Source organism: Lissotriton helveticus, chromosome 12 (assembly GCF_964261635.1).
Source record: "Lissotriton helveticus chromosome 12, aLisHel1.1, whole genome shotgun sequence".
Classification (NCBI taxonomy): Eukaryota; Metazoa; Chordata; class Amphibia; order Caudata; family Salamandridae; genus Lissotriton; species Lissotriton helveticus.
The window spans coordinates 752,124,483-752,226,023 of NC_136073.1; the positions used below are offsets into that span (position 1 = coordinate 752,124,483).

General features: G+C 45.0%; 1 protein-coding gene and 1 pseudogene across 2 annotated transcripts; both read right to left on the reverse strand.

Moving 5' to 3' along the window:
• Window positions 1-10,041: 10,041 nt before the first annotated feature.
• LOC144799758 (uncharacterized) lies at window positions 10,042-10,917 on the reverse strand (annotated as a pseudogene).
• A 21,034-nt stretch (window positions 10,918-31,951) lies between these two features.
• SLC25A44 (solute carrier family 25 member 44) lies at window positions 31,952-96,019 on the reverse strand. 2 transcript variants are annotated; one of them, XM_078670656.1, is made up of 4 exons: window positions 95,865-96,019; window positions 73,374-74,008; window positions 57,549-57,676; window positions 31,952-36,886 (listed from the first exon to the last, which is right to left on the reverse strand). In XM_078670656.1, the coding sequence occupies exons 2-4, from the start codon at window positions 73,993-73,995 to the stop codon at window positions 36,695-36,697; spliced, it is 942 nt and encodes a 313-aa protein (XP_078526782.1). In that variant the 5' UTR covers window positions 73,996-74,008; window positions 95,865-96,019; the 3' UTR covers window positions 31,952-36,694. The 2 variants fall into 2 exon arrangements, with proteins under 2 accessions (XP_078526782.1, XP_078526783.1); XM_078670657.1 differs by having other exon boundaries at window positions 95,658-96,012.
• Window positions 96,020-101,541: the final 5,522 nt, after the last annotated feature.

A 101,541-nucleotide genomic window follows, 5' to 3' on the forward strand; every position in this document is an offset into this window, starting at 1 on the left:
CAACCAACTTTTTCCAAATTGTGCTGGCTGCCTGAACATTCAGCCATCGTGCAATTTTTGCAGGCTGATCTTCTAGAATGTAAATTCTTGTTGACTCTTGGTAACCACACCAACCTGGTGATAAGAATCGTACCAGGGGCGGTGGGTTTCACGTACCTCACTTTTAATGAGGGTGACACAGTCTCTATCGCTTGCAAGTCACACTTCTACACTTCGGCTGAGTTGCGGTTTTCCACTGTGGAAAACGTTTTCACAGCAGTGCAAATGGCGATTCTTAAGGAACGTGCACTGTCGCAGTGAAAGCGCATTTTGGTTGTTACTCCTTATCCTGCCTTGTAAGCAGTGACGAAAGACAGTGTACCAAATTCTAAAGCTGTGCACCCGCGGTGGATACAATGGGCGACGTCCTTGACCTCCCCGGATGTCACGTTCATTTTTGATTCCTCTTTGCAGACTCAGGAGTTCTTGCAGTAGGAATTTGTGCATCCTGCTCCTCTGACAATGCGCACACTTGAGGATTTCCGTTGTATCATATAGACTGACAGGAGCGCGCCAACGGCTACGGATTCAAAGCACGTGTATTCTTCGGCCTGCACAATTGTGGTTGGTACTATGGTGGATGGTGAATTCAAGTCCGATGTCGTGCATACATAGACATTAGGGGACTGTACCGCCCAGTTGGCAGAGCTTCATGCTCTGATGCTTGCAAAATACGTACTTGCACTTGGTTTCCTCGCTACTTGGTGCATTTATAAAGCACCTTGTGCCTAAATGAAGCATAGGGACGCTTTAAAATGTAGGTCTGGTGTAATAGGGATAAGTACAAGGAAAGCAGGGAGCTCACCAGGTAACAACCGAATGAATGTTTGTGTAAGGAGACTTTCTTCATTAAGAGGCCTCATTACGAAATAATATAAACGCGGATAAACATCCAGAGAGGATGTGTCCTTGTAAAGACAACTGGTGCCTGTGTAAAGCGCTCTAAAAACTGCCCTGAATCATAGAATGTTGTTAAGCCAATGCCGAGACTCGATGGCGAGGATGTGGTGTAATGGCCAGAGCCGCTGACTTTGGCGCTGGGGAACCAGGTTCATTTATCTGCATCGGCCCTACATTGTGCGATTCTGGGAAAATCCCTTCATCTCCCTGTGCCTACTATAAACAAAAGCGTTCTCATGTAACGCAGTCCATTATCCTTCTGTTGAGTTACCGCTATGAAAACGAGCATTGGCAAAACTTAAAGGGTCTCGCCTTTTGCAAGAACTATTGGCTTTGCCAATGTGATTTAGCCATGTTGTTGCCCCAGCTTGGCTGCTGTTCGGCATGGCTAAAAGTTTGTGGCGTAGACGAATGTAGCATGGACTAGAGTGGAGTGACGTAGAATGGAGTAGAGTTGTGTAGATTCTCGCGGAGTGACAAAGAGTGGAGTGTAGTGGCGTTGAGTGTAGTGGTGTGTCGTAGAGTGTCATACAGTGGAGTGTTGTTGAATGGAGTGGAGTGATGTAGAGAGGGATAGAGTTGCGTAGAGTGGAGGGCAGTAGAGTGGACAAGTGTAGAGTGGAAGGGCAAAGAGTGGAGTAGAGTGTCGTTGAATGGAGGGGCATAGCGTGGAGGTGTGTAAAGTGAAGCAGAGTGTTGTAGCGTGGAGCAGCATAGAGTGGGGTAGAGTCTCCTAGAGTGGAGTAGTGTGGTGTGGCATAGAGCAACGTGTTGTAGAGTGGAGTGTCGTAGAGTGGCATGGAGTGTTGTGCGGTGGAAGGTCGTAGTTGAGTAGAGTGGCATGAGTGGAGTAGAGTGGAATAGATTGGAGTGGCATAGAGTGGAATAAAGTGTCATAGAGTGGAGGGGCATAGAGTGAAGTGACATATAGTGTCGTACAGTGGAGAAAAGTGGAGTGGCATAGCGTATCCTGGGGTAAAGTGTCAGAGTGGAGTGGCATAGCGTGGAGTGGCATATAGTAGTGTATAGTGCATTAGAGTGTGATAGAGTGGAGTGGTGCAGAATAGCATAGAGTGTTGTACAGTGGTACTGAGTGTCGTGGAGTGGCTTAGAGTATCATAGAGTGGCCTAGAGTCACAGAGTAGAGTAGAGAGGAGTAGAGTGTCGTAAAACAAAGTGTTGTAGGATGGAGTGTCATAGAAAGTGGTGGCGTAGAGTGTCATAGAGTGGAGTGGAGTGGAGTATATTGGAATGGATTGGAGTGTCGTTGAGTGTAGTGTCATGGAGTGGTGTGGAGTGTCGTAGAGTGGAGTGGAGTAGTGGAGTGGAGTAGAGTGGAGTGGCATACAGTGGAGTGGTATACAGTGGAGTGGCATACAGTGGAGTGGCATACAGTTGATTAGCGTAGAGTAGAGTGTTTTGGAGTGGTGTAGAGTTGTGGAGTGGCATAGATGGACGTAGGGCGGAGTGGCATTGCATAGATGTGAATAGAGTGTCATAAAGTAGTGGAGTAGGGTGACAGAGTGGAGTTGAAACTCAAGATCTGGCTCTTCAATAGAGACGTAGCACCCAGTTACCCCCAGGGGTGATAGTGCTGCGCTCTACAAATACTGTCTGATTGATGCGTAAGTGGTGGGCTAAATGATGAGGCAAGTTGGACTTAATTATGCAGCAAGAAAAGGCAAATTATGTGGCATAACGCAGCACATTTTCTATAGTATTACTTCATTATTTTGTCATTTTTACACTTGTTAACATTGTCTGGGCATTGGTTGCACCTCATTAGTATAAATTTAACACCTAATATGTTAAATGTGAAATATTCCCAAAAGAAGGAACCCATTTCAGCTCCATCAGGCTGCACAGCCCCACCACAATTCGAATCCAATGAATCAATTTAATTTTTAGTTTTCAACTGTTTTCTCCTTAGTTTCACCTTGCTTGTCATCCATTATATCTTGACTTGTGTTCAATCCATTTTATCCAAATAACGCTTATTGTCAAGTTTCAGAAAGACACAGGAGTATAAGGTAGGTTTTACACGCCATGACTTTAATCCATCACCCAATGCATTTCGGGAAATGCATTTCGGGAAATACATTTCCCTTCGTCAGGGGCATCATGGCCTGCTAACAAGTCTGTTCTATTAAAAAATTCAGCCAGTTCATCCTTTCAGTCTCGGCGTACAAAGACGCTCAAACCTCCTTCTTGTGCGAGATGAAAAATGTGAAATATTGCAATAAGCATCAGAAAGGTGACCAGTCAAGCTTTGCAAAGGGTCTTCCAATGCACAACAACACATCTCGCTGCATTTTTAGTATCTGCTGAACCATTTGAGCTAGAAACAACTTTTTTTGGGTTAAAATCTGAAGATTATGCAGCAGATAATGGATTAAGTGGCAAATGCGGCAAGTCTATATTTTTGGGAAGAACGCTGTAGTTGCACAATCGTATAATTCCATTGGCCCTAAATATATGTAGAGCTAGGTATGGAAACCTATACTTACCTTTTGATACTTTGTCCTCCGATATTGTGTTCATGATATTTAGTGCCATCGAGATTCCTACCCTGACATTCCGTGTGTACACTGTGTTTGTGCAAACTGCCCACACCTCATTTTTAAAGATCACATCCTCTCCTTTTTGGAAAGTGATGACCATGCAACTTAACACTACCGAATATTCTCTAGCTCTTCTATTAACCCCCCCAGAAATCTGCATGAACTCACATATTCTCTTTAATATTCCCCATTAAGGCTCACACCTGACTTCAATTACTTTAATCTGCCACAAAGAAACTAAAGTGAATGCATGAACTGGCTTGCACAAGACTAATCCAGATAACCATCAATAACTAATAACGTGTAATATCCACTAATCTGGGATCCTGGAACAGAGTGCTGCCTGGCATAACGCGCTTCAACACCTCATTGGTGTACTAAGCATGATATTAATGCAATTGCAATACAGTACAATAAAATGCACCTGGTACCTACATTCTGGCACGTGCCTGCTGCCATGACTGAGCTTCATAAGGGAGCCAGTCCGTAGGCCTGTTCTTCTTACTGACTACCTGCCTGTTATGGTCTATGGCCCCCAGATGGCTTAAAGTATCTTGCTGTAATTTGTGAATAATACATTTTGACATAAGTACAGAAAACTGCTTTCCCTAGCAGACTTTGAAAACTGCAGCAACAAAATCATTTTTTAATATCGGGGATTTATTCCACTTAATGTAAGCAGCACTCCGTCTTAACATTTCTAGCTGTCAGAATTATTTTCTTCCAACTACACCTTTTTTTAATCATAAACTTCATGTTAACCTTGGCTCTAATGAATGAACAACACCAAACGTGTCACTGTCTGTCTAACTGGTGGCCCAAATGAATAATGGCCTTAGTCCAAACGAGTGACGTTCTGGTCACAAAATCGCTTTTCTTGCTTTGTCAACAATTGAGGAGCGAGAATGGAGCTGAGAGAGGAATCAAATGGGAGGACGGAGAAGTGTGAGAAAGAAGGACGAGGTCAAAGAGAAGAGGGGTAGTAAGAGACAAATGTGGAAGGCAGTTAAAGGGAAGAAAAGCGGGGAAGACATAAGGACTAGGCAAAAACGAATGAGAGGTTAGGAGAAAGAAAGAGAGGTGTGATTGGACAAAAGAGAGGGAAAGACGAAAAGAGGAGGGGAAAGAAGGAAAGCAGGAATGAGAAGGGACTGAGAAGATGTGTGTGAAGAATGGAAAGAAAAAATATAGGAGAAAGGAGCAATGAAAGGAGGAAGACAACATGAAATGGGACATGTGGGAAAGGGAATGAGAGGTAAAAGGGGGAGGGTGAGAGGGAGAAACAGTAGGAGAGAAAGAAGATACAAAATATAGGGGGGAGAGAGGTGGTAGTTCTGCTGAGATGGCCAGACATAAGAATGAAAGAGAAACATAAGGGTGAATAAAGTGGTAACAGGAACGATACCGAGAGTGGGGGGGGGGGGGGGGATGATGTCTAAACACAGTCCCAGTTGTTGGCAGTCCAGCAGTCTTGAGCCTTAATTCAGAGGTGGGTGGCAACAGGAACTCCTCCGATTCCTAGAGGAAGTGCTACATCAGAAGAGAACCACCAGTGCAATTTACTTCATCGTAGGGCTAGTATGGTGAGAAAAATAACACTGGTGGAGCCTTCTTCAACTCTAGCACTCCTCCAGACAGCTGCATGGGACAAGCAAGGCGCGAGCCTTCTCTGGCTCACCTTTTAAAGCACTTGAGTCTCAAGGTGCACTCAATACAAGGACAAGAATCCTTTGAAAGGAATAGTGCACTTGTGTAAATGTCAGTGTTCACCACAGCAGGTAGGCACAGGAGAATGCTATGCAAGCTTATTTTAGCCAGGTCGTGGTTTTTGTTTGTCACTCAATGTCTTTACTTGTCCAAATTCTTTCACCAGCACAGGGCACGGGGTAAACAGTGGGCAATTTTGGAGCTTTTTTTTATTTACATCTGGAGTTAACAACCCCAAGCTCTGTGGAGAAACAGGCTAGCGCACTGACAGTCAGAAGTGTATAAAAGTGTATGTGTGTGGAGGGGGGGTACTTATTTTTCAGGCTGCTCCCTTGCACATGCACTCTTGTACATTTTGCTTTACGTTCCATGTAACACTGCCGGACAGAAATTGTTAGAAGGCAAAGAGATAATAATACAGTTACTGCCGGCAGTCCCACATCTGACATGGGACACTTTGGGTTGTTTGCTGTTACAGAATTGTATTCCGGTGTTTCCCAATAAATGCTTACATTGAATGATACGGAGACTGTAGCTCCAAAAAAAAACAAGCGTGCGCCTCGCACGGCAGCAGGAGGAGGAGGGCTGCGCGATTCTCTTGCGGGAGCGTGCAGCATGGCGTGATGATTGTGACTATATGGTGACACCATATGGTGCTGCACTCTCACACAAGGGAATCTCCAGATGTGCACGCGTTGCCATTGCAAGCAATGCAACGCATGCACGGTTTTGCCCCCAAAGCTGTGTCGATGGCTAAAGGTCTCTCTCTTACGCAGCGCATGCGCCATGAGTAGGCGAGACTTGAAAATAAGGGTTAACAGATCTTTTCTCGCTCCGCCAGGTTGGTATAAACTGCGGCCGATATCACCCCCTGGCAGTGTCCCACGACTCCCGAAGAATCTCGACCCACAGACCATTCGCTCATGGGGCTATATGTATAACACCTTTTTTGAAAGGATAAATCAAAACAGCCAATTAGCCTATGCTTGGACCCGCGGGTAACTAAAAACACAGTACCTTTTGTGAATAATTGTAGAAGTTATATATACAATAAACATGCCCTTCCCCCTTTGACTCACTTTTGGCCAGTAGAGACCTCCAAGATCCTGCTGTACCTCTGTCCGCCCCAGTACTTCGGGGTCGTATCTTTGCCAATCCCATGGCTGAAAATGTTCTGAGAGTAGGCACAACTCGAAATGTAGACGATGACCTAGGATTGGAGAATTTTTTGCAACGCAACCACTCTTAATACGCTGTGAGAAATTCCGATGTGCTTATTAGCTGTGTCGTCACGCGTGCCTCTGAGGTGCAGAGACAGTATCTGTCTGACCCATCTTACTATATGGCTGACAGGTGGGCTTCTGAGTGGACGTGATCCCAGTTTGAAGTTAGCCTCTGTTTCTGCCAGAAGCCTACCCGTAGGTTGACCTTAAAATCCTAATCGGCTAGCATAATTTTCGCAGTCAGCATATTAACGAGTGGTGTGCGCGAGCGCTGGAAACCAAACACCCTCCTATACAGATCACTTCCTGTTTTTCCTCTTGGAGTGGGAGACTTTTGGCACATGCGCCAGATGTAAGGCAGCGCGCGCATGTTAGTGCGCCCTACTTTAAATACAAACAATTGCAATGCAATAGAACTCGCATTTACGCAAGTCCTATTGAATTTGAAATGGGAGTGCAGGCGGGCTAAAAGGCACGAATGGGAGGGGGCAGAAAAATGAGACTGCGGGATGGGGCATGGGTGGGAGGACACAGGGAAAAAAATAGTGGTTTGAGTAAAGGGGCCAGAAGCCCTGGAAGGATACAAATGACTGACATGGCTGTCATGGGGGGGGACTAACAAACTTAAAACCAATCGGAAGGTAGCATTTATAACCTAAACCAATGAAGAAGGTGGGCAGAGCTTCCATGAAGCTCCCACACTATAGAATATACTGCATGCATTCGCGCTGCAATGCTAGGGGAGACCTAAAAAGCACTGCCTGTACCTGCACTAAGTCACAAAAAGAAATTGCACATGCCCAAGACCAGACAATGAATGCAGAACTCGGGCAGGTTTTATAAGTACAGGAGGCAGTGTTCATTTAAGAATATTTTAAGATATTGGCACAATTAAGGTGAAAACTTTACATGTCCCTGTAGCCAGGTCCACCTCTGCCTCTTTATCGCACGTTTAAGTTTGTTTAAACATTTCAGTTTTACAAATGCTGTGATTCTCCTATGCCACAGTCTCCGGTGACCAGATCAGCCTAAAAACAGCTGACTCTTTGGTCACAGTATTATGTTTAGGCCTACTTATGTTGCGTGATAAAAGCATGCACAAGTTGTCACTGCAACCAAAAATAACTCCACATACTGAGTACCTAAAATAACACAACTCCGCGCTCTAATCAGTGCAATGTAATGAGTTTGATACAGCATAGCATGGCTGTATCAAACTCATTACATTGTTCTCACTAGAGTGCTAAGTTGCATTACTTTAGGCACTCAGTATGTGGAGTTATTTTTGGTTGAGGTGACACGTTGAACTTCGGCCTCAGGCACTCAACAGTGCAAACAAGCAAGTGCAGAAAGGGCTGCTGGCCTCTAAACAGCCAGGCCCTATTATATACTAGGGACTTATAGGTAAGTTTAATACTCCTACTCTATCATCTACTAGGGATGTATAGGGTAGGTCATGCCAAATGTAAGTGCACCCTTTTATATAGTTTACCCTAATGTAGTCCCCATTACATACTAGGGACTTATAGGTAGGTTCAATACACCTACCCTATAATCTACTAGGGCTTTATAGGGTAGGTCATGCAAATGTAAGTGCACCCGTTTATATAGCTTACACTAATGCATGTGTGTTTTCACTTGAGCTTTCAACTTAACACTGGGTCTGGTTAGGCGGAGCCTTTAAGACTTATTGGGCTTTATAGAAGTCCTTCTATTCCACTAGGGCCAGGATGGGTGAGGGGGCAGTCCAGTGAGTGAGAGTAAAGGAAGCGCCTGATATATTTTATTTTATTCTTTGAATACAGTATGAATATACAAGCAAGTGTTTAGGTATTTTACAGAGTACTTTAAGGGAAAAAACGCAATGTCTGATTATGGGTCAGGCGAAGGTGCTGCAGAGGAATTCTTCACTTCAGATAGCGAGCTATATTTGGATGCAACATCTACATCGCAGGCCAACTCCATGCTAGAGCCACCCAAGAAATTAGCAAAAAAAGTGGTTTGTGAAGTACAGACCAGAATGGGAACTTTTACACCGCAACATCCGCAAGAAGTCAGATGTGTACAAGGCCAGGTGCAACCCCTGCAATAAAGACTTTTCCATTGCCCATGGAGGAAAGCGTGATATCAAAACCCATAAGGCTCAGCACAGCCTAAGAAAAATACCTCCGGCATGTCGAAGATGGCCACAATTTCATCTTACTTGCAACCAACCTTCCAGCCACAAGTATCCAAAGTAAGTCATTGCTTGCTTCATCATAATGTGACATAGGTTTTATGTAATTCTTGTACACTCTTCTAGCTCTGTCACAAAGACTCCCAAACTGAATAGGCGAGCCATCTAACAATTTTCTGTTACTTTCTTTAAATGTGCAGCAGTGTTTACCAAGTCAGATTACTTTTACCGCGCTTTTCTCGCTCTATTTATATTAAGAGCACATCATAATTGCTTTTGGGTTACCAGCTGACACTTTAGTTTAAATTTGCAGTTCTAAGCCCCATTGGGCCACTGTTTTCTTCACCAATGGAGATTTTCTTTGCATGCTTATACCTTTGTGTATTTTGTTTTTTACATTTTAGGTCACAGCTGCAGAGGTGATTCGTGTGTACCATGCTGTGAAGCATCACATCTCCTACCGCTCCCTGGATTGTGGCATCAAACTAAGCAAAGTAATGTATCCCGACTCATCCATAGCGATGAAAGCCATCATATGGCCGCACAAAGGCATAGTGCATCACTGTGAATGTGCCTGCACATCTATCGTTGCAGCGACCACAAGAAGACTTAAAAGATGGATATTTTTCCGTTTGCAGTGACGCCTCAAACAAAGGTAACATTAAACTCTACCCACTTTAGTTGCAGCACTTTAATTTCACCTCCGGCGTGGCCTACACTCTGCTGGATTTCTACGAGGATGCAGCATAGACTGCTACAGCTATTGCACAGCAGATAACAACAAAATTAAATTACCATGGTTTGAAAATGGAGAATGTTGCGGCATACTGTGGGGACAATGCAAGTGTCTACTTTGGATGACATCATTCTGTGTTCCAGCTTTTGAAGGGAGCAAATGGAGACATTCTGCCTGAAAACTGTTCTGCCCATATCCTGCATAACTGTGCTAAACAAGCTATTAATGGACTTTCAATAGATGTAGAATCCTTTGTTCTAAAAGTCCACAGCCATTTCTCTTCCTCCGCAAAGCGTACAGCGGAGTTCAAAGGGTTTTTCGCTTTTGTGGACCTAGAGTGGCAGCCTTTGTTTCGGCATGTCCCAACACATGGCTCACATTGTTCCTAGTCACTGTGCGACTGTTGAAGTGCTGGGCAGCACTAAAATCCTTTTTCCTTTCCCTTGGGCACGAAAAAACGACCAGAGTAATATGGGATTTTCTAGGACTTGAAAGTGGGGAGGCCGCTATGTCACTTATTTAGATTTGTACTTATGTTTGTTGTCTATTTACTCACATACTATTGCACAACTTAATTTGTAGTGTCAGTAAAACTTGCAATTTGTCCCGAATTATTGTCCTAAATTTTGACCCTCAGTCCAGAATTTTTGTTCTGAAATTTGACCCTTTGTCCTGAATTTCTACACTCCCCGCCCTGAATTCACACCCATGTCAGTTGGTCACCCTAATTGTAGCACCCACCTCACTGGAGACTGGGTGCACTGAAGCCTCTCCCTCACCCACGCCTGGGGGCACTGAGGCAGCTACCTCATTGTGGTCTGGGGACACTGAAGCAGCTATTTCACTAGGGGCTTGGGGATCTGGAAATACCATTTCTCTAGGATCTCGGGCACTGAACCATCAACCTGACTGGGGCCTGGCACGACTTTGGCGTCTACTTGACTAGGGCCTGGGATCTTTGAAGCATCTACTTCATAGGTGATGGAATTATTAAATCACCTATGCCCACAGGGCCTAGATACAATCAGGGGTGAGGTCCCAGGTATACTCCCTGCAGATGGGATAGCGTGGCTCAGCGTACCTATCCATGCATCCTTTTCCTGGCTTCCACTCGTCACTTGGGTAGAAGATTTTGGAGTTTCAGTTTTGCCTCTTTTGGAAGGTTTGGGGTTTGCGTATTCACCCTCGGCTGAAGGTTTCCTAGCGTCTCCCTTACCCATGGACTGGTGCCTCTGCATTTTTTTCTCAGACTGAACGGAGACTACCGGAGTGCCCCTCGTTACTCGAATTCTAGTTCTGGGGGTGCTGCCATATTCCAGAGAGGGTGTCAAAGCGATATTCTTACTCCGAATGGTAGGCCTCGAATTGCTGGTCTCCCCGTCAGCAAGGGGCTTTGGGGTGCTCCTCGTAACCCGAGGTGAGGGTGTTTTCCCCTCCATCAGCTAAATTTCTTGTAGTGCTATGTAAACCTCAAGTTATACAGTCTGAGATGCGGGTCACCTCCTAAACAGGACTGTTGACATTATTTTCGACTTGCTAACTTTGTGCTCCGCGGGAAAACAGATTCGTCCACCTATGCGCTATTTCCGGACCACATGACAACCATTCCCACGGTTGAACATATACTGGAAGTCGTATGAGAGTGTCAGAAGCTCTCTATCTGTAAGGTGACCCAGGATTGGAGCATTGTCGGAACCTCAGCCAATCCAACTTGGCAGCACATAATTCGAATGTGCTTATTGGCTTTAAAGAATGCGCGTGCTCCTGATGTTAATATAGACTACTCTGCTAGATGGTGGGTATTGCATTTTCAAGCGGTTTAAAGCCCAGTAGCTGATAGTTGCAGGTAGGTGAATGTGGGATGGACCAGCCCTAAAATTTCAGTTGGACAGTAACAAACTTGCTTGCAAACTCCTCTGTGACATTCTCTCTTCCCTGTTCTTGAGCTCTCTTAATTCCTACATTGCCTCGTGTAGTATTAGACACAGATGCATTTCACTTTGGTTTTCTCCACTGGCTAATGCTTGGATTAACTCAACAGTTCTCATCATATGGGCAAAAGTCCAGTTTGTTAGCGGCGGATATACATCTGGGCATGCAGTCATTTAACTGTCTCATGGCTAAGCCCCACCATACCTCCTTGATGAATATACGATGCTGGTTGTGTGTTTGGTGATCCGTTCCCGCAGCAGCTTTGATGAGGCAGAACTGCGGTTCCGGGATCTGTGTTGCAGGTGTTCAATTTTAGCAGTTGAGGCTTCTCAGGGCAGACATAGACGTGCATGTTTCGGCATGTGAAGCTTCCTGGCTGAATTTGAAGCTGGTGTTTGGCTGATCAAGGCTTCTGCATCATCGGCGACACCCGCTGTTCTTGTGAGGCATGTGTATAAGAAACAATTCCCAACAGGTATCAATTTAAGACAGTTCAAGGATGTATGCATGCAGCATTACATAAGAAAGAGAAAAGGAGGCTCATGTGGTTTAAGAGCTTGTAATTCACCAATTCAAAAAAGGGCGTTTCACTTGGGAATACAGTTAGGCAGCACTGTACAGAGGGAATCATGTGACAACCCGAGGGCACTTGGTGAGTAGTGATATATACAATTGGTGAAAGGTGAGGATGCAAGTGCTGAACGTGAACAGCGTGAACGGCGCGAGGTGACAAAGAAATATACAGGGTTGGCTCAACAAGACGCAGTTTTAGTCACTTTAGTCATGGTTACAACATTTTTCAGGAGCCAAAAACGTTAGATGCGCCATAGAGTTGCGCTGTGATGTTGACGGCGTTTCGATCCCCGTGAGTCGGGATCGTCTTCAGGACTGGGTTGTCGGGTTCGAGAAGTGCTTATGGTTATAAGGCGGGCTGCTGGGTGGTCCAAGAGGGTGGCCCGAATTGCAGTGAGTACCGTCTGTGTTATGGCACTCCGATGGCCACGTAGATCCTGGGTCCATGGGCGGGGGTAGTAGATGAAAGTTCTGTGCCGTGCACTGCTCTCCTTCACTGCGAGCCTGCTGACCATATCGAGCCTTCGTTGCCCTTAGCCGCTTTGATTCATTCAGGCGCTGTCCTTTCCAACCAGCCCCGTCTTTGTTTCACTCTTTCCAGAACTTTCATCTACTACCCCCGCCCATGCTAATCCAGGGATCATCCAAAAAGGATTTCACTGGTTCCAGTACTCATTCGCGCACATGTGCAGCACATCCACCACGCATACACTTAAGTGTCAGCACAAGGGCCTGGGTCTTGCATTAAATTTAACTTTACTCAAGTGGGGTTAGTAGACCACCATCTCCTCTGACACAGAAAAACGGTGTGACCAAGACTAATGATTCACAAAATTCCACCTTATGTGACTAACCCAGTTAGTTTGCCCATATCTTCATCAGCTGCCTAAGTAGGTATATATACAATTGCTGTTGATGCCCTGACTTAGGAACATATCCATTGACAGGGGAATCCCCTTTTTTGTACAATTCATAAAGCATGATTGGCCAGTATCTTGCATTCAATAAAATAATATTAAGTGAGTTTCTAATCACGATGATGGTTGATCATTTTACATGATTGTAAGAAAATAGTACATAATAAATATTACTTTTGTTATAAAATACCAATCTTTGTGTGTTCTGATTTTCTGGGATTCACAGCAGGACTGTCCTGCATTTAAGAAACCTCTGGCAGGGTTGTTTAACTCCTAAAACAACTCATCATAGGTGCATTGCTCAGTGGCGGGTGTGAGCCATCTCCCAGTTTCACTTTTCTTCAAAAAGATCACTAATACTTTTGGGGGCTTTGGTACTCTAATGGACGTTGCCAAAATAATTTGGCACTAACACAGCATAGTGCCAAACGTGGGGCATTCCTCTGATAGCCTTGTAGCTTTAACATTTTAATACGGAAAATAAGTTTTGCTATCCACAGTGCTAATCTAGAACCAAATAAACCTTTTATTGAGTTTTTGTAAGCAATTGCTGCATAGACAGAAGAGGAACCAGAAACTGTGAACAAACCTAAAAATGTTCCATCTACCCTTACCGCACATTTAACTGCAAGGGGATTCCTATTAATGGTGATGTAAAGGAGGTAGGAGGGCAGGGCTCTTCAGTAAATATGGTGAAATAGATCTTCAAGTGTGCTGAGATCTACAAACGTTTATTGGAATACTGATCACTTACTAAGAACCTACTGTATAGTAGCAATACCCGCAGAGGTAAGTTACAAAAGAAATTCCAGAAACTAAAGATTGTTACGGGAATGCATCAATTACTTGCCAATAATTGCATTACTCTTAGTCAGATTCCCTCACTTCTATTCATTACACGAGGAATCCCTGCCTCACCAGACACCCATACCATGTGATATACCATTTTGTATATATAGCCCGACCCCCTCCAATCTCCTGTAATACCACATAATGCGTAATCATACCAAATGGTTGGCCTGGACTACCAGGGAGGGATGTAATGAATAGAAGTGAGGGAGTGGGACTCAGAGTAATGCAATTACTGGTAAGTAATTGATGCATTACCTCCTCGTCCCTCCCTCGCTTCCCTTCATTACACAAACAAGATGTACAAAGCCAAACAGGTACAAAAACAGGTTTATTAGAAAAAAAACAGCCAACAAGGAAGCACCACTATTCCGGAACCATAGCAGAAAGAACCTTGGAACTAAAAACCTCAGAAGGGTCAACATCATGGCCAATCCGGTAATGAGAGGCAAAAGTTATAGAGGAAGCCCAGGTGGTAGCTCGGTAAATCTCAGAAATGGAAGCCCCCTGGATCTCAGCACAGGAAGCCACCATGGCAGAGTGGAACAACTCTGTACCCCCAAGGGAGAAAGGTGCCCAGCAGACTTGTAAGCCAGAGAAATCAGAGACCGAACCCACCGACTCAAGGACGAATTGGAAGGACTCAACCTCCAAATTCACAGATCCAAAATTCACAAAAAGAGAATTAGAAAGACGAAAGGAAGCAACATGTTCCAAGTAGATCAGGAGAGCCCTCCTGACATCCAACGAGTGCAGCCTCACCTCAGATTCCGAGGAAGGAGAATCAAAAAAGGAAGGCAGGATCAATTCCTGGTCCCGATCGAACTGAGAATCCACCTTAGGATGAAAGGAAAATCCCAGTCATAAAAGGATCCTGTCATCAAAAACCTTACAAAAGGGATGCTTGAAAGACAAAGAACCCAGTTCACTTAAATGGCGAGCAGAAGAAATTGCCACCAAAAAGGTCTTAAAAGACAAGAAACATAAATCCACAGAAACCAGAGGCTCAAAAGGAGACAACCTCAAGGCCTCCAAAACCAAAGACAGATTCCCAAGCCCGAAAGTGCTTCCGAGGGGCAAGGAGAACAGTACGCAACCCTTTGAAAAGCTGTCCATTCAGACCATCAGGATCAGAGAGATTGTCCCAAGGACTCCAGAAAGCCTTAATTGCAGTCCACTGAAGACTAAGGGAGGAAAGCTTCAACCCCAACGAAGCCCAATCCTGGAGAAATAACATCACCTCAAACAAGGTAGAGTAAGCAGGATCCAACCCCTTACTACGACACCAGTGCCTCAAGTAAGGTTTGTTGGTAGATGAGCGTCTAGCCGCCTGCAGAGTCGAGGTTAACCCTGCCTGAACCCCTTATGCAGCAGTCCTAAGCATTCAACCTCCAGGCTTCCAAGCGCCTCTGGGACAGAACATCCTGCTGTAACACAGGGAACATCAAAGGCGAGGGAGTCAGGGGAAGTAACCACTCCAACTCCGACCTCAGTTCCACCAGGAGAGGAAACCAAGAGGCCCGTGGCCAAACTGGGGCAATCGGGACCACCGACGCCCCCAAAGACCAGGCCCGCAGAAGGAACTGGAGAAGCAGCGTAAAGGGAGGGAATGGATACAGAAGACCCAGAGGCCATGGGCAGGAGAGAGCGTCCACAGCTCAAGCCAAACTCTCCCAACTCCGGGAGCAAAATCTGGACACCTTGGCACTGCCCACACTCGCAAAAAGGTCTACCACCACTGGAACAACCCAGCACACTGTCTGCTTCACAAACCACTCCGGACGGAGGCAGAAATCCACTGATTGGATGGCTCTGCTGAGAATGTCCGCCAGAGAACTGGACATCACCTGAATATGAATCATCGAGATCGCCAACAGACGGGACTCTGCCCAACAGAACATCTTCTCCGCCACCGAAGCCTAGAAGGGGACCTGGTCTCCTCCTGCCTCTTCACATAAGCCATGGTTGTGATGATGTGTGTTCTTATCAGGACAACCAAACCCCTCAGCAACCACGAGAAGGCCCTCTAAACCAAACAAACAGCCTCCAACTCCCTCCAATTTGAAGACCTTCTGCTCTGCGAGTCGGACCAGGAGCACCTAGTTCGATCAACCACCATCTAGACCCCCTACCCCGATAGACTGGCGTCTGTGGTGACCACTAAAGGTGCAGGAGGGGAGAGAGACACCTCCAGCAGCAGATAACCCCCAAAACAGTGACCATACCAGATCCACCCTGATGTGAGGGGGCACCGGAATCGGAGAAGAGAGGGGGAGACGGGAAGAATGCAAGAAAGACTAGGAAGGAGGATGATTCCAAAAACGATGGGAGTGGGAAGACGAAGAAGTCTTCCCCTTGTAGGGCAGAGCATGCTTTCGATCTTTGAAAGCTTTGGTGATCCATGTTGTCCAGTTGCTCACCGAACAGCATTTTACCCTCAAATGGAATTTTAAGGAGAGAAGACTTTTCAGAGAAATCTGCCTTCCAGTCTCAGATCCACAGATTCCTCCGTGCCAGAATCATGGAGCCAGAAGCCATGTGAGAATATTTAAGGACATCCGAAGAGATGTCAGCCAATAATTTTGCCTGTCGCTTCATTTGCACCAGTAAGCCAGAGCAATCAGTCTCTTCCTAAATAGCTGTGGCCAGTTTCTCAAAGTCCAAAACCAAGGATTGTGCAGCATAAGTTTAGTAAATACCTGCCTTCAAAGTCAAATTCTCTGCAGGGAAAGCCTTTTACTGAGCCCAATCAACTTTCTTGTCTGTAGCATCTGCAGGGGAACAATCCTCTGGCCTACATGGGATCCACCATAACAGAGTGAGGAAGAGAGTCCTCCCCCTCCTTCAGAGAGTACAGCTTCTGCAAAAAGCATGGAACCGAAGACCGTTCCAGGTCACGCCATTCACCAGCTATCAAGTCTTTAATGCGACCATGAAATGGCACAGCAAAACAGGGGGTTTTACATACTGGGGAAAAATGCCCTCTGTCCCCTCAGAAGAAGAAAAAGGCGAAAATCCCAAGTTCTCCCGGATACGTTGAAGAATATCCGGAACCTCCTCTCTATGTACAAATTTCCCTGTAGAGGTAGAAGGACGACTACATTCAGAAGCCGAGGAGACATCCAAGGGTGAATCAACCGGACCCACGCAGAACGAGAGACCCTGCTTTTGGACGGAACACTTGACTCCAGAGCATGAGCCACAGCAGCCTCAATCATAGCCTACGCCTCAGAAGCCGAGAGTAGGGCACGAGAGTAGGGCACAAGAATCCACTGGACCTATTCCGCACGAGCAGGAATGGGCTCATCATCGTCAGAAGAAGAGGACAGCACATACTTGCGCTTGGATGCACGTTTCCATACCATAATGACATCCAACCAAAAAACCCAGCAGGGAGACACCTAGATATAGGTAAAACTCCTTACACAAAGGACCAACCAAAACACTAGGCATAAACTGGGAGGAAAGCCCAGTCTCCAATAATAATGTGCCAGAATGAGTGAAAAGAAAAAAGAAATCACAAAATAACACGAAGGCTAGTGAAAATGATTTTCAAAAAAGACCTTTTTCGAGGCTCTTACTGTCAACAGGATCTCAGAAACAGCCAGCGGAGGAGCTGCTTCCTCATCCGCCCTTCAACCTGGAAGGACAGCTCCAGCCACGCCAAGCCGGTGACTCTTGTCAACCGGATCCAGCCTGTTCTGCTGCCAAGAGCGTACCGCGACTCGAGGCACGGCGAAGAAAGGCACCTTGTTTCTCAGGCCGGCCCGCCATACCCAAACAACCATGCATCCCTCGCAAAAGTTGTGTAAAAGCTTCAATCCAAACATCATCGTTCAGGTTACCAGAAGAAGAGAAGCCCAGAAACGACCTCAGCACTGCAAACGGCCGGCGTGTGGTACCCACGCCCCACATCAGGTGAGACAAAGAAAAAACAGTAGGTTGAAAGGTGGTGGGGGCTATATATACAAATGTTATATCACGTGGTATGGGTGTCTGGTGAGGAAGGGATGCCTCGTATGTGTAAAGAAGAGAAGCGAGAGAGGGACGACGAGTTAATGTGATTTTCCTAGGATATAAACTGTCAAATAAGGGAAAAGTTGTGTTAGAGTTCTTGGAAAGATGTTGAATACTGGAACTACCAGCACCCTCATGAAACTGTGGGCATGAATGTATTCCCAATTTTAGTCGGACATACCTTTTACACTCAAATCAATGCAGCACCACACCTGCAAACAAGAGATTAAAAAAATTTGTAATTTAGTTTTTCCTACTCAAGCTGGGTTCTCCTATATATTACACAACAAAGATTAAACTACACCCCATGCCTATAAACCACATTGATCTAATTGTGAAGATTCTCACTGCAGTGCGGACTCCAGTCAGGAAAGAAAGAGGTAAGAAATGTATAGTCTCTCCAAAACCCACTCTGGAAGCCACAATCAAAGCTGCAATATAAAATCCCAGCACTCCACATTTTACATGGGTACATAGGGCTGCAAGGCAAGGTCAGACACAGTGTGTGAATATGTACCATACTGAAAGCACTGATATTCAGTGGTCTGTCATACTTTTTTAGGTCTCGGGTAGCGTAGACTGCGTACATGCGCAGTCTCGCTGGCGAGATTTTATGTTTTTGGGTATCTTGCACTAGCGAGGTTTAAGCCCCGCCCCTCTTTTCCATTAGCTGGCGTCACCGTTTATGATAAACGGTTGCTAGCCATTGGAAAAGAGCTTCCAGTGATGTACACTTTTCTCTTTGTCGGACGGCCCACTTGGACTGGCTCGTCCGACTTACGTCTGCTGTAAAAGGTTCCTAATCTTTATGGCCATGGCCCCATCAAGATTAGAAACCTTTTACAGCAGAAGTAAGTCGGACGAGCCCGTCCAAGTGGGCCGCCTCGCCCCAAAAACGCACACATTGTCTTATTTCTGAAATGTTACATCTAGAGGAGCGTCACACTCCTAACTAAGCCTATCGCAAGGGAAGCCTATTGCAAGAGTCGCGCTTTTATCGTATCCTTTCCTTCCAAAATGGCATCCTCTGCACCGACATCTGGTTCCACAGCCTCTCCGGCGGCAGTTCCAGCAGCAACTGCACCTGGTGTACTGAACGGACCAGTGGTGCGGGTACTCCCTGTGGTGTTGGCTTCAATCGTTGACGGCTACGAGAGACGGAACGAGGGAGCTGCCCGCTTGATAGGGACTTTATTAGGTGAGGAGCCTGGAAAAGTGATGTCTGCCACACTCATGTAGCCACTGGGAGTATGGGTCCGTAACAATTTACCGATGTGGCCATGTTTAAGTCAGGCACGTGAAACACACTTAATTGATGACAATCGGAGGATATTTCATAGCCGTGTATTTACGTTTTTAGAATGCGCATGTGTTGCATTTCAGTGATTTTAACGTGCCGGTCATGTGACTGCCACTTATTGCCGATTGTGTGACATTTCACAACGTCTGTGGGAGGGGTGTTGCTCGTCAGAGTGCCTTAAACCCTAATGTTCTTATTTATCTTGTATTTTATTTATAAAGTTTTATATAGCGCATAACATAAAGCAAAGATTTTACTCAAAAGCAGTCTCTCAGTTTTGAGTTTGTATAGTGCATCCGTCAACTTCACCTCAAGTTTCTGTCGATTTGGACCAATTTCCTCTGACATTCGGTCTCTCTCGTGCCAGGCACTGTACATAATAGCAGAGAAAGAATGCGGTCGGTACCTGTTTGTGTTTTGTGCTTTACATTACAGGCCGGGTCTTGAGTCAAGGAGACTGCGCGATGCTAAGCAGCGACGGCAAGTGCATGCCCAAGGAGCTCCCTGGAAATGGCAGCGTGCCTTCCCTTGTTTTGATGTCTAAGCGGTGGGTTTGCTCAGAGCAATATGCCTGTTCGACAGAGTCCACTCTAATTGCCAGGCCATATTCTGCATCGTTGGAAAGGGATTACCACAAGGAAAGATAACGGACAGTGTGCGTTTTTATGTTATGCAAATATTGAGAGGAAATTAAAATGGGTGCCTCCTGCCTTGCCGTGCTGTAAAAAAGACCTCGGCGTTGTAACAGCAAGAGCTTGTTTTTATAATTCGCTAAAACCACACTGAAGTATTTGAGGACGCCGCAGTCGAGATTAAACTTGGAACTGGTATAAACTAGAACACTCCCGTCATTTGCATGTTACAGATAGGCACGCGCCATGCGACCTTTGCTTGAGTTTGAACCTCGGAACCGAATGAACACACACCTTGTAGAACACCATAACGCCCAGTGCTTAATTTTAGCCGGTGGCTAGAGACACTCATTTTTGTAGACCGGGGCATTTTTTATCGTCAGACTTTGGCTGGTCTCAGCTGGAAAGGCAGAAAAGGATGAAGAGAAAGATATGCAAAAAGTGACAAAGGGAGGAACATTGGCAAAAATACTGCACGATTAAGATAAAGAGACAGGAAGTGTAGGGTGGTGGAAAAAAAGGCTTGAGGTTGAATCAACTTTATCGGCAACCCCGGCATTTGGCAGCAACACGCCTCTAAGAAAACGTTGAACCTCTGCACTTTTTGTTAGACTAATTCCATGCTAATTTGTTCCTGCATTTTTAGGTCTCGCCTACGACGAACGCGCTGAAAGCGCTTTCTCGCAAGCGAGAACTATAGCCGTCGTCTCAGCAGTCTGAGACCGACGAAGGGAGACAAGACCTGGCAGCGCGCAGCGTTTCCCCATAGGATAACGTTGTGCGCGCGGCCAGGTCTTGTCTGCACGGCATTGCATTGCAGTCCGGATCGCGTCGCGCGCTTCTCTGGTATGCAGGGGAGTCTGCATACCAGTGCGCGGCGCTGATAAACAGGCAAGAGGCGCGTGTCGGAATCCGACTCTGCCAGGCTGCACGCGCTTTGCGGCACGGCATTTACTCTCGCTTTTCAGAGGACTTCCTTGACGCACTTCGTCCTACTTAGGGAACGGGGCTGTAATTGAGTAACAGACACTTACCCACACTGACTCCCGGAGGTGAAAGGCACCAGCAGCACTTTACCTGCACGTAAATTAATTGCAACTTACTACAGTATCCAAATATTACCTTGTTCATACTTGCACAGATAGGTTACGATCGGAGGGGGAGGGGGACAGGGGACTTGAAAATAGACCTCTATTTTTCATTACAGTGAAGCGCCTAAAAGTCCACGAAGCGATTTACTTCTGGCCTTTATTTACATGACATAGTTTGCGTTATTTACATGCCGAATATTTTCAATGTTCATTTGGTGCGCAGACTCTCTGAGCCAAGCCCGGCTTTTCAACGCTTGGCTCTGGCTCCCTCTATTAACTTGTCGACCCGGCCACCTCTGATGTTAAACCGTTTACACCCCCCGACCCCCTCCCACTTCCATCCCCCACTTCACCTCGGAATCCAGTGTGGTATGCTCTCAAAGGTAGAATCCTGCCTGCAACCCTCTGCTCCTCCACCCTCCCTGCTCCCCCAGCAGTGTGCATGTTCAGTGCCAGTCTGCAACGCTCTTCCCCCACCGGCATGCACGTTCGGTGCCAGCCTGCAGCCCTCTATCCCACAGCAGCGTGGAAGCTCATTGGCAGCCTGCAACCCTCTCCGCCCCCCACACCCAGCAGTGTGCACGTTCAGTGCCAGGCTGCAGCCCACTGCCCCCAGCTGTGTGCACTTTCAGTGCTACCCGCAGCCCTCTGCCCCCAGCAAACTGCACCCTCAGTGCCAGCCTGCAGCCCTCCTTCCCCAGTGGTGTGCACGTGCCATGCCGTGACAGCCCGCAGCCCTCTGCCCCCTCTACTCCAGTGGTGTGCACGCTCCGTGCTGCCCGCAGTCCTTTGACTCCTCAGTGGTAGCCTGCAGCCTCTGCCCCCCGCAGGGTGCATGCTCAGTGGCAGCCTGTAGCCTCTGCCCCCCCCGCGGTGCACGCTTAGTCGCAGGCCTCTGCTGCCCTCCCCCGCCCCAGAGGTGTGCATGCTCACTCAAGTCCGCAGCCCTCTGTCCCTTCCTCCCCCCCAGTGGTGTGCACGTTCAGTGCAACCCGGAGCCTCTTCTCCCACCCCCACCCAGTTGTGTGCACGCACCTGTGAACCCGCCTCACACCCCCCCTCTCCCCAGCAGTGCGCTGGTGTGCACACAGCCTTCTGCCCCCCTCCTCATCCCAGTGGTGTGCATCCTCATAGGCAGACCGAAGGCCTCCCCCCCCCCCCCCCGTGGTGTGCACGTTCAGTGCAGCCAGGAGCCCCTGACCCCTACCCCGCCCCAGTGGTGTGCACGCAGAGTGTCAGCCGGCAGCCTCCACCTTCTGGCAGTCGCAGACTATAGCGCATGGTGCGCGCGCTTCCTGGAGCAGCCTCTCTCTTGCTGCGCTCTCTAGGGCGTACACCCCGCCTTCCCAGACTATAATGTAAGGTTGGGCCTTGGGTCTAACAGGGTTTGTCCTGGAAGTTTGCCCTTCCAGTACGCACTACTAGACTACCTGCTTTATATTATAGCACCTATGCAAAGTTAAACAAGCATTTGCAATGCAATAGGTCTCGCAGTGACGCGGGTTTAAGCTATTGGCATTGTAAATTACAATGCCTTTTATTTATGTTTTTAAAAAGAAAAATAAAAGGCATTGTTATTTGCAATGCCAATAGCTCAAACTCACGTCAATGCGAGACCTATTGCATTGTAAATGCTTGTTATTTATGTTTGAACTTTGAGCTTTTGTATAGCATTGCACATAATGTGTGTTTTTTGCAGATTAAAAACAGATTCATGGCAGTTATCCAGCCAATAAATATTCATTAACTGTAAGAGCTTTGTAGCTGGATGTGTGCCAGGTTGAGGTAATATTTGCTTACATAATCACAAAATAAGGTAAGGCATGGTAAAAGTGAATAAAATGGCTTAGATTGGCAGGTGTACCCACCCCAGCACTCTAACACTATTCCTAGGACGGTATGTGTAAAGTTAATTCTGCACCTGAGATCAACCAAGTATGCTGCACATTTTATTCCCACGACACTGAAGTGAATTTCAAGGGGTGAAATGTTAGACATTGCTCAAAACGATGAACATTCCTTCAGACGATCTAAATGTTGTGATAATATATGGATGAATTGTAGCAGAAGTGAATTTCTTTTAATTACATGTCAATGCGTTTTTGGTGCCGGGTTAACCGCTGTGCTGTTTATCATTTTAATATAATTGTAGTTATCACCGAGCTCACTGGAACTATGTCTTCTACAGTGGAAGTATGAAAATATGGCTTAACCTGGTCGGGGGCCTAACTAGTGGCACCCATGCCACAGCAGCGCGCACGAAAGCCACTGCGCTATCTATGATACGTGCTTTGTGAGTTGGATTTGTTCGGCAGCGTGTGCCAGAAACACTTTTCCTTACTCTGGATATTTTAGTCAGTTTAAGATTTTATGGAGCCAGTTAGCAAAAGCTTTGAAGTCGGCTCTCCAGAAGATGGCACTGAATCCTGGTCTCATAGACTCCTGCATCTGATTGCTCTGAAGATGAAGGAAATAGCATTTGTTTTAGAGTAAGTTTCTCTGGAGGATCTTACCACTGAGAGAACTTTAACATCTTTAGCCAAAGCTAGGCCTGATATGCGAGTTCACAAAAGACAGACCCCAATCTAATCTCTGGATATTAGGAATGCTATGAGGCTTATCCTGTACAATTGCATCAATGTAAACCGCTCCATCTATCACCCTATAATCCTATTCCAGGTGCTGTCAGCTATTACAGCTGAAGCAGCAGAGGGCCAGAGATGAAATGATTTGCTCAGGACACAGGGTGTTCAAGGCAGTCAAATGGAGTGTAGAGCCCTTGTTTCCAGGTTCTACAATCATAAACATACACACTCTGCCAGATGTTTTTGGTGACAGTAATGTATTGCTAAAAAGCGACTTGGGGTCCTAGGCTGTGATCAGAAACTGAACCCTTCCTTGTACCGGGTACCTGGAAAACCCTTTCAGTATAGTTATAACCTTGCATAGGCAGCCAGCAAAAAATTGCTCTGGTCCAGTGAAGGACTCAATGACGGGACTCGAGGAATACAAGACTTCCCAATACATAATGGGAAAAAACATGTCATTCAATTGGAGGTCGCATAACAATCCTCACTGAAATCCTCCCTTGTATTAAATTGACTAAATACACTCTAAAGTCTCTTGAGTTGGTTTATAAAAGAAGTGTACATTGTTTTACAATAGCTAGCACCACTTCATAAACAATATACCTAATTTCAAGTGCTCGTACGGTGTGTGATTGCGCGTGTGCAAACATACTAAAACTCAATTGCTATCTTAATTGGCCCTCGACTGGCTTCAGAATCTCACAACACATTTCTGTTGAGCATTCAAAAGAGGTCCTTCTATTGCTCTCCAACAATAGACGGAACATATGAAATAGCTTGTACTACATAATCATGACCTCAGTGAGGCACTACCGCGTGATTGAGCCATATTTCTGAAGTCCCAGGGTGAAGCAGCAGTATTTCAAGTGTTCAAGATTCTGTAAGTGCAACAGAATAACAATGGGATCCCTTGTGAGAGGTCTCATTATTAGATCTACCACTGGTCACACAATTCACATGTTCTAGGATTTCTTCGAGTAGGAGCAGCGTTTGTAATCATGAGGATTTACCTCGTATATTCACTTGAGTATTTCTTGGCTTAGAAGAATTTACTTCAAAGGAGGCAGTGTATTATGCACAACTACTTCCTTCAGTGGGGTTGCTTGAGCAGTCCTCAAGATTTCTCTGGAAGTCAGGACTATGTGTAATTGAGCATTTCCGCGAGTCACCACGTTTTGTACTTGAGGGTTCTTGCTCAGGGACTCAGTTTACATGCAGAATTTGTGAGGAAGGAAATGACACTGTAGATCTACTTGAGAATCTAAAGGAAACACCTGCTGTTATGTGCACTCTTGCCACAGCTTATGCAGCCGACCTATCTTACTCAGTCTATAGCCCAAAAGCAAACTGCCTCTCCATGACATTTACAAATGATTAGATCTTCTCTGTCTTCTTGCCTGGTTTCTTTCTTTCAAGAGCTCTATAGCTGTGCCCTTCTTGAAGAAGCTTCTGACTGACTCCCCAAGGGTATTCACATTTGTTTGGCATGCTTCGTCAATGGGCAGCTACAACACCTCCTGTACCATCGGTGGGTATTGGCGAAGGTAAACATCTGACTGTTACAGCGGCATCATACCCTTGATGAATGTGAGACTATAGGACAATGCTCCTGGGTCTCCCTGGGTTGGGAGAATTAGACCCAATTCCGGGAGAAAACCCCAAGGAACCCCATCAGAAACGAGTATCATTACATTTTTGTGACAAATAACAAGGTGTGTTTCTCAACAGCACTAGCTTGGACATGTTTTCTGATGTAAATTACGCTGAGAGTATAGGGATCTCTAGTCCTAATGATGGCCGACGACCCTTAAGAGTGGAAGGAGTATGGCCGAAACATTTGGCATCTAGATGGTAGGGTAATAATGGCCTAATGACCATCTTAAACTGCTTGTAATCTTTCCAAAAGGAACCCTATAATGAATCAAATAGACTTGGTATTGATTTTAGGCAGTTTCATTCATTTACCAGATTCCTTAAATCTCTACTCTAGCCCCATATTGTACACCCCCATGGTACAGAAGATGTTGTAGCTGCCCAGTGTTGAAGCATGACACCATAATGTGGGTGAGGGCTGTTCTAAACAAGCATTGAAAATGCAATAGGTCTCGCCTTTGATTAAGTTAAAGCCATTTACTTTCCTAATGGTATTGTATTCTAGCTTTGCATTATTTAGTGTATATTTGGGATACGTTGTAGTTGTATGTAGTTAGAATTGTTTTGTTAGCTGTATAGTAATTTAAAGCATAGCATTAGTGGGAAAAGAGCAGTGTTTCAGATTTGGGATGTGAATGAATAGAAGAATAGTATGTGTGTTATTTTCATATAGTGAGGATTACAACAGCATAAGGCAGACGAAAGGGGCGAGGGGAGAGCAAATATATGCACATATCACAAATATACACTAAATAATGCAAAGCGAGAATACAATACCATTAGCAAAGAAAATGGCTTTAACTTAAAGGCGAGACCTGTTGCATTTTCAATGCTTGTTATCATTGGAGTGAAGCCTGCTTTAGGTAGAAAGTAGCACTATTCAGCTGCTTGTCCAGCAATGGTAGGAATGTCTGCAGACACTACCGTCAGACTCCTCATTTTGTGTATAGGGTAACTAAGTAGATTTAATCCTTTCACTCTCACGGTGTTTGTAAACCTCTATTTTGGAGTGTTTACAAAAAAAAACCTTTGCAATTAGGGGTCTAAACAAGTGCAACTTTGGTCTGTTTGTGCACGGATACAAACTAATTTTCAGCACAATCATAGCTGTGTATTGGTGCAACTCCACATCAACATCTCATTGCAAAGGAAACTTCTAATTAATAAGCAACATAAATCCTGGTACGCTGACCATGGAACTGTTGCCCTGTAGGTTGTCAATGCCAAGTGTCTGTGGACCTTTCTATGGAATCTAATCTTCACAATTAAGCAAAATTAGAATTGACCTCAAACATGTGGCAGAATCCTACATATCAAACTCGGGATTATTTAGATATTATAAAAACGATATATTTGTTAATCTGCACCATCTCCCTTGCCTAGAATGGCTGGATGGTAGAACGTGCTGAACATGACATTTGTCTAATTTTTGTTCCCCCAAAGCAGCAATCACTCTAGTCTTCCTCGCTGAGGAACATATCTGAATCAAAGTTTGGCACCCAGCTTTGTTCCTTTTAGTTTCTTAAGTGTGTGGGATGCTCATTATGTATGGCTGTTCTATGGATTCAAGGTGCACATGGGCGATGCAGGGGGTAGAGTTACCTAAAAAAAAAGATACCTTGCAGTTATGGGTGGGCCTTTTGCATGTGACCACAATTGTGATCAAGACTACATTGAAACTATTTGGTTCTCATGGTCAATGGTTTGGCCTGCTCCTGGCTGTTACAATAGACTCACTCACACGGGTGGTACTGTTTTCTTTATTGGTTGACGTTTAGGAACATTTAATGGTGAGAGTTGTGTTGTCCCCACAGATTCTGCATTTTCCTCAAAGAAATGTTCTGGTTTTTAACCACTGTTTGACCTGTGCAGGGTATTCAGGGTCTCCTGCAGGTGATTATTGTTCTAAAATGTCTGGATGTAATAGGGTTCCATAAGTGCCGGATGACCACAGGACCAGAAACCACAGTGACCTAAATCCTAAAAATTAAACAAATTCCAAGCTTAATTCTTGCGCTTTCCATGGTGGCAGTCCTGGATCTAGCCTGTCCAAGGCACGGAACAGAGTGTCTGTGCAAAAGAATTGAGTCGCACAGTTTGGATCTATTTCTTCGTAGGCTAAAAAACATCAAAACCGGACTTGGCTCTGTGCTTGGGTGAGATACATAATACCTTTCTTTCGCAATGCTTCTCAGGATACAGAAGCGTTGTGAAACCAGGGTGACGTAAGAAATGTAATCAGGAAGTGGGGAATGAAAGTGGAGGGACAAGAACAATCCTAGCCCTTCCTGTTTCAATCCCCACTTCATGGTTCAATTATGCTGTTGTTGGGATGGAAGGGCCTGGTTAGGCCTCCTGTCCTCAATCTCCGGTCCCACAACATAAAATGTATCAGCTGGTAAGCATGAATAGGGAAATGGTAGGGTTCAGAAAAGGGGGTGGTGATGAACAGAGTGTCTGAATTAAGCAGACCACTCTTACCCAGTCCAAGGATCAGGGCTTGATCCATCACCGTTATTTAGCTCACTGCCCCATCCCAGCTCAGAACCTGGCTATATGCAAATTAGTCTGTCCCTGGCCCAGTGCATCATGGGAACAGGGCAGACCAAACTACCAAGCCAATTCTTCACCAGAAAGGAGACAAGCTACCGGGGACCGGTTTCTGGCATTTCAGCCTCGTCGGCCCGGCTTGCTTGAATCCTGATGGAGCAGTGAGCAAGGGACTCATGTCTGAGTATACCCTGCCACACCTATAGTGGCCAAAAACGATTCAGAAAAGGGGGTGGTGATGAACAGAGTGTCTGAATTAAGCAGACCACTCTTACCCAGTCCAAGGATCAGGGCTTGATCCATCACCATTATTTAGCTCACTGCCCCATCCCAGCTCAGAACCTGGCTATATGCAAATTAGTCTGTCCCTGGCCCAGTGCATCATGACCTAAATCCTAAAAATTAAACAAATTCCAAGCTTAATTCTTGCGCTTTCCATGGTGGCAGTCCTGGATCTAGCCTGTCCAAGGCACGGAACAGAGTGTCTGTGCAAAAGAATTGAGTCGCACAGTTTGGATCTATTTCTTCGTAGGCTAAAAAACATCAAAACCGGGCTTGGCTCTGTGCTTGGGTGAGATACATAATACCTTTCTTTCGCAATGCTTCTCAGGATAGAGAAGCGTTGTGAAACCAGGGTGACGTAAGAAATGTAATCAGGAAGTGGGGAATGAAAGTGGAGGGACAAGAACAATCCTAGCCCTTCCTGTTTCAATCCCCACTTCATGGTTCAATTATTCTGTTGTTGGGATGGAAGGGCCTGGTTAGGCCTCCTGTCCTCTATCTCCGGTCCCACAACATAAAATGTATCAGCTGGTAGGCATGAATAGGGAAATGGTAGGGCAGTAACAGCAACACTTAATCCCTCCCATAGCCCCAACCACCAGCCAGCTTGATCATTGGATACATCTGGGAGGGGCTAGGGAATCCCACTAAAGCACATCTGATATGTGTGTGTGGCATCACTGGTGATCTCACATGCATATTAATGTGCCTGGCGAGGTAGAATTACTTCATGGGACAAGAATGCATCCTAAAGTTCGTCTCGAGAGTGTGTGATATTACAAATGAATGAACCAGAATAAAGTTCATCAGGATTATACATGACGAAGTATCTGCAACTTTACATATGTTGCGGGAATGCTATTGGTGGTCGCGGATGCAAAAGCCAAAAAGCAGTACGAACTACAGTGTACAAGCTGTCAATTAACAAAACTGTCAATAACAAAACCTCCACAAATACATTTGATCAAAGTCATTATATAAGAAGGGGGACCGTGTAAACCCGGGTAATTATGGTCCTATCAGCTTGATAGATACAATCCAAAAAATTATTGCAAGGATGGTCCTGGCTCGAATGCAGAGCTGGATGGAGCTTGAAGGAATTTTATCTCCCCTCCAAGCTGGGTTCAGATCATGCACCAGCACCATTGACAGGTCCTTAGGTTCAAACTTATTTACTGGAAAATTGTCAGCCTTGGCGGTGGTACCCTGTTCGCCGCATTTGTTGACCTTAGGTCAGCATTTGACCTTGTCCCATGGGCCAAATTGTGGGCGGTCCTAGATAGTATGGGGATGCCCCCAGAACTTCTCAATATTGTAAAAAGTCTCCATGAGGCGAATTTCGCTCAAGTACGATGGGGTAGGCAGGGGCAGGTCACAAGCAGATTACCAGTATCAAGGGGTGTTTCTGTTATACATTAATAGGGTTGTGCAGTATTTTTTAAACTCTCAAACGGATGCCCCCTCCCTGGGTGGGATCAAATATCCGCTATTAATGTTTGCGGATGATACGCTTTTATTGTCTCAGACACAGAAGGGTCTGCAGGCCGCCCTAGATAAGTTCAATGAATTTTGTAATGATTATAACCTACAGGTTAATGTCTCAAAGACCAAGTTCATGGTATTAAACAGGGGTAGACCTGTTGCGGGCCATGTTACAATGAATAACTTAAAACTAGATCAGACTAATATAATGACATACTTGGGTATCGTACTAGAGAGTAAAATGAGTTGGAAGCTGCAAATCGACACTCTAACTCTCAAGTTAGCCCAACTAACAGGGTGTCTGATAAAAGAACAAAGAATGTCTCAGACCAAAAGGATAGGTCCAGCAATGAAAATATACAACTCCAGGATAGGTTCAGCGATCCTGTACGGTGCGGACCTATGGGGTTTCGCTGACCTTTCCTCTTTGGTAAAGACCCAAAACAAATTTTTAAGAAATTTTATAGGCCTCCCCAGTTCAAGTCCCATGAAACCGCTATTAATGGACCTTGGGTGTCACGCCATTGACGATATTGCCCGTTTCAAACCATTAGCTCTATGGGGGAGGTTATGGTGTACCCCAGAATTGGCTATGTACGCAAAGGCGGTGCTGGATGTACGTTGCATTATGGGCTCGGGAAATCTCCCATGGTTTAAACAGATTAGACTGCTCCTGGAGGCTATGGGATTGGGAAATTTGTGGTCTGACCCTGCTAACAGCCCCTTTCCACCAAAAAAGCTATTCAAACAACAGTACTGGACCATGATTAGCCAGAAACATTTCAGTCAAATCTCGTCCACCTCACTATCCGGGATGTTTCTGGAACTAAAAAATGACCCTCTATTGGAAGAATATTGGGATACTATCACAAGGTCCAGTGATAGGAAATTATACCATCAGTTTAGGGTTGGCTGCCTACCCATCCGTTTATTCACCAAAAACTGGCGGGGACAGGTTGGTGATTCCTGTAGATGGTGTATGGATCGCAGGGAATCGATAGGCCACATATTCTTTGAGTGTCTGGCCTATGTGGCCCCACGGGTCAAATGGTTAAAACCGATATATCGGAACATGGGCACAAGGGTGGGATCCGAAGCCTTAAGGGTCCTAAGATACGACACTAGTGAACCCATTGTTATTGCCGTAGCAAAATTCTTAGGATGGGTATGGATCATTAGGGCCAGGCCAGAATTAGCATCTTACCTATAGCTTTTTCTAAAGTTTTTATCCTGTACACATTGTATATTGTATTTTAAATCATGTTTTATCATCGTTTATCTTAATTGTCAAGTGTCTTTTTTTAGCTCATGAAAATTGTCCTTTTTAACTATATTTATGAACTACTGTTTGTTTTTCCTGTGGTTGTTCTCTTAGCATAAATTGTCTTTTATGATGAATTGAATCGAAATAAAGACATTTGAAATTTGAATTTGATCAAAGTAGCACTACCATGTATATCATTCAAACCGGTCTGTTCCAGTCAATAAATAAACATACATATATTCTGTTAAAGATTCTAGTAGTCACTTTATGTGGATGTGCCCCCTACACCAACCTTTGGCTTGCACAGTTACAAAAGACTTGTGGGTAGTAATGAAGGTTAGAGCGCATACCTTCTAGCAGGACAATCAGTATGTTTTTTATCCAAACTATTGGTAGAGGCACATGAGAAAGTGGGATTACACCTCTAATCCTTTCAAACCAAACATTAATGGAGTGGTAGAGAAGAGCAATTGCATGCTTAAGTAAGCATTGATTTCTATGGTCTTAGGTAATGGTGAACTGTGGCAAAATAACTTGTATAGCACATAGATATGTGCACAAACATGTACTTGCTAGAGCTTCCTGGGGGGAAAATACTCCTGATCAAACACATTGATCTTTTATCGAATTTATAACCAACTAAGTGTGTTTGGAGTACAAGCTAAGCAACAGGTTGGTATCTGAATTGAAAGTGTGAGGGGACTTTGGAACCCTCTATAGATCCTGTGCCAGTGATACCATGAGAGCGCACAAGAACTGTGGCAACTGCCTTGCTCCCTGGAAGAAAAAGAAGAGGCAGGTATCAGTAAAAGCATACCACTTGGCCCACTCCATACAGTCGAACAGTGGTACAGGCATGTATTTTTCATCTCATACTAGATGCCACTGTATACCTGTGGTGTACTGGTGACTGCCATTAAAAACAAGAAGACCACAAACCTCCTTGGAGATCTGAAATCCCACGCCTCTCCAGAGAATGTAGAGCCCGGTCTGAATAAAAACAACCTTGGAGAGCTGATCTGCTACAATACATTTTCAAACTGCTTTCCCCCCCCTCCCTCAAGTATCTATTGCTGCAAGGCTGGTGTACTCCCACGATCATGCCTTGCCAGCATGAAAAGCACCTTTAAAATGTTGTTTTGAATAAGACTTGTACTTCTATAATCAGAATTATTTATATGTCTTGTGTGTTTCTTTCTAAACACGATCTGTTCATTGAAGTTCCTATATCAGTAAATATAACTTTTTTGTATTCATTGGGGAGGTGGGGAGGGGCGAAGCAATTCCATTCTTTGAGCATAGGAAATAAGCATTAGAAAATGGGTTGACCCTTGGTTTCCTACATGATAATATTATAGAGATTTTATATTTCTAAATGACACTATTCAACAACATGCTTTCGTTTTTTCAAATGTTGGACAACAGATGCTTCTCTCGGTACTAGAATTCCTCACTTTTAAATGGGGTAGATCACTGGGAAACGAAGAAATGAATGCTTTAATTGCAAATGGCACTTGTTAGATCTGACAGACAAATCCAAGGATACATACATTTCGAACCTGCTTTAAAATGAATGCCATAAAAGATGCGCAGGTCTCTATGATATTAAATATACTCCAGTTTTGGTAGGGTTAAATTATAAACAACATAGATCACATTTGTTTCAGAAATGGCACAGATATCATCCTTTAGCTGTATTCGCACAATATTTAGAATCATTTGATGAAAATATGAATATAAGAGATAATCTTACATGGTTGAAATGTAGGGAGCGGTCTAGAAGAGATGTAATCACATTTGCACTGCCTGCATTAAAGACACAACACTGTAAAAAGCCCACTTAAAATAATAGATGTTGACCCTAGAAGATTCTAAAGGAAACTCTTGATGGTTAAAAGACAGAACTGGTGCAATACTGAGCAATGTTTGCTGTACAATCTACGTTGTAGATGTTAAAGTATCACATGGAATGTCACACAATATATGAATTGATAAACCAAAGTTTAACCTTACGGTTTAAATACTTAACAGTATTAGGCAAGAGGGATTTTCGAAATGAATTTATGGAACAAGGATTAGAATTGCCCCAATTCACATTAGCATAATCTGGTTTATTCCTAGGATTATTTTCATCATAAAAAATATGCCATGATTTGAAATTTGTTCATTATTATGTGTATATATATATATATATATACCCCCCCCCCAATTGGCAAACACCATGTTTAGTACATTGTGTGTTTGAAGAACAGTCAGTTTAATCCGGTACAGCAGAGTATATGAAATCATTGAGCACTAATGTAGAAATAGATCACTTTGTATCCTGAATGCACAAATGCTTATTAATTGAGCCACCTAAACAGTAGTCCATAACAAACATTTTACATTAATGAAGAATGGTAGCTATCTAGTCAGCTTTACAAAAACATGCTGTCTTTTAGAGGTCGTATTAGTTACACTGTTACTGTAAGTAATTAAGTGTTGTGGATGTGTTTTACCCTAACCACCACCAGAGGCAAGTATGTAACTTTAATGAGCTAACACGAACACGTTCTCCAATGCAAATCCTGATCAATTCGCCAGTGTAGCTTCACTGTCATTCAGGTAGGACATAGCATTGAAAGAAGTAAGTGCCTACTGTGCACTCAAGTGTCACCTAGTGCTACACTTAACCAAGCTTTCACTAATGGATTATCAGCTATTGTTTGCTGAAACAAAACAAGTTTACATTGTACCAATGCAACATGACCAGTTTCACATCTAAAGTGAGCCAGTGATTGTTTATTGGGTACATTCAAATACATTTTAGGGTCCGCTTCACAGACAGTAAGATGGCATGCATCTCTCCCCTCCCCTTTCAAGATTTGGCTCCAATAGTCCTAAATGGTGGAATAATACTAATGGTTCTACCAACGAAAGAAAAACACTTTGTTTTTAAACCTAGTAGACTGAAGATGTGCTTGTGTGTGCATCTGAAGCAATAGTGTGTAGATAACGAAGGTATTGATACAATCGGTCAACATAATATAAAGATTGATGCATGCATTAGCGTTTGTTAAGCGTAGTAGTTTCAGGAACAGGAAAATGAAAATCTGCATTAGGACATAATTCAGTGCGTGTCAAGTGATTCACTAAAGTTGAACACCAAGTGAAAATGTTTGGTCTGAAGCACTGGGCAATAGATCGGAGACATAAAGGGTTACAGCAATTCCTTAAGCTACTGCTACATTCAAACAAGCCACAACCTAAAGATAGTGATTAAAAATGAAAACGTGCATACGAGATGGAGGCATAAGATTATCTAATGTAATAATCTTTCATAAGCTCCGGAAGAGGTGTGTGATATTATTTTCCAAAATGCTTTGGCAATGTTACACATGGTAATGCCAGGGTGTATGGGTTTGCCCACTTGAATGAGCGAACTTGCTATAGTGCAGAATTTTAGAAAGAAATGTGTTCCGATTTCATGTTCCTCTTGTAACTCATGCTAACCTGCCAGTTTGAGGAGTTAGGTGCTGCTCAGTAACTGATGAAAAGAGTTTCATTATAGATTGGCCTCGATATAGGCAGCAGCTCCTCATATACGAAACCAGAGAAAATACAACTTAGCTTTCAGATTTCCTTTAGCAAGAACAAAAGCATTCTTTTTACTAGTTTGTGTAGCAAAAGTAGGAGCAAGCAGTAAACCCACCCTTGCTCTATAGAACACCATGTATCGGAAAGGTATAAAAAAATACTGATATTTGTATTTAAGGTCAGACAAGGCAGGTGGATTAGTAGCATGAGGGGCACATTTGGGCTTTTCCTGACTGCAGGCCCAAATGGCATTAAGGTGCTAGTGGTTAAGGGGGGAGGGGGTGGAGACACGTCTTTTCATATATTCCTAAAGATTAGTGGATGTTATTAGCCATTAATAACTCAGATAGGACGTTTACACTAGTAGATGAATGGGTGAAGTAGCATGTTTATAATGTATCTTGCATGCAATCTAACAATATTTTCGTAGTTTCTAAACAGTTTTCTGTTTGCATTGGATTTGTAGAAGAATAGAACGTAATAATTAATATGGTTATCAAAACACTCTCCTAAGTCTTGATTCTGAGGTTCAGTGTGGCATTTCACAATATCTGGTTTAGATAAGAGACCTCAGGCAAGGTTATCTAAAGCTGAATACTCTTCACTGCAGGAGCTTAACCCGGGAGCCAGGAGTCGAAAAACCCTACCAATTTCCCTTTTCTCCCAGACGCTCACTAATTATTTGTTAGGGATCCGGGAATATACCAGGTGTGACACCAATAAATGAGGGCTACCAAATCCAACCCAATCACCATCCACATTTTATGGATGATGAGGATATAACTATCCCTTACATGGCACATCCCATTGCGGGGCAGATTCTTCTGCTTTTTAGATCCAGTGGAGAAATCAAGAAAGTGTGTGCACCTCCCGCACTGTACCCCCCCCCCAAAGAAAAACACCTCACACGTGTGTAAACATGGGAGATTACATGGTTATAGGTGCTTGTAACAGATGGAGCTCATCCCACAGATAATTCAGAATCCCGACCTACAACAGTGCAAATTTAGGGCCCTCAACTGTGTTCTGAAAGGCAGGACCTATCACCCTATTCCAAGGAACACACCATGAGAAGAAAAGAGGAAATTTTGAAAGGCAGAATCCATTACCCTGATTCAAGGAGCACACAATAAAAAGGAAAGAAAAGGAGGAAGTTTAGATACTGCCATCATTCACACAATAATCTAAGATCAAGGCCTCACCTTCCACACATGGTGGGCACACCCTGTTCAATCCTACACCAATCCAATTCAAATTCCTCATCAACACCCTCAGTACTGTGGGACAGACCGCTCACTTTCCAAACCTGCTAGCAGCACATTGCCCACCTCCTACATTTGTAATCAGGAACAGTCCTCACACTAATCAAACACAGGTCCCTTACCTCCCGTGGTGAGGTTACTTAGTCTTTGGAGGAAATCTGCTCCCTGGAGAGCTTTTTCTCATAGAATTATTCCTTTCCCTCAGTGTGACAACTTTCCAATTCATGCTGTGCTGAAGACATGAATGTGATCCAGCCTTGACCACATTGCATATGTATTACAGTCATTTTTACCTGCAGTTGTAAGTGCACTGTAGTTTTCTGCTTGTACCATGCCCCAAAACAGACCTTCAGACTTGTGGAGAGATATGCAGTTCTGGGCTGAAGTACGCAGCTGTCTGTAAAAATCCTTTGAACTTTGTCCTGGTGAAGACCCAGCCAAATTTGATTCCTTTGGTCGAATCATCATATGAATTAGAGCATTAACCTGTATTTTTCTTTACATCTGATGTTGCAACAGATACATTTTACAATGCTTTTCTGAAGACGGTTGCCACCGGCCACAACTTTCTGTGTAGCACTTCTATCCTGTATGTTAACATACTCCCTCACATGAGCACTGTGCTTGCACTTGAGGACACTATTTTAATGACCCATTGATGCAAAAATGATGGTTCTATAATAGTGATCTATTTTTTTTTTAAATGCCTTTCGGTCACTTTTAATTTCATTAGCAAAATAGTTTTCCTTAATTGCGGTATTCGTGTCCTTGGTTGGTTCAGTGCTTGATTCTTCAAACGTATCAGTGTACCTGTAAATAATTCTGAACGAGCCCCCCCCCAATACTCATGCCCACTTTCCAATTAAAATTCCTAATCACCGCAGCCCTCACATGATTCAAGCCATCATTACATAAGCTTATACACAAGGGTAACAAATCAGTTTTACACACCTGAGTTTTGGGGATATACAAATAAAAAATACAAAACAAACATGGCACACAGCTTGGATGTTGAGTTAGCCGGGCTTCACTTGATTGTGCCTTCAAAGGCGAAAGAGCAGCTAGAGCTGGAACGATCAGTAGTTTGCCGGTCATCCAGAAGCTGTGCAGTGGAGATCCATACACCTCAGCAGCCAATACTTGCAATCTTTCAACAAGTCCACCATGGAGCGGAGAGTGAGAGTGAGACAGTGACACTGTATGTCCCAGTCACCATCATGTCTCTCATAAACCTGGTGTGCAGCAAGACCCTGAAGATGGCTCCATTTTTGGCAACAGTTAATCCCGCCAGAACTAGTTCACCAGAATGTGCGAAGTCTGGAGCTTTTAGAGGTTTCTGACCGATCACACACCGAAGGGTAAAAGTAGGATTTCTCAAAGACTGCTACCAGTGTCTGGAATCCACCAGCTCAGGACGAAGGCTGAGCTTCTTCAGGGTCTCGTAGCCAACCACAATGACAATGGTGGAGGGAGTGGCAGAAATTATGCGAGCAGACAGGCCCTTCGTGAGGCCCCAAGGACCTTCCTCTGCCATCAGCTGTCGGAAAGTGTATATGATGGAACTCTTACCTTCCACCTGTGGGAAGAAACAGATTACAGTAAAATGGCATACAGTGAAACAATAGGAATTGGTGATATCATCAAGGCATGGAATTACATAGAATCCAATTCTCAAACTCACATATTTATGATCCAAATCCACCATGTTAATTTACAGAATATGCATTCTAAATGGATTTCCTCACAGGATACAGACCAACAATTTGCTTTAGCATTCCATGTGAACAAGTCTACTCAGAGAAACAAGGAAAAACTGTCAAACCGGTTGAATATTTACACATTCACAAGTAAATCTGTTTCCAGAATGGAAATTAAACTGACTGAAAGACCCGCAAAATTGCTGGGAATTTAGTGGACAAAGACTTACAAAGAGAAAAATATTCTTCCTGTTGTGGAGATTTTTTAAAATGTTCTTTTACATTTTTTTAAAGCGCAAAAGTTGGTCTCCATCCAAATATATTTTCTAAATTAAATGAGATCCAGTACTTCGGATTGAAGCACTGGGATTAAAATCAGGAATGCGTAATCGGTGATTGTAAATATGGGATTCTGGCTAAATATTTACAACATTCCTGTTACCTAGTGGAATCACCTGGGTTGTTAGGGCTTGGAAACCAGCTCATCCTACATACAGAACGTAAACAAAAAAATGAACTTGTTTAAAGAAATGTATCTATTTGTAAGAGCTGGGCGTTTGAGACAAATTTGGACCAATAGGATGGGGTTTTCTTTAGGGAGCTCATAGTGCAATATTTTTTGAACTTTTATTGTATCTCTTTGTAAGAGCTGGGCGTTTAAAACAAATTTGGACCAATAGGATGGGGTTTTCTTTAGGGAGCTCATAGTGCAATATTTTCTGAACTTTTATTGTATCTCTTTGTAAGAGCTGGGCGTTTGAAACAAATTTGGACCAATAGGATGGGGTTTTCTTTAGGGAGCTCATAGTGCAATATTTTCTGAACTTTTATTGAACTTGTTTAGGAATGTTACTTAATCTTCGGATGGCCAAGGGACAACTAGCAATAGTGGAAACAAAGATGTTTTAAAATAATCTAATTAGCAAAGAACCAACTCTGATTAAATGTGACAGTACTCAAAGCTCGAGATTTCATCTTTATGTTATCTTGTCTCCTTTTTCCCACTGCTGTAATGGCTGTTACTCATAGCTCCCTACAGTATGCTGTCTAATAAACAGATGGGCGATGTTGGTCTAGTGTCTGGGAGTAAGAGGAGTGATTGCTTTGTATACCTCCAGTTTGTCAAATCATCCGCCTGTTTTTCACCTTCACCTTTTGATGTGCAAGCGACCATTCTTGTGAAGTCTTTGAGCTAAGGCAAATTTTTGGGACGTTTTGCGCTAGGGTCGACAGGGCTCGAAAAATCGCAAAGATTGCACTAGACCTACAGGTCTAGTAATGTTAAACATCTACTCAACCTAACTGAAATGCACTGGACCTCTGACAGCCAAATGTGACAAGTTAACAAGATTTAAATGCATTTTTATTGCTCATTCACTTTGTGATGAAGAAAGATGCTTTTAAATCTTGCTATTTTGTCATGTTTGCTCTGCTTTCAGAGGCAGTGGTCAAGTGTCAGTTTGTCTTCCTAATCACCACAAAGGGCGAGTGGGACCTAAAAATAGCTCGTCCTTAATGAATCTGACTCGCAAGTGCCAGAGGATTTTTCGAGCCCTGGTGAACGTTGCCAACCGCAATCACGGACATGCTAACTTGGGCCTCAAATTGTCTTCTGTAGTCTTAATCCGCGAAGATTATTATTATTTTTTTGTCCAGCATTGCCATTTTAAAAGCTGCAACGTTCATGGTTCAATAACAAATAATTTCACTTTGTTGTTCTCCCAAGTGCTAGGAATATGACCATCCCTCCAACGACTAGAACCTTCTCATTCTCTCTTGGTTTATCTTATTGAGAATGACATGAGTCCGATATTGCCTGCGTAGATAGCCATTCTTGATACCTTTCTGATATGTAAACAGGATCTATTCCAGTCCCCCTCTATTATATCTGCCCACCTCACAATCAGTGTCTCATTATTAACCACAAAGCGTGAGCAAGCGACGTCCATCGGTTTGCAGTGCTCTGCAAACAGCTGAAATTGGTCCATTACTTTGGCTTACCAGATGATTGCTTACAGTATGTTTGATTGCACCGGTCTTCAAATTCCCCAAAGTTTACCACGCCACCTTAATCAACCAGTTAAAATAACTGACTTCAAGTACTCCAGATTTTTTTCTGTGACCTCTTAAAACTTTAGGAATCTACCATTAAAGTACCAAATCACCAATTTTGAAATTGCGTTTATTTCGCTACTTTCATTAATAATTTTCCTTAAAAGGAGGGGTCTTTCACAGACTCGTTCTTTTAAATGACTTTGCAAGCTGCTGTGGACCATACGTCACTTGCAAGTCAAATTAAATAGGCCAGTCAAGTACCTTATCTCCTTAATAAAAACAGGTTCTCTAACATACTTCCAGTCCAAGGGTTCCTTCCATGTGATCCCTCACTGAACTAATCTATGCAATCTGTAAATGCACAGCTAAACAACATGATTCAAAATCTGATTCATTAAGTCCTCTCTTTTCAATAGTTTACATATATACATATATATATATATATATATATATGTATATATATATATATATATATATTTGATGTTTCTTTGACTTGTGGAGGTGCTTTTGTCCTCGCAGCAAGAGACTGAGTCCCAGAATTCCTGAGCCCAGGTGGAGGGGGAGCTTCCATCCACGCTGCTAAAAAAAAAAGAGCTGGTGACCTCCCGCAGCACGGGACACGTGTGGTCTAAGCCTAGGTAAAGCTCGAGCCAAGGGCAGGCATGTCCGTGCCCATCAGAGACCAGGGAAGGCTGGGCCCCCTCTTGGTCTCTTGACCCCTTGCTCCTCAGCAGATGGGCACACCGATACATAGTAGCCAATAGCCACACCAGAAAGGCCCGTCGGGGAAGTATACCAACTGTGCAACAAGCGCAGGTAGGAAGCAGTTCTTTATTTATCGCTTACAATTGAAACCTGCCTAACCTACTTACTACACCGGAGCAGAACTGTTGTTCTTATCATTCCAGTCGGTCCTCCAAGAGAGTGTAGGACCTTATGGTAAGTGTAGTAGGATTAAGTACAAGTCTGATACAAGGATTGACTGTGTCACTGTCGTCTGCCCTGGTTTTAGTAGCTCAGGTTATGGCTAGGGCCACAGTTAGTAGCACGCCCAATATAGCTTACTACAGTAGCCTACCATGATAGCATTGGGCATCCATGGGAAAACGCAAGGTGGCTGTGGCGGCTCCCAATTACCATGGATTCTTTTCTACAAAGGGCAGCAGGGATCCTAGATAAAGAAATCGAGTTGGTGACTCAACGTCTTTCTCGTTCCCCTGTAAACCATCTTTTTACCTGCCCTTCTAGAGTATCGCCATCTCTGCTTCCAGAGCCTGCTCCAGGATCAGTCACTTCATCGACAGGACAAGGTACTGGTCGCACATCTGGCTTACCTGCATCTTCGGACAGTGTTATCACTGCTATTTCATGTGCAGGGAAATTAGAGCAGCACAAAACGCCAGCATCTCACCCCTCAACCGGGGGTACTAAAGTTGGAGCTGGAACTGGAGCCAAAAGAAAGTGCTCCTTGACTGGGGGAAAAGTTAAGCGCCCGAGACATAGAGATACAAAGGTTGAGGTTCGATACACACAAGATTTTAAGGATAACCGCCAGTTTCCAATACAGAGAGGAGTTCAGCAGGGTTATATTTTGGCCCCTTTCCTGTTCAATGTATAAACAAAGTAGGAGCTGAAACTGGTGCCAAAAAAAAAGTGCTCCTTTACTGGGGGAAAAGTTAAGTTTTTCGACCATTGTGGCCCTTCCCTTGTTTTTTTCATAGACTTTCAGCTACCGGAAGGAACGCTATGAGACACCTTGAACATGTTCAGCAAGGATGGTAGATGGCTGCTCCCAATATACCCCTCCTTAACAGTCGCACCATTGGGTACTATGGACAAATGTGATTGACTGTCAGGGGCAGTCCCTGCTGAGTCAGTAAGACCCACTAACCAGAGTGATCGTGCCTCATTAGGCTGAGGGTTTTCGGATAGGAAGAATTGCAAATTTATTTTGTGGAACACAGCTGGGTTAGCAGTGGACTTTTGAAAAAGTTTGATGTGATCTGCTTACAAGAAACGTGGGTCATTGAGAATAGTTTTATTACGGAGGAATAGAAGTCTTTTTCTGTGCCTGCCATCCCTTCAAGGTCAGGAAGACCAAAGGTGGGAATTTGTGGTTTATGTCTAAAATGTAGAGCTGTTGTGTTGCCCATAGCTAATTCTTGTTTCCAAGCGCTGTTATTTTTTAGAGGGCTACGTAAATTGGTGCTCTTGAATTTTTATAATGCTACATCTTCTCTTCCAGACTTTTGCAACATATCTAAGCTGGGATCCTTTTTCAGAAACCCAAATCTCTCAAAACTATAATAATTTATTGATCGCAAGAGATTTTAACATTCATTTGTGTGGGGACCCTAAGAGAATGGGTTTTAGAGCTTTGGGTTGCCCACACCTGAAGGGAATTCAATTTGATCACTCTACTCAGGGAGACACCCATATTGCTTTAGTGAACGAGTTTTATCTAACCTCGTCCATGTAAAAATTAGACCCTGGTACAAAGGTCGCCAACCGCTTTTTTTCAGGGAAGAGGATGTGACTTTTATTGATTTTATTCTTGTTTCACCCCCTCTTTTATCTGATTTCAGATTTCTCTATTGAGGCAAGTGTATATAGTGATCATAATCCTCTGTGCGCTACAATTAGCTGGTCAGTACAAGCACCTATAAAGGGGGTAGGAGATGGGGGTTACTGAAAGCTACAGGTGGGGACCAGTCATCTGCATTTGACTGTGTCAACAGAACTAAGTTCTGGCAGACCATGTTAACCATCGGGGTGGATAGAGATATTGTTTTCATTCTGGGGGATCTCCAGAGAGATACAAAGGCCGAGGTTCGACCCGACAGTTTCCAATACAGAGAGGAGATTGGCAGTGCTGGATTCTGGCCACTTTCCTGTTCAATTTATAAACAAGTAATTTGGAGAAGGTATTGCTGGAGTCCAAGGTGGACTATCCCCAAGTGGGCCGGCGTGGTCTGCCTGTACTTTTGTACGCAGACTCCGCCGTCCTCATGGCTCGGTCAGCGAGGAGGGGCTGCAAATCCTGCCCAGCTCCTTTTAACTTGAAATCCTATGTGATGCAGGGGGGACCCTGTTCGAGAAAGTTTTATCCCTTCCAGGTTGAATCTGTTCCAGTCCCTAGGACCAGTGTTTTTTCTTACTTGGGTGTATTGTTAGATGATAACATAAACTGGGGACCCTTAAAAAGCAGAAAGAAAGGACACCTGTTATGGGCCAATGCCACTATTTTTAACTTCACGTTGAGAAGATACATCACTCATGACGAACTACAAGTAGTTGAAAATAGTTTTCTGAGACGGCTCTTAAGTGTACCCCAGGGAACCTCCACCTTTGCAGTATATGAAGAGATGGGTGTGGCTTATCTTTCTGACTTGTTGGCCTTTCGCCCTCTCTCCCTGTGGATAAAAATATGGCTCGGCAAAGAGGCCGTCCTAAATACATTGATTTTGAAGGACTGTATGGCCTTTGATCACGCTCGTCATATTTCCTGGCTCAATTATATCAAGGAGTGCCTATGCTTCGACCCATAATATAAATATATGTGGTCTCAGCCTGATGGAATTGATCAAACTGTGAACCATTGATGCAGCACAATGATTGCCCCAGCTAACTCTGAAGTCACTTTTGGGCGAGTTAGACAGACAAGCTGGTCCTGATTAAACTTGAAAAATCACCAAAAGGGAAAAGCGAATACAATGTACCCTTGCTAAAGATATGATTTTCTCGAATTGGATCACCCTGATATTAGAGGCTCAGATTCTCTGTTTTTAATTATCATTGTATGTGTCATCATAGCACTGTGCTATCTACGCTTACATAATTTGTCCATTTGCACCTATATTATTTACTATTTGAATAATTGTACATACAGGAGTGGATGCGCCAGAGAGTCTTAATTGTTCACATATGTTTAGCTCACTATTTGACATTGTCATTTTCATTCATGCGCACCACTTGGAATTATAGTCTACAAGGTAGCAAGCTGGATAAGTCCCACAGGACCTATGATGTTTCTTATGCTCCTTTGGCTCATCCTGCCAAGCTGGTCCTCACACACTCAAGAAAGCAGCAATGGAGTCGGACTCCATGCATGGTGCCCGTGACTGGACGGACCGAGTGTACCACCAATACTCTGGGCAGCTCACTGTCCTTCAGTGTGAGTCGCCCAGATCAGGCATCCTCCAAATGTGTTCAGGCTGAGTGTGCAGGACCTTTCAGGATGTATTTCCCAAAACAAGGATTTGCTGGGACATGGAAGAGTTGCATTCTGGAGACCCTTACCTAAACCTATCTTTGAAGCATCCAACAAGCCAAAGTCAACATCCCTAGAAAAGACCCAGTGAGCAACTGCTACAGGAAGGCTTGAACCATGCTCAGGAAGCCACTGCAAGTGCAGATCCCACGTCCTAACATGTATTAGGGGACAATAAGATTACATACTTGCTTATTCTCAGTTTTTCGTCTCATTAAGGATAAGGTGGAAATTTGTTCTTAGAAGTTTTTTTTGAGAAACCAAGATAATTATTTTCCCATTCATCTCTTTAATGTATCCTTCACTTGCATTTACGTGCAGTATCTTTTTGAGCACACCATAAACTTCTTACAGCTTTTGTCTATCCCAATACATCCCCTCCGTATCTGATACAGGAACGTTAATTTTTGGGGATATTGACTTTATACGTTTTCACTCCTCTTACCAGTTTAAATCTAGTTTCATATTTTAACTCATGCATACACCTTTACACTGCTTTCATTATTTCCACTCCTTGCCAGAGACCTGCTGTTCCCAAATTGGTGATGAAATATTGTGACACTTCCATTCGAACCTCAGACCAAAATGCATTTCTGCTCACAGGATGTGGCGTTGTTGACCTGACTTTGGGCTTCTTGTCTTTGTTTGCCTGCATTTTTCCAGAGAAAAGCAATGTGTACGTTGTTATCCCCCAAAAGGTTCCGGATTGCTTCAAAGTTTTTGTTTTTGCACTTATTGAGACGATTCTGGAATAGTCATGATATAGAAGCCCCGCAAGGTGATTGAACCCATTCTGCAGACATGTACAACTGCATCTCTGTTGAGAAAATGTAAGAGCTTTGCTGATATGATTCTTGTTTGAGTAGAGTGACCATGCTTCTCCTTTCTCCACTGAAAAGGAGGATGACAAAACCTCAGCCTGGTTCACTTTCTTAATCAAATCAATCTTAAAACTGTTCACAGGAGACCCAGCCACTTGCTCCGGAAACTTAGTGTTCCTCAGCTTATTTTGCGCAGACCTCGTTTCAATGCCTTTTTTTCTAGCTTCCCAGTGAAAACCATCACGTTAACCATGTTCTGCAGCTCTCCAACATTTTCTGACACACGTTTTACCACAGCCTTACGTTGCAATGCCCTTCCAGCAACTTTCTTCAGATTTAGTTGTACAAGATTAGTTTCAATCAAACTGATGCTGTCCTTCGTTTTCACTGTGGTGGTCACATAAGTAATTGCTGCATGGTGATCAGCTTTTGAGGGTCCTTTGCCCTCTGCGCATTTATACCAATGGTGCTACTTGTGTTGGTGTTTCTCCTTCACTGTGCCAGTGTATTGATCAATTATGTTGCTACCTACCCACCGGAGGGATTCATCTTACCCCATACTGGCCCAGCTAATTCCCATTTTAGCATTTCCCAACTACAGATCTTCTCCGTACACCTAAAATCACACCATGCAAATGCATTTGTTGCAGTACCTAGCCCCTATGCCCTTGTAGACAACAGAGGGCGAGTGAAAGCCAACAGCCAATATACTTGAACTATTACTGTGGATTTTTTTTAAAGACTCTGCATCGATCTGTATTATCTGTTCGATCCCTTTGATTATTTGTATTACTTGTATTATTGACTTACCTGACTGTCTATGCTCCCACTTATTTGTACTATTATCATTTTTGATGTACCTGTTTTACTATGCTCCCTCATGTACCTACCCCACCCCACTTATTTCCTACAACTACGCTATGCCTAATGGCCTGTTATTCACTCTCCTGTTTTTATCCCTGCTTTGTAAAACGCTCTGATATCTGCAAAGATCTTGTTCGCGCTATATAAAACTTTCAAAATAAATAAAATCCTGCTTCCACTAGGCTCTTAATATTTCTTCTTCAAGCACGGTTACTTAGACCCAACTGAGCCAGATCTTGAATCTCAGGATAATCAAGTAACTATGTTACTGTTCATAATGCACCAGTGCAATCTGTGATCTTAGGTTTGTTTCCACCACCAAGTGCAGACATCCATGCTTGACTGCATCTGCTCACTGTAACAGCTTCCTTAAACCTCCTACATTTGGAGCTGCTGCCTGCACAGGGAAAGGATCACCAATCGCCCCAGATCACGCCCAGGCCAAACAGGGCATCTGACCACCCCCTCCTGCCCAGTGGTGGCACGTCTCCAGGCCAGCCAAGAGGCTACGGTTTCAGTATCACAGCCCAGAGGAGCCATGCATAGTCCTAACACCTGAGATAATCATCGGCTGGAGACCCAGCAGACCTCACAAGGTCTCCACTGCCACCTGTGTGCAGTTCGGCCATATTTGGCATCTGCAAGTTCAGCGTCCTGCCCGCTCAAAGAATATTACTTTGGCTCATCAATTGTGTTCTACAGGCAGCTCCTGCTCATGTCGCTCAACTGCTTGCTGGTTTCAGCAACACCAAATGTTTTCGCACTCTCATTGGCAACAAAATCACTTTCTCTTCATAGTGGTTCCATTTTGAATTCACATCATGCATTTTAGCAGGATTTCCATGGGGAATAGTGGGAACGTTTTACATTGTAGGCATTTCGCTAAGCCGCACCTCCACTCCGTGTTGATTGTTTCTTTGTGAAGCGTGTTTCACCATTGTCACTATCAGTTCTCACTGTATAACAAGACATTCACAGTCAGTATCACCAACGAAAACAAACTAATCACTGTTCCACTGAAAATATCACCACTGGCACTCTATATAATTCCCTGAATGATACCTTGAAGACGGACATCACGAACAACTAGGGTGCTGTTTCCACCTCCTGCAGCGACAGCACTTGTAAAGAGTGGCTAAGATTCATGCTGCAATACTCTTGTGAATTATGTTTTTGACATAACATCTTAGATTGATTGGAGGGGCTAGAAAGTTAGCAAAGGCTTAATTTTATTTTCTGGAGCAGATTGGCAAACGCAGTGCAAATGTTTTGCTAAACTATCACATGGATCACAAATAGTTTATAGGTTCTAGCAACTGCAAGATAAGAGGTTGGGAAAATTAAAATTCTTTTAACTATACAGAATATTTTCGAATACATCCCCCCCCCTCTTAAAAAAACACTCAAATGCATCAGACAGTTTTGATCTATCACATTCTTTAAGGGCTGGGAAGAAAACAAATATTTGTTATGCATAAGCGATGTACACTAATGGTTGGAGAGCAAAACATTCTGAAATTTGGATTACAGAAAAATAAGTACACTCAGTCGAAAAACTAAATGGGAAAATACAAATATTTAACACTGGCCATAAAAAAGTCACCTTGAGATGGAAGAGTTAATGGTAGGCAGTGAATGACCATGAGTAAGTGTGGACTGTAAACACCTTTGTAATATTCAAGGCCAGTGTCTCCAAATTGGGTTTAGCGTTCCACACATGGCAAGGCAAGAATTCATTTATCACAACCGGTTTGGATAATGCTGAACATTATTTTCTCTTTCATTGGCTGCTTGTGCAGTTTTTAATCCTTGCACTGTGCTACACAACATACACACTCCATGGAGAAGCTATCATTCTGAAAACAGCTGGTCTAAAATGCCCTTTCACATTTCCACCTATGAATAGTAGAAGTGTTTCTCTTCCTTTGTTACACATTGTATTAATCCCAGGTGCCAGCATTTCATGATCCTGTGCCTTTCCATGTGTAGGGTAGAGCAATGCCAGAGTCAATATCTCAATACGCATGACAATATTTGTGAGCTTCTCCACCTGGTATTGAAGCAACAAGCAATTTGTTTGTTTAAATGGGGATGGTCCATGTTATTTTAACTTCTTTGTTTTGGGAACTCTGGTTTCGCCACGATTTCAGGGTCTGTCTGTTGCCGCAGTGCAATAATGCTTACTTTCATTTCCAGCAGGTGAGAGGAGGTACTTCGTTGTGCCGCTTGCATATCTTCACCCATGGTCTCCATAGCCAGAGTTTGTCCTTCGGGTCGAATTGGGATATTACTAATGGTCTCATGTATTAAACACCTTCATTGGCGCTTCTTCTTTGTTAGTCCAGCTTCATTAATAGTTGCGTTTAATGTTTTCTTGAGTGTATTGCCTTTGTGAATCGAATGAAGGCTACATTGTCCTGCCTTCTATTTTACATAGTTGTTTGTGTAAGCTGTATGACAGTACTTTTTGACATAAAGCCTACCATTTGATGCTGTTAAATAAATGTGTGGTAATCTTACCGAGTTCCTGAAGGTGTCATTTTCACGAGGCACAACCTGCTTGTGCTCTTTGAATATATGCTATAGCAATGCACTATTTATTTTAACAGCAATTTTCTTGTTTTCACATACAATTAGTTTATTTCCACTTCTGACCAGTCTATTACCAGTTCTACGAAAAGGCATGGCATGTGGATTTATAATTTTTATTTTGTGGCATACTGATGGATAACTCTTTGGAAGAGGTTTTAATATTCCGTAGTACTTGGCAGATTTGAACTCTCGGAGCTTTGTGTGTGAGTGCTGCGCATTCATTCATTCATTCAATTATTCCTAGGAATACAGTCTTCCACCACCATTTTAAAATCTCATGTGACCCATTTCAAACATTTGAAATGTTCTGTTTGTTTCAGTCTTCCTTTAAAAAAAATATTGGTTTGCCACATTTGTGAAAGCCTTTTTTCAAATCAAGTTTTTTTTCCCCAACAATTTGTAGCTACATCATTCTTTAATTAGTCCTCGTTTACACTTTTTAGTTTCGAGTCATCTACAACTGTGGTTCCCAATCTTTTGACACCTGAGGACCCCCATTGAGTCACCACTGGAAGCCAGGAACCCCCAAGCAATTTGTATGATTTAAATTTCAAATATTAAACCCTTCGATGCTGATGACGGCCCCCAGCCGTCATGCATCACGGGGCTCGTGTGCTGATGACGGCTGGGGGCCGTCATAAACCCGCCCACTCGCGATTCTGCCGCACAGGCGCAGAATCGCGGCCACGCCCAAGGGGTTAAAACAGCAATTCGAGAAAAAAACACACATGTGCACACAAAACAAATACTTAAATTACTAAGGATTTTGGGGCCAGATGTACAACCATTTCATTTAGCGCCTCGCAATTGGCGACACATTGCAAGTGGCAAATTGCGAGTCGCTAAATGAAATGTACAAGTGTGTTTAACACCGTTTGGGATTCCCAATGAGGTCGCAAATTGCGAGGCTCATTAATATTAATGAGCCTCTCGCAATTTGCGAGCCATTGGTAATGCCAGCCCTCCCAGGGATGGTGGCCTGCTGGGCTCAGCAGACCACCATGTCTGGGACTGCTATTAAATAAAGCAGTTTATTTTTTTAAAAAGGCAGCCCGTTTTATATGCATTTAAAAAGAAAATGAAATGTTTTCGTTTCAATTTTTAAGGGCAGGCAGTGGTCCCTGGGACCACTGCCTGCCCGTAAAAAATAATTTTGCATGCATTTGCAAAGGGGAAGGGGTCCCCTTGGGACCCCTTCCCATTTGTGAATGCATTACCATCTACTTGAAGGAGGTGGTGAATGCAAGTGTTTTGCGACCGCATTTGCGGACGCAAAACATTTGTACATGGTTTTGAGACTTGCTATTTGGAAGGGAATGCCCCTTCCAAATAGGAAGTCGCAAAACCTATTTAGCGAGTCGCAAAAAAAATTGTGACTCGCGAAATAGGCTCTGTACATGGCCCAATAGGTTTTTGCATGCGCAAACAGGTTCGCAAACCCGTTTGCGCATATAAAACCGGGTCGTACATCTGGCCCTTAGTATTTTATATTGAAAGAATTTGCAAAAAAGGAAAACATTTAATGGGAAGGTTGGTGCTGCATCTCCATGACTAACTTTTAAATTGTCGGTTTTATTTCGCAGTACGAGGTCCCCACACGGTGCACCCAAGTGCGAGAGTGAGCCTGACCACTACAAAGGGGGCTTTGGGAGGCTCTCCCCCTCAAAATGTTAAGGAAACAATGGTGCATTCTACAAAAGATTTTTTATTATATATTGAATTGTATTAACTTTTAAAGAATAGTAAATGAAGGCTTTACTATGCACCAGGATGCGACATTCTTTGTCGGGGTTCTTCAATGATTCCCTTATTATCACCCTCCAACAGTGCCTCTCAGCTCTCCATAGCCCCTCCGTTACATGTATTTCATTTGTTTTATAGCATCTTTCATACCATTGTACATGTAAATCAGTGTATGGAAAATGTAACATAAGGTAAAGGGGACTACAAGGTGTAGTATTCACATGTCATTCATACTGGTAGGCATTTTTAAAGAGTGCTTGGTCTGGAAAAGCACAAACTCAGGATTCATAACAGTGGCTAGCACTGACCTTAACATTAAAACTGTATTTCCACCCAAATAAACCTTTTTAGCAGCATCAGGATAATGAATGACTGGGGGAAAAACATAAGTTACTAACTGGTACCATGCAGTTTGCAACCAGCTCTTCGATCACAGCTTATAGGTCCCTCTGCTAGATTACGATTGTCACTTATGAAGTGTACAGTAACAAAAGAATCTCTGTGACAAAAGCAGTAACCACGGACCTATACACATAAAATACTGCCTTTTAAAATGCATGTTACACGTTCTTTGCAGAAGGCATATTAACCCTCTGTGCTACATTCATTAAGTCAAAGTATGCACTGAACAAACCTCTCATCTCTTACTTTAGATTAGGCCAATTACATCGATGGGCCCAAATATGATCTCGGTCAGTTACAGATCTCGGTCAGAGGCCTTAGGACCGAGAGCGTCTGTTTCATATCAGACTGGTTGATAACAATACAGCCAGTCAAAATTTAAACCAGCCCATCACTCCGGCAGGCTTCCAACAGGCTCCAGAAGCCCGTCTGCCAGGCAGAGACCAGCCCGGAATACAAATGGAAGGAGGTTCCGCCTTCTGGATTTCGATACACAGTTTCCGGCAGGGTTTGCATTCTGGCGGTTTCGACATGTAAACCCACTCCGAAAGCATGTTTGGGGCTGTGGCAGGGCCCCCTTCTGTTTTCAGCCTCCAGTTGGGGGCCGAGAGGGTGCCCTAGGTGCCCCCCCCCCTTGTTGTTGGGTGCAGGGATGAACACAGACTCCCATTCCTCTACGGGAGCTTGTGTTAGGGCCACTTTACAGCTGGAAAACGAGCTCCCATAGAGGAATGGGAGTATGCAACCACACCATGTCCAATCACATCGTGATTAGGCGGTCGGTCCCGTTTCTGTGATGATGTCCGCCCAATATCTAAATAGGCCCCTTAGTGTTTTATGAAGCATGTTTCTTCACTTTAAATTCCACTGATGTAAACAAATGGTATTTTTCTGTTATTAATATGGCACTGTGTCTACAAGCCACTGGCTTCAAAATGCCTGCTGTTTGTAAATGCAACACTTGGAAGCGGGGAGTTGAAAGGAAGGCATATAAATAAAGTTAATTCTTCAGTTTTATATTCTACCTTTTCAAAGTCATTTTTACACAGCAGGAATCTTGCTCCCATAAGCTGATAGACACAGTGCAGTATTTAGAACTGAAAAATACAGCAATTATTTTAAGTGGGGAAAAAATTCAAGTGCTGTAAAATGTTTCATATGAACATTTTTGCAGAACTTTTCTTTGCACTTTAAATTTCTCCCATTTAAAAAAACAAGCATTGGCATAGCCAATAGGTCTTGCGTTTGGGACCTTTTAAGTGTTTAGCCATGCAGCACATGCATACACAGGAGAAAGGACACTGACAGCGATAGGGGTGGGGGAGGGAGAGAGCAAGAGGCAGAGAAAAATAAGGCGAGACAGAGGAAGAAAGAGACCGAGTGACAGAAATGGATACAGACAGAAGAGTACAAGAGAAAGAAGGCTAGCGAAAGAAGACAAAAAAAAGAAATAAAAGGCAAAAGAGAAACGAGGAACAAAGTAAGCAAGGTGAGTAGATGTAAATATAGAGCGGCGAAAAGAAACAAGAGGATAAAAAATACAAAGCGCGAAAGGGAGAGACAAAGAAATAAGAACTGCGGAAGAGAAGGGGGATTGAATGAACACAAACAACTGATAGGAAGCCTTAAGAAAGATTTGTGGGTAAAAAAGGATGGAAAGAATGACGTAAATATAAATAGTCCGAGGGACAACAAAAAGAATGAGAGACGAAAAGCAGGAATAGTGTGGGGATAAAGAAGAAGGAAGGAAATAAAGAAAGGCGAAAAGAAGTTATAGAATGGGGGTAAAAAAAGTAAGTCGAAAGGAAGGTATAGTGCAGGGAATAAGAAGGAAGAAGGCAGGGATACAAGTAGAGTATAAGGGGAGGTGGTTGAGTGAAAAGGACTGATGAGCAGGCACAAACGAAAGGAGACAGGTGTATTAAATGGGAAACATTACGAGTGGCGATAAAATGGACAGATGAACAGATTAATAGTGTGAGAGCAAAGGTGGTAACGAATATGGAAAATGAAGAAAACAAGCTAAAGAAAAAATTACCAAACTACATTAAATAGTATAAAAGAACTAGTGAGAGAAGATGTGTAGGGGCAAATCAGAGTCGGGTAGGGATAAGGAAGTTTAGGAATGGAGGCGGCGGTCAGAGAACGAAGTCTAAAAGAAAAAAACAAGACAGATGCAGGACACGGTAAGACGAAAAGAGAGGCAAATAAAAATGGAGCTAGAAAAGGGGCAAAATGAAGACATAACATAAGCTGGATTCCTTGAACAAAAGGGAAACAAGGCTAGAGAGAGAGAGAGAGAGAGATTGGAGGGTAACTAGGCAGAGAGAGAGAATCAAAGTGAGAGCGTGAAAAACAGATTCACCCAAAATGGTAGAATTGATATGGGTCTGGAAGTGCGCCAAGCGCGGCCATGCAAGTGAAAGCGACCCTTGGAAACATGATACAGAACAGATGGCACCCTGCGCGCCCCTGCTCGCTCCCGTAAGTTGGAGGCCACCACACGCACGAGTGTTAAAGTCTGGAGTGATTCCAAGAGGCCCTCTCCTAGAGCACTGCAGGAGTGCTGCGCTAGGCACAACCTACTAAGTGGACCTGGGGATACCATCCATAGCCACTTATTTTCAGGCGACACAGCTGCGATTCTTGGGCGAGTGGTCCAGGCCGGAGTCAGAAAAGACTTGGCTGGCTATGGACCGGGCCCTCCCGGCTACCTCTTTGTGGAAGGTTCCCTTCCTGGACAAAATGAGTTGCATGCCTAGTCCATACTCATCTGCTGTCACAGCTCCTATCCTCCACGTTTGGGACGTGGTGGGGTTGAAGAAGGGACTCCCAACGCAGCCGTCCCCCCTGACCCACACTGTGGGGATTTTCGCCTCTACACCCAGAATGAAACAGGAATTTGAGTCTTGGCAGCGGGAGAGGTGCTGATCCGTAGGCCACCTTTTCGATGTGGATGGGCCCATTCCGGTTAGTTCCCTGAAGGTAGAGGGGATACTATCATAAAGAGAACGATTTCGATATGCCCAAGTCGGGCACTGGGTTCCGAGTCATGGAACCAGAGAAGCCGCACAACGGCACCTCACTGCGTACGAGAAGTGGCTCCTTAGTAGAACCTCAGACAAACGACTAGTATCGGATCTGTATAAAATGCTATTAGGCCCAGGGTCAGGGGGCAAGTCTGCATCTCAGAGATGGGAGCGAGAGCTGGGTAGAGAGCTAACTTCAATAGAGTGGGGGGGGGGTATCTACCACAGGGCTAGGTGCACATCACCTAACACAGCAAGCACAGAAACAGCAGTGAAAATAGCCACATACTGGTACTCGACTCCAGCTGGTTTACACCAGATAGATCCCACACAAGACTATTACTGCTGGAGATACCTTACAGAGAATGACACACTTACACATATACTTGTGGGATTGTTTGAAGTTGTCGTGATTCTGGGAGGAGGTCCTCCTGGAAATCGATACAAACTTAACTACCCAGTTACATAAATTTCCATCATACATTGTGTTGGGCTCCCGAACCCACTCACCTACCCACTCCAATCCCGGTAAGGCATCAAGCATTTCTAGCGTGTTGGGGCACTGATTAAATACCACATAGGCTGGACTGGCTACACAGGGTCTGGAGTCTTTTGGGCATGGAGCACCTGTCCTTTGCATTGCGTCCTGGGGATGATACTTTTCGGGACATATGGAGACCGTTCATTACCCTTCTATCACAAGAATTTACTGAGATCACCAGTCCCCGCTATCTTAGAGTGTTGAGACTGATGGACACCTCACAACCAACGATCTGCCCCAGTAGAGTCAAATGCAACAGATGACACTTGAATTTCCTTTGGATCTGGAATGAGCAGGCACCCAATGGGTGGCGTGGGGAGGGAAGAGGGAGGTGGGAGTTGTGGGACGGGGGTTAGTTATTTTGCTGAGTCAGGAATTGTTGTTATGTTTTCTGCGGCAACAATAAAACAATTTAAACATTAAAAAAGAAGTGGTTTGTGTCATGCATGTAACTGTGCAACAAATGACGAAAGGCAAGACCCCTGCCACAAGTATATACGACACAGGCTCTCAGTCACCCGTACACATATAGCCCATTCATACACCGAATGTTCATACATCCCCACAGGCCATGCTCTCACTGACGCACATGGCAGCCCTGTCATAGTGCCCCTAGTTAAAGTATTTTGTTCAAACCATAGTTTCTGGCCCTATGGATATTAAAATTAAAGTCAATGAAGTTGCGCGTGTGGGTGTCTGTTAACAATGCTCACAATGATTTTCCCTGATCAGAAGTAGCACTCACTACAGAAATGTTGGAGACACCTACCATATACCTATATTTATGTATACCCCCAACTCCAAAGTAAAGGTGTTTCATATGTAAAGTAAATATGAGATGTAAAGGTACTGCCGATGCAAGGACTTCCATGTAATGACTTGCTACATCATAACCTGTGAATTAATGACAGAGATTCTATCTAGACAGCTCACTTTGCAGGTGCACTAAGATTTTGTTAGCATTCCTACTAGGACACACATTTTATCTTTACCATTCTCTTAGTCTTTTTGGCCAGCAATAAAATATTCCGAGACATTCTAATCAATGGAGCCAACAAACTTAACGTTACTTTGAATTCCACTTCTAAGGTATCAGGCATAGTTCAAACATTACTTCGGCATAGTTCAAAAATTACTTCGGCATTTGTCAATCAGATCACCCCTTCCACAATTTGTGTGGAAGGGGTGATCTAGTGCCTGCTTTCTTTTAGTTCCTACTTCTATGAAGGAAGCTCCCAGCATTCGTTCAAAAGAAGTACAGAGCTCCTGAGAAAAATACTTTGTTCCCACATTGGATCTACTTCAGTCTCAGCCGGCAAGGCTTGGAGGTTGGGGGGGGGGGGGGTGTTAATTTAATAATAAAAAAAAAATTAACTTACCTTTCCGCGGCCGGGACTTGCGTCTTCTCTGCTCCTGCTTTCCTGCTTTCCTGTCAGAGGCAGGATTAGGAAGCTGAAGCAGGCACCCAGACACCCTCGCCATAGCCAATCCCAAAGCTGCAAACAGCGTTGTGATTGGTCGGGACGCCGCCCAGCCAGGGGGTTATTGGGAGGCCCTTTTCTCCATGCAGGCTGCAGTGCAGCCTGCACGGAGAACGGCAGAGTGTGCATGACTGGTTGGGGCGGCCCCAGGGGGCCCATCAAACAATCTTTGCGCACTCGGGAGGGGGCAGGCACACCACTCCTCCCCTGCCCTGCTCGTAGAGCACCCCCCCAACCGCCACCAAACATAAAATGGTAATAACTGAAAGTTATTGCTATTTTATGTTTCTGCATCTCACACTGCGAGAAAGCAGTGCGGCGACGCTCCTACGCCCTAGTGGAGGAGCCACCCCTGATCATCTTCCTGACTAATCACGTTTGCTGTGAATGAGTTATGCCTTATCACTTTCTTCTACAGCCCCTTCCAACAAGGTAATCATGAAAAGTCAACATGAACTCTGGTACAATCCATCCACTACCTGATAGTGGTTTTGGATGCACTAAAGGGAAAAGTGTATCCTTCAGAAGATAGACGCTAATTAATCCTTTTGAAGTGGCTGCAATGTTCTGAAGAAGCAGCTTATGGCAAAGCAGATCCTATTACTTCTAGGTTTAATGGCATCCTCCACCTTCCTGGTCCCACAAGTCTTCACATGAGACCATGACAATAATGTCTGGAAGATTAATTGTGCCAATACTGCGACAGGAGGGGGAATAAATGTACTCTGTCTCTATATGCAGCTCAGTCTCCTCAGCAATAGTCGCAACCAGAGAATCTCCTAATGAGAATGAATTTTCATTAAAACGTTATAAGCTTGGGAGCGCACACAACCCACCGTCCGATACAGAGGACATGGTCCCAAAGCAAGATGTCTTATCACATAATTTTCCTGGAACAGAAAACTATGAATCTAACTCTCAAAGCATTCCATCCTGCCTTCATGACAACCTCTCGTTTATATGGATGACCACTACGACCCATTATGTGAACCAGTGAAAGATGGATAAGATCCAGAGGGTTGCCACGGGATGTGCTGTCGATCTGAAGTGGACCACAGTCAGCAACCTGCAGACTAATGCATTTCACTTTACCAACTAAATAAACAATGCAAAATTGGTACACAAATCTACTTCACCTGCCTGAATCCCTACACAAGACTCATATAGACCAGATCAGCTTTAAAAATTCGGAACGAGATCTAACACTCCAACCTAGCACTGCTGAATTTGTCAGCTTGGCTCCTTAATTCCTTCAATGTGACGATTGAATCTGCCTCAGCACTGATAAGAAGCTCTGGACTGACGTTTGGTTTCTTTCCAAATGACTCTTATGCCTTAAAATGGAAAGCATTTTGCATTTCATATGTACGAAAGTCAAGAGGAAGCAGTACAGACTTTCTTTATTATTTGGCCAGGTCAAGGCTGCAATTTTAACCCATAAAGGCACCTCTCTTAGCTTTTACCGTTTGCAAAAAGGATTGTGAAGGGAATTTTCTACAAAGTGTTGATCATCAAGAGCTTTTTAAAGGATAGTAAGGTGTTCCTTTTCGAATAGGCGACCACTCAGTCAAGCCTATGGGTCATCCGCTTAAACCAATTCAACAAGTTTCCTGCAACATCTACCATGGAAAGCTGCAATTCACATACCCATTACTTCAGCATACAGGCCTAGTGAAAATTACGTTTCATGGATTTTCCATAAGGACAAAGTGGCCATGTAGGTGCACTGAAGGTTCTCCCCCAAGCGAATATCAGATTTCCATGTTAATCAATCCATTTGTTACCAAACTTCTTTTAGATCCCTCCAAAGACTGGATGCCATAGGGGCACTGAGAATTTGTTTAGACAAAAACAAAGGAAAGCTGAATATCTATGTGTCCACAATGGCCCCTTACAGTCAGCCTCAGCTACTTCAAAGCACCCTACCTCTAGATGGATATTGTCTTGCCTTTCGTTAGGTTATCAATGGGTAAATGGTGTCCATGGCAGTATCATGTATCTTCATTTAAATAAAATAATAAGTAGCGCAACTGCACTGACAGGACGCATTGGGATTGTGTTGGACGGGGATCCTTGAAGGCTGCAGTATCAGTTTTCAGACTTCTCTAGCAGCATCCTACCTTAATACATTGGCTTAGTTTTTCCTTCTTCGTCAAACTTGGTCAAAAAGAGTTATTCTTGTCACCTTGTTTACTTTCGCAATCTTCTTGTAATCTTTTTCATGAACATAAATTGAATTTCACCACTATTGCCTTTAAATAGGATGCTAAAAGATGTTTCACTAAGTAAACTGGCTTTTCTAAAGAAAAACTAAAAATATGTATCTTATGAACGTGTTCGAGATCCTGTGCATGGGTGGGACAATTCAGGAGAACTAAGATCATAGTTAATTAACAATTATTGATCACAATTCAAATTGATCTGCTCCTAGGCCGATTGAAATTAGATCCCTAGAGATAAGATGAAGAATATTGCACCTTTATAGGACTGTTTCATAACTTGTATATCATTTGAAAATGTTGCTATTTTGATTCCAAATTCAATACAAGCTGGAGTGTCTGACAATTTCCCAAAAACTGGGCTGCTAGAGATCGTTGAAACTTTCCTGCAAGAATTATTCTACCTTGAATACATAAGAGATGTTTGACTTAATACAGATTCAAACAAATGCCCGGCTTTGTTCTACAGTGCAAATGCAAAATAACAATGCCTCGCCTCGAATACTGCACCCCGAGACACTTACCTGCACCCTTGCCCGGATCACATCCATAGGGTTGGTGATAGTGGATGCTGTGGCTGCAGCTAATGGTCCAGAGACAGCCTGGAGCACTAGATGCGGACAGTCATTCGGAGCCAGCCGAGAGAGCTGTTCTGTCAAAGGGAGAAACAAAAATGTGACTCACAGGGGCTTAGCAGGTGTTAATGTGAAGTGTTTCTTCTAAAGCACACGTACAACCACAGGTTTCCTGAACCTAAGATGATGCAGCAGTAGGTCTGCTGCTCCATATATTGCCCACCATCCTTCCAAAAGTGATACAATTGGAATTCTAGGTGTGTGTGTGAGACTAACAACCTGTAATTCTGGACATATACTAGATATGATAAAACAAATTATGAACGCGGCAAAGATAGCATGGTCTCTTTTGAAATTTTGACCACGGACTTCAGTGGTCTCATACAAACCATATAACTATAATATACAGGTAAACCAAGTCGCGTATGGATCATTCCACCAGAAAAGTTAACGAAACAGAACTTCTATAAAATGCTCCAGTGCAGGCAGCTCCTAAGCAACAGGACTCCAGCACGGGTAGCTCTTGTTGTGAAGACGCCTCAGAGGGCAGTATAATGCCACTACAGAAAGGAATGCTCTCAATTGGGAATACCCCCTCCTTTTGTTCATTGTGTGTTTTTTTTTTACAGGGCAGGAAATTAACCAATCTGATCAATGGGGCTTAAAATAATCTGAGAATTAACATCAATAACAACAAGCATTGGCATTGCCAATAGGTCTCGCTTGTGGGACCTTATAAGTATTTAGTTATGCAGCACAATATCATTAGTGCAACAACATCAACTGTTGCATGCCTAAACACTTATAAGGTACAAGGTTTAGCCGTGCAACAGCTGATGTTGTTGCACCAAGGATATTGTGCTGCAAAACTAAATACTTATAAGGTCACACAAGCGAGACCTATTGGCAATGGCAATGCCTGTTTTGTTTGTTTGCAGTGGGAAGAGGCTCAGAGGAGCTGGGTGTTGGGGATGTAAACAAATGGTGTAAAAATGCATTTGGTTGGAAGAGTAACAGAGAAGGGGGGCAGGGATGTGAATGGGCAAGCAGCAGATGGCGAGGAAAGACCAAATCCAGAATTGCAGAGCACACAAACTGCCCCTGAGGTGAAGTGTGGCATAGCGCGGTGGAAAAGGCATGCAGAGCGAGCAGCGAACCGTTGATTTATTGTCACGAAGAAACTAGAGTGCTGCGTAGGAAATAAATCGATGTCACAAGCGCAAGTGGATAACGAGCCAGAGTGAGCAGTGAGGAGTTATTTTATGTCACGCTGTAAGGAGAGTGCAGTGTGAGAAAAGACTTGGTGCCTCAAGCGCTGGAGAGGAACGGGATAGAGCGAACAGCACGCAAGTGAAAAGGGAAGCGGAGCGAGCTGTTCTTTTGAAGTCACGCATTGAGGAGAGTGCTGCGCATGAAAAGTCTCAGTGGCTGATTTGACTATTAATTAAAGCAGTGTGGTTAACAGCAAATGTGTAAAGACTAACCAGACGTTGAGAGCCAAATAAAGTAAAGTAAAACAACCTACTTACAGTAGAAGCTCACTCTGGACGGCAGGTAATACTCTGAAGACAAGGACGCGAAAACAATAAAAAAATTTTTTTTTAAAAAGACGCGAGTGGTGCGCGCGCAAGAGCGGCCGGGAAACTGAAAGTACGGCCCATGATTAATTAGGGGAGGAGAAGCCGCAGAGCGCACGCTGGGCGAAGCCCTTTGATGTGCTGTGCGGTGGCCGTTAAAAAAATGCAATTAGGAGGGAGGGAGGCTGATGCGCGTGCTTGTTTGATCACGTGATTCACGTGAACTCAAAGAAAACCGCAGCGCAAGAAGCCCTTGGTTTCACGAGGATTTTCAGGACATGAATTCTTGCTTCGCTCAATGCGCTTGCGCGCATTGATAGGTCGCGAGACCTAAAAACACCTAACCTCACATTACAGGCCTGGTGATGCCTTGAAATGTTAGAAAATACTGGGGTTTTGTGTGGTGGCTGCCCTTTGTAAATTGAGAATGGGAAGGAAAAATAATCACTGACTAGTTCTCAGAACCGATCAAACTATTCCAAGAGGAGGAGAATTCCAGGATTCTGTAGGCATACAGTCATATCATGCCCTAAATACCATAGGACTTGATTTGTCCAATGCCACAAGCATGTTCTACCCTGCATCTTTAGAACAGCCATTACATATACCATCTGTCAAACTTCTACATATACCATCTGTCAAACCTCAAACTAAAATCTTGTTGGGTAAGTTAATTTTGTATCTGCATTTTTAATTTCTACACGAGTGTGATGAGGACAAATTCAATGTAATAGAGATAAACTACCCTAAAGCAGAGTGAACTTTACCCTTATTAGGGAATATCAATCCAGCTGGAGTCTTATCGGATTGTCAACTAAGGCACACATTTTTTGAAACTCTGCAACTGTTTGTGTAAATGACTGTTACTGTCTTAATTCTCACATGAATATAACCAGAGGGGGGAGAGAGAGAGCAAGTAGATTCAGTCTCCCTTGGCAATATGATTAAACAAAGTAGAATCCACTCAGAAGGTGGCAGTGGTCCCTAAAGTGATGGGGAACACACAGTGTTGTTTAAATGCCCCTCACACACCAACAGGCCCCTTGGTGTCATGCTTCATCATCGGGGCCTTCGCATCCCTCTACGGGATGCGGCGTGCTACGACTGACGGCTACGTAGGAGCACTTAGTAGTGAACTATGTGAGGTTGTGTGTTTTAGGGAGAGAATGTGAGTGAGGTGAGGTTAAAAAAGTGAGTTAAAAAATACCTAGCACGTAGGAAAACAATTATTTATTATGTCCTCGGCTGGTATTATTAAAAAGGTGCAGAGTGAGGTTGATAATATACGTACTAGGGTATATCAACCACTTCAAAGTGTCAACATGTTTCGGAGCGCAGGGACTCCTTCAGGACGAGGATATGCACGTTATCCTCACCTTACTCACATGAAATGATAAAGTGTTACATACAAAAATAAATGTGTAATGTACCTAACAGTGTTTATGTATAGGTAAGTTCAGTTGCGCCCAATTGGCGTTGTAGAGAACCTGTGGAAAAAAGACATAATAAACATAATAGTCGGATGTCCAGGAACTTAGGGAAGAAAATACTTTCCTAGTCAAATGAGGGTAAATGACAGAACCAAAAATGGGGTTCTGGGACCCTGTAAAAAAGACATTTAAAAGGACATACAGACAAAAACACAGACATACATCTAAATTGTTGTCTCCCTGGTATGGATAAAGAGAGAGAGAGTGATAAAATGAAGGCTTACTTATTTTTCAAAGTCTGATAACCTCATGAGCCTATGCGTGGTATTGGGGGGGATCCTCCCTCACTGCCCAGTAAAGCAACCTAAAGGATATTCAAGGGTAGGTTTTAGGTTGTTTATAGGAGAGATCAGCAGAAAGTACAAGGTGACAGATGCACAAAGCGCATCCTAATTCGTGTGACCCCACTCACGGTTACTGCATGGTTTATTCGCCTGCCTTCCCCTCAACGCTGCTCCGGTGAAGTGAGCGGTTGGATTAGCGATTTTCTATTTATACTCTTGGCTCGGTAATTAATGGAGGAAGATTGGTTAATGATCCTCGGAAGTATGCCCAAATTCGGCAATAGTTACCCCACCGGATCCGGTGTTGCGCGATCGGCGGGGTGCGGTGCTGTAAGGGTCTGCGCCTGCGTAAGGAAGTAGCGTAGGTAGAGCTGCGCATGCGTGAACTGAAATCGTCACGCGCATGCGCTTAGGTTTGATACTAGGATGGCGCGCATGGGCAGTACTGAGAGGCGATAGCTTTTACCGACTCTGGTTCCAAAAATGATAACAATTAATAATCGAGCACTAGTTAATGCGAGTGTGAAGGAGAGGGGAAAAGCGCATAGGATAAATATAGCGCTAATACTATGAGAAGTGTATTATGGCTAACAGGAAAAGACCGGATCCCATCAATGTTAAAGGGAGAGGTAAACAAAGTTATGCCAAGTCTTATTTGGTGTGTTCAGTTAATTAACCACACCGTATACACCTATCATCAGATGGCATTCAGATGTTCAGCGTAGTTGGCTCTAAACATATTGGAATATTGGCAGAGTTTCTGGTTAACAGAAAAGGAAACAGGATTTCAGTGATGTCTTAGGGAGATATGTAAACAGTAAGGTTATGCCAAGTTTCATAGGGTGTGCCCTGTTCATTCATCACACCCTGTATACAGATCATAAGATGGTATTTAGGTGTTCAACGTAGTTGGCTCCACGGAATTGAGTCATTGAGCCCTGAGGTGTCGGTCCCGAGGCGAAACACCCACCGTTGCTCTTTTTGGAGACCTCAGACACAGGGTTGAAACCTAAGTCTAATTTCACACCACTGGACAACCAACTCCCAGTGGAAGTGTTGGCATTCGAGAAAGCTATCATGCATGAACTCAAGAACGTGGACACCAAGCAAAGGGTGTTCCAAAATACTAGCAAACTGGAAAATGAAGCAATAAGGGAACTAAGACTTAATAAAGACTTAACCATCAAACCTGCTGACAAGGGTGGAGCAGTAGTTATTCAAACTACCACTGCCTATGACAAAGAGTGCAGGAGACTCCTCTCGGATAACAGGAACTATCAGGTCTTGGTTGAAGACCCCACCGAGTCCCTGCGAGTACAAATAGAGGGGATGATTGAGGAGGCCCTTGCACATGACTGGCTCACCAAAAAAGAATCAGAATTCCTGGTTCAGAAAAATCCTCGTACTCACTACTTCTACACTATACCCAAAGTGCATAAGAACCTCGAGAATCCACCAGGACGCCCGATTGTGTCCGGCATCTCATCCATCCTGGAACCTCTATCTAAATTTGCCGATGCCTTTCTGAGACCTCTGGTGCAAGCTACCGACACGTATCTGAGAGATACAAAAGCGGTGCTGCAACTATTACAGAACCATCCTTTCGACCCTGACTCACAAATGCTTCTGAGCCTTGATGTGGAGAGCCTCTACACGAGCCTCCCACATGATAAGACACTTCTGATCATCGAGGAAGTACTCCACTCCACCCATTGGAAATACCAAACCCATCGTGGTGTAGTCATGGAGTGTATCTCGCTAGATCTCACGAAAAACTTTTTTTGAATACGAAGGTACCCTGTTTTGGCAAAGCCATGGAACCAGCATGGGGAGCACATTTGCCCCTAATCTGGCGGGGTTTTACGTCCATCACCTGGAATGGACCAGAATATATAAATTGCTCCTCCCCCTGCCCAAGAAAGCACATAAATTAACTGAAAGCAAGTGGGAGTCGGACCCTAACTCGACAGGTATATCGATTGATTGGGAGGTAATACACAAAACTGCACTATCAAATAAGGTGTCCCCAATTCTATGTCAAACGAAATACATGTTGTTGAACAGAGTCTTTTGGACCCCTCAGAAGCTGTTTAAATGTAATCTGAAGGATACGCCTAATTGCTGGAACTGCCAGGCTGCACCTGGAGACCTGGCGCACATGCTTTTTGATTGTTCCCTACTAAGATCATTTTGGAAAAAAATATTTGCATATATTCAACAAGTATTTGGAATCACACCCGTTCAGGAATTTGTATATGTCATTTTGGCCCCTTTAGAAGCACAACTACCTGACATACATGACCGACAACTGCTAGATATCATGTTGACATTGGCGTGCAAGGTCGTTCTCTGTAAATGGAAGAATTTTGCTGAAGTCAACTTTAAAATATGGCTGGAATGGCTTTCCTTCTTGAGAGGGGCAGACAATCCGGCACTACAGTCAGCCACATGGAAGCCTTCTAACAAAAAACTGTGGTCCTCCTTGGACGCGTCATCCTCCCACTTTGAGCCTCCGTGATGCAAATCTCAACAGACTGTCTGCTTTTATAGACTACAGTGTCTCTGTTTTGCCCCATATTTTCCACGTTTAAATGCTCCCCATGCCTGAATGCTTACTGTATACTTATTGTTACCTGCAACGCGTCCCATGCTTCTGTAAACCGATTGCTACTGATATATTGATAGATCTGTCCTCTTTCTCTTCTTCCTCCTTTTTCTCCTATTCCTCCTTTCCTTTCCCTATTTTTTCTCTGTTCAGTTCATTATTGTAGGCGTCATTGTGCCAATGATGCATCCATCTATGTACTGAAGGATTTATTGTATTGTCTTTGCTTTCATTTTCTCCAATCTTCAATAAAAACGATTTGAATTAAAAAAGAAACCTAGAGATTTTACAGATTCTGCGGAGGTGAAAGAAGCAGGAGGAAACAACAGCATTAATTTGTGGCTTCATGGACAGGTCGTTGCAGATGATAACACGAAGACTTTTGACTGACTTTACTGGTACGTGTGAGGTGCCCAGGGAAGGAGGCCGTAAGCCGAGGTTCCAGGGGTTTTGGGGGCCCCCCTAAATTACAAGCTCAGTTTTATTGGGGTTGAGCTTAAGTTGACTGGAGTACATCCACTCACTAATACATGTCATAGTGGATTGGAAATTATTGATAGCTGTGTTAGAGGAATCAAGGTAAAATATCAGTTGGAGGTCATCTGCGTAGTTGAAAATTTTAACTGGGCTGTTCCGTAGTAGTAACATCAGGGTTGCATATATAAGTTGAAGAGGAGGGGTGATAAAGCCGAACCCTGAGAGACTCCACAGATCAGAGAAAGTGCTGGATTTGACTACTGTTGAGGTCGCAGACACAATATCGACCTGCATTCTCATTTCTACAGTCCCTGTCCACTGTGTATACTTGTTACAATATGTCGAGGTTTTAAAGGGCTATGATCAAACATAGAAAGAGAGCGAGAGCGCGAGATTTTATTTTTTTGTAAATTGTGTTGTTTTTTTTTACCTATGTGTATGCTTTTATGGTTTTTCTATGACAAAATCTAATAGCACTTTCAAATTCCAAATAAGCGTTATCAGCCTATTTCAAACCCAGGCTGGTCAACTTAAGTTAGCCTTGTATTCTTCCGAATTCCATAAAAGGAGTACTTATTTCCCTTTGGGTAAGGGACTTTTTAGGCTAGTTACTGTTTAGACTGTGTACTTTGGATTCCCTTTCCCTTAATTGTAGTTTATTTTCAAACATTCATGTACTTTTTTGGTGATATTTTTATTTCTCGAAGCGTGGTCTATAACAAACAGTTTCACATTCCCTAGAAATTGGTAGTGAGCTCATGGTTTGTGTGTCTTGTCCAAGTCAAGTCACAGTAATGTGACAGTTCGCTCTATAGGCCCAGGATCCAGAAGGCAGTATCGATATAGAATTTCTTAGAAACAAAGTCAGTTTTACACAGTGCAAAATAAACGAAATGTCAAAGTGCCATCAAAAATCATCTTGGAAAGAAGTGAGGTTCTCAAAATGTAGCAGTCAAATCAGAGCTTCCACAAAATGAGTATTTGTTTGGATATTCGGAAAGGGCATTGTAATTCATTAAAAACTAATTTTAACAATTTTAGAATAGATTACTACGGTTTGTGCTGGTCATAGTATACATAAAAGTCAGAATGTTCATGTGCCTTTCCAGCCTCAACATTGAGTGATTTCAAGAAACAGGCTATTTTATTTTTTTAATATAAAAAATGATAAGCAAAATGTTCAAAAGCAGTCCGTATTTAGGTCATCCAATGTTGGTATGTATATGGTGTTGTCTGGTGCACTCTAGGGGAGTGAGGCATGCCTTCGAGACTAGAATGCTTCACTGTGGGCATGCCTCTGCCACCTTGGACGAGTGCAGCTGGCACCTCACATTAAGAAGCTATAGACTGAAGAATCGTGGCTTTGGCATACGAGTGACCAAACAAATGACTGGCTTGTATTTTTAAAAGGGCTTTCCTTCTTCTGGGTCAAAGGTCAAAGCTTGGTGGCAGCAGTTCATTTAGAATCTGATAATCAGGTGCCATTTGCAGCCGTTCTGCTATCAAGGAGCCGTCCTTATCTCAATGTAAAGCCATGTCCATGCTGACATGTACCAATGGGAGTTTGGTGCCATCAAAAACAGTGTTCTGGAGAGCTGCACGTTACTGTTAAACCCAGCATGCCTTGCAAAACCAAAGAAAAGCCTTTACAATTTCAGTGGCGAGGAAATTAATGAAATTAATTTGTACTTGTAAAGCGCACTGCTGCCCTAGCAAAGGGGCGTCCGGGCGCTGTACTCATACCGCTGTGGAATCCTTCCTGGCTTTTCCCTGTGAGGCGCCCACTCCTGGGCACCCCCAAGGTGCAGCCAGGCATCCTAGCGCTTTTGGGGCCGTTGTGGAGATTAAGCAAGCTATTGCCCAGAGTTGGACCCATGATTAGAATAGGCACCGAGGCGAGAATTATCAGGTCCGGGGAAATTGAGCCCAAGACCCGCCGAGGCGGGAATTGAACCCTGGTCCCGGGCCAGACCTCTGCATCAGGGTCTGCCGCTCTAACCATTGAGCCACACTTCTCAGGAAAGCAGCATTGTTTTACTAAAGAGACTGCCTTCAGGAGCAACAGTGAACGCTCTAAATAGTGCTCTAAAAACACACATGTTGAGCAAAGGGATACTTTTACCGGATGCTAAACCTCCATCCAGTCTTATTAAATGAGAAATTTTCTTTGGCTTGGCTTCCACTGGTCACTATAAACGGCAAGAGCTAGAGCAGCAACTTTGGCTTTCGAAAGGCTGACTGCTGATGTACTTTCTTACGAGCACCTGCTTTTTTATATCATTTTCTTTCTGCATTGTATTCCTCGTCTCAATTCATGTGATTTGTCAGCTGTATATGAAGCCCAATTGCGTTTTGGTTACTTCTACTATGTCGTGTCATTGCATTTTAAACCAATGTGTGATTGAAGGAGCTGGTAATTAAGGTCGGTAAGTGGAGTTCCACAGGAGGGGCAGCACACAAGGCAGAGAGCAAGAAAAAAAACACTCCCATGGAGAAGTGAGGAAAAGTAGTTTCCTCAATGTGAGAAGCGAAAGGATACCAATCACCCAATCGAAGGGATGAAAAAGCAGCTATGTTGCGGGAGGCATATTGAACGAGAAGCAAATGCGACAGACAAGAAATCCACCTATGGTAAGAAACGGCTAATCCAAAGACGACAAATGACTGCATTTATAATGTGTCATGTTATTCATTATGTATAATCAGCTTTATCATTGTAAAGCGCTCCGATATCCACAAGGATCTTGTTCGCACTCTACAAAACCTTCAAAAAAATAAAATAAATGAATGCAATTATTGGTTTTGTCCACATCAAGACGAGAACCAACGAAAGTCCAGAACTAAAAAAGTAGTTCCATGATGCCAACAATGGAATTTACAAAGTTGCAGTCAAAAGGATAATAAAGAAGAAATACTCCAGGCACAGGACAAAGAAGAAAATGAGGGGATAGCCAATGAACCTAGAGAATGTAACTGAGACACACAATAAAGCGATGCAATAATGAGCAATGGGATGAACCAAAGGCCCTTCTGCGTATTTTTGTTATTGTATACACAACAGGTCTCCGCAACATACAGCTAAAGCTTTCCGTAGGCAAGACCAGAAAAAGATGAATAATGGTTGTGGAAGGGAATTATTGTGAAGCATGCTGTCTCTAATAAACACAGAGGGAAATGCAACCTTTTGTGTGTATTGTTATTTAAACGCTCTACTGTGTAAACACGTTGCTGGGCAGGAATTGTGAAATCACATTTACTACTGCTAACTCGGTTTTGAATTGGGTAGCTTTTCTATCATACCCTGTTTACACCTGACGGCAGTGCTAGGATTTTCCATTGTTTTGTTGCTACTTTCAGAGAGCCATTGAATGTATTATTTGCTGACACTGATGAATTCTAGGTGTGTTGACTATTTTAATGCATGGTTAATGTCGCTGTGTTCAGAGAAAACAAGGATGTGGACGGTCTACTAGGTTTGAAAGTGCGTGGGCAGATTTTAACTGGATCCGGTTAATCTTTCATCCACGTTGCTGTCAGGTGGTGAGGAATTCTCTCACTAATTCTGTGATAGAGATCAATTTAACCCCTTGCATGCTCGTGACTGAACCATTCCGTCACAAGCCACGGTGGTGCTGTGCTGGTGACGGAATGGTTCAGTCACGGCCCGGCCGCCGCGCCGCCATCCTGTCACAAGCACATCACCAATGCGGCTCGTGACGGAGTAGTTCCGTCACGTGCATGGCGGCGCCGCGCGCCCCCCCCCCAGCGCCGCGGCGGAATTACCGCCACGGCCAATGGGTTAAAGAAAGAGTTATTGTTCTATTACACACGTTTTTTTTCCAACCTTTATTTTTCAGTTTTAAAAAAACCTAATACAGCAGTTTGCAAAGCACAGTACATAATACACGACTGGTTGTGCTAGAAAAGGCAATCTGTCTACCACTGAACACTGGCAACTTGTCAATGGTACGATCCAGCACTCCAAGTTTGTGGACAAATCACCTTAATACTGTTAGGACTAGATCCCATCCCTCCCTGGATTGGAGTCATCACCCATGCTGCCACCCGCGGTGTCACTATCGGTGGAGTCAGTGTCTGCCTGTGGACCTAGGAATGTATCTTACGTCATATCCGTCCTGAAGGTCCTCCTCCATTTTTTCATCCCGCCTACTCATCTACATGTGCATCTCCTCAGCTAGTGACCACTCCTGTACATCACCGCACCAATGTTCGAGTTCAGGTGTACACTGGCCCATCCAGGTGATGGCAACTCAACGTCTGGCCAATATCAGCGCCTTCTGCAGTAAGGCCATTTGCTGCCCTTTGGCTGCTTAACATAACCCAGTAGGCAGTTCAACGGTGTGCATTCCATTTTAAGTTGCATTGTCCTCTTTAGCTCCGTCACCCCCTGCTTCTAGTAGGCATGCCAGGCGCAGGATGTCCTCCCCACTGGTGTGTCAGTGTGGGCAACTCATGTTGAGTCGGGGTTTTGGGGGGGGGGGGGCAGGAGAGGTTAGGCAGGTCCTGTGTAGGAAATTCTAGTGTACCAGCTTGAAGCGGGCATTCCAAGATAGTGGGTGGGTAAGATCGCAGATATCGGTCAGTGCCCTGTCTTCCAATGGAGTGTCCCACGCTGCTCGGGGCCACCACATCCACTCTCATTGCCTTATACAGGACTGTGATCAAGTGCCGTCCTGAACCAGAGGATTGGCTTGGTAGTTTGGTCTGCCCTGTTCCCATGATGCACTGGGCCAGGGACAGACTAATTTGCATATAGCCAGGTTCTGAGCTGGGATGGGGCAGTGAGCTAAATAACGGTGATGGATCAAGCCCTGATCTTTGGACTGGGTAAGAGTGGTCTGCTTAATTCAGACACTCTGTTCATCACCACCCCCTTTTCTGAATCCTGAACCAGAGGACAGCAGAATATCCAGAGGAGTAAATGGATTGAGGTGCGGCTGGATAAGTGGGGTTGGTCAGTTTGGCCACCTTGGCTAGTCCAGCATGATGTAGGAACTGCCCAGACCTGAGTGGAAAGTCTTCACAGGCTTGTTCAAAGGAGAAGAAGATCTCACCAGGATACTAGTCTCCCAGTAATGCACAACCACCTTCCTTTCCTGCTTGAAAGGACATATTATCCACCAATTGCCTCACTGGCACCAATGTAAAGACGGTAAGTTCTCAGTGAAATGGGTCTCGCTTCATGGATGCCTCAGCGAAGTGTCGCCATATTTGTGCTGTCTGGCAAACTATGTACGGCATGTCCCTTGCAACTTCCGCTCCTTCAATTAGCACCTTAGGCAGTCTATCTGGAGCCACCAACCCTTTTAAACAAGCGCTTTTCCCAGTTGTCGCCTTCATCTAGCCACGTGTTGTAGATGTGTGGCATAATAGTACAAGTTAAGTCTCTGCACCTCCAGGCCCCTCTCTTCGTACCACTGGGTCAGCATGGTCAAAGCCACCAACTGCAGCAACCCTCCCCCAAAAGTGAGATACGGTTGGAGTTCATGGGTATGGGACAGAGAGAGTGTTTATAAGGTATACAGGCATTTAAGAATACCATTTTGGTATTAGTCAGCGTGTACATTAAGGAAAGGGGCAATGTATTACAAAATATCACCAACTTCTTTAATACATCCAGCACCCTGTCCATATTAATTATTTTGGTTGAGCCAGAGTCCGGACAAGTCTCCAAACTCATTCAGTAGTTGCAGCAATAGAAGCAGCACAAGACAAGAGGTGGCACGATTGGAGAGCGCATCATCCGCGTACAGTGAAATTATGTGACGGGTATCCCCCAGTCCACAGATTAGGGCAGGCCCATATCGCCAGAGTTTGCATCGCTACCACAAATAGGAGTGGAGAAAGGGGACAGGTCTGCTGTGTCCCCCACTCCAGGCTCCACACTTCCGATTGGCTGCGTCCCGCTGGGCTTAAGGAACATACAATTCTCCCCCTCCCTCATGTCCGTGAGGTAGAAGCCCTCTGTTACGTGCCTCTAGGAGGACTTCCAGGAGACCCTGCGTGACCGTGAATATCTGATAAAACAGGGGTGGAAAGCAATTGCCTCCCAGCGCCTTTGCCCTTGGCAGCATACTTGGCATGCTTCGAAGTTCTTCTAGGGCTATCGAAATATCGAAGGACTCTGCTGCCATCTGTGCAAGTCGGGGGATGTCCAGGCTCTCTAAGAATGCTATATATTGAGCGGTGTCAGCAGTGTATACGTGTTGTAAGTGCTGCATAAATATGCCCACTATTCCAGCCCTAGTGGCAACTCCGGTACCGTCCGTTGACGTCAGGTGTGTTGCGAGTGGTGGCAGGTGTTCCCTAAGCAGGATCCAGGTGAGCAGCCTACCAGATTTGTCCCGTTGACTGTGCAGTCTCTTGTCTAAATTGTTTGAACTTGTGTTTATGTTCTGACAGCTTATATAGCGCACGATTACCCGGGGGTGTCCTGGAGCTAGTTACCTCTCCATTGAACAGACAGCGGAAGTGATGGGAGACAAAAGTGTCCACATGCCCCTCAATACCGCTTTGAGGGCCTCCCACTCAGCGGCCCTGCTGGTTCGGAGCCCTGGTTAGCCTCCATGTAATCTGACCATGCCTGTGGTAATGCCACCCTCCCCAACGGGTCAGTTAGGATATCAACCAGCATCCTCCAGGAACCTGCAATATGGGTTGGATCGCCCCACTTCATGGCGCAACAAACTGGGGAATGATCCGATAGGAAACATGCTAAGTGTGTTACCCAACAGTCTTCCCACATTGGGAATCCTGCCACCAATATTCTGCTCGGTCTACTGGATGCGTTATGTGTGGTGGATTAACAAGAGTATACCCGCTGTGAAGGGTGACTTAGCTCCCAGACCTAGGCCCAGATGCATCAAGGTAAAATCCGCTCGCAAAGGGCAGATTCTCAGAATCTGCCCCTTTGCGACCGGTATTTTTGCATTTGGGATGCATCATCCCAAATGCAAAAATCGCAAATTAAGAATTCGCTAAATTGCGATTACTTGCATTTAAGGAATCTCAAATTGAGATTCCTTAAATGCAATGCATCAAAGTTAAAAAGTTAGCGATTTCGCTAATAGGAGTAGCAAATTACCATGAAGTTCAACTTCATGGTAATTTGCAAAAACTTTGAAAAATGCACTTTTGTGCATTTTTCGAAGTTTCATGTTGCGCACACACATGCCCTTAGGGCATGTGTGTGCTCAACATATGTGCACAGATTATTTTCAGGGGTGCAACAGGGTGTCCTTTGGACACCCCTACACCCTTGAAATTGCATTCTCAATTTGCGATTCGCTAATCGCAAATTGAGAATGTCTTCCCATTCATTCCTATGGGCCTCTAGGCCCATAGGAATGAATGGGGAGGTATTCCTTATTTGCCACTCGCAATTAGCGAGTCGCAATTAAGGAATATTAAGAAATCATAATTTTTTTTGCGATTTCTTCATGCACAGCATTTTGCTATTCCTTATTAGCGAATCCTTATTTTTCGCTAATAAGGAATCGCAAAATGGATGCTTGATGCATCAGGGGGCTAGTCTAGATCCAGGATTTGCATTCTCCCACTAAGCGCTGCTGTCATTAATGGTTTGGAGCCCACCCTGGGATTTGTCCTATCCAGATTGGAGTCTAATAAGCAGTTGAAGTCGCCTTGCCATATCAGGGGCGAATCCTGTATCAACAATCTTGCATACTGTGAATAAAGGCGGGGTCATAGTGGTTTGGGGCATAAGTGTTCAGTATGGTCAAGTCATGTCCGTCCAGGGACCCCTGTATCAGGGCAAACCAGCCATCCACATCAGCTTCCATGTACGCGAGGGAAAACGGGATCCCTGGTGCATCCCAGATTAGTGTGGCCCTGGCATATGTAGAGTAAGATAAGTAAAATATTTTTCCTAGCCATTTCTTGGCTAGACGTGCGGCACTCTCGTCTTGCAAGCAGGCTATAGTGATGGTGTTGTTTTAGGAAGGTGAGAACCCTGCACCTCTTAATGTATGTCCCTAATCCTTTGACATTCAATGTCAAGATTCTGAGATCAGCCCAGTCATAGTTTGTCATTTTGGGTAACAGCCTCCTTCCTCCCTCCCATGTCTGAACCACTATCTTACAATGCACAACAGTATCCCCGGACATAGATCAACCATCTGACTCTTAATGCTCACGCTATGCGTATGCCAGGATTTGCAAAGCATCCCAGCCAATCCAACAGGGACTGGCCAACTTAATCCGCCACTTAGCTTCCAGTATAAAGCTTATCAAACCGGGCTTCTGATTTCAAATGAATTTTCTGAAAATTAGGGTAATTATTTTTGAGTGTACGAGGGAAGTGTATAGGTGGCTCACAAACCCTTTGTTTCACTGTTCGGGTTTAAACTATCTATTCTTTCCAGTTTAGCTCTTTCCCATTTTCTAGTGGTTTGCTGCATCTCTGAAGGGCAAAGAAATTTAAGTGGGTGCACTGCATGAGTCTGTGGAATTGCGAGATCGGTTGAGAGCGGTTTTTGCTTCTGCTTATATAGTGATATTGTCTTGTACCTAACCAACTTGGGATTGCTCGCGTAAAATTTAGTAAAGCTTGAATATGGTAAAACTTAATTCGGTATTTTTTCCATATAAAGGTTACCTACCACCGACTCCTCAGATATATCTTGGATTCTAGTGTGCATGGCTAGAAAAGCCGCCAGATAATATGCTTTCCAATCTTGAATTGTCATCACTCCCTCTTCCCAGCGAAGACTTAATTTTAATATACTTGTTTGCGGGTTGGCTTTCATCCATATGTACTCTGAAATCTTTGCTTTAAGTTTTGTGAAAAATGCATTATTTAGATGAACTAGAATGGTCACTTATATAAAAAAAAAATGAAAGGGCACAAACTGCATCTTAATTATTGCAACCCTACCAACGATCGAAATAGATAGCTTCTGCCACCTATATAATTTATCTCCGATCTTCCAGACTAAAGAAATATAGTTTAGTTCATAAAGATTCTTCGTAACCCTGATGCCCATATAGCAAATAGGTCTATTTGTGAAGATCTTCTGGAAGGCTTTTGGCAAGGTCTTGGCTTATGTATTAAAGAACAACAACACGTTTTTTACAGTATTAATGGTGCAACTTGCCACAGCCGTGGAATTTGCTAAAAGCTCAAACACTTCCTTAATAACTGCAGGATCTACTTGAAACTATATCATCAACACCAGAACTTCAGACTGGATCATTAACATGTTGAGAAATACTACTGAATATAAACCTTCTTGGGTTTTCTTATGAATCTGCACACAATTACGCTCAGCAGTGACAGACTAAAAGCTCGAACAACTCACCTGCATAGAAATGATAGAAGGGCCACCAGACGGCACTGTTTGGAATATATGTGAGCAAAGAGGCCACATAGCCTCTGTAAAAACCCCGGAATCCGTCTGCCTTGAAAATTTGCACGATGATCTCCTTAGTCTGTCCCAGAGCTACTGGATTTTTCCCATCGCCAGTGTGCACTCGAAAGCGACCCAAAGTCTCCCCATTCCGCTGCATCATGAGGTGCTGAGAGATCACGTCAATGGGGACCGTGATGCTCTGTGCCACAAGGGAGGCAGAACCACCAGCCACTAATGATTTCACCACGTTGCTGTTAGTGTACTCCGATACATATTTGCGGGTGAGCTCATATGTTGTTACATAGCACTGACCAGATATCAGGGTAAATGTGTTGACCAGGAAGCCCCGGTAGAAACCAGACACCCCTTCTGTCCGCAGAATCTTCAGAAAGGCATCAAATGTACCATTGTAAAGGCTTTTCCCCTTCTGAATCTGCAGACGGGTCCGAATGAGTGTAAAGGGGTAAACGCTGACCCGAATCATCATAGTCATGCACACTCCAAAAACATAAAACTTCTTCTTATCCAAGTGCTCCCACTCAATGATCTGGATATTCCGTTTGTTCTCCATTGTATATACCTTACTGAAAACCAAATAGAAAAAAAGTATATTAAAATGTATATATTTAACGTAGAACAAGCACTGTCAAGCACACACAAACGGTCACTCACGACTGGAAACATCCAAGAGGCATTTAGGACATATGGGATCTTAGTGTACTCTCCTAGCACGGCTACTCAATACAGAACACGATTTTTTATCATCTTTATGGCCGGTCCATAATCTAGATCAGGTAGCAAATAATACAATTTGTAAGGGAAATGTTGGTTGGAAATTTACCTAAATGCGTAGTTCCACCCCAAAACTTTTTCTACCTTTTAGGACACACAGTTCTGGTCTTATATGGACCTTTTTTTGATTTTCCAAGAAAAAAAGATGTTTTGTGCAGTCCTGCAGCCCCAGTTTAGTCTTTGTTGAGAAGTCTCTTTTAAAGTTGTGGCCCTGATGCAGTAGCTAGTTCTATCTAGCAAGGATATCAACTATGTCTGACAAGAAGCGTTGTACTTGACTGCCTGCTTAGGACGTTCACTTACATCATGCGTGCTATCCCTTTCTGCTCAAGTACAAGTGGTGTGATAGATGGGGCACAAGTCAATTACCCAACAGACGTTCTTTTTTTGTACATATAACTTTCTACACACATTTAATGCAAATCGCCCTATGTTTTTCAATCAAGGATCTTATTCAATGAACAAACCTCAGTGCCACCTCTCACTTCTGTAGTGCTTGGACAGACATCCCTTCAAAAGATACAACTAACTAACAACATCGCAGTCACTTCCGAGACTGGAATCCCTCCGCAAATGTACAGCCCGAAACATAAATCCACTCAACTTGTGCTCACCTTTACTTCGACTATTCCAGATGGGCCTGCTACATGCCTTTATTCCCACTGCATTAGTACATCTTTTTTTTTTAGGTCTTTCATTTTCTTTATTTCACAAATAACTTATGGTCTCAGCCTAAACCAGAATACCGGGCTTCTTCCATTTCACATATGTAGAGGACACTCACAACAACCTGGATACTGGAAATCATTTATCTAGCCATTAATGTGGATTATTTCTCTTACCCAATGAATAATGACTTGTGCATGCAACTGAGCCAGTTTAGGTTCAAAGTGTCCAGTATGGCGTTATTGATCTCTCCGACGAGAGTTGCAACTGTGGAATAGCCTAATCGAACATCGTGGAGAATGTTTAATATTGCTGAAGACTTTCAAAAATCAGGGTTTTGAGTCTGATTCAGAGTTGCCTTTGTCCGGTGGGTAACACCATCACTCAAACAGTATCCTTCTGGGTCACTGGGTTCTAGATATTTGCCTGATCCTGGACTGCCCAAGCAACTGTACCCCTGAAATGGCTACAAACAAGTATAACAATTCTACGACTTCTGTATAGAAACTTGGGAATATGTTAGTCAACACGAATGCAAAATATATCTACTTCAGCATATAAGATTTGTGAAGGTCGAATAGCAGAATTCTAATATACACGTTTACATCATTAAAGAAGTTGGACAAGAACAACTGCACTCAACTTTGAAATTAAAGAATGTAAACATATGATTAAAGCAAGGAACCTTAGTGTGTAATAATTCTTTTCCCGTCAACTACATTAAGCATGCGTCCCGGTGCCATAAAATGAATACTTTAGACTGATTTAAAGTGGGAGTGGCACAGGACTAAGAATAGCAGTGGCTTCCTTCATGTTGGATTAGCTAGTAACACTATCAAGATCAAACATCTACGTCACGTGAATTCTTTAGATGTTGTGACTCGGATCACAAATTCAGATGATTGCCAACAATTTGGACTTTGAGAACCAACAAAAAATGTGGCTGGTTATAAAGTTTGGACGCACAAACGTTAAACACAAACTTTAACTATATACTGGCACATTTCCGTTTAGGTTTTAAATGAGAAGTTGCAATCTGACACCTAGCACTTTTGATAAGCACTAGTCCTTCCACACTGTTCAAGTTCAGAAATTTGTACAGCGCACTACTCACCCAAAGGGTCTCAAGGCGCTTGAGGGAAGGATGGGTGCATTACTTATCGAAAAGCCAGGTTTTGAGCTGCTTTCTGAAGGAGAGGTGGTTCTGTGTAAGACGGAGGTGAGTGGGGAGAGAATTCCAAGTCTTGGCCGCTAAGTAGGAGAAAGATCTTCCTCCCATGGTGGATCTATGAATGCGTGGAATTGCGGCGAGGGCTTGATTGGATGATCGTAGTTGGCGGGGGGTGTGTAGAAGGAAAGTCGTGTGTTGAGGCATTCTGGTCCTAGGTTGTAGAGGGCTTTGTGTGCGTGGGTGAGGAGACGGAATGTGATTCTCTTGTTTACGGGGAGCCAGTGGAGGTCTTTCAGGTGACCGGAAATGTGATCATGACGAGGAATGTCCAGTATGAGTCTGGCTGAGGCGTTTTGGATGCGTTGGAGTTTATTCTGTAGTTTGGCTGTGGTTCCGGCGTAAAGGGTATTTCCATAATCCAGTCGACTTGTGACCAGTGCGTGGGTGACTGCCTTTCTAGTTTCGGTGGGGATCTAACGGAAGATTTTTTTGAGCATGCGTAGGATGTTGAAGCATGAGGATGAGACGGCGTTGACTTGTCTGGTCATCGAGAGGGAGGAGTCTAGGATGAAGCCCAGGTTACGTGCGTGATCTGTAGGTATGGGTGCTGTGCCCAGGGCCGCTGGCCACCATGAGTCGTCCCAGGCAGAGGGGGATAATCCTAAGATGAGGACTTCCGTTTTGTCCGAGTTTAGTTTTAGTTTTAAACGGCTGTTCTTCATCCAATCGGCTACTTCTTTCATTCCTTCGTGTAGATTGGTTTTGGCAGTGTTTGGGTCTTTGGTGAGGGAGAGGATCAGCTGTGTGTTGTCTGCGTAGGAGATGATGTTGAGGTTGTGTTGGCGCGCGATGGATGCGAGGGGACTCATGTATACGTTGAAGAGGGTGGGACTGAGTGATGATCCTTGTGGTACGCCGCAGATGACTTCGGTGGCCTCTGATCTGAAAGGGGGGAGGCGGACTCTGTGTTCTTCCGGAGAGGAAGAGATGATCCAGTTCAGAGCTTTTCCTTGTATTCCGACGTTGCTGAGGCGTTGTATGAGGATGCTATGACAGACTGTGTCGAAGGCTGCGGAGAGGTCAAGTAAGATGAGGGCAGCTGTTTCTCCATTGTCCAGTAGAGTTCGAATGTCGTCTGTTGCTGCGATGAGGGCGGTCTCGGTGCTGTGTTTGGCTCGGAAGCCTGACTGTGAAGGGTCGAGGGAATTGCTGGATTCGAGGAAGGCGGCGAGCTGACTGTTGACGGCTTTCTCAATGACTTTGGCAGGGAATGGGAGGAGTGAGATGGGGCGGTAGTTCTTAAGTTCAGAGGGGTCTGCTGTGGGTTTCTTCAGGAGGGCGCTGAGTTCGGCATGTTTCCAGCTTTCCGTGAAGGTAGCGGAGTTGAAGGAGCAGTTGATGACATCGCGGAGATGTGGTGCGATGATGGGGTCTGCTTTGTTGAAAATGTGGTGGGGGCATGGGTCGGTTGGTGAACCTGAGTGGATGGAGTTCATCAGGCGGATGGTGTCTTCCGTAGTGATTGGGTTCCAGGCGCAGAGGTTGTGCGAGTCCTGTTTTGGTTCGGAGGTGGGTGGAGTGGTCTGATCTTCGGACTGGTTTTCAAAGCTGTTATGTATGTTGGCGATTTTGTTGTGGAAGAAAGAGGATAAAGAATCGCAGAGGTCTTGGGAGGGAGTGATGTCGTTGGTGCCGGCAACGGGGTTGGTAAATTCTTTGACGATGTTGAATAGTTCCTTGCTGTTGTGGGCGTTGTTGTCGAGTCGATCCTTGAATGCTGATTTTTTGGTGAGTCGGATCAATTGGTGGTGTTTGCGGGTGGCGTCCTTGAAGGTTGTTAGGTTGTGAGTGGTTGGGTTTTTTCTCCAGGTTTTCTCGAGGGTACGACATAACTTCTTGGATTTCTTAAGGGCATCGTTGAACCAGGGGGCCTTTTTGTTACCTTGTTTGATCTGGTGGTTTTTCGAGGGTGCTAATTCGTCAGCGCTGTGGGTGATCCATTGTGTGAATTTGGTGGCAGCTTGGTTTGGGTCCAATGGAATGGCAGGAGGGTTTTGGTTAAGCGATGTGGAGAGTTGGTCGGTGGTGATTTTGTTCCAGTTTCTTCGAGGAATAGGTTGTGGGGGGTTGTGAGTAGTGGTCTTTTTGTAGCTGAAGTGGACGCAGCTGTGGTCCGTCCAATGAAGAGCTGTGGTGTGATCGAAGGAGATGTGTTTGCTGGAGGTGAACATAGGGTCGAGCGTGTGTCCGGCTAAGTGGGTGGGGGTGTCAACAAGTTGTTTGAGTCCGAGATTGGCCAGGTTGTCCAGAAGGGTGGTGGTGTTGCTGTTGTTTTTCTTTTCCAGGTGGAAGTTGAGGTCTCCCAGTAGGATGTAGTTCTCGGAAGTGAGGGCATGTGGGCTGATGAAGTCAGTGATGTCTTCGTTGAATTGTGTGCGGGTTCCTGGTGGTCTGTAGATGAGGGTGCCTCTAAGTGTGGTCCTGGGGTGGGTGTGGATCTGGAAGTGAAGGTGTTCGGCAGCCGCGAGGTTGTCGTCGGAGCTGGTCGTGATGCGGATGTGTTCTTGTGGACGATGGCGATGCCTCCTCCTGTTTGGATGGTGCGGTCTTTTCGGATGATCTTGTAATTGTCCGGGATGTCTATGGCCATGTCGGGTGCTGATGAGGCGTTAATCCATGTTTCAGTAAGGAAGGCGACGTCCGGCGATGTAGTGTCGAGCAGATCCCAGAGTTCAGTGGCGTGTCTGTGGATCGAGCGGGTGTTCAGCAGGATGCACTTCAGGTGGTTAGAGTCGGAGCTGTGTTTGGGGGAAGTGGATTTGGTGTGGGTCCTGATGCAGGTGAACTTGCAGGAGTGGCAGGCGAATGGTCCATGGGTGTGTCCTGGGGTAGCTGCGCAGCATTGTGGTGTGCGTCCGGGGTTAAGGGCAAAGAGGGTATCGGCGTCGTACGTTATGCGGGTGGGGAGAGTTTTGCGAGGACCAGGGGGTCTGGCGCTGGGCGCGGTCCAGGCGTGGACGGGCTTACCTTTGGGGCGCCTTCCGCACGCATGGGGCGCGACCGCAGCGCGCAAATGCATCGGACATATGTGGATAGTGGAAGGGGCGGGGGGAGGGAGGGTCGGCTGGGAGGCGGGAGCTGGGTGGAGGGGCGGGCTGGAAGGCACAGCAAACAAGATGGCAGAAAAACGAAACGAAACAGGACGAGATTGGGGTGGGCAGAGGCGCAGGCACAATCAGGCACAGATAAGCACAGAATGCAATGTGAGCCTGCAGAAGCGCTACGATATCACACAAGCGCTACAGTATGCAGCACACTTTGATTAGCACGATGTGGGCTGTTCACAAATAGCATTAGGCTAAATTAGGCAATGCGGCAATATTAGGTGCTCAAGACGGAGCGCAGTCACTAAAGGGCGCAATGTTAAGCACAAGACAATGATTGCAGTGAGAGCGCTACAATACCTGCTGCTGGAGCCAGGGAGCGAGGGGAGCGACCGCTTCTGACGGAGTCAGGACGGTCACGACGCTGTGGTGTACGGGATCGTCTATACCTATTCTGTGGGAGGGAGGGTCAGCTGGGAGGCGGGAGCTGGGTGGAGGGGCGGGCTGGAAGGCACAACAAACAAGATGGCAGAAAAATGAAACGAAACAGGACGAGATTGGGGTGGGCAGAGGCGCAGGCACAGATAAGCACAGAATGCAATGCGATGCGAGCCTGCAGAAGCGCTACGATATCACACAAGCGCTACAGTATGCAGCACACTTTGATTAGCACGATGTGGGCTGTTCACAAATAGCGTTACGCTAAATTAGGCAATGCGCCAATATTAGGTGCTCAAGACGGAGCGCAGTCACTAAAGGGCGCAATGTTAAGCACAAGACAATGATAGCAGTGAGAGCGCTACGATACCAGCTGCTGGAGCCAGGGAGCGAGGGGAGCGACCGCTTCTGATGGAGCACAGGACTGTGCTCCAATGACCTTTTGTTTCACTTCAGAGAAGGCTCAGTTTATGATCAGTTGAAAGAAATGCACATCATGAATTATCTACATTTGGGTAGTTAACTTTTCTGGGTAATACGCAATAGAAGAATATGTACTTTAGCTTATGAATAGTTTTCAACTAGGAACTGTGGAGCAGAATTAGACATTCACCCTCACTATGTACACACTATGAAGCTCCGTGCATGAAAGTGTGTTTCCCTAGCATCAAACACACAGAAGATGTGGCTAGAAAAAGTAAAAATTGGATATTTTATTTTCTTTCCAAAAGTTCACTAACAAAACAAAAAGGTTTAGAGTAATTAAATAATGAGTCGGCAGTGTCCGTCTAAATGGTATTGTCATTTAAAGAAAAAAAGGTATACATTTATTTGGAAATGCCTATAACCGGGTGTAGTAAAATCCCCTATTGCTTTTAAGCACTTATATTCTTTTATCACTATTTAATTTGTGTTAGGTTACAGTGGATCTACAGCCTGCCCATTGCTTACCATTGGCTGGTTTCATTGTCGCGTTTCCTTGCGTCCCTTTGGTTAGTACCTGCCAACTTCACTTTCTCAACGTGTGTTTATCCCTCCCTTGAAAAAAGGCTCCAGTACTTATGTCCTAACTGCTCGCGTTTTCAGAGCTACTGTTTTCTTTTAGGTGAAGCACTTCATAAGAGTGCATGTGCTTGCAGGCAATCTCCCTCATCTCCTTCTACCCCCCTCTCTGTGTGGTTACTTGATCTCTTACATGCTCCAAGTGCTGTTGCTTGTCCGCTTCCACCCTCCCAATGAGCATTGTTGCTTGCTCCATCCCACCCTCCTGTCCCACTCTGTTTTCATTTGCCCCCTCCGATACCTCTGTAATGCTTGCCCCTCACTTCTCCCATCCATCTCCATGTTATTGCATGCCACCTCACGACCTAGCCCCCATTGTCGCATGCCCACTCCATGCCGCTTTGTGTTGTTGCCAGTTCCCACCAGTCTGCCCAGCTCCATGTTTTTGCTTGGCCTATCCCACACCCCTCCATGTGGTTACTTGGCCCCCCTCCCGTTCTTTCCCCACCCTCTATGTTGTTGCTTGCCCGCACTGCTGTGCAAAATGGCAAAAAAACATTGTTAAAGAAAACAGCTTGTATAGCTGAGACATACTGGCTTACCAATTCTTTTTCTTGGAGTTCTCAAATACATAGATATTACAAGGCGCAATTGTGACTGTGTAGTTAAGACAGACACCTCACTCTTTATAATGTCTAACTATGGTACTCTTACTAACTTAACTTACCCACGTTTGGTGCAGATTGTTAAAAGGGGGGGGGGGGGTATAGAAACATTTTTGTGAGGAAAAATAAGAACGTGCCAAATTTACTGCAGATCTAACAAATGGCTCCCAAAATCGTTTTACAGTTGCCAATGTAATGGGATTTTCCACAGGAAAATTGTGTACAAGCGTAACTATGCATCTGCTGAATGGATGGTCGCCAAATATATATGGCATAGTGGTCTTCGGGTATCTTTTATTTTGATGAAAGTAGGGTCAGCAGTTTCAGAGATATAAAAAAAACTGAGTTTACAATGTGCATGTCAAAACATGTTTAGGTTATTAATTTAAAGGAAAAAGCCTAGACTGCACATGCATGAATAATAGGACCGCAGTGTACATACACTGCGCTAAAAGCAAGTGCAGGGGGCACTAAAACACGTTACCAGGGTTTGGGTGGAGGGGAATACCACTGCTTCTCATTACGTTGCCCAAGGGTTGTGTGTGGGTGGATAACATACCCTTTGGGATGGTTACATATAACCCACTATCATCTTGCCGAACGGCAAGGAGAGGGAAACACACTCCTGTCTTGGCAAAGGGCAAGCAGTGTGAAATACCCAGTCACCTTGCCTGGGCAAGTACCACAGCCCTGCATGTGATGGAATAACAACCTTAAGTTCTTCCACAAGGATTCAAGTAAGTAAGGGGTCTGCATTTCAAAACTGATTTATATCAAGAAGGGACACAAGGTAGATTCATCAAAACATTGGTATGTACTAGAAACTGGATTTTAGGGTGACGGCTCAACTTTTACTTTGAACAGTGATATCTCCAGAATCCTAAGGGCTCCTAGGTTTCAGAACCAGGTGTATAAAATCAGGGACTACTATAGGATGGAGAAGATGAAGAGTCATTGAGGCACTCCAGATATCTATATGATCTTCTACACGTACCAGCTGCAGGAACCATGCATGTTGTCGGATTGCTAAGTGAGACAAACAACGGCCTGAAGTGAAACCACCACCCTACAGAATTCAAAGGACACTATTCACCCTGCACATGTTCTCACACCAACGGAACACAGCGTAATGTGCTATGCACACTTCTACGCAGCATATAGTCTACACTTGGGGGTTGTATGTGCGAAAGGGGGAGAAGGGCAAGGTCCGAATCATAGGGTGCTGTACAAATTGTACACTGGAGGTCTGTTACCTGCACCATTTATAGAGCTACAAGGCCTCTATCCCTGCACTATATTCAACTCCTACTTGTAAATAAGCATGGAAACATATCGCATGTGGTACTCGCAACTCAAGAAGGTGGTATTAAAAAGGTCAACAGTAGGAAGACAAAGCCATGAAGGGCTGTCTGCTTTTCCAGAATGTAATATTTTGACCACAAAAGAAAATCAATTCATGAAGAAAGACTTGGTCTTATGATGAAAACATTGCCCTAGATTATGAACAACATATAGCTCTCGACATCTTAGAAATAAGTGGGTCTTGAGTGCCCCTTCTGGAGAGAAAGCAACTCGCACTTAAAGCTTTAAGAGGAATCAGTGGAAATAAGGTGGATGGGTACTAGTACACTTATTATTTTTGTAAACTGAAGGAGGCTTCACTTTAGGTACCTTCAGTAGTTATCGCTAACACAGCCTTAGTTCTAACTGCAGATGCTGATCTAATTATAGACAGTGGTCGCTTTTTTAGGTTTCGCCTATTATCATTCGCTTGCGAATGTAATAGGCGAAAATTCAAGGGCTTGATCGACTAGTGAAACCACTGGCGTTTCTTCCCAGTGCATGTGAGGTCACGTGACCACAAAAGCGGGTCACGTGACCACACAAGCACGAGCATCTCCCTAATCCGCCTGCCCCCACCAGGCTCGCATTCCCGCCCCCCCACCAGGCCGCCCATCTGCCTGCCACACTTCTCCTCCCCTCGCACGCATTCCCGCCCCCCCACCAGGCTCTCCCGCCCCCATCCGGCTTCCCTCCGGCCATTTGCCAGCATATCAACACTCTTACAAACACTACAGTACGTGATGTGAGGTTTGTGACCGCCTGCGTGCCGGTAAAGTTTGATTAAAATAAACTGCAGCATTATGGAAGCAATTTTCGTTTTGGCTTTTTAAAGGTAAACATCAAATGAGTCAGTCGTCTCTCCGCGCTCAGTCACGCCACTTCTCATTCGGTCAGCCCTCCGGCCATTTGCCAGCATATCAACACTCTTACAAACACTACAGTACGTGATGTGAGGTTTGTGACCGCCTGCGTGCCGGTAAAGTTTGATTAAAATAAACTGCAGCATTATGGAAGCAATTTTCGTTTTGGCTTTTTAAAGGTAAACATCAAATGAGTCAGTCGTCTCTGCGCGCTCAGTCACGCCACTTCTCATTCTGTCGGCCCTCCGGCCATTTGCCAGCATATCAACACTCTTACAAACACTACAGTACGTGATGTGAGGTTTGTGACCGCCTGCGTCCCGGTAAAGTTTGATTAAAATAAACTGCAGCATTATGGAAGCAATTTTCGTTTTGGCTTTTTAAAGGTAAACATCAAATGAGTCAGTCGTCTCTCCGCGCTCAGTCACGCCACTTCTCATTCTGTCGGCCACAGCGGCGGCACTCGGGTTGAATGCCTTCGGATCTGAGGGCACTGAATAATTGATGACTCAGGCAGGCCGGTGCGGGAGGTCTGCATGAGTACGCAGAAGCCGACCGTGTGCACTCGGTTTTGTTTCGGCGTTGGTTTCGCATTTGGAAAGTTGGAGCTATTGGTTTTGTAAATTACATTTTATATTTATATATCGTTATTGGCATTGTCAATAACAATATATAAATATAAAATGTCATTTACAAAACAAATACCTCCAACTTTCCAAATGCGAAACCTATTGGCAACGCCAGTGCTTGTTTTACCTATGCTAAAAAGGAACATGTAATGTCAGCGAGGCTTATATGTCACAAACACAGTTTTTCACTCAAAAGAAAATATATTGTGTAACTATGTAGTGTGATGGCGGCAGTGTTAATAGTTTAAAGTGACTCTTATTTGTGGAGGGTGCCAGGAAGAGATCATACATCCAACTGTAGACCACAGCAGCCTGCGTTAGATCAAAGATTGGCTTGAGGGGGGAGGCGCTAGAGGGCGCACTGCGGGATGGCTGGCTAACTCGGCAGCTCCGCCGGACGGCTCATATATTAATGCACTTAACGCAATTACAGCTTAAGATACCAATGCCAAACTAGAAAATTCAGTCGGTGGAGGGAAAACGGCGCGTCCTGGTATAGTTTTCAAACCTGACCCCGAGGCGGAATGGGAGAAAACTGACCCGGAGGGATTGCCGAGGTCCGGGATCGGAGCAGGCAAGATGGCGGCAACCAGAGATATAACGGTGTAATCAACATCCAAAACCCCGGACCGCAAACCTGCAGGGTCACAACATTGCCTGCAAGCCGCCTCGCTCGACACTGACAAGACGAGACGTAAGTGCCCGTCACACGCCATGAGGTACGGACCAAACATCTACGTCCCAAGCACTTTTGCATGCACTGACATTAATGGCGGCTCCAGATCGGATTGCTTAGTTCCGTCCCGACTCTGCGTGAGCATCTCAGCAGCGGTGAACCGGACATTACAAGATTAGGATAAGAGGAGCTGCAATAGCTGTTGCGGGTATAACGGTGGCAGCACTAGCGAAGAAAAGATGCGGCCAAAAGTAATTACATACGAATAAAGGCGCGAACACAGTTTGTAAAGATGGCGGCGCCCGAACCTGCATGATTGATTACTGGCGCCGCGTCTGTGTCTAAGGCTCGATCCGAAATTGGAGACATACCGGCGCAACTACGATCCATCTGCTATCTGTGGCTGCGGTATTACATGCGCCTTTGGTTGCTCACCGTTTTGCCTGATGTGCTCTACGTAACTGCACTATTTATGTGTGGGAACCGGAATGATTGCATGGACATGAACTGACTACACTGCAGGGAAAATTTGCAAAAAAATACTACTGCCAAACTGCACCAGGCTCAGACACTTGATATAAGGCTCTTAACTTCTATGTTGTTCAGGCAGCCCAATGTGAAGGCACACATTGCGAATGTTAGGTTTACATGGTAACATGGCAGCAATGTTTGCTTGGCGCAGGAAAATCATGAGTCACGCTACACCTCAAAGTAAGCACACTCCGCAACTGTAGTAACGCCGTGAAATCAGCATACAGGGCACTATTGGAGCTCCAGACGTGCAAGTTCAACGTGCGGCGATGGCCATTTCAAAACACGTATGACGTAAACGTGTCGGGGTGACGACACAACACATATGCAGGCCGACATTTATCGACTGCTCATCCCGATCATTGCAGAAGTCTGTGTGGTGTTCGAATTATGCGCACTAAGCACCGAGTCCCCATCACTGCATGACCGACTTCTAAACAGCGTGCATTAACGGTTCGAGCTGCGCCACGCTGTAAAATCCTGCGCTACCTGGGACAACCGCGCTTACGGACTCCATAATCCCTGTGGATATAAGGACGCCAGTAACTGCTCTGCATTTCACTGCAACTCCGTGAGGCACGAGCTCTCTGCCGTGGCTAAAACTCGACAATCCCCATCAGAATCACGGTCACAACATATAGCGTGGAAGCGCACCACCAAAATGGGGAAACCCGACAAGCAGCCGCCCAAAATCAACTTCGAACAGCGACGGCCACAACGAGGGGTGCAATCGGACACGGAAGCAGAAACGGAAAACTCACCACCCAAAGGCATGGAGGCTATGCTAAAGGCAATACAGAGCAGTCTACAAGATATGCACGGCAAGATGGACCATTTAACAACCCGCATGGACACCATGGCAGCAAAGATTGATTGACATGGCGAACGGCTAGATGAAGCAGAGACCCGAATTTCGGCGGTCTAAGATGAATCACATGCATGCGCAGCTAAGTGAACAGATTGAGAAAATACTGGAGGTGATACGATCCAAGTCTGAAGATTTGGAAGCGAGATCGCGCCGCAACAACGTGCGCATCAATCAATCAATCAATCAATGACATTTATAGAGCGCACTACATACCCGTAGGGTCTCAAGGCGCTGGGGGAGGGGGGGTGCCGCTACTGCTCGAACAGCCAGGTCTTCAGCTTCTTCCTGAAGGAGAGGTGGTCTTGGGTCAGGCGCAGGTCGGTCGGGAGGGAGTTCCAGGTCTTGGCGGCCAGGTAGGAGAAGGACCTTCCACCTGTAGTCGCTCTTCGGATGCGGGGGACGGCGGCGAGGGCGTGGTTGGCTGATCGGAGGTGGCGTTTGGGAGCGTAGAAGTTGATTCGGCTGTTGAGGTAGCTCGGGCCTTGGTCGTGTAGGGCTTTGTGTGCGTGGGTGAGGAGGCGGAAGGTGATTCTTTTGTTGACGGGGAGCCAGTGAAGGTCTCTCAGATGTCCGGAGATGTGGCTGGTTCGTGGGATGTCGAGGATGAGTCTGGCAGAGGCGTTCTGGATCCGCTGGAGTCTCTTCTGGAGCTTGGCGGTGGTACCGGCGTAGAGGGCGTTGCCGTAGTCCAGTCGGCTAGTGACGAGGGCCTGGGTGACGGTCTTCCTGGTCTCGGTGGGGATCCACCAGAAGATCTTCCGTAGCATGCGTAGGATGTTGAAGCACGCCGAGGAGACGTTGTTGACTTGCCTGGTCATGGAGAGGGAGGAGTCCAGGATGAAGCCCAGGTTGCGTGCATGGTCTGTTGGTTTGGGTGCGGTGCCCAGGGCGGGAGGCCACCAGGAGTCGTCCCAGGCGGAGGGTGAAGAGCCCAGGATGAGGACCTCCGTCTTGTCGGAGTTCAGTTTCAGGCGGCTGGTCGTCATCCACTCGGCTACCTCTTTCATCCCTTCGTGCAGGTCGGCTCTGGCGGCGGCTGGGTCGTTGGTCAGGGAGAGGATCAGCTGGGTGTCGTCGGCGTAGGAGATTAGGCTGAGGTTGTGTTGGCGTGCGATGGCCGCGAGGGGGCTCATGTAGACGTTGAAGAGGGTGGGGCTCAGAGAGGATCCTTGAGGGACGCCGCAGATGACTTCGGAGGCCTCTGACTTGTACGGTGGAAGGCGGACTCTCTGTGTTCTTCCGTCGAGGAAGGAGATGATCCATTCCAGCGCCTTGTCCTGGATTCCGACGTTGCTGAGGCGCTGTACTAGGGTGCGGTGGCAGACAGTGTCGAATGCCGCGGAGAGGTCTAGGAGGATGAGGGCCGCTGTTTCTCCGTTGTCCATCAGGGCTCGGATGTCATCGGTGGCGGCGATGAGGGCGGTCTCGGTGCTGTGATTGGCTCGGAAGCCGGACTGAGATGGGTCGAGGGATCCAGTCGTCTCGAGGAAGGCTGCCAGTTGCTTGTTGACGGTCTTCTCGATGACTTTGGCTGGAAACGGGAGGAGCGAGATGGGGCGGTAGTTCTTGAGTTCGGTGGGGTCCGCCGTTGGTTTCTTTAGTAGAGCGCTGAGTTCGGCGTGCTTCCAGCTCTCAGGGAAGGTGGCGGTGTCGAAGGATGTGTTGATGATGTCTCGCAGGTGGGGTGCGATGACAGCGTCGGCCTTGTTGAAGACGAAGTGAGGGCAGGGGTCAGTCGGTGATCCGGAGTGGATGGAGTTCATCGTTTGGATGGTGTCTTCGGTGCTGATCGGGGTCCAGGCGTGGCGGGTGGTGGTGGGGGGTGGTTGTTCGGTCCTGGTGTGCGTTGGTTGGTTGTTGAAGCTGTTGTGTATGTCTGCGATCTTGTTGTGGAAGTATGAAGCGAGGGAGTTGCAGAGGTCTTGCGATGGGGTGATGTCGTTGTTTCCTGCGCTGGGGTTGGATAGCTCTTTCACGATGTTGAAGAGTTCCTTGCAGTTGTGTGCGTTGTTGTCCAACCGGTCCTTGAATGCAGTTTTCTTGGCGGCTCGGATCAGCTGGTGGTGCTTCCGGGTGGCCAGCTTGAAGGTGGTCCTGTTGTCCGGTGTAGGTTCCCTTCTCCAGACTTTCTCGAGGGCTCGGCAGTTCTTCTTGGAGCTCTTGAGTTCGTCGGTGAACCACGGGGCTTTCTTGCTGCCGGGTCTGCTGGGCGGGGTCCTTAGCGGGGCGAGCTCGTCCGCGCAGATGCTGATCCACTTCGTGAGGTTGTCGGCAGCCTGGCTGGGGTTCGCTGAGCTGGCAGGAGGGTGCTGGCTCAGGGAGGTGGCGAGCTGGTCTGCTGTGATCTTGTTCCAGCTTCTGCGGGCGGTCTGTTGCTGGTGGTGGTGGGTCGTCGTTCTCTTGAAGGTGAAGTGGACGCAGCTGTGGTCCGTCCATTGAAGCTCTGTGGCGTGGCTGAAGTCGATGTCTGGGCTGGAGGAGAAGACTGCGTCGAGTGTATGTCCGGCGAGGTGGGTGGGGGTGGACACCAGCTGCTTGAGTCCAAGATTGGCGAGGTTGTCGAGCAGGGAGCTGGTGTTGCGGTCGTTGTTGTTCTCCAGGTGGAAGTTGAGGTCCCCCAGGAGGATGTAGTCAGCGGAGGGGAGGGCATGCGGGCTGACGAAGTCGGCGATGTCCTCGCTGAATTGTGTGCGTGGTCCCGGGGGTCGGTAGATCAGGGTGCCTCTGAGGGTGGTGTTCGGGTCGGTGTGGATCTGGAAATGCAGGTGTTCGGCGGTGGTCAGGGTGTTGTCGGTGCTGGTCGTGAGCCGGATGGTGTTCCTGTGGATGATGGCGATGCCTCCTCCCATCTGGTTGGCGTTGCGGTCCCTCCGGACGATCTTGTAGCCTTCTGGGATAGCGATGGCGATGTCGGGAGCTGAAGAGGCGTTCATCCAGGTCTCCGTGAGGAAGGCGACGTCAGGGGCTGTGGCGTCTAGGAGGTTCCAGAGTTCGATGGCGTGTCTGTGGACGGAGCGGGTGTTGAGCAGGATGCACTTGAGGTGGGTGCTGCTGGTGTTCGACTTGGCGGGTGCTGGTGTGAGGCTGGTCCCGGTGCAGGAGAATTTGCAGGCGTGGCAGCTGAAAGGTCCGTGGGTGCGTCGTGGTGAGGCTTGGTGGCATTCTGGGAGTCGGCCGGTGTTGAGTGCGATGAGGGTGGTGGCGGAGTACGTCAGGCGGGTCGGTCGCGGTCGAGGTCTTCGTGGGCCAGGGGTCCTGGCGCTGGGCGCGGTCCGGTCGCGGACGGGCACAGACGGGCTTACCTTTGGCGCGCCTTCGGCGCACAATCGGCGCGCCCGCTGCGCGTGACCGCTGCGCGTTCGCACGGTCGCCATATAAGGCGAAGTGCGCGGGTGGGCGGAGCAGCTGGGAGGCGGGAGCGGGGAGGGAACAGAAGGCAAAAAGGGGCGGGGTCAGCGGTGGTGGCAGGCGTGCCGGAATCGACAAACATTGGCAACATGGAGTCGTATGTGGAGGAAATGTGCCTCACCCTGTTTGGCAAGGAAAAACTGTCCCACGTGTTCATTGTGGAAAGGGCGCATAGAACACTGGCACCAAGGCCGCCACCAGGTACGCCACCGAGACCAATAGTGGACCGCGTATTGAACTACCGGGAACGAGGCGCAATATTACGGATGGCACGGGAGCAGAAAGATCTTCAATTCCAAAATAAACTCGAATTCTATCCAGACTACACACAAGCAGTTCAACAAGCTCGTAGAGAGAGTTCAACGGAGCCAAGGCGAAGCTGCGTGGCCTGCAAATACAATACGCAATGCTCTACCCGGCAAGACTGAAAGTGTCCTGGGAAGGTAAATCCACACTGCTCACCACTCCTAAAGCGGCGAACGACTTCATAAAGAAAATTATTAAATCACCGAAGAGACAGCCAACGGCAACAACAAGATCAGGATGAAGACTGACGACAAATAATATGGAGGCACTACCTCTGGCATCCTTTGCGGTAAGAGTTGCCTGACCAGAATGCATCAACGACCCTTCCTAAAATTGCTGGACAGGTACGGACGAAATACCTGTGGGTAAGTCTTTTAGCGGTACTTAATTACAGTCTGTCAGGAAATACGACAATCCCACTATGGCAGCACATGGGGTGATTCGAACTAGTTAATGTACGAGCCGTAATATGACCACAACATGTATTATGGCATAACAACATCATCGGAACACTTACGCTGTAGGGAAGGGCTATCCAGGTGCTTTGACCGCAATAACTGTTGTACCATGAGATACCCACTGAATTTGTCAAGGACAATGAGACTCACCTGCCTCACTGAGCACCGTTAGAACTTACTACTCTCTGTTTGACAGCGTGGAGGATTGGTTTAACACTGATTTAATGTAGTGTACAACATTCAGACATTGCAGGATGTGTTGTAATATGCGCTCGTACGCCAGTTCATGCTCATGATACCCTGCCCTATTTGTGTGTGCATGTCACAGTGAAATGGAATCTACCTATGCATGTTTTCCAGAAAACAAACTCATGTTCAGCTCATGAAAATGGGCTAGGTTAAGGTTACTATGTTTATCACGTAGGGTACTTTTCATACACAACACCGTACTGTTATTTACGTATACTTATCTGCCCCGACACGTGGCCGGGGTATCGATAGGAGGGCTCTGAATACAGCCATAGAGAAACGAAGGAAAAAGCACTTTGTCTTACGTCATAATTAGACTTCAGTTGTTATGCTAATGATACATGCCAGTGAAACTTGCACAACAAGATTGTCATAGCTGTGTAAGATAATAAGCCCGTCCACATCTGCTAGCTCGGATGGAGATGTGTAGTCCTGGCGGACCCCCAAATGGGTGTTCCCCGACACAGTTTTAATGTATTTGGGATGTTCATTGAGGGTATGGCATCAGCAGGATTGGGCTGCTGTTGTGGGGTGGGGGGGGGCAGGGGGGATTGTTACTGTTATTTGTAGATCAGACTGCTTGAGATGCATTGCCTACATCCAGCCAAAGCACGATTGTTATTATGTGCACAAACACCTACTGCGAGGTTCCTGTAATACCCAATGGACTCTTCCCGGTTTAGATGGGGGGAGGGATGTAATTACCTGTGGCGACTTTCATGGCCGGACCTGACCTGCCAAATCCAGCGTTAACTTTCCTATCGTGGAATATTAGAGGTTACACAAACCCCCAAAAAATACGCCACATATTTGCATGTTTGGACAGATGGCGAATCGATGTTGTCATGTTTCAAGAAACACATGAAGCTCCGCATTCGCATGCACAGGTGGGACGACGGTGGGCTGAATCAATGCACTGCTCGAAATACTCATCCTATTCCAGGGGAGTCTCTATATTAATTTAAAAAGGCACACATTTTAAGATAGACACGACAACGCTGGATACTAATGTACGCTATGTAATAGTGAAAGGCAGACTGCGAGGTAGACAAATAACACTGGTGAACACATACGGACCGAACGTAGATGCACCAGACTTCTTCCAGGAAATCTGGCAACACCTAAATGCGGGTAATGATCAAATAATACTGTGGGGTGGTGACCTTAATATAGCACTAGACGACAACCTAGAAAGATCGGGTAACACGACAGAACATCACACACGTGCCAGAACCAAATTGTTGGACATCATGTGCGATCTATCCGGAGGGAGGGGGGGAATTAAGCTAGAAACACTAATTGTAATTGGCAGGGAAAAGATGGGTTTTAAGTTTTGAACGGAATCTTGTTTCTGAGGGCTCCATACAAAGATCTATGGGCAGTTCGTTCCAGTGTTTACTTGCCAAAAACCTAAAGGAACGGCCTCCATTATGATAAATGTGCTGTCCTGGGGCAGTGCATTTGGTGAAAAAACAGCTGCACTGCGTTTACACAGTGCAGGCAGCAACCCACCTGCACTTTTGAAGAGAACTAAAGATCGCCCTGCAGGTTCGTACAGTCAGTGACTGCACCCACCTGCAAGGAGATGTCGGGGGCATGGGACCCCCTTTCTCCCCTCCAGAGGACTGCCATCAGGGGGCACATTAACAGTGCACCATCTTTTAGATGGTGAACCCCCAGTACGGCCCTGCGAGCCTCCGTTGCCTCAATATGGCGAGGGCATGGAGGCAAAGGGATTCCCTCATTTGCATGGGGCAGGCCCCCATGCAAATAAGAAAATGACCCCTGCAGATAGCGCTGGCCCGCATAAAGCGCCAGCGCTATCGTTACCACAGCAGCAGCTGCACAATCATTTGGGGCGTGCAAAGCGTGTGCAAACACTCATTGCACTTTCTTTAATAAGGCCCCAGGGCTGGAAAGGAGTAAGGGGAAATTTTATGTGGAAGGAAGGAAGTAGAAACACTATCCCAGGGGCAGGATTAGGTCATTTATTGAAGGGGAAAACCCATTGAAAGAAAAAAGAAGCACAGGGTAATAGGGACAGTAGGAAGTCATCTAGTGGCAAAGGCAGTGTTCTAATAACCAACACATTGAGGAGCAGGTTTGTGCATTGGCTCATGAAAGTTGGGAGCACCATAAAGTGCACATGAAGTTGGCGCTTAGGAAAGGGAGGCTCGAACAGTTATGAACAAAGAGGATACTTGAGATCGTATGTCGCTTTGTTTGGCATGCATGTGTCACAACTGACTTCATCTAGGACTTACAGTAAGAAATGTTCCTCCAATGAGCCATGGCACTCGACACATCTTGTACATTGTGCCACTTCCCTGCACCAAAAGAGAACAAGCATTTGAAATACACTAGGTCTCGCATTTGCGAGAGTTTGAGCTATTGGCATTGTAAATGACAATGCCTGTTATTTATATGTTTTGATAATTAACACATAAATAAAAGTGCGTTTCATGTACAATGCCAATAGCCCAGACTCTTGTAAATGCGAGACCTATTTCACTTTAAAGAAGCGGCCGCCATTGTCCCGGGCTGCTTGGAAAATGAATGCGCACAGGACACGCTAAATGTTCTAAGAAAGCATGTTGTGCATGCAGTAGGAGAAACTCATTAAAGAAAACAGTGCTTACAGACTAAATAAGACATACCGTGTAACAGAAGTAAAAGAGCCAATCCTTATGGGGAGATTATGAATGAAGACAAGGCGGTAGTTACGTGGGACTAACAAGCCTATTAACTAATCAGAAGCCAGCATTTACTAAGAACAATGACACAAGCAAATTAAAACTATGGACGGGGAGTGGGCGGAGCTCCAAGTCCATACTCTAATACAGCTGCATCGCAGAGCAGCGCATGCGCTGCCCAGGCTCGACCTAAAAATAGGTATGCTTTTTTGTGATCGATAACTGCCAGGTGGTTTGATGCCTTTGGCAACAAAACAGATTTCAAGGTTCTGCTATTTATATTGAGTGTTTAAGACAAGAAAGCACAGCCTCAAAAGTTTCTTGCACATGAGGCTCACAACAGTCATTAAACAAAAAGAGTTAAGGCCAAAAGAAAGCGAGACATCAAACGAGGCGTTGCATTAGACCAATTGGGTCAATCACCAGATATTAATATCCTGACTGCACGAAGTATGGAATGTGGAGAGAGACAGTCATAATGCTGTGCTTACACCAAGCTTGTCTTCCCAGCTATTGCACATATAGACTATGCAAATGTGCTGATGACTGGGCTGCCTTAATTCCACCTAGCTTATCACAAAGTTAGCCCTTCACTTGGAAACAAGATGTTCCACGATACAAATAAAAACCCTCCATGCATCACTTCTGTGCTTTCTTCACTTGGGCGACTTCCTGAGGACGGTCACTCATAGCCCTTACGGCTGCATGCATCACATACATGGCGATTCATTTGAACAAAAGCGGATACTTCTCTCAAAAACCTCAGTTCTCTGGTAGAAACAGAACTCTAAAAAGGCAACCTCTACTCAAGGTACAAAATTACCAAATTCAAAAATCTTCCACAACAAAACAATCATACCCTTGTAATGTTCCGAAGATTTGGGAGTACTATTCCAACAGACCACGTCAATCTCCCATTTCAAAAGAGACTTCAAACTTACTAAACGACATAACATAATCTATACTACACTATTGTATTTTGTCTTCTCAAATACTGTACCACAAAGAAAACACTATTTTTGAAGTCCTAGAGGTCATGTATACTGGCATGTTGATTTACTTTTATTCTATGCCTGGTCTCTCTGAAGTGCTCGGTCACTCTGGGCCCATGGTCTTGAGGCGCAATGGGGAAAACATACCAGGGTCCATCACCCTCTTAGTTGGTAAGGAACTTAGGCATTGAAAACAATCACAAATTATTTCTAGATACACAGGGGCAGATTTACAAGCCCCTTGGTTCACTTTAAACCCGCGGTTGCATCACTTTTGCGATGCAGCGGCGGCGTAAACCAAGCACCACGTTGCACCCTATTTACAACGTGACACATCTAGGGAGATGCATCACGTTGTAAAGCCCTGAGCCACATGAAAACTGTGTCAGGTTTCATGTGGGCATTCCGTTGCAGGAACGCCTCAGAAAAGTGCCTGAGTGAAATCTACAAGATTTCACTCAGTCACTTTTCCGACGCTGCTTGAAGCAGGCGTAAAGCTTGACGCACCATGTTGGACATAGGCAAGGTTGGAACAGTGCTGTCCAGCACTGCACCAACCTTACGGTGGCAGATGCGACACGTATCTGTTTATCCTTGCACCATGATGCACCGCATCTATGGTGGCGCAAGGGTAAACTTGTGTGACGCATCTTTCCTGGCTCATTCCTGCTGATTTGCAGGGATGCACCAGGAAACGTAAATCTGCCCCAGAGAGGGCAAACGGTGAAAGCACTAGTTTCTTCAGTTTAAATACACTGAGAAGAATCTTTCGACATCTCTGTAGTGTAATCCCACCCTCGTCGCCAAAATTGTAGTGTAGAGTCCACACAGAAAGGTATGATTAAAAAGGATTTATTATAGGAAAAGCACAGGAGCAAGGTAGGGAGCAACCTACACAGGACTTCTTCCCCAGCAACTGTCAGCACAGAGACTGGAGAAGAATCCTGTGACAACAAAGAATGTTACAGGGGTACAATTCTAAGTAAAACATTAAAGGGCCAACACTACAATCTCGATTCCCAGGCACATCTGATGGTAGTTAATGCATTCATCAATTACCAATTAAAACCATGGGTGTACTATTGATTTGGTAACCCTTTAAAAAGGTATTCACCGCATTACCACTGATCCAAAAAGGAGCGGCATGGCTGACAAGTGGCTAATAACATCTGATAACCTCAGGAACCCTGCATGAACTCCATTGGTGTTTATCCCCAAGTGTACTTTGGAACAGCGCCCAGCTTCTCTGCCAAAAATTGAGGCGGATATTTCGTCACACGTCCCTTGTCCGGCTAACGAAGATCTCTTTATAATCCGCATTTTAAAGTTGTAAAAGAGAGCGACAGAACTCTCACTGCAACAAAATTTGAACTGTATTTACCTAAATTAATTTCCCAGACAAATCCAATGCAGACGTTACCACTGGTCTTTTAACTAGTGACCCAGATGCATGGGCGTGAGTGAGGACATACACAACCCACATTCCACGAACACCGGCTACCCAACAGCGAGATAGGCCACGAGAAAGAGGCAGCACACTGTCTTCCAGATCGCCTGACTTCAAGGTGAACCCCAGTCATCTACTTACACGGTCCGTCTGTAAATTCAGCACAAAATCCATTCTCCGTTACGGAGTCCGTAATTTCAGCACGGTATCCATTATCCTGGATGGGTCTTTTTACGGACAACATTTGTCCGTAAATTCAGAGCTTCCGGGTCGCACGGTAACCAACCCCGAGACTCGAACAAATTCATTGACTCGTCAGAGGGTGGGCGCGGCCCGAGATTTGTAAGGTGAGCTAGGATTGGTGTATGGTCAACACCTCAACCAATCCCAGGAGCTCGAAAATCTCTCCTGCCTAGTTGCCGCCCTTCCCTTTTTCGGTATCATATGACTGTTGGGGGAGCAATGGAACAGAAATGAAAGACGTGTTGTCGGGTTTGGGCTAAAATATGCGAGTTGGAGTATGCTAGAGTCCGGGTGGTTAGAGAATGATTGATGGTTGCCTCTTGTTTATTTATTTTATTTGTACTTAATGCGATTTTATATAGCGTGAACTTTACCCGAAGGTGTCAGAGCGCTTTACATAAGAACCAGTTGCAAAACATAAGGACTAAGGATTACATGCGTTGCATAAAAGATACAAACAGAAAAAATTGCAAATGTACAAGATGTAAAGTCACACAAAGAAGAGACTGGTGATTAGAGTTATCTCTATATACATAGGGAGGAGCTACGGAAGGATATACTCTTAAGAGTCACATAGGAATGCTAGAGAGTACAAAGGTCTACTGCATATACTAGTGATTAGAGTTATCTCTATACACATAGCGAAGGGATACGGATGGATATACTCTAAGAGTCACATAGGAATGGTAGAGAGTACAACGGTCTACTGCATAGACTAGTGATTAGAGTTATCTCTATATACAGAAAAGCAGAGTTCCATTAAGTGGGGTCGGAGGGGGGATGCAGTCACAGCACCAAGGGAGGGACAGAGAAGGGCAGGAAAGTGAGACAAACGAGAGAGGGAAGCAGATAGTAATGAGTAAAACAGCGAGGAGTGTGTTGGAGGCAACATGAGCGACAATAGAAAGGTCGCTAGGACAGAGGGGGAGGTCAGAGATCGCTAAAATGGCGGAGGAGAAAGGTAGAAGAAGAAGCGAGTCATAAAAAGAAAATGGCGGGGAGCACAAAGGTCCAAGTCCGAAAGTCCAGCAAGAGGGCTGCCATAGCCAGCAAGTCAGGGGGGAGAAAGGCAGTCCACAGCCTCATCGTCCATGAGGAGCTGGGGCAGAGGAGTTCGAACCGGAGACCAGGGATCAGGGAAGAAAGACCACAGGCGCCAAGGCAGCTGTTCGCAGAACGGGAGGCAGCAAAGTCAAAAACAAAGTTTAAAGGGAAGGAGGAGGGGGCCTCTCACCAGAGTGATCAACAGAGTTTCATGTGGGACGAAAGTTGCCCCGGGTGGAAGGCCATGCATCTTCCTTGGTGCTTCGTGTAGCAGCGCCTCCTCTCCCTCGCCTGCTCCCGTCACAGGCGGCCTCTCCGGGTCGGAAGGGGGCGAGTCCCCTGGCCCGGGGCTCCATGGCTGCTGCTCTGAGCCCGGACCCCCACCGGCCGGTGCCCCTGGAGTCCCCTGGCCCGGGGCTCCATGGCCCTGTGTTTATTTTTTTACTGCAGATTTATATAGCGCAAACTCGATCCGAAGGTATTGGAGCTCTTAACATGAGCCCTGGTTACCTTACACAAGAACAGCCGCGGTCGGTAGTGGGAGTACCTGCCGGGCGGTGACGTGGGGAGGGGGAGGGGCAGTGTGGGGGTAGTAAACTATGGATTACGGAGGTGTACAGGTAAGTAAACATATATAAATAAAACTAATTTTGTTACATGCACTGCATCCCCAAATGCGATGCAGTGCATGCAACAAAATTCGTTTTATTGATTTATATGTGTACTTACCTGTAAACCTCCGTAATCTATAGTTTACTACCCCCCACCACGCCACCGCCCAGCAGGTACTCCCTTACCGACCACGGCTGACAACGACACATACAGGCAAAGGGAGATTCAGTGATCTGCCCAGGATCACAGGATGTGGACGCGACCCCGAGGCTTGAACCTTGGTTTCCAAAACTAAAGTTGCCAATCTAGCCCAGGGGCGTAACACAGGACCCCAGCAGCCCCTGAGGGGCTTGTGGGGGGGCAAGCTCCAGGGGGCCCCCTCAGCAAGGCCCTCTCTCCGGAGAGCTCCTGTTTGTGCCCGGAGGGGAGTCCTCCTCGAACCTTACAGGGAGGCCACCTCAATTTTCGTTACACCAGTGATCTAGCCGTCAGACCACACCCTCTCCTTGTGTAACGTAACTGGTGCTCATGTAAAGTGCTCCAGTACCTTCGAGTTCATACCATAGAAATTTGCTACAACAAAAAAGGTGTGGCTTAAAACATTCATGCTAAATCTCTGTCCTCCGCATAATGTGCCTCCCAACTGGTATTTTACTGCTTCTGTTATTGTCTCCACATATATAATACAACAAGTAACATTTCTGGGTTTTTCAAAGGTTGTTAGTTACATAAGATAAATATACTACATACATATATACAACTATGGCTTTGTTGTATATAATATTGAAAAAGCTTTAGTTCTTGTGCGAGAGGTTGTGGTGTAATGCCTAGAGCTGCGAACTTTTGAGCTGAGTAAGCAGTTTTGTGTCTCAGCTTCGGCTCAACATCCTGTGTTTCTAGGCAAATCACTTAATTGCCCGTGCATACCTAAAAATAAATGACTATTTCCTTGTTTGTGCTCATTTAAAGCACTTCGAGTTTTGCAATGTACAACTGCAAAAAATAAAAGTTACATCAAAAGCAGTGAACTGCTGCAGAGTTAAGATTGTTTTTTCCATTTTCAGAGTAAGGGCGAAAATGGAGAGCCTAATAGGGACCCGTCTCGGCACCTGCTTGTAAGAACTGCTGGTGCTGACCATTGGCAGGACCCGGCCTACTTAAATCCCTGCTCTCATAGTTGTCAAGTTTTCAGATGGCTTATGTGTGACATTTTCATAATATCAGTTTAATTATGATTAGGGCTCCCGGTTTTATGGTATTTATTTTTTTAACATTTCCGTCTGTATTTATCTCAATTTATTTTTTGGTCATTTTTTCATTATTTTTCCATATTTATTTCGTTGCAAGCAAAAAAAAAGACGCTGTAGCTAGTATTTATTCACATTTATTTAAAAAAGACAATGCGTGCTTGGTTGTTTAAGGTTCAGATAGATTTATGTAAATGGGTTACTGCATTTAACAAAGAGATCCTTTTGTTACTTGCTGTTAATAAATTTCAAACCTTCTAATATACGGTAGTGAGCTATGAAGGGCCTTGTAAGCCTCACTGTCTTATGTATCGCATACTATGCATTCATTTGCACATGATTTATTGTATTGTAATTGCATTTATATAGCGCTTACTACCCTTGACGAGGCATTGAAGGGCTTTTTTATCCAGTAGTACGCTACTCCGGAACTAACTCAAAAAATCAGGAATTGTAATTAGCATGACTTTCTGTGGTGGTCACATATTAGTCAGGAAAACAATATTATTTGAGTAGAGGTGAAAGAATTATGTTTTAGACTGGATAAAATCATTATTTGGCATTGGTACGCATGCCTATTGTCTTGTCCCTGACCTAGCAGTACTAAAAGAAATGCCTCCCCAGACTAAAAATGCTGCGGTACTCTGCAGTAAATACAGTGCTGTGCAGAGCTCCCTGTGAAAGTCGCACTGGTCCTGCAAGCACCCACCACAGTCTTAAAGAGGACCTTAACAGCATTGGCAAATTATGAAAATGTCACACATAACAATGTGAAACCTTGGCAGCTATGTGTGCGCATTAACATGAACAACAAATTGTCCACAAAGAAAAAAACACAGTAAAGAAACAAGAGGGCAACCTCAACTCTCCCTCTTCCCCTCCCCTCCTTATGTTGAAAATTTGTAAGGCACGGCATACACACTCTATTGTCACCCTCCAACACTTACTACAGATGCCATTAGACCGATATTGTGCACACTCAGAGGCACGAAACAGGAAAAAGCTGCTGCCCTACAGATCCAGCTAGCAGCTGGCTCTGAAGATCATTTCACACTAAAGTTTAATGTGTGCATATGCATATCTCTTGAATCTAGGGGCTGAACAAAGTCAAAAGCATGCCTCTCAAGTATCTGTTAAGTGATTAGCTTTGTGCATTTGTTTTCCCTTCATCTCTTTTAGGTGTGCATCCCCCGCACCTCTGCTCCCGCCAGGATACTTAAATAAACAATAGGAGGCCTAATGGCCCCTTAACATCGACCTTTGTATTGACTCAGCTGAAATCTGATAGGCCCTCTCCCTGGCTGATCTCGGACAGACTTATTTTCGAGACCGATTTATTGGCATTTTTCACATATAACTGCAGACAAAGGAAAAATAATTTCCCGTCTGTATTTATATGTAAAAATCTGTTTAAACGGAAAACCGGGAGCCTTAATTATGAGTGACATTCAACAAATATACGGACACTTTCTTGTGAGCAAAAATCAAGCAATGAAGACAAGGGAAATACATAAATATCAGAAATTACACCCATTTGAGCAACTAGAAACTCTAAGAAGATCTTAAAAGTGCGTTAAAGCACCAGTAATGGAAAGGACACTAACCAACATAATACAGGAGGCGTTTATTTATACTGTTGCTCCTAATATCATGGGATTGAGAAACCTGTATTTTCACTGCCGTTGCATAAATGTAGAGAATGAATATACAACTCCTAAATATCAGTACAATATCACAACCAAACTGAACTCTATTTTTATACCATTGATACATCTAAATGTTGATTTATTCAATTGGACTAATTTCATCCACAGCAGAAGAATTAAAGGCTGAACTGAATTGGCAGTTGCAGGATTTGCACCTCTGTCCTTTAGATTAGCCTTAGAGCTGGAAAGACCAGGCAGTAAACCAATACAAAATCATATTTTTTTTTCTCTCACTAGTGCCAGTACCCACCCCTTCCACCCAATATTTCCACACCTCCCAGCTTTCCCCCCATCTAATCTACTTCCCTATAAAAGGTTTCCTTTCTTCCACAAGTTACAGAAGGCACAATAACTCTGGGCCTTGGTGGAATGTAGCTTTTAAAGTTTCAGGACAGTAATTCTCAGGTCTGTACTCTTTTTAGATATGCCTGATAGTGCTCACTCCCCAAACACCATTTCAGTGTTAGAGCGGCAAACAAAAAGTGATGGGGGAAGCTGAAGTCGAGAGAAAGACGTAATAAGCTGGAAGCTGTGCATCACCTACCACAACTGGAAGGTGCTAGAGCCGTGACCAGGGTTTTAAACAACCCTAGTCCTGAGCTGTCAGTCCAGGTTGGAAGGCTTGAGACAAGAAAGAAATCGGAAGTTCAAATTGCAGTGAACAGATTACAAAAGCGTGATAGAAAACAAAGTCATATTTCCAGTGCTTGGATCAGTAAAAGTGCTGATATCCACAATGTTATAGCGAATTACTAATTGATACACCATTCCTGACATGAATAGTGGCTCGAGGCAGCCTTGGAGTTTACACATTATGGGAGCTGACGTCAGCTCATGGCCACCTCTCGGTGTGAGGCTGTCCCCATCTGTCTACCCTCACTCTCCCATGAAGAGCTGCTGCGTGTGCAGTCTCATGCATGCAGTGAGTCCCCCCTGCACACCCCACTTCAAGTAAAATTGTTGTAT

Bases quoted from the DNA above. Each gene is read 5' to 3' on its own strand.
- SLC25A44 (XM_078670656.1), bottom strand. From the start codon at position 73,995: ATGGAGAACAAACGGAATATCCAGATCATTGAGTGGGAGCACTTGGAT. The intron at 57,677-73,373 runs GTGAGTTGTTCG...TCCCTTTGACAG, and splicing joins CTTCTATCATTTCTATGCAG to AACAGCTCTCTCGGCTGGCT. The intron at 36,887-57,548 runs GTAAGTGTCTCG...TTCTTCCCACAG, and splicing joins TGATCCGGGCAAGGGTGCAG to GTGGAAGGTAAGAGTTCCAT.